The 122,507-nt window shown below is 38.9% G+C and overlaps 2 protein-coding genes, 1 non-coding gene and 1 pseudogene across 4 annotated transcripts; 2 read left to right on the top strand and 2 right to left on the bottom strand.

Annotated features, from left to right (window-relative positions):
- Positions 1-48,611: 48,611 nt before the first annotated feature.
- RNF149 (ring finger protein 149) lies at positions 48,612-100,251 on the top strand. The gene is given in 10 exon segments (XM_053664663.1): positions 48,612-48,918; positions 48,921-49,120; positions 49,122-49,227; positions 76,025-76,114; positions 76,117-76,241; positions 87,718-87,864; positions 87,866-87,914; positions 97,530-97,553; positions 97,556-97,670; positions 99,183-100,251. Coding segments are annotated over 10 exon segments (1,032 nt in total). The 5' UTR covers positions 48,612-48,779; the 3' UTR covers positions 99,220-100,251.
- Positions 77,631-78,515, bottom strand: LOC119057997 (ubiquitin-conjugating enzyme E2 L3-like; annotated as a pseudogene).
- LOC119057999 (small nucleolar RNA SNORD89) lies at positions 97,746-97,861 on the top strand. The gene has a single exon (XR_005084176.1). It is a non-coding gene; the product is annotated as a small nucleolar RNA SNORD89 (small nucleolar RNA).
- A 995-nt stretch (positions 100,252-101,246) lies between the features above and the next one.
- Positions 101,247-118,024, bottom strand: CNOT11 (CCR4-NOT transcription complex subunit 11). 2 transcript variants are annotated; one of them, XM_037156951.2, is made up of 7 exons: positions 117,314-118,022; positions 113,283-113,447; positions 108,607-108,759; positions 105,205-105,407; positions 103,759-103,961; positions 101,596-101,692; positions 101,247-101,517 (listed from the first exon to the last, which is right to left on the bottom strand). In XM_037156951.2, exons 1-7 carry the CDS (start codon positions 117,828-117,830, stop codon positions 101,320-101,322), a joined length of 1,536 nt encoding a protein of 511 aa, XP_037012846.2. In that variant the 5' UTR covers positions 117,831-118,022; the 3' UTR covers positions 101,247-101,319. The 2 variants fall into 2 exon arrangements, with proteins under 2 accessions (XP_037012846.2, XP_037012847.2); XM_037156952.2 differs by lacking the exon at positions 108,607-108,759 and having other exon boundaries at positions 117,314-118,024.
- Between the last annotated feature and the right edge of the window lie 4,483 nt (positions 118,025-122,507).

Here is a 122,507-nt window from a genome sequence, read left to right as displayed (position 1 = left end):
CAGAAATATTATCTTCAGGACTAACTGGTAAGGAGTGCTTTGGAGGATCAAGAGAGCTGACTGGGCCCCTACAAGTGTCAGCAAAGAAGGGATAATTAAGTGTACAATTGGATTTCCCTGAGAAGAATGGGGTCTAAATCCTAAACTGTGATTCCCAGCCTAGAGCACCAAGGCCCAAAAAGAACACAGATAGCAACCAGCGTGAAAAGTGGCAGGGTTGCTGAAAAGAGACAGACAGTTGGAGAATTAAAGAGCCTTTTTAAGGGCCAACTCACAAATTTTCATTGCAGACACTTACTCTGGGCTCTGGCAAATGAAAGGGCAGAGTGGGGTAGAGATGCCTAAAGAGATACTGGGGAAGGAAGCTTTGGGAAGAGAGCTGAGAGATAGACACCAGGATTCCAGTGTTGAGTCATCCCCTACATGACAGCAGCCATCCTGCTCAGGCAGACCACTCCCCTATGAGAAGCAGCAGCTGTAGGGGTAACAATAGCCCCAAACCCAGGAGGAATTCTATCCCACCTTGTGGGGTTTAAGCCTCACTGCTGAGTGCAGAGCAGCTAGATTAACAAATTAAGGAGACAGCCACAGACAGTAGATCCCTGGCAGTCTCTGAGCAGGCTGCCTAAGGTCAGATGGGTTCAACATCTGATATTACCAGAGGCAGATCCAAAAATAAAAACAAGTGGTAAATACTAGAGGCTAAGGAGACAAAATCCACTGTGGCCTTCTCCATGATTAGTGATATTTTCTTTCCTGCATAGCTTTTTAACATTCATTTCTTGTACAGCAAGTTTGAGCACATTAAGTCACTACATTTTATACTATAGATTATTCCTCTCTTATAATAGTCTTAATCTCTTTACACCCTTATTAATACTGGTTCATTTGCTGCTGATAGTGGGATTTCCATGGGGGAGATATTATTGTGAAAGGGGGGTTGTTCCTTGGGCTTTGTGGTTTTGTTCTGGTAGCACCCACATAACAGCACACAAGACATGGTGGGCAGAGTGACTCTCAGTCAACCAACTGCAGGGAAGGACCTACCAAATAATTACCAAAACAACAATCAAAACCCAAATACATCCACAGAGCCAACATAAATGGCATAAAGGGCATCCCAAGAGCATGAACTTCAGGAGATCAAGGAGACTTAACCATGGAATCTCACAGGTTCTCTACCATAGATATTCACACCACAAGCTCAAGGAGTCAAAAGAGATCATTTTAAGAAGTAGAGGCAAAAAAGAAACATCTCACAAATAATGGGAAGACAAAGAAACAACCCCCAAATGAAAGGAAAAGAGGAATCCTAGAAACAGGGCTAAATTAAATAGAGGCAAGTTAACTATCAGATATTAAGTTCAAAACAATGGTTATGAGGAAGCTCCATGAGCTCTCTAAGAATTATCAAAAGCTACAGGGAAACAATGAGAAATTGCTGCAAACTATATCAATATGAAAAAGGACATAGAAAAAAATCAACAAGAGCTAAGAGGAAATGAAGAATATGATTTCTGAATTGTAGAACACAGTAAAGGAATGAGAAGCAGGCTAGATGAAGCAAAGGATCGAGTTAGCAAGTTGCAGGACGTGGTAGAAAAAAAAAACACCCAGATACAGCAAGAAAAGGAAAAGAGACTCAGAAAGAATGAAGAGGTGTTAAGTGAACTGAAGGAAAACACAAAACGTAATAATATCCGTATAATAGGGATACCAGAAGGAAAATAAGAACAGCAAGGAATAGAAAACTTGCTTGAAAAAGTAATAATAGAAAACTTCCCTTATTTGAAGAGAGAAAAAGTCACACAAATCCAGGAAGCAGAGAGGGAACCAATCAAGAGGGAATCAAAAGAGGCCCAACTCCAAGACACATCATAATTAAAATGGCAAAAATCCAAGACAAAAGAGAATCTTAAAGGCAGTAAGGGAGAACAGGAAGGAACATACAAGGAAGCCCTGATAAGGCTAGCAGCTGACTCCTTAATGGAAACACTATAAGCCATAAGGGAATGGCAAAATTTATTCCAAGTGATGAAAAACAGAGGACCATAACCAAAACTACTGAATCGAGCAAAGCTATCAATTAAAATGGAAAGTGAAGTAAGGAGTTTCCCAGAAAAAGAAAGGCTGATAGAATACACCTCTATCAAACCAGTACTGTAAGATATGCTAAGGGACTACTTTAAGAAAAAAAAAAGGCAGAGAGTAAGAGAGAGAAAAACACAGGTACAAAGAGAGTAACATGGCAATGAATAAGTACCTAAAATAATAATCTTAAATGTAAATAAATTAAATGTTCCAATAAAAAAACATAGGATAGCTGAATGAATAAGAAAACATGACCATCACATATGCTACCTATAAGAGACCCACCTCAGAACAAAAGACCTACACAGACTGAAAGTGAAGGGCTAGAAAAAATATTCTAAGCAAAAAGACAGGAAAAAAATACCCAGGTAGCAATACTTGTACCAGACAAAATAGACTTACAAACAAGAGCCATAAAAAGAGACACAGAAGGATACTTCATAAAACTCAAGAGAAAAATCCATCACAGAGACATAAACATTATAAAAATATATGCACAAAACACAGGCGTACGCAAATATATAAGAAAAATGTTGGAGGACTGGAAAAAAGATAAACACAGCAACACACTTGTACTAGGTGAATTTAATACTCTACTGACAAAAATGAATCTATTTTCCAAACAAAATATTAATAAGGAGATTGTGGAATTTAACAATGCCCTGGAACAAATGGACTTAACCGATATATATGTACAACCGTCCAACCAAAGAAGAAAATTACACATTCTGTTCAAATGCACATGGAACATTTATTTTTTTAATATATTTTATTGATTATGCCATTACAGTTGTTCTATTCCCCCCTTCATTCCCCTCCACCCTGCACACCCCCTCCCCCACCATTCCCCCCCCCTTTAGTTTATGACCACCTGTCTCAAGTTCTTTAGATTCTATATTTTCCATACTATTCTTGCCCTCCCCCTATCTATTTTCTACATATCATCTATGCTACTTATTTTCTGTACCTTCTCCCCCCTTCTCCTTATCCCACTCCTCTGTTGCTAACCCTCTATGTGATCTTCATTTCTATGGTTCTGCTCCTGATCTAGCTATCCTCTTAGTTTGCTTTTGTTTTAGGTGTGGTTCTTAATAACTGTGAGTTTGCTGTCCTTTCACTGTTCACCTTTTTTATCTTCTTTTTCTTAGGTAAGTCCCTTTAACATTTCATATAATAAGGACTTGGTGATGATAAATTCCTTGAATTTGATCTTATCTGAGAAGCACTTTATCTGTCCTTCCATTCTAAATGAAAGCTTTGCTGGATAGAGCAAACTTGTATGTAGGTCTTTGGATTTCATTAGTTGGAATACTTCTTTCCAGCCCCTTCTTGCCTGTAAGGTCTCCTTTGAGAAATCTGCTGACAGTCTGATGGGAACTCCTTTGTAGGTGACTGTCCCCTTACCTCTTGCTGCTTCTAGGATTCTCTCCCTCATTTTAATCTTGGCTAATGTAATGATGATGTGCCTTGGTGTGTTCCTTCTTGGGTCCAACTTCTTTGGGACTCTCTGAGCTTCCTGGATTTCCTGGAACATTTATTTTTTCATTTTTTATTGTTGCTCGTCTCCATTTTCACCCCACCATGCCGCCCGAACCTCATCCCCACCTCCCACCCTCAATCTACCCCTTTTGGCTTTGTCTATATGTCCTTTACATATGTCCCTTCATGACCCTTCCCCAAATATTCCTTATTATATATCTCCATCCTCCTCTTTGGTTAATGAGAGTTTATTCTTTATTACAATATCTCGTTGTATCTTGCTTGCTTGTTTTGTTGATTAGGTTCCACTTATAGTGTGATCATATGGTATTTGTCTTTCACAGCCTAGCTTATTTCACTTAGCATAATGCTCACCAGTTCTACCCAGGCTATAGCAAAAGGGTATAACTTCCTTCTTTCTTTCTGCTGTGTAGTATTAAATTGTGTAAATATGCCAGTTTTTTTATCCATTCATTTACTGATGGTCACTTCAGTTGGGTAAAGCAGTTGGCTATTGCAAATTGTGCTGCTATTATCATTGGGGTGCATAGGTTCTTTTGGATTGGTGTTTTAGTATTCTTAAAATATAATCTTTGCACTGAAATTTCTGGGTCAAAAGATAGTTCCATTTTTAGTTTTCTGAGGAAATTCCATGATATTTTCCACAGTGGCTGCACCAGTGTGAATTCCCACTCACAATGCACTAGGGTTCTCTTTTATCCATGACCTCTTAGCACTTGTTTGTTGAATTGTTTACAATGGCCATCCTCCATAGTGTGAAGTGGTATCTCACTGTGGTTTTAATTTGCATCTCCTTGATGGCTATAAATGCTGAGCATATTTACATAAGTCTCTGGGCCCTCTGAATGTGCTCCTTAGAGAAGTGTCTGTTCAGGTTCTTTTTCATTTTTCAATAGGGTTGTTTGCTGTCTTGTGAGATTTATGCATATTTTGGAGATTCAAACCATTATCAAGACATCATTTACAAATATGTTTTCCCACAGGGTTGGATCCTTTCATTTTCATGCTATTTTCTTTAGTCATGTAGAAGCATTTTATTTTAATGACATCCCATTTGTTTATTCTTTTCTCTTTTTAAAATTTTTTATTTAGACTTCCGCCAAGATGGAGGTTTAGGTGGATATGCCGTGCCTCCTCACACAACCAAGTTTAGGGACAACTAAATATTAGCATCAGAAAACACAACAAGAACACGGAAAACTGAACTTTTCGGAAGTCCGCTAACAACAAATTCTTCAGCCCGACCGGTAAAGGGCGAAACCGGCGTCTGGTGAGGAGCTGCAAGGGAGGGCTCGGTCGGACCCGGGCGCGGAATACAGACGCGCGAATCCAGTCGCACAGGTTCCAAACCCAGGATTGGACCTAGTGAGCGACCGAGCAACCGACCGGGTGAGCGACTGCAGAGGAGACAGTGGGGAGGCGGTGCAGCGAGTTGACTGCGATTGCCTAATTGCGCGCCAGCCAGGGAGTGGGCGGTTGGACCGGCTGAGGCGGCGCTACAGGGCGCCGCCATTTCCCCACTCTGACCACGCCCCCACATACAGCTTCACAACCCAGCGACCTGGGAGTCCAAGGCGCAGTTTCTCACATTTAAAGGGCCGGAACAGACCAAAAATGTCGCAGGGAGACCTCAAAGCCCCAGAGATAAATCTAAGCGACGAAGAAATAGCAAAACTCTCAGACGCACAGTTTAAAACACTGGTCATCAGCTTCCTCACAGATCTGGTTGATTATAGCCACAAATTAGAGAAACATATGAAGGCTAAATTAGGGGAAATGAATGGAATTCCACAGGAAACCCATAGAGATGAAAAGGAAACTGGGACTCAAATCAATGGAGTGGACCAGAAGAAACCAAATAATGGCCAAACAGAAAAGAGTCAAGGAGCAAGAATTCAAAGAAATGAGGAGAGTCTTAGGAACCTCCAGGACATCTTTAAACACTCCAATATCCGAATTATAGGGGTACCAGAAGGGGGAAAGACACAACCACCAGTGGAAAAACTATTTGAACAAATAATAAAAGAAAATTTCCCCAATCTGGCAAAGGAAATAGACTTCCAAGAAATCCAAGAAGCCCAGAGAGTACCAAAAAAGTTGGACTCAAGAAGAAACACACCAAGGCATATCATCATTACATTAGCCAAAATTAAAATGAAGGAGAGAATCCTAGAAGCAGCAAGAGCTAAGGGGACAATCACCTACAAAGGAGTCCCCATCAGACTGTCAGCAGATTTCTCAAAAGAGACCTTACAGGCAAGAAGGGGCTGGAAAGAAATATTCCAAATCATGAAATCTAAAGACCTACAACCAAGATTGCTCTATCCAGCAAAACTTTCATTTAGAATGGAAGGACAGATAAGGTGCTTCTCAGATAAGACCAAATTCAAGGAGTTCATCATCACCAAGCCCTTATTATATGAAATGTTAAAGGGACTTATCTAAGAAATAGAAGTTAAAGAAACATGAACAGTGAAAGAACAACAAACTCACAGTTATTAACAACCACACCTAAAACGAAAGCAAACTAAAAGGACTGCTAGATCAGGAGTGGAAACATAGAAATGAAGATCTCAAGGGAGGTTAGCAACAGGGGAGTGGGAAGAGGAGAAGGGGGGAGAAGGTACAGAAAACAAGTAGCATAGACAGTAGATAGAAAATAGATGGGGGGGCAAGAATAGCATGGGAAATATAGAGCCTAAAGGACTGGAGACACATGGACATAAACTAAAGGGGGGTAATGGTGGGGTTGGGAGGGCAGGGTGGACGGGAATGAAGGGGGGAATAGAACAACTGTAACAGCATAATCAATTTTAAAAAATAAATTAATTAAAAAAAATTTTTTTATTTAGTTATTTTTCAAGTACAGTTTTTTGTCTATTTCTCCCATCCCAACCCCACCCCGGTGCTCCCCACCTCCCTCCCATTTCCTCCACCCCTAGTCCTCATCCCAGTGTCCTTCATACTTGTTCCTGCAAATCCCTCCCCTTTTTTCCCCTTAAATTCCCTTCCCTCTCCCCTCTGGTCACTGCCCCCTTGTTCTCTATTTCAGTGTCTTTGTTTTTATTCTGCTGGCTTGTTTGTTTTGTTGTTTAGCTTCCTGTTAAAGGTGAGATCATATGGTATTTGTCTTTCAATGCCTGGCCTATTTCACTCAGCATAATGCTTTCCAGTTCCATCCATGCTGTTGCAAAAGGTAGTAGCTCCTTCTTTCTCTCTGCTGCATAGAATTCCATTGTGTATATGTACCACAATTTTTGATCCATTCATTTACTGATGGGCACCTAGGTTGCTTCCAGCTCTTGGCTATTGTAAATTGTGCTGCTATGAACATTGTGGTGCATACGTTCTTTGATATTGATGTTTCAGGATTCTTGGGATATAATCCTAGCAGTGAAATTGCTGGGTAAAAAGGCAGGTCCATTTTTATTTTTCTGAGAAAATTCCATACTGTTCTCCACAGTGGTTGTACCAGTCTGCAACCCCACCAACAATGGATTAGGGTCCCCTCTTCCCACAACCTCTCCAACACTTGTTGTTTGTTGCTTTGCTTATGATGGCCATTCTGACCAGTGTAAAGGAGTATCTCATTGTGGTTTTAATTTGCATCTCTCTGATAGCTAACGATATTGAGCATTTCTTCATGTGTCTCTGGATGTTCTGTATGTCCTCCTTTGAGAAGTGTCTGTTCAAGTCCTTTTCCCACTTTTTAATTGGGTTAGATGTCTTCTTAGAGTGGAGTCGTGTAAGTTCCTTGTATATTTTGGAGATTAAACCTTTGTCTGAGGTATCATTGGCAAATATGTTTTCCCATACAGTTGGTTGTCTTTTTAATTTAATACTGTTTTCTTTAGCCACGCAGAAGCTTTTTATTTTAATGAGATCCCATTTGTTTATTCTTTCCTTTATATTCCTTGCTCTAGAGGACACATCAGTAAAAATGTTGCTGTATGGAATATCTGAGATTTTGTTGCCAATGTTATCCTCTTGGACTTTAATGGTGTCACAGCTTATATATAAGTCTTTTATCCACCTTGAATTTACTTTGGTGTATGGTGTAAGTTGGTGCTCAAGTTTTATTTTTTTGCACGTAGCTGTCCAATTCTCCCAACACCATTTGCTGAAGAAGCTATCTTTACTCCATTTGATGTTACTGCCCCCTTTGTCAAATATTAATTGACTGTAGAGAGTTGGGTTGATTTCTGGGCTCTCTGTTCTGTTCCATTGGTCTATGTGCCTGTTTTTATACCAGTACCAGGCTGTTTTGATTACAGTGGCCTTGTAATACAGTTTGACATCAGGTATTGTGATCCCTCCTACTTTGTTCTTCTTTCTCAAAAGTGCAGCTGCTATTCTGGGTCGTTTATGGTTCCATATAAATTTTTGAAGTGTGTTCTATGTCTGTGAAATATGCCATTGGTACTTTAATAGGTATTGCATTGAATCTGTATATTGCTTTGGGTAGTATGGACATTTTGATGATGTTAATTCTTCCAATCCATGAACAAGGTATATGTTTCCATTTGTTTGTGTTTTCCCTGATTTCTTTCTTCAGTGCTGTGTACTTTTCTGAGTACAGATCTTTTACGTCCTTGGTTAGGTTTATTCCCAGATTTTTTATTTTTCTTTTTGCTATGTCGAATGGGATTTTTTTCCTTGATTTCTGCTTCTGCTGATTCATTGTTAGTATACAGAAATGCCTTTGATTTCTGGATATTGACCTTGTATCCTGCTGTTTTGCCAAATTCATTAGTTTGAGCAGTTTTTTTTTTTGTAGAGTCTATAGGATTTTCCATGTACGCTATCATGTCATCTGCAAACAGTGACAGTTTTGTTTCCTCCTTTCCTATTTGGTTGCCCCTTATTTCCTTTTCTTGTCTGATTGCTATGGCCAAAACTTCCAAAACTATATTGAATAGAAGTGGTGAAAGTGGACATCCTTGTCTTGTTCCTGATCTTAGTGGAAAAGCTTTTAGTTTTTGCCCATTGAGTATGATGTTGGCTGTAGGTCTCTCATATATGGCCTTTATTACATTGAGGAATGCTCCCTCTATTCCCACTTTGCTGAGTGTTTTGATCATAAATAGGTGTTGTACCTTATCAAAAGCTTTTACCTCATCTATTGATATGATTATGTGGTTTTTTTCTTTGCTTTTATGTCTGTGATGAATTACATTTATTGATTTGCGAATGTTGAACCATCCTTGCATCCCTGAGATGACTCCCACTTGGACATGGTGTATAATCTTTTGGATATATTGTTGGATGTGATTTGCCAATATTTTGTTGAGGATTTTAGAGTCTATGTTCATCAGTGATATTGGCCTGAAGTTTTCTTTGTTTGTTGTGTCACTATCTGGTTTTGGAATTAGGATGATGCTGGCTTCATAAAAGGAGTTTGGGAGTTTTCCATCGTTTTGGGATATTTTGGAATAGTCTGTGAAGAATAGGGGTTAGCTCTTCCTTAAATGCTTTGTAGAATTCTCCTGTGAACCCATCTGGTCCAGGGCTTTTGTGGGATGGGAGTCTTTTGATTATTGCTTCAATTTCTTTTGCTGCTATTGGTGTGTTTAGATTTTCTGTTTCTTTTTCATTAAGTTTTGGAAGATTACATTTTTCTAGAAATGTGTCCATTTCCCCTAGGTTTTCAAATTTCTTGGCATACAGTTCTTCACAGTAATTTCTTATAGTCCTTTGTATTTCTGTGGGGTCAGTTTTAATCTCTCCTCTTTTATTTCTAATTGTGTTTATTTGGGTTCTCTCCTTTTCTTGATGAGCCTGCTTCAAGGCTTGTCAATTTTGTTTATCTTTTCAAAAAACCAGCTCCTGGATTCATTGATTTTAAGAATTGTGCTTTTAGTCTCTATGTCACTTAATTCTGCTCTGATCTTCGTTATTTCCTTCCTTTTACTTGCTCTGAGCTGTCTTTGTTGTTGTTCCTCAAGTTCTTGTAGGCATAGGGTTAGGTTTGTTTGAAATGTTTTTGTCTCTTTTAGGTAGGCCTGTATTGCTATAAACTTCCCTCTCAGGACTGCCTTCACTGTTTCCCATAAGTTTTGGGTTGTCTTGAGTTCATTTTCGTTTGTTTCCAGAAACTTTTTGATTTCTTCTTTAATTTCATTCTTGACCCATACATTTTTTAATACCATGCTATTCAATCTCCATGATTTTGAATGTTTTGGGTCTTTTTTCTTGGGTTTGTTTTTCAGTTTCAGTCCCTTGTAATTGAAGAAAATGCTCGGTATGATTTCAGTATTCTTAAATTTGTTGAGGCTTGTTTTGTGTCCTATCGTATGGTCTATCTTTGAGAATGTTCCATGTGCATTTGAAAAAAAATGTTTATTTAGCTTCTTTGGAATGAAGGGCTCTATATATATCAGTTAGGTCCATTTCATCAAGGGTGTTGTTTAATGCCGCAATGTCTTTGTTGATATTTTGTTTGGAAGATCTGTCCATTTTTGATAGTGGGGTGTTAAAATCCCCTACTATAATTGTGTTGCTGTCTATATCTTGAATTCCTCTAAGATTTTCTTGATATATTTGGATGCTTCTATGTTGGGTGCATTTATACTTACGATGTTAATGTCTTCTTGGTGGATTCTTCCCTTGAGTATTATGAAGTGACCTTCTGGGTCTTTCCTTTTGGCCCTTTTTTTGAAGTCTATTTTGTCTGATATGAGAATTGCTACCCCAGGTTTTTTTTCTTGTCCATTTGCTTGGAAAATTTGTCTCCAGCCTTTCACTTTTGGTCTGTGATGGTATTTTGTCCTGAGGTGGGTCTCTTGTAGGCAGCATATGTGTGGGTCATACTTTCTTATCCATGACGCTATTCTGTGTCCTTTGATTGGAGCATTTAATCCATTTACATTTAAGGTTATTATTGATAGGTACTTATTCATTGCCATTTTTGTACCTGTGTTCCTCTCTGTCTGTCTTTTTTCCTTCCTTTCCTTCAAGCAGTCCTTTTAGTATTTCTTGTAGGGTTGGCTTGGTGGAGGCATATTCTTTTAGACTTCTTTTGTCTTGGAAGCTCTTTATTTGGCTTTCTATGTTGATTGAGAGGCTTGCTGGGTAAAGTAGCCTTGGTTGTAGGCCTCTGGTTCTCATTACTTGGAATATTTCTTGCCATTCTCTTCTTGCTTGGAGTGTTTCCATTGAGAAGTCAGTGGATAACTTTATTGGGGCTCCCTTGTATGTTATTTCTTTTTTCTCCCTTGCTGCCTTTATGATTCTCTCTTTGTCTTGGAATTTTGCCATTTTGATGATGATGTGTATTGAAGTGGGCCTCCTTGGGTTCCACTTGATTGGACTTTGTGATTCCTGGATTTGTGTGACTTTTTCTCTCATCAAATTAGGGAAATTTTCTCTCATTACTCATTCAAATATGTTTTCTATCCCTTGTTCTTCTTCTTCTCCTTCTGGTATTCCTATTTTTCAGATATTATTACGTTTCATATTGTCTTGCATTTCTCTTAATCCCTCTTCATTCTTTCTGAGCCTCTTTTCCCTTTCCTGTTCTTTCTGGGAGATGCTTTCTACCTTGTCCTCCAACTCACTAATCCTATCCTCTGCTTCATCTATCCTATTTTTGAAACTTTCTACTGTGTTCTTCAATTCGGAAATTGTATTCTTCATTTCATCTTGTCCCTTGCTGATAGTTTCCATTTCCTTTTTCATATTAATGTAGTTTGCAGAGAGATCATTGTAGTTCCCCTGTAGTTTCTGTAGCTCATTGTGAGCTCTTTGAACTTCGTAATAACCAGTGCTTTAAATTCACTATCTGATAGTTGAATAGCCTCTATTTCATGTAACATTCTTTCTGAGGGTTCCTCCTTTCCTTTCATTTGGGGATTGTTTCTTTGTCTTCCCATTGTTTGAGACTCTTCTTGGTAGTCTCAGCTTCTAAAATTGATCTGCCTGACACCCTGGGCTTATGGTGTGAACTTCTGTGATATGATACCTGTGAAGTTCAGTGGTGCAGACTCCGTCAAGTATTTTGATGTTCTTCTTGTCCACCTACTCTCACGCTGGTCCTGGCACTGGTCCCCGCACTGGTAGCCTACCACTGCTGAGTGGTAGCCTACCACTGCTGAGTCCCGGCTCCAGTAGCCGACTCCTCCAGCCCCCAGGCCTGTTACAATGGCAGCAGCACAGGGGCCGAGAGTGTCCCAGCTCCTCTAGCTGACTCCCCGACATCCAGTCCTGTCGCTATGGCAGCGGCACAGGGTCCAAGAATGTGCCAGCTCCCATAGCTAACTCCTCTGGTGCCCAGGCCTGTCACAGGGGTTTGGAGTGTCTGGCTCCTATAGCTGACTCCCTGGAGCCCAGGCCTGTCTCTATGGCAGCGGCACATGGGCCTCTAGTGTCCTGGCTTCCATAGCTGACTCCCTGGTGCCCAGACCTGTCGCTATGACAGTGGCACAGGGGCTGAGAATGTCCCGGCTCTGGTACCTGATTCCTCTGGCGCCCAGGACCCTCAGAGGGGCTTGGAGTGTCCGGCTCCCATACCTGACTCCCCGGCTCCCAGGCCTGTTGCTATGGCAGAGCCACAGGGGTCGCGTGTGTCCCAGCTCCCCTAGCTGACTCTGCCGCTGTCTGGTGTTTCAGTATCAGTCACAATCTCTGGTCTTTTAATTTCATAAATGCTGGGTAACCGATGGTTTATTGTGTTGTTTCTCTATAGATCAGCCAGGATTTTCACCCTTGAGTACAGGAGCTAGAATCCGCTCAGTCCTACTTCGTTGCCATCTTTCCAGCATCCCTGCCATTCTCTTTTGACTTGGAATGTTTCCATTGAGAAGTCAGCACTAGACTTATTGGGGCTGTGTAGTATGTTACTTCCTGTTTCTCCCTTGCTGCTTTTAAGATTCTCTTTTTGTTTTGGAATTTTGCCATTTTAATTATGATGTGTCTTAAAGTTTGCCTCTTGGGGTTCCTCTTGACTGGAATTCTCTGGTTTCCTGGATGTGTGTGACTTTTTCTTCCATCAAATTAGGGAAATTTTCTCTCATTACTCTTTTGAATATGTTTTCTGTCCCTTGTTCTTCTTCTCCTTCTGGTATTCCTATTATTCGGTTATTATTACATTTCATATTGTCTTGCATTTCTCTTAATCCCTTTTCATTCTTTCTGAGCCTCTTTTCCCTTTCCTGTTCTTTCTGTGAGATGTTTCTACTTTGTCCTCCAACTCACTAATTTGATCTTCTGTCTCATCTACCCTATTTTTAATGCTTTCTACTGTGCTTTTCAATTCAGAAATTGTATTCTTCATTTCCTCTTGGCCCTTGCTAATAGTTTCCATTTTCTTTTTCATGTTGATATAGTTTGCGGTGAGATCATTATAGCTCCCCTGTACTTTCTGGTAGCTCATTGTGAGCGCATTGAACTTCCTGATAACCAGTGCTTTGAATTCAGTATCTGATAGTTGACTTGCCTCTATTTTATCTAACATTCTTTCTGAGGGTTCCTCCTTTCCTTTCATTTGGGGATTGTTTCTTTGTCTTCCCATTGTTTGTGGGACTCTTCTTGTTAGCCTCAGCTTCTTAGATTAATCTATTTTGACTCCCTGGGTTTATGGTGTGAACTTCTGTGGTGGAATGCCTGTGAATTTCAGTGGCGCAGTCTCTTTCAGTTTTCCTGTCATTCTCTGCTTCCTCCTACTCAAATATGCAGCAACTTTTGGCTTCTCTTCTACAGCAAAGTGTAATTTGTCTCTCTGACTCTACTTTTTGGAGGCCTCTTCTATGGGTCCAGCTCTGGTCTTTTCATATTTTCAAGTTGATTGTGACTCTTGTGGGTAAAATAAAGACAAAGGAAAAAATAAAAGGGAGGGAAAAAAAGGATAGGGGAATGGAAGAAAGAGCAATAAGTTTAGAAAGAAAAGAAGAAGGAATAAAACAGAGAATCCAAGAAAAGAGGACAAAAGTATCAAAAGATGAAACAGTAATAAAATTTAAAAGAAGTCACAGATTACTTTAAAAAAGCAAAAAGATAAAGAAAAGGAATGGAAAAAGAAAGAAAAGTAAAAAAACAGAATAAAAATAAAATAAAATAAAGTAAAATAAAGAGAAAAAAACAAAACAACAACAAAGAAAGGAAACGTCACTTGTTGGTTTCAAATTAGCTGAACTAGTTTTTCTGGCTGCAGCTGGCTGAGGGTTGATTGTTGTGATTTTTTTCTGTCACCCCCTCTCCAGGAGCCAGACACTTGGCGCCTCTCCCCAGCTCCCTACAATGGGGAACTAGGACTTCCTCACAGTGCTCCCCTCCCAGGGGTTACCGCCATGGGCTGGTTTGCAGTGCTTGCGGCACCTGTGCCAGCCTAGTTGCATGGTTCCCTGGGGACTGAGCACAGACCTGCCCCCGTTCTGTGGGGAAGCTCTAGGCCCTCTGCCCAATCTCGGGTTCACTGCCAAGCTGGGTGTGGAGCAGACCAGGCTGTTGTGTCTATTGGATTCAGAGCCCCAGACTGTACCTATCAGTTCTCCTTGACTGGCAACCACAGAGTCCTCAGTTGGGGCCCTTTGTTTTCAGCACCCTCTCCACAAACTGTATCAAACAAGTCTCTCCTGGCACCCCACCTTGCTTGGCCAGAAAGGGAGGGGGTTGAGGGTCTCAGTTCTTTCCCCAGGACCCCTCAGCACCCGGGGCTTCCAGATAGTCCAAGGGGGATGGACTGGAAGCCAGGAGCCGATCTGAGGACTGGGCGCTGACCTAGAAACTCTGTGCGCACATTATGGCACACTGTGTGGTGTGTACTGATCCCCTGAAGTGTGCGCGGGCTGAAATCCTTTCTGCTCCTGTGTTTGTCTGGGTCCCCTGGCCAATCTCGGCCAAAAAATTCCAGGATTGGAGCAGCTCCGTGCCAGGCGCTAGACCCCCGAACTGTGTGCAGGCTGAAATCCCCTCTGCTCCTCTCTGGTTGGACCACTTGGCAGGTCCCTCTCGAAAAATCCTAGGGAGGGAGACTTCTGGGCACTGAATGTTGGCCTGGGTGCTGTCAGGCACTCGCCCAGATACACTGTGCTCCAGGCGCTGGACTCCCAAACTGTGTGCAGGCTGAAATCCCCTCTGCTACCCTCTGGTTGGGCCACTTGGCAGGTCCCTCTCGAAAAATCCCAGGGAGGGAGCTGTGGGGGCGCTGAATGTTGGCCCAGGCACCGTTGGGCATGTGCCGTGGGGCACTGGTCCCCCAACCATGCACTGGCGGAGATCCCTGCTATTTTTCTTTGCCCCGCCCACAATACTACTGCACCAACGCTGTCCCCCCAACATCTGGCTCCTCTGTGACAGTCAAGGTCTGCGGTCCCCCACTTTCATATATGTCTGGCAACTGCTGGCTTGCTGGCCTCTCCTCCCCCGATTGGACAGACCTCCCTCCCTTCTGTACTAGGAGCTGGCATCTGCTCCATCCCACTCCATCGCCATCTTGAAAGCCAGTCCTATTCCTTTCTTTATGCCTACTGTGCTAGAAGATATATCTGTAAACATACTGCTGCATGGAATATCTGAAATTTTCCTGCCTATGTTCTCCCTTAGTACTTTTATGGTATCATGTCTTACATTTAAATATTTTATCCACCTCGAATTTATTTTTGTGTATGGTGTAAGTTGGTGATTGCTTTTCATTTTTTTCTGCATGTAGCTTTCCAGATCACCAACACCATTTGTTGAAGAGACTATTTTTACTCCATTTTATGCTTTTCCCCCTTTTTCCAATATTAGTTGACCATAGAGACTTGGGTTAATTTCTCAGCTCTTTATTCTATTCCATTGGTCTATGTATCTGTTCTTATGCCAGTACCAGAAGGTTTTGATTAGAGTGGCCTTGTAATAAAGATTGATATCAGGCAAGGTGAACCCTCCTACTTTGTTCTTCTCTAAAAGTTGCTGTGGCTACTCAGGTATGTTTATGGTTCTATGTAAATTTTTGAAATGTTTGTTCAATATTTGTGAACTATGTCATTGGTATTTCTATAGTGATTGTGTTGAATCTATAAGTTGCTTTTGGTAGTATGGATATTTTGATGATGTTAATTCTTTTTTTTTAAGATTTTATTTATTTATCTGTAGAGGGGAAGGGTAGGGGAGAGAGAGAGAAACATCAATGTATGGTTGCCTTCGTGCATCCCCTGCTGGGAACCAGCCTGCTGGGAACCAGCCTGCAACCCCGGTGTGTGCCCTGACTGGGAATCAAACTGCAATTGTCTGGTTTGCAGGCCCGCGCTCAATCCACTGAGCTACACCAGCCAGGGCTTGATGATGTTAATTCTTGCCACCCAAGAACATGGTATATGCTTCCATTTATTTGTGTCTTCCTTAATTTCTTTCTTCAGTGTTGTGTAGTTTTCTCAGCACATGTCTTTTACCTTCTTGGTAAGGTTTATTCCTAGGTACTTTATTTTTCTTGTTGCTATGGAAAATGAGATTTTTTCTCCCTGATTTCTGATTCTGATCTTTTGTTGTTGGTATATAAAAATACCTTTGGTTTATAAATATTGACTTTGAAGCCTGCTGTTCTCCAAAATTAGCTTATTCAATAGAGTACCTTCTTGGTAGAGTCTATAGAGTTTTCTATATACACTACCATATCATACAAACAGTGACAGTTTTATGTCATCCTTTCCAATCTTGATAAAATGTATTTTGATTTATTGTCTAATTTCTGTGGTAATAGTAGTAATGAAAGTGTGGACATCCTTGCCTGGTCCCTGAAATTAGTGGGAAAGCTTTTATTTTTTGTATATTGAGAATGATGTTGGCTCTAGGATTCTTATATATGGCCTTTATCATGTTGAGCAATGCTCCCTCCACTCCCATTTTGCTGAGAGTTTTTATCATAGATGAATGCTGTACCTTATCAAATGCTTTTTCTGCATGTTTAATATGATCATGTAATTTTTATCTTTTGTTTATGCATATGGAACATTTTCAAAGATAGACCATATGATAAGACACAAAACAAGCCTCAACTAATTCAAGAAAACTGAGATCATATCAAGCATTTTCTCTAATCACAGGGGTCTAAACTAGAAAGCAACCTCAAGGTAAAAACTCCAAAACACTGAAATTAATGGAGATTGAATAGCATTCTATTAAACAATGAATGGGGTAAAAATGAGATCAAAGAAGAAATGAAAACTTTTCTGGAAACAAATGGAAATGAATTTGCAGTAGTCCAAAACTTCTGGGACACACAAAGGCAGTCCTGTGAAGGAATTTGATAGTGATACAGGCCTATCTAAAAAGATAGAAACATTTCAAATAAGCAACCTAACCCTATCCCTACAAAAACTCAAGGAACAACAATAAAGAAAACAGAGAGCAAGTAGAAGGAAGGAAATAACCAAGATCAGAGCAGAACTAAATGACATAGAGACTAAAAGCACAATTCTAAGGATCAGTGAATCCAGGAGCTGGTTTTTTGAAAAGATAAACAAAATAGACAAGCCTTTAAGCAGGGTCATCGAGAAAATGAGAAAAGACCCAAACAAACACAATCAGAAATGAAAGGGGAGTGATTACAACTGACCCAACAGAAATACAAAGGATTGTAAGAAATTACTGTGAAGAACTGTATGCCAAGAAATTTGAAAACTTAGGTGAAATGGAAACATTTCTAGAAAAATATATCTTCTAAAGCTGAATGAAGAAGCAGAAAGCCTGAGTAGACCAATAACATGATTAAATTGAAGCAGTAGTCAAAAACTCCCAGCACACAAAAGCACTGGACCAGATAGTTTCACAGGAGAAGTTTACAAAAAATTTAGGGAAGAGCCAACTGTTATATATCTCAGACTATTCCAGAAAATCCAAGAAGATAAAAGACTCTCAAACTTTTTTTTATAAAACCAAGATCATCCTAATCCCAAAACCAGATAAACAACCAAGACAAAAAATACAAGCCAATATCGCTGATGAGCATACATGCTAACATCCTTTAAAAAATATTTGCCAACCACATCCAGCAATACAGTAAAAAGATCATACACCACGACCAAGTGGGATTCATCTCAGGGATGCAAGGATGGTACAGCATTCTCAAATCAATAAATATAATATATCACATAAACAAATGAAAAGAGAAAAACCTCATGATCATCCCTAGAGATGCAGAAATATTATTTGATAAGGTAAGAACTCATTTATGATAACAACAATCAGCAAAGTGGGAGTAGATGAATCATATCTCAACCTAATAAAGGCCATATATGAGAACACTACAGCCAACATCATATTCAACATGTAAGAACTAAAACTTTTCCACTAAGATCAGAAACAAGACAAAAATGTCCATTTTCACCACTTCTATTCAACATAGTATTGGCAGTACTAGCCACAACAATCAGACAAGAAAAAGAAATGAAAGGCATCCAGATGGAAAAAAAGGAGGCAAAATGGTCATGTTTGCAGGTGACACCATAGTGTATATAGAAAATCCTATAGATTCCACCAAAAAAACTGTTCGACCTAATAAGTGAATTGGCAAAACAGCAGAAGCAAAGTCAATATTCAGAAATCAAAGGTATTTTTGTGCACCAACAATGGAATATCAGAAACAAAAATAAGGAAAAAAATCTCATTTACTATAGCAACAAGAAAAATGAAGTACCTAGAAACAAACCTAATAAGGTAAAAGACCTGTAGTCAGAAAACTTTACAACAATCAAGAAAGAAATTAAGGAAGATAGAGACAAATGGAATTATATGCATGCTCATGGATCGGAAGACTTAACATCATCAAAATGGCCATACTGCTCCAAGCAAGTTATAGATTCAATGCAATCCCTTAAAATACCAATGACATATCTAACAGTTATAAAACAAACATTTCAAAAGTTTATACAGGGCCATTATCAACCCCAATTAGCCACAGCAATTTTGAGAAAGAAGAACAAAGTAGGAGAGATCACAATACCTCAAATGAAACTATATTACAAGACCCCTGTAATCAAAATAGCCTGGCACTGATATAAGAACAGACACAGAGACAAATGGAACAAAATAAACAGTTCAGAAATAAACCCAAGTCCCTATTAATGATCAACAAAAGGGGTAGAAGCTTAAAATCAAATAAAAATAGACTCTTCAACAAATGGTATTGGTTATCTGGAAATGTACATGCAAAAAAAAATGAAACAACCACCAACTTACACCGTACACAAAAATAAACTCAGATGGATAAAATACTTAAATATAAGTCACCACACCATAAAAGCCCCAGAAAGAACATAAACAAAAAAAGCTGAAATGTTCCACACAGCAATATTTTCACTGATATGTCCCCTAGAGTAAGGGACATGAAGGAAAGAACAAACAGATGGGAATTCACTAACATAAAATGCTTCTACTTGTCTAAAGTCAATATCAACAAAATGCAAAGGCAACCCACTGTATGGGAAAATACATTTGCAACTGATACCTTGGTCAAGGGTTTGATCTCCAAAGTATATACAGAACTCACATGACTCCATTATAGGAAGACAAAAAAAAACCAATTAAAAAATAGGCAAAGGATCTGAACAGACAGTTTTCTAAGGAGGACGTACAGAGGGCCCAGAGACATATAAAAAGATGCTCAGGATCACTAACCATTAGACATATGCAAATTAAAATCACAATGAGATACTTCTTCACACTGTTCAGAATGACTATCATAAACAAATCAAGAAACAAGAAGTGCTGGAAAGATTTGGAGGAAAGGAAACCCTAGTGCACTGATGTTGGGAATGCAGACTGGTGAGGCCACTGTGGAAAACAGTATGGAATTTCCTCAGAAATCTAAAAATGTAATTTTCTTTTGACCCAGCAATTCCACTGCTAGAATTATATTCTAAGAACCCTGAAACACCAATCCAAAAAAAACTTGCATCCCAATGTTCATAGCAGCACAATTTACAATAGCCATATGCTAGAAGCAGCGTAAGTATCCATAAGTAATTGTGTGGATTTAAAAACCATCATACATTTACACAATGGAATACTATGCAGCAGAAAGAAAGAAGGAGCTCCTACCCTCTGTAACAGCACAGATGGATTAGGAGAGCATTATGCTAAGTAAAATAAGCCAGGCTATGAAAGATAAATACCATATAATCTCACCGATAAGTGGAATCTAATCAATAGAAAAACAAGCAAGCACGATATAATCAAAGATGTTGATATTAAAAACAAACTCTCAGTAACCAGAGGGAAGGAGAAAGGAGATAATGGGTAGAAAAGTGGGCGGGATCATCAAGGAACATGTATAAAGGACACATAAACAAAGCCAAAGGGGGTTAGGATTGAGAGTAGGAGGTGAGGATGGCTGGGGTGTGTAGGAGTGATGCAGAGAGAATAAAGACAGGTAAACATGAACAACAATTTAAAAAATAAATTACAAAGAAACAAGTAAAATAAATGAAAATTATACTGAAATTTAATAAGATATTTGTGCTGACATAAAAAAGAATTTAACAACTCAAGTTTAACATAATTTCTAGTATAAATTCAATATTTTACTCTGGTAAAATTGAGAATATTTTACTAATTTCATATCATATAACAAATGAGTTAAATTTCCCTAAATGTTTGGAAATTTTAAAGAAACACGTGAGCAATATATCACTGGATTCATTATTATTTTTCTTTATGGTTCAAAAAGTAATTATACGCCCTGGTGGTGTGTCTCAGTGGATTGAATGCCAGCTTGGGAACCAAAGGGTCACTGGTTTGATTCCCAGTCTAGGGCACATACCTGGGTGGTGGACCAGGTTCCCAATAAGGGGCATGCTGGGGGGAACCACATATTGATGTTTCTCTCCTTCTCTTTCTTCTTCTCTTCTCCTCTCTAAAAATAAAAAAATATTTAAAAATTTTAATGAAGACAAGTAAAAAATAAGAATATTTTAGAGCCCTTCACCACTGCATTTAATATGTTATCTCATCACTTACGCTATTTTGACTAGTAATTTGTCAAATATAACTCATAGGTCTTTCTTTGCTCACTGTTCAGTGACTTTGCATATCATTTGCTCATATGTAAGAAGACAGGTGGTGGAGTGAGGCAAGCAACAAAGGCGACAATAAAATTGATCAGACTAGGAAGAGTGAAATTTGTTTGCATATTTGTGGGTACACTGATTAGCTGAGAACTAGCAGAGGGCATTCTGTCCTTGAATAGTACAACCATGTTTATCAAAGAAAGTTTAATTGTTTATCTGTGGGGTTAGAAGGTAGGAGAGAAGATGAATCTGGGTAGTAACAGGAGAGGAAGGGGCTTCTGAGACACTCATAGTGTTCTAATTGTTTATCGGGGGCATAGCTATACAGTATGTTCATCTTGTGAAATTGTGTCAAAAGTTTACAATATGATTTGACTACTTTTCTGTGTGTTATATATTAAAAATGTATTTTTTCTTTTCTTTTCTTTATTTTATTTTTATTTTATTTAGTTATTTTTCAAGTACAGTTTTTTGTCTATTTTTCCCATCCCAGCCTCCCCCGCCCCTTGCTCCCCACTTCCCTCCCATTTCCACCCCCCTTAGTTCTCGTCCCTGTGTCCTTCCTATTTGTCCCTCCAAATCCTTCCCCCTTTTTCCCCTTAACTTCCGCTTCCTTCTCCCCTCTGGTCACTATCCCCTTGTTCTCTATTTCAGTGTCTTTGTTTTTATTCTGTTTGCTTGTTTGTTTTATTCTTTAGCTTCCTGTCAAAGGTGAGATCATATGGTATTTGTCTTTCAATGCCTGACCTATTTCACTCAGCATAATGCTTTCCAGTTCCATCCATGTTGTTGCAAAGGGTAGGAGCTCCTTCTTTCTCTCTGCTGCATAGAATTCCATTGTGTATATGTACCACAATTTTTTGATCCATTCATTTACTGATGGGCACCTAGGTTGCTTCCAGCTCTTGGCTATTGTAAATTGTGCTGCTATGAACATTGTGGTGCATAGGTTCTTTGAAATTGATGTTTTAGGATTCTTAGGATATAATCCTAGTGGTGGAATTGCTGGGTCAAAAGGCAGTCTATTTTTAGTTTTCTGAGAAAATTCCATACTGTTCTCCACAGTGGTTGTACCAGTCTGCAACCCCACCAACAATGGATTAGGGTCCCCTCTTCCCACAACCTCTCCAACACTTGTTGTTTGTTGCTTTGCTTATGATGGCCATTCTGACCAGTGTAAAGGAGTATCTCATTGTGGTTTTAATTTGCATCTTTCTGATAGTAGTGATATTGAGCATCTTTTCATGTGTCTCTTGATCTTCTGTATATCCTCCTTAGAGAAATGTCTGTTCAAGTCCTTTGCCCACTTTTTAATTGGGTAGTTTGTCTTCTTAGAGTGGAGTCATGTAAGTTCTTTGTATATTTTGGAGATTAAACCCTTGTCTGAGGTATCATTGGCAAATATGTTTTCCCTTACAGATGGTTCTCTTTTTATTCTATTACTGTTTTCTTTAGCTGTGCAAAAGCTTTTAATTTTGATGAGATCCCATTTTTTTTATTTTTTCCTTTATGTCCCTTGCTCCAGGGGTCATATCGGTAAAAAAGTTGCTGCATGAGATATCTGAGATTTTCTTGCTGATGTTCTCCTCTAGGACTTTAATGCTGTCACAGCTTATATTTAAGTCTTTTATCCACCTTGAATTTATTTTGGTGTGTGGTGTAAGGTGGTGCTCGAGTTTCATTTTTTTGCATGCAGCTATCCAGTTCTCCCAACACCATTTGTTGAAGAGGCTATTATTAGTCCATTTTATGTTGCTGCCCCCTTTGTCGAATATTAGTTGGCCACAGAGATTTGGGTTTATTTCTGGGGTCTCTGTTCTGTTCCATTGGTCTATATGCCTGTTTTTATGCCAGTACCAGGCTGTTTTCATTACAGTGGCCTTGTAATACAGTTTGGTATCAGGTATTGTGATCCCTCTTACTTTGTTCTTTCTTCTCAAAATTGCAGCTGCTATTTGGGGTCATTTATGGTTCCATATAAAATTTTGAAGTGTTTGTTCTATGTCTGTGAAGTATGTCATTGGTACTTTAATAGGTATTGCATTGAATCTGTAAATTGCTTTGGGTAGTATGGACATTTTGATGATGTTCATTCTTCCAGTCCATGAACATGGTGTTTCCATTTGTTTGTGTCTTTCTTGATTTCTTTCTTCAGTGTTGTGTAGTTTTCTGAATACAGATCTTTTACCTCCTTAGTTAGGTTTATTCCTAGGTATTTTATTTTTCTTTTTGCTATATCGAATGGGATGTTTTATTCTTGATTTCTGCTTCTGCTGATTCATTGTTAGTATACAAAAATGCCTTTGATTTCGGGACATTGACTTTGTACATCACTGTTTTGCCAAATTAATTTATTAGGTCAAGTAGCTTTTCAGTAGAGACTATAGGATTTTCCATCTGTACACTATCATGTCATCTGCAAACAGTGACAGTTTTGTTTCCTCCTTTTCTATTGGGATGCCTTTTATTTCTTTTTCTTGTCTGATTGCTGTGGCTAAAACTTCCAATACTATATTGAATAGAAGTGGTGAAAGTGGACAGCCTTGTCTTGTTTCTGATCTTAGTGGAAAAGCTTTTAGTTTTTGCCCATTGAGTATGATGTTGGCTGTAGGTCTTTCATATATGGCCTTTATTATATTGAGGAATGCTCCCTCTATTCCCACTTTGCTGAGTGTTTTTATCAAAAATGGCTGTTGTACCTTGTCAGAAGCTTTTCCCATGTCTATTGATATGATCCTGTGGTTTTTGTCTTTGCTTTTGTTTATGTAATATATTACATTTACTGATTTGGGAATATTGAACCATCCTTGCATCCCTGGGATGAATCCCACTTGGTCATGTTCTATGACCTTTTTTAATGTATTCTTGGACGGGTTTTGCCAATATTTTGTTGAGGATTATAGCGTCTATGTTCATCAGTGATATTGGCCTGAAGTTTTCTTTCTTGGTTATATCTTTATCTGGTGCTTGGATTAGGATGATGCTGGCTTCATAAAAAAAGTGTGGGAGTCTTCCATCATGTTGGATTTTTTGGAATAGCCTGCAAAGAATAGGGGTTAGTTCTTCCTTAAATGCTTTGTAGAATTCTCTTGTGAAACCATCTGGTCCAGGGCTTTTGTGCTTCGGGAGATTTTTTATTACTACTTCAATTTCATTTGCTGTTATTGGTCTATTGAGGCTTTCTGCTTCTTCTTCACTGAGTTTTGGAAGATTATATTTTGCTAGAAATTTGTCCATTTTACCCAAGTTTTCAAATTTTTTGGCATACAGTTCTTCATAGTAATTTCTTACAATACTTTGTATTTCTGTGGGGTCAGTTGTAATCTCTCCTCTTTCATTTCTGATTGTGTTTATTGGGTTCTGTCTCTTTTTTTCTTAATGACTTGCTTAAAGGCTTATTGATTTTGTTTAACCTTTTAAAAACCCAGCTCCTGGATTCATTGATTGTTAGAATTGTGCTTTTAGTCTCTGTGTCATTTAATTCTCCTCTAATCTTGGTTATTTCCTTCCTTCTACTTGCTCTGAGCTGTCTTTGTTGTTGTTCCTCAAGTTCTTGTAGGTGTAGGGTTAGGTTGTTTGAAATGTTTCTCTCTTTTTTAGATAGTCCTGTATTGCTATGAACTTCCCTCTCAGGACCATCTTCACTGTTTCCCATAAGTTTTGGGTTGTCATGAGTTCATTTTCATTTGTTTCCAGAAACTTTTTTATTTCTTCCCTAATTTCATTCTTGACCCATTCATTGTTTAATAGCATGCCATTCAATCTCCATGATTTTGAATGTTTTGGGTTTTTTCTCTTGGGGTTGGTTTCCAGTTTCAGTCCCTTGTGATCGAAGAAAATGCTCAGGATATTTTCAGTTTTGTTTTATTTTTTAATTTTTGAGGCTTGTTTTCTGTCCTATCATGTGGTCTGTCTTCGAAATGTTCCATGCACGTTTGAAAAGAATGCGTATTTAGCTTCTTTGGGATGAAGGGTTCTATATATATATATCAGTTAAGCCCATTTCATCTAGGATGTTGTTCAATTTCACAATATCTTTGTTGATATTTTGTTTGGAAGATCTGTCCATTTTTGACAGTGGCGTGTTAAAATCCCCAACTGTAATTTTGTTGCTGTCAGTATCTTTCTTGAAGTCCTCTAAAATTTTCTTTATATATTTGGGTGCTCCTATATTGAGTGCATATATATTTACAATGTTTAAGTCTTCTTGGTGGATTCTTCCCCTGAAGTGACTTTCTGGGTCTCTTTTTATGGCCCCTTTTTTGATGACTATTTTGTCTGCAATGAGTATTGCTACCCCAGCTTTTTTTTTTTCCTGGCCGTTTGCTTGAAAAATTTGTTTACAGCCCCTCAGTTTTAGTCTGTGTAGGTATTTTTTCCTGAGGTGGGTCTCTTGTAGGCAGCAAATGTGTGGGTCATGCTTTCATATCCATTCAGCTATTCTATGTCTTTTGATTGGAGCATTTAATCCATTTACATTTAAGGTTATTATTGATAGGTACTTATTCATTTCCATTTTTATACCTGTGCTTCTCATTGTCTCTCTCTTTTCCTTCCTTTCCTTAAAGCAGACCTTTTAGTATTCTTGCAGAGCTGGTTTGGTGGAGGTGTATTCTTTTAGACTTCTTTTGTCTTGGAAGCTTTTTATTTGGCCTTCTATCTTGATTGAGAGCCTTGCTGGGTAAAGTAGCCTTGGTTGCTGGTTTCTGGTTCTCCTTACTCTGAATATTTCTTGCCATTCTCTTCTGGCTTGGAGTGTTTCCATTAAGAAGTCAGTAGCTAACCTTATTGGGGCTCCCTTGTATGTTACTTCCTGTTTCTCCTTTGCTGCCTTTAAGATTCTCTCTTTGTCTTAAATAGTCCTGTATTGCTATACAGGACAAATAGTCCTTTGTCTTGGAATTTTGCCATTTTAATTATGATGTGTCTTGAAGTGGAACTGTTTTGGTTCCTCTTGATTGGGACTCTCTGTGTTTCCTGGATTCATGTGAGTTTTCCTTTCACCAAATCAGGGAAGTTTTCTATCATTACTTTTTCAAATAGGTTTCCTAACCCTTTCCTGTTCTTCTTCTCCTTCTGGTATCCCTATTATTCTAATATAATTATGTTTCATATTGTCTTGCATTTTTCTTAATCCCTCTTGATTCTTTCTGAGCCTCTTCCTTTTCTTGCTCTTTCCGGGTGCTTTTTTTTTTTCTACTTTGTCCTCCAACTCGCTGATCTGATCTTCAGCTTCATTGATCCTGCCTTTGATTTTTTCACTGTGTTCTTTAATTCAGAAATTGTATTCTTCATTTTTTTTGGTCATGTTGATTGTTTCTATTTATTTTTTCATGTGGATATAGTTTGCAGTAAGTTCATTGTAGTCCCCCTGCAGTTTCTGGTAGCTCATTGTGAGCTCTTTGAACTTCCTAATAACCAGTGCCTTGAATTCAATATCTGATAGCGGTCTTGCCTCTATTTCATTTAGCATTCTTTCTGAGGCTTCCTCTTTTCCTTTCATTGGGGAGTTGTTTCTTTGTCTTCCCATTGTTTGTGAGACTCTTCTTGGTAGCTTCAGCTTCTCAAACTGATTTCTTCTGGCTTTCTGGATTTATGGTGTGAACTTCTGTGCTATAGTACCTGTGAGATTCAGTGATGTAGTCTCCTTGATCTCGCCAGCTCACCAGTCTTGGGCTGTCCTTTATGTTTACTCTGAGTTTATCTTTGGGTTTTTGTTGTTTCTGGGTCTTTTTTCTGCGGGTCCTTTCCACCAGCTGGTGAACTGATGGTCCCTCTGTCCACTACCCATTTTAATTTTTCTGTGCTGGTGAGTGGAGGTTGCATTGTAGCTAGTTCTGCATGTACAGGGTTTTGAGGGTTCTGTTTTGCTCTTGTTCAGTATGTTGCCCTGGATAGTTCCTCCACTGTTTAGTTATATTTCCAGATAGGTCTTGGGTTGAGGTTTGTGTGGTTTCTACTCCCTCCTTCACATTCTTCTGTTGTTATTTGTTGGTGGTTCATTTTTTGTTGGGTTTCCTCTTCCCTTGGGTGTCCTGGTGTTGTTCACTGCTTCCACATACTCTTTTTTTGTTTTGTTTTGTTTCGTTTTGTTTTGGGGGGGGTTTGTGTTCAGTTGGAGGGGAAGGAAAACTGGCTTATGACAGCAGGAGAGTATTCTATGATATTTACAGTAGCAGCCAGTAGAGAAGAGATAGGAGATCCACTGGCTATGTACAGTGATAACCATAATGTTCAACCCAACTGGCCACTTTTTAGAAAGGATGGAGAGAAGATAAGGCTCTTGTTGGGGAGGGAAGTTTTGTGATTTGGATCTAGAAAGGAATGAAATTGAGGGATGTCAGATTCTGAGGTAAGGGGAGAATAAATGATGGTAAGTAGGTGTAGTGTGAGAGAGAATAGAGTTAGCCACTACAGTATTATAGTTCAGGCAACAATGTAGTGGGCTAAAATCTGGGGGAGGGGGGAGGTTGTATAGTATTTAAAATAGTATGTAACAGGTATTTTTTACAATAATATTAGAGCAACATTCATATGACAGAATCTATGATATACCAAGATTAGGGAGTATTGGACTTTCAATAGTGTGCTAACTGGGCAAGGGGAAATAAAGGACAGTAAATTAGCAATACACTATAATTGAGGAGATGGGAAACCTGTCAAGTGATACAATATATCCAGCCAAGGTAAAGAAGAGTATACAGAATGAGGAGGAATACAAAGATACTATTAAAATAAAAGATGTAAGAATAATGAAAAAATAATGAAAAAATTCAAATATGCAGTAATTTGTACTTTTTCTGTTATAGCAAATTGAATTTTGTCTCTCTCTCTCTACTTTTGGGATGCCCCCTCTTTCAGTCCAACTCCGGACTTTTCACCGTTCCATGTCTTTTTTCTCACTTCAGGGGAGGGTGGCGAAAAGAAAAAAAAAGGCAGCAGAAGGGAGGAAAAAGTGGTAGGTTTGGAAAGAAGGGAAGAAAGAATAAAACAAGAAAGAAGAAGAGAGAGGATAAATGTATTGAAAGATAAAAGAATAATAAAGTTAAAAAATATTATTAAAAAAAAACCCTCTTGTTGGTTTCCAGCTGGTCAATCCGTTTTTTCTGGTCACACTAGCTGTAGCAGTCTGAGGAGCAATTGGTGTGGCCTTTCTCCCTTCTGGGTGAGCTCAGCTGGTCTCACCAGTGCTCTCCCAATATCCAGACCAGCACCTCTCCCCAGCGCCCCACTGAGAGCAGATTTTCCCCAGGATTCACAGGCCTGGCTTGGGGTGTGGGTATGCACTCACCGCCAGGCTTCCCTGGTCTTACAGGCTTGGGCTAGATCCTTTCCCAGTGCTATGGGGGAACACACACTCTCGATTCTTCCAAGGCAGCAACCATAGACTGATTCCAAGGGTGGTGAAAGCTCTCTGGTTTGCTTTCTCATACCCACTCCTCTCTCTCACACTCCAAACAAACAGATCTCTTCTAGAGTTTTTCAAACTGTGCCCGGCTGGGTAGGGAGGGAGCTGATGACCCAGCTCTCTCCCAAGGACGTTGCTGCCCAGGCCCTGGCGTGGCCTGGTGGAGGGCCTGCGGCCTCTTGGCTGTTCCCTCGGACCTCCCACAATATATATATATATATATATATATATATATATATATATATATAATCAGTTAAGTCCATTTGATCTACAGTGGTTTTCAGTCCCACAATATTTTTGTCAATATTTTGTCTGGAAGATCTATCCATTGTTGACAGTGTGGTGTTAAAACCTCCTAGTATAAGTGTATTGCTGTCTATGTCTTTCTTTAAGTCCTCCAAGGTTTTCCTTATATGTTGGAGTATTCCTACATTGGGTGCACACATCTTTACAATGTTTATGTCTTCTTAATGGATTCTTCCCTTGAGTATTATGAAGTGTCCTTCTGTGTCTCTTTTTACCACCTGTTTTGAAGTTTAGTTTGTCTGATAGCAGTATTTCTACTCCAGCTTTTTTTCCTGTCCATTTTCTTGAAGTATTTTTTCCATTCCTTCACTTTCAGTCTGTGCAGGTCTTTTGTTCTGAGGTTGGTGTCTTGTGGGCAGTATATGTACGGGTCATGTTTTGTTACTCATTTTTCTACCCTATGTTTATTGTCAATCAATATATTTGAATGTCCATACAACTGGGTCTTTGGTCTGAACATAAATTCATTTAGTCACGGAAGACTCTTGTAGATGCTACTGTGTGTTGATAGTAGAGGAAGGAAGGAGGGGTTGCTCTTTTAAATTGAAATCTTATTCTCAGTTGGTTTTCTAACCTGAGCTAGGAAGTAGATTCCCATTCTTAATTCATGTAATTAAGTGAAATTTAATTACTTTAAATGAAAGTACCAAGCTTGGTGCTTTAAATGAAAGTGCCAAGGAGTAAACTGAACAATGGAATTAAACAGACCTTAAATAAAGTAACAAAAAGTAGGCAAGCTATGCCTGTAGGTTCTTGTTTGGATGGTATAATGCCAGATGAAATGGGAAAGCCACTTCCATATGTTTCTCAGACTGTAATATTGACTTCATTTTACAAATAACATGAGCATTCCTGGCAGCCAAATCCCAATTCTCATTAAGCCTTTACTGGAAACAGACCCAATGTCCTCATTATCTTAAAGCAGTGTCAGAATCCCCCAGGATCTCCTTCAACTGTGAATTCTGGTCCCCTAGGAGGTCCTGATCCTTGGGCTGGGGGAGGGTCAAGATTGTCCAGGTATTATAATATGGCCTTCTCATTCTGTCTCCATGCAGTTGGGAGTCTCACTACCACTCTAAATTTGTGAGAGTCCCATTTAATAGCATTCCTGTAGCATTATAGCAGTCTAGATGTGCTGTTTCACCTACTCTGTCTTGTTATTCTTGGGGCATCCTGTCTCCAATAAACCATGGAGCCATAAGGTCCTTAAGTAGCTTCCCTTTCCCTCTCCAGTACACTAATGGCAAAAAGGGAGGTACTGAATGGGTGAGATAGTTCCTTGTACTCCAGAAACTTCTCATGGTTACTTCGTTTCATGGAAACCACCAAAAGAGTCTTTTAATGAACTGAAAGGCACCTTCTTCTTCTTATCCAGTCAGATTCATTTTCTAAGTTATCTCCTCCAGGAAGAGGGGAAGAATAATAGCAGCCAATTCAATGCACCCTGGGGTTGGGAGTCAGGAAAACTGTGTTCAATTAAATCTAGTAACTCTATCATGACATTTTTAGGGGGAGTTCAGGAGCTAGAGGATCAAGGTAATGGAATGTTGAAGGAAACATTCCTTCTGGTGAAGGAAAAAGAAACATCAGTTCAGGAAGTGAGGAGAGTCCCAAACAAGATGAACCCCAAAAGGCCCAGACCAACATTCATCATATAAAGGGCAAAGCTAAAGACAAGGAAAGAATCTTAAAGGTCACATGAGAAAGACAGTTATTTACCTACAAATGAGCTTCCATAAGACTGTCATATGATGCGTTTCAACAGAAACATTTCAGGCCACAGGGAGTGGCATGAAATATTCAAAGTGATGAAGTGCAAGGACTTACATCCATGGCTACTTTACTCAGCAAAGTTATCATTTAAAATTGAAGGAGAAATAAAATGCTTCCCAGACAAGAAAAAGCTAAAGGAGTTTGTTACCACCAAACCAGTCTTACAACAAATGTTAAAGGGCTAGCTTAAAGAAGAAGAAGAAAGAAGAAGAAAACAAGGAGGAGGAGAAGAAGGAAACACAGTTAAAAGAATAAAATGGCAATAAACACACATGTATCAATATTTACTGTAATGCAAATGGCTTAAATGCTCCAATCAAAAGACATAGGGTAGCTGAATAGATAAAAAAAAGACCCATATATATGCTGTCTTCAAGAGGCCCACCTCAGAATGAAAGATACGCACAGGCTAAAAATAGAGGGATGGAAAAAGATGTTCCATGTGAGTGAAAAGAAAAAAGTCTTGGAGTAGCAATACTTATACCTGACAAAAAAGACTTTAAAACAAATGCTATAGTAAGAGACAAAGAACAGTACAACATGATAAAGGGAACATTCCAACATGAGGCTATAACCCTGTAAACATTTATGCACCCAACATAGGTACACCTAAATATGTTAAGCAAATATTACTGGACATAAAGAGACAAACTAAACTAAATACAGTCATAGTAGGGAATTTTTAACACCTTCCATAGACATGATGGCTAGATCTCCTAGACAGAAAATCAACAAGGAGATAATGGACTTAAATGATATACTAGATCAAATAAATTTAATTAGAATATTTAGAGCATTTCACTACAAAGCAGCAGAATATACATTCTTTTCAAGTGCACACAGAACATTGTCTAGAATAGATCACGTTAGGACACAAAACATGTATCAATAAATTTAAGAAAATGGAAATCATACCCAGCAACTTCTCTGACTTTAATGCTATGAAACTAGCAATCAATCACAAAAAGAAAGCTGAAAAAATACACAAAGACATGGAAGCTAAATAACATATTACTAAACAATGAATGGCTCAACAATGAGATAAAGGAAGAAATACAAAGATAACTTGAAAAAATGAATATTAGAACAAACAACCCAAAATTTATGGGACATAGCAAAAGCAGTACTAACAGGGAAATTCATAGCATTACATGCCTATCTCAAGGAACAAGAAAAAGCTCATATATATAATCTATAATTACACTTAAAGGATTTTGGAAAAGTACTAACAGAGCATAAAGTGAATAGAAGGGAGGAAATAATAAAAATCAGAGCAAAAATAAATAAAATATAGTCTGAAAAACAATACAAGATCAATGAATCCAAGAGCTATTCCTAAAATGGATAAATAAGGTTGACAAACCTTTAACCAGACTCATCAAGGAAAATAGAAAGAGGACCCAAATAAATACAATCAAAAATGAGAGAGGAGAAATAACAACTGACACCAAAGAAATAAAAAAAACTGTGAGACAATGTTATAAAGAACTATATGACAAAAAAATTGGACAATCTGGATAAAATGGGAAAATTCCTAGAAACATAAAATCTTCCAAAACCATGCCAGGAAGAATCAGAAAATCTGAACAGATAGGTTATAGCTAGTGAAGTTGAAGCAGTAATAAAAGAAAAAAACTCCCAATAAACAAAAGCCCTGGACTGAATGGCTTCACAGGTAAATTTTACCAAACATTCAAAGAAGAACTAATACCTCACCTCAAACTATTCCAAAAAATTCAAGAGAAGGGAAGATGTCCCCAAGCTTATTTTATCAGGCCAGCATTATCCTAATTCTAAAACCAGATAAAGACACCTAAAGAAAGAAAATTATAGGCCAATATCCTTGATGAACACTGATGTTAAAATCCTCAACTAAAAAATAGCAAACTGAATAGAGCAATATATCAGAAAAATCATACACCATGATCAAGTGGGATTTTTTCCAGCAATGTAAGGCTGGTACAATACCCATAAATCAACAAATGTGATATACTACATAAACAAAATGAAGGATAAAAACCTCATATCAATAGATGCTGAAAAAGCATTTGATAAAATTCAGCCCACATGTGTGATAAAAACTCACAGCAAAGTGGGAATAGAGCAATCATACCTCAACATAATAAAGGTCCTTTGACAAACCTTTAGCCAACATCATAGTCAATGGGCAAAAACTACAAGTGTTCCCCTTAAAATCTAGAAGAAGACAGGGATGTCTGCTTTTGGTACTCTAGAAGTCCTAGTCATAGAAATCAGATAAAAAAGAAGAAATAAAGGATATCCAAATTGAAAAAGAAGAAGTAAAACTTATTACTTGCAGATGACATGATACTGTATACAGAGAACCCTAAAGACTGCATCAAAAAACTACTAGAACTAATAAATAAATTCAGTAAAGTAACAGGATACCAAATTAATATCCAGAAATCAGTTGCATCTTATATGTCAATAATGAACTATCAGAAAGGGAAATTAAGAAAACAATCCCATTTACAATTTCTGCAAAAAAATAATAAAATACCAAGGAGTAATTTTAAGCAAGAATGTAAAAGACCTGTACTTAGAAAGTTACAGGACACCAAAGAAAGAAATTGAAGAATATATGAATAAGTGGGAGCAAATACCATGTTCATGGATAGGAAGGATTAACAACATTAAAATGTCCATGTTATCCAAAGCAATTTATAGATTCAATGCAATTCCTATCAAGATGCCCATGACATATTTCACAGAACATTTATTTGGCCCCACACAGCAATGAAGGGCCCCAAATAGCAAGAACAATCTTGAGAAATAAGAACAAACTTGTAGGAACAAATGCTACCTAGAATCAAAGTATACTATAAGGCTAACCAAATCATCATGGTCCTGGAATAAAAGCAGACATATTCAATAGATCGATGGAACAGAATAGAGAACCCAGAAATAAACCAATGCCTCTATAGTCAATAAATATTTGACAGAGGAGGCAGAAACATACAATTGACTAAAGATAGTTTATTCAGTAAATGGTATTGGGAAAGTTGAACAGATACATGGAAGATAAAACTAAACCACCTCCTTATGCCACTCACAGGAATAAACTGAAACTTAACTGTTACACTTGAAACTATAAATATCCTATGTTTATAGGCAGTAAAATCTTGAACACTTCTTGTAGCAATCTTTTTTTAATATACCTCCTTAGGCAACAGAAACAAAATAAAAAGTTTTGCATGGCAGAGGAAACTATCAACAAAATTAAAAGATAACTCATTGAATGGGAGAACATATTCCCCAATATATCTGATAAGGTGTTAATATCAAGACCATATTTCCTGATACCTCTGATAAGGTGTTAATATCCAATAATGTTATAAATCTCAATACCAAAACTCCCAAAAATTAAATTAAAAAATGGGCAAAGGTTTTGAATAGACAGTTCTCCAAAGAGGATATACAGGTGGCCAACACATATATGAAAGGATGCTCAACATCATAAATTGTCAGTGCAAATTAAAACCACAGAGACATAACCTTACATCTGTCAGAATGGTTGTCATCAGTAAGTCAACAACAAAAAAGTTTTGGTAAGGATGTTGAGACAAAGGAATTCTTTTGCACTGTTGGTGGGAATTCATATTTGGCATAACCATTGTGGAAAGTAGTATGGAGTTACCTCAAAATAATAAAAATCAAACTCCCTTATAACCCAATGATTACACTTATGAGAATTTATCCAAAGAAACCCAAAACACTAATTTGAAAGAATACCTGCTCCCTTATGATCATTTAGCATTATTTACAATAGCCAAGATTTGGAAACAGCCCAAGTGTCCAAGTGAATAAAAACAGCTATGGTACATTTACTCAATGGAATACTATTCAGTCATTAAAAAGTAAGAAATTTTTACCCTTTGCAACAGCATGAATGGACTTGGAGAACATTATGTTAAGAGAAATAATCCAGTCAGAGAAAGGTAATTACCACACAATTTCACTTACATGTGGAATCTAATGAACAAAGTGAACTAACAAGCAAAACAGAGAGAGACTCATAGACAGAAAACTGTAGCTCCGGGGTGCGGGTTGTTGGGGTGGAGATGTCAAGCAAAAAAGAAAAAGAAAGAAAGAACAAACTCATGGACGTGGAAAACTGTGTGAGGATTGCAGGGGATGGTGGGTAGGTGAGGTGGAAGAGGGTATAAAGGGGATGAATAGTAATGGAAAAAATACAATAAAAAACTTTAAAAGTTTTTATTATTTTCTCTAATGAAAGAGTTTAAGTTGGGGAATCTCAAAATCTGATTTGTGTTTTGAAAGATTACTTTAGTTAGTAGACTGAGGATAAATTCAAGGTGATGAAGAGTAGAGTAGGAAGATCAGTTGGAGGCAACAATACATTCTCAGGTACGTAATTGTTGAATATGTAAAAATACACATACACCAATATATCTATTTGTCTGTCTTTCTTTCATCTACTTATCTGCTTATTAAACACATACACTATATACACACACACACACACACACACACACATACATAATTTTTTTAATGCCAAATGAAGCTCTAAAATGCAGAGGGTCAGTGCAGTCTGCTCTTGCAGTAGTCTGAGACTTGTATTCCTCTTCCACTTGGGCCTGAATTGTGTTTGGCCCTCTTTGTTGGGGGCCTTCCTTCTCAATGGCTGTGTCTTCATGCAAGTGCTTGTCATGACAGTTCTTAGGCATAGACATTTCTAACTGCTGCCGTCGTGCTCTGGGCCAGAGCACCTCCTGCTTGGCTTGTTCGGGGCAATGGTGTCTGCCCATCTTTAACTGGCTAAGTCTCTGTGCTTAACATTATCAAGATTCTGAAGGTGAAATCCAACATGTAATGGCAAACTTGAAACATGAACCTCACACAGGTAAATCCACCTGGGCTTAAGCAGCTCATGTGAACAGGTGGACTCTGGGGTGATCACAAGCTCCATGGTCTTAAAACCTTTGCTTTGTTGCTTACTGAGGATAAACTTAATTGTGTAAATATTTATGTCATATTTTAATGCTTTAGAAGCTTAACCAGTACAAGGGTGTGGCAGTTCTGAGAAGTAGTTTCACACGAAGGCCTAGATATCAAGGTACCCATTGCTTGTGGCTCATCCCTTCTTTTCCAGGCCAGAGTGACAAGTGTGCTGAAACATTAATGACCTCAGCCCTTGGTAGTCACTTCAGACCATGAACTGCCTCATCTGGTTATCCCAGCATGCTTCACAGATGTCCGTACTTTCTGTGTATGGCATGAGCACAGTCTACACACATAGCTTCAGAATACACAAATGAGCATACAAAGTTCTCATGCACCTGGAACCCTCTCAGGAGGACCTCAGTAAGCTGGATTTGTCACCATTCCTAGCTTCCATCTCTTGCAGCTGTCTACTGGACTTTTCAGTAGACAATTCCTTTCATGATATGGTTGCTACAGTGGATTGGTTCACTGCTCTGTTCTAGAGCCTGTTTCCAGGAGCAGGTGTGCTATGGGTTTTGGGACCAACCAGCTTCAGCATGAGTGCTTTTAGGATGCCTGAATTAGGAATACATCAGATATTGAGAAAGTTATCCTGGGAATATACTTCTAATAACAGGAAGTTTGAGTGGTCAAGAACGGGGGAAATATTCCATGAAAAAGGAAACATTCCTTTTCCTGACTTCTTGCCATTCTAACAGGGTGCCTGGTCATTCGAATGATCTCCAGCCCAATGGAGTCTCTCATTGTCAGCATCCCAAGGGTAAATGACAGTGTCTTATCCAGACTGAATCCTTATGACCATCCTTTTGAATTCTATATCTAATAGTTTGCTTACTTCCATTTCATTTCATTCTTTTGTGGAAAGTCTTCCATTTCTTTTTTTGATTGAAGGTTCTTTTTTGTCTCCCCATTTTAGGTGACTCTTTTTGTTTGTTTCTATGCTTCCTGATGTTCCATTTTACTACCTGTCTCTGTGGGGGTGAACCTCCATAGTAGGAATTCTTTTGGTGTCAGTGGTATGATCTCTTTGATCTCTTTGTCAGGATGCTTTAGGTTTGCCCTTTCTCCTGTTTATGTGGGCTTTCTTGTTGAACTTGGGTTGTTATATGTTGGTGGTTCCTTTTTTGGTGGGTTCTCTTTCCAGCAAGTATATTGATGTTCCAGGCTCCCACCTAATCTTGTATGTGATCAGTGGCAGGAGGAAGGCAAAATGGATTAACGCAGCAAGAGAGTATTCTATGGGATTTAAAGTACCAACAATTAGGAGATGCTGGGAAGATGGCGACGGAGTAGGATGGAGCTGATTCTAGCTCCTGTACTCATGGGTGAAAATCCTGGCAGATGTATAGAGAAACAGCACAATAAACCATCAGTTACCCAGCATTTATGAAATTAAAAGACCAGAGATTGTGACCAACGCTGAAACACCAGACAGCGGCAGAGTCAGCTACTGGAGCTGGGACACACACGGCCCCTGTGCTGCTGCCAGAGCAACAGGCCTGGGAGCCGGGGAGTCAGGTGCGGGAGCTGGACACTCCAAGCCCCTCTGAGGGTCCTGGGCAACAGAGGAGTCAGGTACCTGAGCTGGGACATTCTCGGACCCTGTGCCACTGCCATAGCTACGGGCCTGGGCAACAGAAGAGTCAGTTGCAGGAGCGGGGACACTGGAGGCACCTGTGCCGCCTCCATAGAGACAGGCCTGGGCGCTGGGGAGCCAGCTATGGGAGCTGGGACATTCTCAGCCTCTGTGCCGCTGCCATAGCCATGGGACTGGATGCCGGGGAGTCAGGTACAGAAGCCTGGACACTCCAAACCCCTGTGATGGTGCTGGGAGGTGGCAGAGGAGTCAGCTACAGGAGCCTGGACATTCTCAGCCCCAGTGCCGGTGCCATAGCGATGGGTCTGGGCACTGGGGAGTCAACTGTGGGAGCCGGGACACTAGAGGCCCCTGTGCCGCTGCCATAGTAATGGGCCTGGGCGCTTGAGGAGGCGGCTACTAGAGCCGGGACATTCAGCAGGGGTAGGCAACCAATGCAGGGACCAGCGTGAGGAACAGTGTAAGACTGGGTGGAGAAGGAGAACATCAAGAAACTTCAAGGAGTCTGCACCACTGAACTTCACAGGTATCATACCACAGAAGTTCACACCATAAACCCAGGGTTTCAGAACACATCAATTTTAGAAGCTGAGACTAACAAGAAGTGTCTCAAACAATGGGAAGACAAAGAAACAATCCCCAAATCAAAGAAAAAGCAGAAACTTCAGAAAGAATGTTAGATGAAATAGAGCCTAATCAACTATCAGATAGTGAATTCAAAGCACTGGTTATCACGCAGTTCAAAGAGCTCACAATGAACTACCAGAAACTACAGGGAAACTACCATGATCTCTCTGCAAACTACATTAACATGAAAAAGGAAATGGAAACTATCAGCAAGGGACAAGAGGAAATGAAGAATACAATTTCTGAATTGAAGAACACAGTAGAAAGTTTCAAAAATAGGATAGATGAAGCAGAGGATAGGATTAGTGAGTTGGAGGACAAGGTAGAAAACATCTCACAGAAAGAGCAAGAAAATGAAAAGAGGCTCAGAAAGAATGAAGAGGGATTAAGAGAAATGCAAGATAATATGAAACGTAATAATATCTGAAAAATAGGAATACCAGAAGGAGAAGAAGAAGAACAAGGGATAGAAAACGTATTTGAATGAGTAATGAGAGAAAACTTCCCTAATTTGATAAGAGAAAAAGTCACACAAATCCAGGAATCACAGAGAGTCCCAATCAAGAGGAACCCAAGGAGGCCCACTTCAAGACACATCATCATCAAAATGGCAAAATTCCAACACAAAGAGAGAATCTTAAAGGCAGCAAGGGAGAAAAAAGAAATAACATACAAGGGAGCCCCAATAAGATTAGCTACTGACTTCTCAATGGAAACACTTCAAGCAAGAAGAGAATGGCAAGAAATATTCCAAGTAATGAGAACCAGAGGCCTACAACCAAGGCTACTTTACCCACCAAGGCTCTCAATCAAGATAGACGGCCAAATAAAGAGCTTCCAAGACAAAAGAAGCCTAAAAGAATATGCCTCCACCAAACCAGCTCTACAAGAAATACTAAAAGGACTGCTTTAGGGGAAGAAAGGATAAGAGGAAGACAGAGAGGCACACAAGTACAAAAATGGCAATGAATAAGTACCTATCAATAATAACCTTAAATGTAAATGGATTAAATTCTCCAATCAAAAGACACAGAATAGCTCAATGGATAAGAAAGCATGACCCACACATATGCTGCCTACAAGAGACCCACCTCAGGACAAAAGACCATCACAGACTAAAAGTGAAAGGCTGGAAACAAGTTTTCGAAGCAAACGAACAAGAAAAAAAAGCTGGGGTAGCAATTCTCATATCAGACAAAATAGACTTCATAAAAAGGGCAATAAAGAGAGACCCAGAAGGTCACTTCATTATACTCAAGGGAAGAATCCACCAAGAATACATTAACATTGTAAACATATATGCACCAAACATAGGGGCACCCAAATATATCAAAATCTTAGAGGACTTCAAGAAAGATATTCACAGCAACACAATTATAGTAGGGAATTTTAACACCCCACTGTCAAAAATGGACAGATCTTCCAAACAAATTATCAACAAAGATATTGTGGCATTAAATAACACCCTAGATGAAATGGACTTAAATGATATATATAGAGTCCTTCATCCCAAAGAAGCTAAATACACATTCTTTTCAAATGCACATGGAACATTTTCAAACATAGACCACGTGATAGTACACAAAACGAGCCTCAAAAAATTCAAGAAAATTGAAATCATACCAAGCATCTTCTCTGACCACAAGGGACTGAAATTGGAAACCAACCCCAAAGGAAAAAACCCAAAGCACCCAAAATCATGGAGACTGACTGGTATTCTATTAAACAACAAATGGGTCAAGAATGTAATTAGGGAAGAAATCAAAACATTTCTGGAAAAAATGAAAATGATCTCACAACAACCCAAAACTTATGGGACACAGCAAAGGCAGTCCTGAGAGGGAAGTTTATAGCAATACAGGCCTACCTAAAGAAGATAGAAACATTTCAAACAAACAACCTAACCCTACACCTGCAAGAACTTGAGGAACAACAACAAAGACAGCCCAGAGAAAGCAGAAGGAAGGGAAGAATCAAGATTAGAGCAGAATTAAATGACATAGAAATTGAAAGCACAATTCTAAGGATCAATGAATCCAGGAGTTGGTTCTTTGAAAAGATAAACAAAATAGACAAGCCTTTAAGTAGGCTCATTAAGAAAAGAAGGGAATGGACACAAATAAACACAATCAGAAACAAAACAGAAGAGACTACAACTGATACCACAGAAATAGAAAGGACTGTAAGAAATTACTATAAAGAACTGTATGCCAAGAAATTTGAAAACCTAGGGGAAATGGACACATTTCTAGAAAAATACCATCTTCCAAAACTCAGTGAAAAAGAAGCAGAAAATCTAAATACACCAATAACAGCAAAAGAAATTGAAGCAGTAATCGAAAAACTCCCACCACACAAAAGTCCTGGACCAATAAAAAAAATTTTTTTTAAATGGAAAAAAAAAAAAAAAAAGAAATTGCCTACCTGAATTAAAAAAACAAAAAAAAACAAAAGTCCTGGACCAGATGGTTTCACAGGAGAATTCTACAAAGCATTTAAGGAAGAGCTAACCCCTATTCTCCACAGACTATTCCAAAAAATCCAGAAGCATGGAAAACTCCCAAATTCTTTTTATGAAGCCAGCATCATCTTAATTCCAAAACCAGATAGACACACAACAAAGAAAGAAAACTTCAGGCCAATATCGCTGATGAACATAGATGCTAAAATCCTCAACAAAATATTGGCAAATTGTACAGCGAAAAGATCATACACCATGACCAAGTGGGATTCATCCCAGGGATGCAAGGATGGTTCAATATTCGCAAATCAGTAAATGTAATACATCACATAAACAAAAGCAAATACAGAAACCACATGATCATATCAATAGATGCGGAAAAAGCTTTCGATAAGGTACAACACCCATTTATGATAAAAACACTCAGCAAAGTAGGAACACAGGGAGCATTTCTCAATATAATAAAGGCCATATATAAGAGACCTACAGCCAATATCATACTCAATGGGAAAAAACTAAAAGCTTTTCCACTAAGTACAGGAACAAGACAAGGATGTCCACTTTCACCACTTCTATTCAATATAGTATTGGAAGTTTTAGCCACAGTGATCAGACAAGAAAAAGAAATAAAAGGCATCCAAATAGGGAAGGAGGAAGCAAAACTGTCACTGTTGGCAGATGACATGATAGTGTACATGGAAAATCCTATAGACTCTACCCAAAAACTGCTCAAACTAATTAATGAATTTGGCAAAACAGCAGGATACAAAGTCAATATCCAGAAATCAAAGGCATTTTTGTATACCAACAATGAATCAGCAGAAGCAGAAATCAAGGGAAAAATCTCATTCTATATAGCAAAATAATAAATAAATAAAATATCTGGAAATAAACCTAACTAAGGAGGTAAAAAACCTATATGCAGAAAACTACACAGCCCTGAAGAAAGAAATCAAGGAAGACACAAACAAATGGAAACATATACCTTGTTCATGGATTGGAGGAATTAACATCATCAAAATGTCCATACTACCCAAAGCAATATACAGATTCAATGCAAGAAAAATACCATTGGTACCTATTAAAGTACCAATGGCATATTTCTCAGAAATAGAACAAACACTTCAAAAATTTATATGGAACCATAAACGACCCAGAATAGCAGCTGCACTTTTGAGAAAGAAGAACAAAGTAGGAGGGATCACAATACCTGATATCAGACTGTATTACAAGGCCACTGTAATGAAAACAGCCTGGTACTGGCATAAAAACAGGCACATAGACCAATGGAACAGAACAGAGGGCCCAGAAATCAACCCAACTCTCTACAGTCAATTAATATTCGACAAAGGGGGCAGTAACATAAAATGTAGTAAAGATACCCTCTTCAACAAATGGTGTTGGGAGAACTGGACAGCAACGTGCAAAAAAATGAAAGTTGAGCACCAACTTACACCATATACCAAAATAAATTCAAGATGGATAAAAGACTTAAATATAAGCCATGACACCATTAAAGTCCTAGAGGAGAACATGGGCAAGAAAATCTCAGATATTTCTTGCAGCAACTCTTTTACTGATATGTCCCCTAGAGCAAGGAATATAAAGAAAAGAATAAACAAATGGGATCTCATCAAAATAAAAAGCTTCTGCGTGGCTAAAGAAAACAGTATTAAATTAGCAAAACAACCAACTGTATGGGAAAACATATTTGCCAATGATACCTCAGACAAAGGTTTAATCTCCAAAATATACAAGGAACTTACATGACTCCAATCTAAGAAGACATATAACCCAATTAAAAAATGGGAAAAGGACTTGAACAGACACTTCTCCAAGGAGGACATACAGAACCTCCAGAGAGAAATGAAGAGATGCTCAATATCATTAGCTATCGGAGAGATGCAAATTAAAACCACAATGAAATACCACTTTACACCAGTCAGGATGGCTATCATAAATAAAGCAACCAACAACAAATATTGGAGAGGTTGTGGGGAAAAGGGGACCTTAGTTTACTGTTGGTGGAATTGCAGACTGGTACAACCATTATGGAAAACAGTATGGAATTTTCTCAGAAAAATAAAAATCGACCTGCCTTTTGACCCAACAATTCCACTGCTAGGATTATATCCTAAGAATCCTAAAACATCAATATCAAAAAACCTATGCACCACAATGTTCACAGCAGCACAATTTACAATAGCCAAGAGTTGGAAGCAACCTAGGTGTCCATCAGTAAATGAATGGATCAAAAATTGTGGTACATATACACAATGGAATTCTATGCAGCAGAGAGAAAGAAGGAGCTACTACCCTTTGCAACAACATGGATGGAACTGGAAAGCATTATGCTGAGTGAAATAGGCCAGGTGTTGAAAGACAAATACCATATGATCTCACCTTTAACAGGAAGCTAAACAACAAAACAAACGAGCAAGCAGAAAAAAACAAACAAAGACACTGAAATAGAGAACAAGGGGACAGTGACCAGAGGGGAGAGGGAAGGGAAGTTAAGGGGAAAAAGGAGGAGGGATTTGGAGGAACAAATAGGAAGGACACAGGGATGAGAACTAAGGGGGGTGTAAACGGGAGGGAGGTGGGGAGCAAGGGCGGGGGAGGCTGAGATGGGAGAAATAGACAAAAAAACTGTACTTGAAAAATAACTAAATAAAATAATAAAGTACCAACAATTAGAGAAGAGATAGGAGAGCCTTTGGATAAGTATAGCATTAACTGTGATATTTCACCCAACTAGCCACCTTTTTAAAAAAGTAAAGAAGAGATAGGGTCGTTGTTAGAGGAGAGAAGGGTTGTGAGCTGGATCCAGAAAAGACAGGACTTATGTGAGGTTAGGTGGTGAAATATAGTGAGAGTAAAGGATAGAAAGTAGGTGTAGTGTGTGGGAGAATAGAATTAACCACAACAGTAATAAAGCTCTGGAATATAGTGAAATGGCCTAACATCGAGGAGGGGTGCTGCTTAGTATTTTTAATTGTATGGAACAACAATTATTTACAAAGTACTGGAACAACAATAATATGACAAGAAATATATGATTTCATATAATAAGGGGGAGGGGGTGTGCAGGGTGGAGGGGAATGAAGGGGGAAATAGAACAACTGTAATGGCATAATTAATAAAATATATTTTAAAAAAGAAATATATGATTTGAATAACTAGAGTAGAAGGTACATGACCAAGAGTAGTGTGTTATTGGAACACAAGCGATGTGAAAGAAGGAAAATTAAAATACAATATGAAAGAAAGAACAAGAAAAACCAGTCAAACAGTGCAATTAAACAAATAAAACTAAACAGAAAGAGAGAAATAAAAAATACTAACAAAATAAAATAATGAAAAATAATAAAAATAAAAAATAAATAATAAAATGTAAATTCTATAGGATAGCAAAGTGAAATTTGTCTTAGTTTCTCAGTTGTTGGGGTGAGCCTTATGCTCCCTCTTTGGATCTGTCCCTGGACCTTTCACAACTCCAGGTATTATGTGTCATTGTCTCAGCTGGGAAAAAGAAAAAAGAAGGGGGAAAGAAGGAAAAAAATCCTCCTGCTGACTTTAAACCTGCCCAGCCAGTTCTCCTGGTCATCTTGGCTGTCCCAGGCAGAGCAAGGCTAGGCTTTGATTTTCTTCCTTCTTATGGTTTTGCAAAGATGGGGACCAGGTATGGGCCACAATATTCACAGTGGCCCAGCCTCCAGCCAAGGTCCTCCATGTACTTACTGGCCCCTACTGTTTATCTCCTCCAGGACAGTGCCTTTAATCCACCAGCTGTGTCATCCTCGAAGTGCACTAATTAGGGGCAATTCACATACCACCTCCTCCCTCTTTTCTGGCTTGGATGCTGCAAATTCTCAAAGTTTCTTCAGGGCTGTTGAGCTCCAGCACTGAATTAAGTCTGTCTGAGGGATGCTAACTTCCTGAGCCCTCCTGCCCTCCTCTGAACAGTCCTGTGCAGTGTGCCTCCTCCTTCTTCTTCACAAGCCATCTGCAGTGTGGGTCAGCCACTGTATGAGAGCTCCTTAAACATTGGCTGAGAACCTTTTTGCAGGTAGAATCCTCCTGTTTAAGCCTGCTGATCTTAACAAGTGCCTAGCTTTTCACAAAGCCGTATTTCTAACCAGGATGGAGACTATCTGGGTCAGGGTCTAACAGGGCCCCACTTTTCTCCTTTCTCCAGGTGTTGCCCAGCTCCCAAATTTCTCTGGTAATGACCTAGTTGGCATCCACAGTCCCAGTAGTTGAACACTGCCTCTGTGCGTCTCCCACTTCATCTTCCCCCCCCCCCCAGCGACTTTAAGCATCCAGGCCTCTCCTGGTACCAAGGTGTCCTCCCTGCTTTGGTAGAGGAGGGAACTGCTGTTTTCACTCTCCCCTAAGGATCCGTGGCAAGTGCCAGAGCCAGGGGTCACAGCAGCCTTGGTCCCCGTGGATGTCCCAGGGATCTTACTGTCCCAACAGAATCTCCTTACCATCTGTTTATCAATGTCCTTTACAATTTTGGCCTCCAAACTTTATATATGCTGGGATTCGGTTGTCTGTTTACTCTGTTCCTCAAAGACCAGCTAGGTGTTCCTGCTGGGTGCAGGGGGAAGTAGCCTCTGATCCCACCTACCTTGCTGCCATCTTCCTATATTTCCAGATAGACAAATTTCAAATAAACAACTAACCATTTATCCACAAAAACTACAGGAACAACAACAAAGCCCAGAGAAAGTAGAAGGAAGGAAATGATCAAGATCAGGGCAGAACTAAATGACATAGAGACTAAAAGAACAATTCAACAGATTGATAAATCCAGGAGCTGGGTCCTTGAAAAGATAAACAAAATCAACAAGCATTTAACAAGACTTGTCAAGAAAAAAAGATAGAGGAAACAAATATACACAATTAGAAATTAAAGAGGAGACATCACAACTGATACCTAAGAAATACAATGAATTATGTTTATGCCTGAGCTGTGACCTTCATTGGAAAAGCAAAATATAGTGCTGTCTTCCAGGGAGAACTGGCCCTTCTCCCCGGGAGATGAGTATCTTTTGATCTTTAGTTGTTCCCTTGGGAGAATTGGTTCTTCTCCCAGAGGGAATGGTTAGTTAGTCAAATCACACAAAGCTCTTGGTGTGGAGCCACTTTTGTCTAAAACGGATGTAATCATAGCCCCTAAAGTGAGATTTTGGAATCCCACTTAAGGAAAGGACAATTCACTAGGAATTATTCCCAGATGAACCCTGAATGCTCCTGCGTCTGGGATTCCCTAGAGTCTGTGTTGGGGTGTTGGTGATTTCCCATCTGGTAATGTATGCTCCTGATTCTTGCTTTTCTTTTTGCTCTCACTTAATAAAGTGCTTAACTATTCACCTTTCACTTGTGGTCTTTATTTCCTGTGAATCTGAACCTCCAAATTAAGTGGCCATGATCTCATATATGCCCCTTAATAACACATCCTCTTTCACCACTTTTATTCAACATATGAAAATTCTAGCCACAGTGATCAGTTAAGAAAAAGAAACAAAAGACACCCAAATTGGAAAGGAGGAGGTAAAACTGTCATTATTTGCAGACAACATGATAGTGTACACAGAAAACCCTATAAGCCCCACCAGAAAAGTATTTGACTCAAGTAAGTGAATTTGGCAAAATAGCAGAATACAAAGTCAATATTCAGAAATTGAAGGCATTTTTAAAAGATTTTATTTATTGGTTTTTAGAGAGAGGGGAAGGGAAGGAGAAAGAGAAGGAGAGAAACATCAATGTGTGGTTGCCTCTCATGTACCACCACTGGGGAACTGGCCCACAACCCAGGCAGGTGCCCTGATTGGGAATCGAACCGGCAACCCTTTGGTTCGCAGGCCCACACTCAACTCACTGGGCTACATCAGCCAGGGCCAAAGGCATTTTTGTATGCCAACAATGAAATACCAGAAATTGAAATTAGGGGGAAAATCCCATTTACTACAGCAACAAGAAGAATAAAGTACCTAAAAATAAACTTAACCAAGGAGGCAAAATACCTGTACCTGGGAAACTACAGAACACTGAAGAAAGAAATTAAGGGAGACACAAATAAATGGAAGCCTATAACGTGTTCATGGATTGGAAGAATCAACATCACTGAAATGTCCATACTACCCAAAACAGTGTATAGAATACAATCCCTACCAAAACACCAATGACATATTTCACAGATTTAGAACAAACATTTCAAAATTTTATATGGCCCAGAATAGCCTAAGCAATTTTAAGAAAGAAGATCTTAGTAGGAGGGATCACATACCTGGTATCAAATTATAACACAAGGCCACTGTAATCAAAATAGTCTGGTACTGGTATAAGAACAGACACATAGATTAGTGGTACAGAATAGAGAGCCTAGATATAAGTCCATGTCTCTACGGTCAATTAATATTTGACAAAGAGGGCAGGAGCATAAAATTGACTCACAAAAACAGCAAAGTTGGGATCCTGGCCCTCAGGATACTCAGTATTATAAAGAGGCTTAAAACTGTATTGGAAAGCAGTATTGCTGATACAACATTAATATGTAAGCTTACTATACACAAGCAACATGGAAAATAGAAGGAGCACCTAAATTTGCTTTCAGGTGCTCCTCCTAAAGCACTCTTCCTTCAGTGAGACCAAAGAGGGTCTCACTGAAGAGTAACTTCTGAGTTAAAACTTGAAGACTAAGGTGGTGTCTTCCAGGACAAGAACAAGGAGATTTCATGAACTAGTTAAAAAAAAAAAAAAGAACAGCATGAAACTGCAAGGCTTGTTCTGGGAACTACAAGTACTTATTTTACTGGAATACAATGTGGGGGTCCTAGGACCTGCCCCTAGCCTGCTGAGACTGCTATAACTTTATCTTGCTTTGAGACAGGATAGAAGGAAGCTGAGGAAATTCCTTAGCAAATGGAATAAGGAAACTGAGACAGTTGAACAAACTGGCTGAGCCATTTACAGCCAGATGCAGAAGGTCACCTCCTGAGAGAGAATAACTTCTAGGTCTCAGTTGTATTTCAGCTCCAGGCCTAGAAAAGCAGCAAAATCAGGTGCATAACACTAGGACCAACTGCAAGGGCTAATAACCCCCTGCCCTGGCACTGACCAATCAGTGGAGACCATGACTTGAAAGAGTTCACCTGGAGAACTGTTGAATATTCTACTGAAACCCTCCGCTGAGACCTTCCCAAAGATTCCTGCCTGCAAGAGAAAGATAAAAGTCTAAAGGACCCAGCCCAAGTCAGCTCTTACTCTGGGGAGCAACCCAGGCCATTTCCTTCTCTCTCCTCTTCCCCCACAGGCACACATCACCTAAACTCTAAGGGACCCCACAAGACTTGCAACCAGGAGAGAAATGGGCAGCAACAACTTGTCCCAGGCTAAGCCCCTGAACCTGTCCTCAAGCCCCCCAATTCTCTGACTTCCTAGTGAGCCTGGGCCCTCCTATTGGTTCTTCTATGCTAAGCCCTTACTTGTTTCACTGTCCCCAGCTTCAATAAACATACACTCTTAGTCTCCTAGACTCCTGTTGTGAAATCTTTGCTACACAAAGTCAAGAACTAGCAGCTGGCCCTAGACAGACCCACTCAGGGCCAAGCGCCTTGTCCTGTAATATCTTACTCTAGGCATGGGATCCTTTCAGTCTTTCGAAATTAGTTTCTTGATGGGAAAGTGAGAGGAGATTCCAACTTCAAGGAAAACTTACAGTTTGTAGGCCAGACTACATTTTGGAGCACAGCTTTAAAATGCCATCCAATAAAAAATATTTAACAAAAAATTATTTGTCTGTTAAAAAAATAAAAAAAAAAGAATAAAATGCAGTCCACAAAAATTTGCTAACTGGAAATGTAAAAGGGTGTAAGACCCAATGAAAACACCTGATGTGAGTGGAAACAATCTACTTCCAACCATTAGAGATCCTTGTACAAAGAGGGAAGATGAGTCAGAGCTTTTCTTAACTTGTTTTCCTGCAGCTGTAAGGTTTTATATACAGGTCAAGTTTATGTCCAAAAGAATTATTTTCTTATTTGTTGTACAATTTGATGCACTTACTTCAAAACTACAAGTATATATAAAGTACATAATAAAGAGGGTAATTGTGAGTATAATACTTCAGACAAGTTATCAGGAATCATTAACTCCCTGGCTGGTGTGGCTCAGTGGATTGAGTGAACAAAAGCTCTCAGGCTTCCATTCAGAGTCAGGGCACATGCCTGGGTTGTGGACCAGGTCTCCAGTAGGGGGCACGCAAAAGGCAACTACTCATTGATGTTTCTCTCCTGTTTCTCCCTTGCTTCCCCCTCTAAAAACAAACAAAAAAATCTTTATTAAAAAAATCAATTAGCATTTCAAAATTGGTAACAAGAATTTGGAAAATGTGTGTAGCTTAGAATTTTTTAATTGGATTTTTAAATGTTTTAGACAAGTTCTTTGCCACAGTAAATTCTTCAAAAACATCCACCCCTTGAGTGATTTTACACAAAACCAGCTCCCACGCTTCACGAAGGAGCTTCCTGTTTCTCTGACGGCCCCTCACCCTGGCTTCCGGGATGAAAGAGGTAGCACGTGATGTTGCTTGAGATCAGCCACAGCCTACCAGGCCGGCTTTGCGCAAGCCATCGGGTGGGTACGGGCAGCACCTTCTCCCGCCGCGGAGTCTCTGGGGTCTCAGGACGGGGTACTGCAAGTCACCAGACTTTCACAGGCAGGGAAGCTCCAAACCAAGCGCAACTCACCGGAGAGGTTCCAACCCAAGCGCCACTCACCCAACTGGGGTGTGGGGTGACTGGGAGGGCGAACAGCCACACACACCACATCGTTCCGCCCCCTTCACTTTGCTCTGCCCCCTCCGTTCGACCAGATGCGCTTGCGCCGAGGCCCCGACCAAAGTCCGGCTTCCGTCTTCACTCGCCGTGCTAGGAAGGCTCGCTTTATGATGCTTCTCAGCTTCCTCTGACGCTTCCTCTCCCTCTGGACGTCCTCCGGCCCCTGGCCCGGCTGGCTCCTAGTCAGCCGGGCGGCCCAGCCATGACGCGGCGGCAGCCGCCAGACGCTGGCTGCCGGGCCCTCGACGCCCTGGCGCTGCTGGCCCTGGCCTTGTGCTCGCCAGGATCCTGGGGCCGGGCGCTGGAGTGGTACTTGGCTGTGGTGAGAATCGAGTACTTGGACAGCAGACGAACCGCACCACCTGTAGAGTTTTGGAGAGCGGCCGCTTTGGCGACAGCTCGCCCAAGGAGGGCGCTCTAGGCCCGGTGGGAGTCCAGCGCATGGTGGACGGTGACCCTGAGGGTTCCGTACCGTACACGCGCTTCATTGTGCCCCGACCCGGCGGCTGGGGGGCTGTGTCTTGGGTCGCCCTGTTGCCACGCGGGGGGCTGCATCTTAAAGGACAAAGTGCTGGTGGCTGCTCGGAGGAATGCTTCCGCCGTGGTGATCTATAACGAGGAGCGCCTCACCGCGCCCCTGTCCCATGCTGGTGAGCCGGGCTCTGGACGCTGGGAGGTGGCGGGGTGTCTTTGCAGCACGGTCCCGGCGGAGTGACTTCATGTTCTCCTGTCGTATTCTTGAGCGGATGAGGGGCTGGAGGAGGTGGTGCGACTTTGATGGCCTGTGGCAATCCAGAACTTTTAGGGAAACACTAGATTTGCTCTTTGTGGCCCCCTGAGGTGCTGTTTGGAGGGAGGGGGGCCAGTCTCCTGAAGACAGTGGGGAGAACAACATTAAAACCCAGTGGAGAAAGAGTGTAGTTCTAACTGGAAGGTCTCATCATGGGTCCCCTTCCACTCCATGTCTTTCAGAGCCAGGTGCAAAGCACTCCAGGGTCTGGCTGTCTCTTCACCAGGTTAAAGTGGTGGCTTGATAGCACTTTGGTTTCTTGGAACATGTCTGAATATTCTAAACTGTGAGTTAGAAAATCGGACTTAACTCTGAGTCTGAAAGCCTGGAGTTAAATTCGGATATGTTGTCTCACTAAATGTAGGGTTATAATACTGGCTAGACTGCCAATCAGGTTCGTTTAATCTTGAGTTGAGATGAAAATTTTAAAGCTGTGTTCATTCAAGAAAATGTCTTGCTCTTTGTAAGGTGAGTGTTTCTACGTACATGTATACCATACACGTTTGCCAACAGGTTGCATTTTCAAGCAGTAATGATAGTTTAAAAGGCCTATTTTGTAAGATACCTTCAGAACTGAACCTGAGTGCCTTTCAACCAGTGCATAGCAGTGTATTATTTGTGCTGCCAAGTCATTCTGAACTTAGTTATTAAAATATCTTTTTAAAGTTCCTGCATCTGCAAGTCAGATATCCTTTTTCCTGTACTTTTGTTTTTCTTTCTGTTTTGGCTTTCTGAAGTTCAGATGCTGACAGTAAAATGAAGACAGAAAAGTGACTTTGGATTTTTCCTATTTTAGCAGAATGATAGGAGCCAAAGTCAGTTGAGAGGTGAGGAAGTGGAGACAAAAACAACACTTTAAAGAAGTTTGAGTGGGAGGACTTGGGAGGTGCTGAGAATTGGGCTGAAACTGTGAGGGCAGGAAGAGTAGGATAGAAAATAATGAGGCATATTTGAAATTGGACAAGAGTGATCTGGTAGATATCTAGGATAGAGAGGAGGTAATTGAAAGAGTAAGGTCTTTAAGAGGCTGTGTCCAGAATACTTGTGGAGGGGTTGGCCTCAGATAGTAGAGGGAAAATTCCTCAGTTACAACAGAAAGGAAGTGAGTTTGGAGAAGAAATGAAGCAGATATCTTTTTTTTTTCATTTTTCCATATTAATTTTAATTTGTTTTATTTTTATTTGTTTTTTAATTTAAAAAAATTTTTTATTGATTATGCCATTACTGTTGTTCTATTCCCGCCTTCATTCCCCTCCACCCTACCCCCCCATCCCCACCATTACCCCCCTTTAGTTTATGACCATGTGTCTCAAGTTCTTTAGATTCTTTATTTCCCATACTATTCTTGCCCCCCCATCTATTTTCTATCTACCATCTATGCTACTTATTTTCTGTACCTTCTCCCCCCTTCTCTTCCTCCCACTCCCCTGTTGCTAACCCTCCTTAAGATCTTCATTTCTGTGGTTCCACTCCTGATCTAGCTGTCCTTTTAGTTTGCTTTTGTTTTAGGTGTGGTTGTTAATAACTATGAGTTTGTTGTCCTTTCACTGTTCATGTTTTTTTAACTTCTTTTTCTTAGGTAAGTCCCTTTAACATTTCATATAATAAGGGCTTGGTGATGATGAACTCCTTGAATTTGATCTTATCTGAGAAGTACTTTATCTATCCTTCCATTCTAAATGAAAGTTTTGCTGGATAGAGCAATCTTGGTTGTAGGTCTTTGGATTTCATGACTTGGAATACCTCTTTCCAGCCCCTTCTTGCCTGTAAGGTCTCTTGAGAAATCTGCTGACAGTCTGATGGGAACTCCTTTGTAGGTGACTGTCCCCTTATCTCTTGCATCCGAATTATAGGGGTACCAGAAGGGGGAAAGGAACAGCCACCAGTGAAAAACTTATTTGAACAAATAATAAAGGAGAATTTCCCCAATCTGGCAAAGGAAATAGACTTCCAGGGAATTCAGGAAGCTCAGAGAGTCCCAAAGAAGTTGGACCCAAGAAGAAACACACCAAGGCACATAATTACATTAGCCAAGATTAAAATGATGAAGCAGATATCTATTGGTGGCTTAGGGCCAGGCACCACTTTTAGTGCAGTTACTCCAGTGATTACAAAGCTGCCCAATTGCCATTGCATACAAGCCATGGAATGCAAGGAACAACTGGGAAGCAAAACAGACCATGCAACTCATGGTTCCAGTGCAGGGAAATAAAGCCTCAAAACCTCTGACTGAAAAAAACTTGTGGGGGTTGAGGTGGTGGCAAAAATGCCCAGCCTCACAGGAGAGTTGGTTGGAGAGACCCACTGGATCTAGCACATACATAAAACCATCCACCTGGGAGTTAGCACCAGAAGGGTCCAGGGTGCTTCTGGGTAGCAGCAGAAGTGACTGAAAGCCAGCCGAAAGCTGAACAAGTAGCATTGTTCCCTCTTGGACTCCTCTTCTGCATACGGCACCATAACACAGACACTGTGGATTGCCCCACCCTGGTGAATATCTAAGGCTTCACCCCTTACTAAGTAACAGGCCAGTCAAGACAAAAAAAAACAAAAAAACAACCAAAACTGGCCCAAATGAAAGAACAGATTGAAGCTCCAGAAAAAATACAACTAAGCCATAGATAGCTAACCTATCACATGCAGAGTTTAAAACACTGGTGATCAGGGTGCTCACAGAAATGGTTGAATATGGTTGCAAAATAGAGGAAAAAGTGAAGGCTTTAAAAAGTGAAATACAGGAAAATGTACAGAGAATCAATAGTGACAGGAAGGAAACCAGGACTCGAATCAACGGTTTGGACCAGAATGAAGAAATAAACATTCAACCAGAACATAATGAAGAAACAAGAATTCAAAAAAAATGAGGAGAGACTTAGGAATCTCCAGGAAAACTTTAAACATTCCAACATCTGAAGCATAGGCATCTGATACTGTCCATAGTTATTGGAGTATTATTGACTATATTTCCTATGCTGTTACATCCCTATGACTATCTTGTAACAACCAATTTATACTTCACAGTCTCTCTACCTTTTTCATGTACCCTTCCAACACTCCTCCTATCTGGCAATCATCAAAATGTCCTCTTTATCTATGACTCTGTTTCTGTTCTGCCTTGTTCATTTTGTTTCTTAGATTCACTTATTGATAGATGTATATATGTTGCCATTTTATTGTTCATATTTATTTATTTTTCCTTAAAAAAGACCCTTTAACTTTTTGTATAATACTGGTTTGGTGATGATGAACCCCTTTAGCTTTTTCTTGTCTGGAAAACACTTTATTAGTCCTTTCATTCTAAATGATAGCTTTGCTGGGTAGAGTAATCTTGGTTGTAGGTCCTTATTTTTCATCACTTTGATATTTTTTGCCAATCTCTTCTGGCCCACAAAGTTTCTGTTGAGGAATCAGCTGACAGTTTATGGGAGCTCCCTTGTAGGTAACTAATTGCTTTTGTCTTGATGCTTTTAAGGTTGCTGCGTGGGAGCTGTACCTTAAGGTTCTTTGTCTTTAAACTTTGGCATTTTAATTATATGTCTTGGTGTGGGCCTCTTTGGGTTCATCTTGTTTGGGACAGTATGCACTTCCTGGACTTCTGTATCTATTTCCTTCACCAGGTTAGGGAATTTTTCTGTTATTATTTTTTACACATAGGTTTTCAATTTCTTGCTCTCCTCCTTCTGGCACCCCCAAGATGCAAATGTTGGTACTTATGAGGTTGTCTCAGAGGCTCCTTATACTGTTCTTATTTTTTGGATTCTTTTTTCTTTTAGCTGTTCTGATTAGGTGTTTTCTACCTTAAGTTCCAGATCTCTGGTTTGATCCTCTGCTTTATCTACTCCACTGTTGATTTCCTATAATGTAATGTTCTTCATTTCAGTTAATGTATTCTTCAGTTTTCCCTTTTTCCTTTTTTTGTTTTCTAGTCATGTTTTGTTTCTCTTCATTGAAGTTCTAAGTTCATATACTCTTTCCCTAAGTTCATTTAGCATCCTTATAACCAGTGTTTTAAACTCTGTACCTGGTAGATTGCTTGTCTTCATTTTGTTTAGATCTTTTTCTGGATTTTTTGCTCTGTTGTTTCATTTGGGACATATTTCTTTGTCTTTTTTCTTTTTTTTTTTTCCTTCCTGTATTTGTTTCTGTGTATTAGATAGAGCTGCTATGTCTCACAGGCTTGGTAAAGTGGCCTTATGTGGTAGGTGTCCTGAAGGGTCCAGTGGCACAATATCCCCAATCACCCAAGCTAGGCATTCCAGCTGTACTCCCACCTTACCCTCATGTGGGCTGTGTACACCTTCCTGGTGTAATTGAGCCTTGATTGCTATTTGGTGCTTCAGTGTGGGGGATTTACCACGAGGCCGATCTGCTGCAAGGACTTGCTGCAACCACGGTAGAGGATGTAAAGGAGAATACCCCATGGAACAAGACTTACTTCAGTGGGGCTCCTGGGCCTAGTGAGCCCGCCCATTGAATATGTCACTTGTGGAAGTGTTTGGATGGTGCTTTGATGTTTTTTGAAGTTATCCACCAGTTGTCCTGGCTCTGGGACCTTCTGGGAGGTGCAGGCCAAGGTCAGCCCGCCTAGCATGAGCTACAGTGTGATCTACACATGGGTGCTACTTGTGCTGGGTTTGGAGGTGCACAAGAGAGGCTAAGCTGTTAACCAAGGCTGGCTGCTGCTAGTTCCAGGGCTGGAGCAATTTAGCCAAAGGCCAGATGCTGCTTGTTTGAGAGATTTTAGGCAAGTCTGAAGCATGAGACAGGACAGGCTGTGTCTATGGAAAAGCCTCTTGGTTGGGCTGAAATTTGGATGGGATGGGGTCTCAGGGAATCACCAGGTCTGGTTGAACAGTGTTAGCCAAGTTGATGGAATCTCAGATAAGGTGCCTGCTTGTCAGCTCTGTGACTAGAGGGTTAATCAAAGGAACAATGGCCTCTGCCAGCACTTCTCTCTGGGAGAAAGCTGCCCCTGTAGCTCTCACCCTGAATCTGGACCAGTCAGTTGCTATGTATGTCCCTGGTGTCTTTCAAGCTGCTGCCCCAGCACTGGAGCTTAGGTGGATTAAGTCAGAGTAAGGTAGCGGGGGGGGGGGCAGGGTTCCCTTTAAGAGGAACACCTGACTCCTCTGTCTCAGTCTCAATCTCTGCTGCTTTTTACAGCCAGAAGTTATAAGACTTCTCTTTCCAGCACTGGCACTCTGCGCTGAGGGCCTGCTGTGGGCCTAGGACCCCTGGCTCTTCAGGGGCACTTCCACAGCCAAGAAGTCCCTCCCAATTGTATCTAGTACATGTGGGTGTATGGGACCTGCCCATTCTGTTCTGTGTCTCCGCCCCTCCTATCAGTCTTACTGTGGCTTCGTTATATCCTTAGTTGTAGGACTTTTGTTCAGGTAGTTCTAAATGATGATTATTCTGCAGTCAAATGGTAATTTTGATGGGGTTGTGGGGGGAGGCAAGTACTGGATTTACCTACAACTCTGTCTTGACCAGAAGCCTCAAATAATAAATTCTTAATGACCTTTAATGCTCTAACCTACAAATGATCTAAAAATTTAGCTTTGAATGTAGAATGTATTTTGGTGCTATAAGAAGACAGAAATGGCACCTGACAGCTTCATAGAAGGTAGAATCAACTATAGCAGTTTCCAAAAAGACTGAATTTTTTCTTTTAGATTTTATTTGTTATTTTAGAGAGAGGGAAGGGAAGGAGGAAGAGAAAGAGAGAAACATCAATGTGTGGTTGCCTCTCATGCACCCCCTGCTGGGGACCTGGCCCACAAGCAAGGAATCAAACCAGCAACCCTTTGGTTCGCAGGCCCACACTCAATCCACTGAGCTACACCACCCAGGGCCAGAAAGATTGAATTTTGAAGGACAAGTGAAGATGATGGAGAAGGTGACTCTGGGATGTATGTATTAGTGAGGGTTTGTGGGCTATAGGACATTCTGGGTGGTGGGATTAGCACTGCAAAAGGCTGAGTGCCTGAGATAAAGTCATGCATTTAGGAAAACAGCTAAGAGTTGCCAGTAAGATTGTTGAGTAGTACATTAAACAAATGCAAAATATTTTTGAGTGAACCAAATTTTCCAAACATAATTTAAAATTCCAAGAAGAGAATTGTGTTTATTTTGGGGGTCCTCTTCACTCTGAACCAACAATAAAAATATGTAAAATATCTTCAAATTTCAGACATTTACATTCAGATTTTCTGTATTATTTTCTCTGCAGAGAAGTTAATATTCTTATTGGGTCATTTCAACTATAATACTAGAAGATAAGTCAATTTTTCACATTTACTCATTCAGAAACCCTCTATAAATCATTAGTGTGATGCTGGGCTACAAAATCTAATACATAAGAGCAGATAGTACTGGTTTAGTGAAGGAGAGAGACCTATAAAGAAATTATATAGTAAGTGCATAAAAAGGGGTATATATCTAAGGGACTTTGATGCATTGCATACTCAGAAGTGTGGGTGGTGCTGAAAAACTTTAGTTTGATCTTAGGCTTACCCTTCAATATTTAACTAGGAAGACTCCAGGATGAGGGAGAAAGGTGAAAAGGGTATGGAATTTAAGCTACTGGAAAGAAAGAAAACCTTAAAGTTCATGGAATTTTTTTGCTGGAACTTTAAAATGTATTTCTTGCTGCTTAAATTAGTTTTATAGAAGAGAAATCTAACCACTACTTTAAATATTTCAGTAGTGGATTTCCTCCACTGAAATAGGATTTCCTATTTCCTCCAACAGAATGTTGAAATCTACTTGAAATCGTTTCCTTGGGAGGAGAAATGGTACACTAGATTCACAGGTCACCTTCTAGAATTTTGAAGCTATTGACCACAAATCCGTTTTTTTGTTGTCTGTTTTTGTTTTTTGGTTTTTTTTTTTACATTTTGTTTGTTTTTGACAAGGTAGTGGGAGGAACACAGAAATTTAAAAGGAAACAGAAATACATCCAATTTTATATTGGGCATGGAATAGTTTTATAAATAATTTGGCTTGCTAAAGAATATTTTATTTGGTATTTATTATTACTTGACAAGTAGGTTTTTGGTTATATACTATGTTCAAAGACCTTGTGATAAGTATAAGACTAAAATAAAACAAACTGCCTCAAATTTTCCTCTCTGATGGTGATGTGTGTACATTATTTTGGGGAGCATGGGAGGTTGCACAAGATGACTTTCTTTAGTCAAATGTAATTGGTAGCAATGTTAAAGCCTAGGGAAGAAAAATAATCCTAAAGGCGTTTCTCAGCTGTCCCTAATTTTTGGGGGTGTTTGTGCCTTTTCTGAAGAAATCAGCTATTTAATTTGAGAATAAGTTGTGCTATGCTATCATATGCCACTGGAGCTGTCTGGTATTTCGCAGAGATGAATCAGGAAAGGACAAGGACAGCACTCTTGGGGTTGTGCAGACAGTAATCCCAATCTGGTGCATTTTTACTCAGCTGCCCTGCTGCCTGTTTACCCCTAAAAATGTCTCAAAAGCAAATCACAGGATAGAATGAGCCTTTCTTCTGAATTGTATTAATTTATAGTATTGGCCTGGCCAAAAAGTCTATATGGTTTTTTTCCTTAAAATAAAAGACACATTTTTCATTTTCACCAGTAACTTTATTGAGTTGCATATTTTGAGTATGTAGGCTATCTCTTGCTCTTGGCTTCTAGTTGTGTCAATGCCAGGAGTGCTGCTAAACATCTTCCAATGCATAAAGATCTCCCCACAGCAAAGAATTATTTGGCCAAAATGTCTGTAGTACCAAGAAACTTGCAGATCACTTTGACACATTCAGTCAGCCATAGCACCTTCTCCATTTACTGTACAAATCTTTTAATGCGTTTCATTTGCATTTTTACTTTTCTTGAAATAATAAAGCATAATACATGGAAAATTTTTTTTCCTTCCATCTTCAATATTAAAATGGCTGCACAAAATTTCACCAATTTTGATGTTATTTTTCAACACATGCTGATATGACAGCTGTCACAATACATTCTAACAACATTGTTTCAAATGAAGTTAAAAATAAGCACTACTAGAGTCATCTTACAGGAAAAAAAAAAAAAAACCTTTTTGGCCAACCCAGTAGTTCCCAGAAGCAATCTTGGTGCTGTGATTACAAAACATGAGCAACAGTTCAGCCATCATTCTAGGCATATGGGTTCTTTTTTTTAATGATTTCTTTTAACTCGCTAAACTAAGATTAATTTCCCAGGTGAAAAATTTCAAATTGGTATGACAAGTTTTTCAGTTCAGTGTATCCTTCTAATGATCAGTGTGTATTAGTTGCCCCACCCCCACTTGAGATTGTAGGTGTTTAAGAACCTGTTTCATCTCAGTTTATCTTTCACCTCTCATTCATTCATGTATTTATTCAACAAATATATTCTGAACACTCTGTGCCCACTTCTATATGAGGCACTGGGGATAATAAGATTAATACTTCTTAGCCACTAACCACACGAACTAGTTATCTCCCATGTTTTGGTGATGGTTTCACAGCCTAGAGGGTTTCACAATTTCCTTTGGTAAACTTTCCTATCAAGGGAAAGATGTCTCCATAAGCCAATACAAAATGATCACCCTGTTTCTACAGCTCTGTTTTGCCTTTCTTGTTAAGTGATACTTCAAAATAGAAAAATTCTCATCTCCATTTTCTTTATCATTCTTCGGTTACAGTTGTCCTGCCTTTTACCTCATTGCTCACCAGTATCCCAGCCCCTCTCACACCCACAGGCAATCCCCCCCCCATTGTCCATACCCATGAGTCCTTTGTTCCTGTTTCTTTGCTTGCCCCTTCCCTTTGTTCCCCCATTTCCCCCCACCCCCTCCCCTCTGGTCACTGTCAGTTGTTCTTTATTTCTAAGTCTCTGTTTCTATTTTCCTTGATTGTTTTGTTGATTAGGTACCACTTATAGATGAGATCATATGGCATTTGTCTTTCAACATCTGGCTTATTTCACTTAGCATAATGCTCTCCAGTCTTATCCATGCTGTTGTGAAGGGCAGGAGCTCCTTCTTTCTTTTTGCTGCATAGTATTCCATTGTGTAAATATACCACCGTTTTTTGATCCACTCACTCACTGGTGGGCACTTAGGCTGTTTCCAGCTATTGGCTATTGTAAATAAAGCTTTTATGAACATTGGGGTGCATAGGTTCTTTTGAATTAGTGATTCAGGATTGTTCGGATATAGTCCCAGCAGTGGGATCAGATTGCTGGATGGAAAGGAAGTTCCATCTTTAGTTTTCTTAGGAAATTCTATGCTGTTTTCCACAGTGGCTGCACCAGTCTGCATTCCCACCAACAGAGTACTAGGGTTTCCTTTTCTCTACAACCTCACCAGCACTTGCTGTTTGTTGATTTGGTTATGATGGCCATTCTCATCAGTGTGAAGTGGTATTGCATTGTGGTTTTAGTATGCATCTCTCTAATGGCTAGTGATGTTGAGCATTTTTTCGTTGTCTGTGGGTCCTCTCTCTGTATGTCCTCCTTGGGGAAGTGTCTGTTCAGGTCCTTTGCCCATTTTTTAATTGGGTGGTTTGTCTTCCTGGTGTGAGTCATGTAACTTCTTTCTGAGCTACCATTGGCAATTATGTTCTCCCATAAGTTGGTTCCCTCTCCATTTTGTTGATGTTTTCTTTATCCGTGCAGAAACTTTTTAGTTAGATATATTCCCATTTGTTTATTCCTTTCTTTATATCCCTTGCTGTAGGGGTTGTATCTGTGAAAATATTGCTACATGGAATATGTGAGATTTTCCTGCCTATGTTCTCCTCTAAGACTTTTATGGTGTTGCAACTTATATTTAAGTATTTTATCTCTTGAGTTTATTTTTGTGTATGGTTTAAGTTGGTGGTCGAGTTTCACTTTTTTTCATGCAGCTGTCCAGATTTCCCAACACCATTTATTGAAGAAGCTATTTTTATTCCATTTTGATTACAGTGGACTTGTAATCAAAACACAGAGTTTTGACATCAGATATTGTGATCCCTCCTACTTTGTTCTTCTCTCTCAAAATTGCTGCAGCTACTCAGGGTCATTTATTACTCCATATTAATTTTCAAAATATGTGTTTGTATCTGTGAAATATGTCATTGGGATTTTAATAGGGATTGTGTTGAATCTATATATTCCTTAGAATAGTATGGACATTCTGATGATGTTAATTCTTCCAATCCATGAACACGGTATATATTTCCATTTATTGGTGTCTTCCTTAACTTTTTTCTTCAGTATTGTATAGTTTTCTGAATGCAGGTTTTTTACATCCTTGGTTAAGTTTATTAAGTATTCTATTTTTCTTATTGCTGTAATAAATGGGATCTTTTTTTCTGATTTGTGTTTCTGATATTTCATAGTTAGTGTACAAAAATAGTTTTGATTTCTCAATGTTGACTTTGTATCCCGTTTTGCCAGATTCATTTGTTAGGTCAAGTAGCTTTTTGGTGGAATCTCCAGAGTTTTTATGTACACTATCATGTCATCTACCAACAGTGACAGTTTATTTCCTCCTTTCCAGTTTGGCTGTCTTTTTTTTTTTCCTTGTGTTTGCTGTGGCTAGAACTTCCAATACAATGTTAAATAAAACTGAGAGTAGACACCTTGTCTTGTGCCTTATGTTAGGGGGAACACTTTTAGTTTTTGCTCATTTAGTTTGAGGTTGACTATGTTTCTGGGATATGGCTTTTATTGTGTTGAGATATGCTCCTTCTACTCCTACTTTGCTGAATGTTTTTTATCAAAAATGGGTGCTGACCCTTATCAAATGGTTTTTCAGCATGATATGATTATGTCATTTTTGTCTTTCCTTTTGCTTATGTGATATATTACATTTATGGACTTGCATATATTGTACCATCCTAGCATCCTTGTGGTGAATCCCACTTGATCATGGTATATGATAGTTTGTATTGCTGGCTGCAGTTCACCAAAATTTTATTGAGGATTTTAGCATCAATATTCATCAGCATTATTGAGCTATAGTTTCCTTTCTTTGTTGTGTCTTTATATGGTTTTGGATTTAGGACAATACTGACCTCATGAAAGGTTTTGGAGTCTTTCCTTCTCTTGGATATTTTGAAATAGTTTGAGAAGAATAAGAGTTAGCTCTTCTCTGAATGTTTGGTAAAATTCTCCTGTGAAGCTGTCTGGGCCAGGGCTTTTGTGGGCTGAGAGTTTTTATTACTGCTTCAGTGTCACTAGCTGATATTGGTGTATTCCAACTTTCTGCTGTTTCTTGACTCATTTTTGGAGTATAATATGTTTCTAGAAATCTGTCCATTTCACCCAGGTTTTCAAATTTCTTGGCATATGATTGTTTATAGTAATTTCTTACGATCTTTTGTATTTCTGTGGTATTAGTTGTAATCTCTCCTCTTTCATTTCTGATTTTACTTATTCGGGTCCTCTCTCTTTTTTTCTTGATGAGTCTGGTTAAAGGCTTGTCTATTTTGTTTATCTTTTCAGAGAATTAGCTCCTGGAATTATTGATCCTTTGAAATGTTCTTTTAGAGTCTATGTCATTTAATCCTGCTCTGATTTGATTATTTCTTTCCTTCTTCTCACTCTGGGCTTTGTTTTGTTTTGTTTTGTTTTGTTTTGTTTTTTGTAGATGTTGAGTTATGTTTTTTATTTGAAATTTGTCTATCTTTTTTAGGTAGGTCTGTATTGCTATGATCTTCCCTCTCAGGACAACCCTCACTGGGTCCCTTAGGTTTTGCGTTGTTTGTGTTCATTTTCATTTGTTTCTGGAAACTTGATTTCTTCCCTAATTTCATTCTTGACCATTCATTATTTAATAACATGTTATTCAGTCTCCATGTGTTTGAGTGTCTTTGAGTTTTTTCCTTGAGGTTGGTTTCTAGTTTCAATTCCTTGTGGTCCAAGAAAATGCTTGATATTATTTCAGTTTTCTTAAATTTGTTGATTCTTGTTTTGTGTCCTATCATGTGGTCTATCTTTGAATATGGTCCATGTGCATATGAAAAGAATGTATATTTTCCTTCTTTGTGGCAAAAGTTTCTGTATATATCAGTTAAGCCCATTTGATCTACAATGTCATTCAGTGACACAATGTCCTTGGTGAGTCTTTGTTTGGAAGATCTGTCTATTGCTGACAGTGGTGCATTAAAATCCCCTACTGTAAGTATGTTGCTATCTGTATCTTTTTTGAAGTCCTCTAATATTTTTCTTATATATTTGGGTGTTCCTATGTTGGTTGCATATATTCTTACAATATTTAAGGTGTCCTGGGGATTCTTCCCTTTAGAATTATATAATTTCCTTCTTTGTCTATTTCTGTCACCTTTGTCTTGAAGTCTATTCTGTCTGATATAAGTATTTGTACCCTGGCTTTATTTTCCTGTCCATTTGCTTGGAATATTATTTTCCAATCCTTTACTTTCAGTCTCCGTAGGTCTTTTGTTCTGATGTGGGTCTCATGTAGACAGCGTATGTGCAGAACATGATCATGCAGATCATGTTTTCTTTTCTATTCAGCTACCCTATGTCTTTTGATTGGAGCATTTAATATCTTTACATTTAAAGTTACTATTGATAGGTTTGTACTCATTGCCATTTTTTCCTTCCACCCGTGTTCCTCTCTCTTTCACTCTGTACTTTCACCTTCTTAAATCATTCTATTTAGCACCCCTTCAGTGCTGGTATGCTTTTAACTTTCTTTTGTCTGGCAAACTCCTTATATCACGTTCTATTTTAAACGACAGCGTCACTGGGTAGAGAAGTCTTGGTTGTATGCCTTTGCTTTTCATTATTTGGAATATGTCTTGCCATTCCCTTTTGTCTTTTAGTGTGTCTGTGGAAAATTCAGCTGTTAGCCTTATCAGAGTTCCTTTGTATGTTAGTGTCTGTTTCTCTCTTTATCTTTAAAATTTGGCATTTTATTTATCACGTGTCTTAGAGTTGGCCTCTTTGGATTCATCTTGATTGGCACTGTGTACTTCCTGAATTTGTATGGAGTTCCCTCTCTCCAGGTTAGGGAAGTTTTCTGTCATGATTTTTTTATCATGTTTTCTATCCCTTTCTCCCTTTCTTCTTCATCTGGTATTCCAAGATGCCAGTGTTTTTATGTTTCATGTTGTCCTGAAGTTCCCTTAAGCTCTCCTCATACTTTTTGAGTCTTTTCATTTTGTTTCTCTATTCAGTATTTCATTCTACCATGTCTTCCAGCTCACTGATTCGGTCTTCTGCCTCATCTAGTGTGCCTATAATTCCTTTTAGTGTATTTTTTTAAGATACTGTGTTCTTCATTTCTTCCTGGTTCTCGTTTATGGTTTCTCTTTCCTTTTTCATGCTTTGTAGTTCCCAGTGAGTTCCTTGAATATCCTTATAACCATGTTTTTTTAGAATTCTATATTTGATAGGTTGTTTGCCTCAATTTCATTTAGTTCTTTTACTAGGGTTTCTTCCATTCCTTTTGATTGGGGGTTCTTTCTTTGTCCCCCAATTTTAGTTAGCTTTTTGTGTATTTCTGCATGTTTTGCCTGCCTGTCTGTCTTTGTGGGGTAGACTTATATGACAGGGGTCCTGTGGGGACTCAGTGGTGCAGTCTCTTTGATCTTGTCTGAATGCTCTAGAGTTGCCCTTCTGTTTGTATGGGCTCTCATTATGTTAGGGCTTTATATGTTGGTGGCGTCTTTATTGATGTGGTCTTCCCTCCAGTGGGCTTACTGGTAGTCACAACTCCCACCTTATCTTGTATGCTGTTGTATACAGGTGTTACTTAACAAAGTATTATTACCAGACAACCAGACCTATGCCAGCAAACCTTACCACATCAGCATTTCCAACCACAATTGAACAAAAGTTCATAAAGATTAAGAGAGATAATGAATATTACAATATATGACAAAGGGAATATGAGTTGACTAAAAGAGGGAAAATGTTAATGTGTGGTCACAGGTAAGAGGATTGATAATAGTTGGGATAGAACAGAGAAAAAGAAAAGGAGAGAACAAAATTCAAAATATAAGTGAAACATGGAAGGATGACAGGAACAATGGAGTAAGAAACAGGAAGGGTATACTATGAGGTTTGAAGTAAAATTGAAAAGGTACTGGACCAATGGGAGCAAAATTGCAGAAAAACCACAGTATGGTCGATACTAACAACAGCTGAATGAAGTTTAATAAAGGTGGATAGGAATAAGAAAATTGTACAAAAGAGAAGAGTGAATATGAGATGTCTACAGTAAAGAAAAAATATTTTGAGTGGATAGCAAAACAAACTGAGGAAGGAGTAAAGGCTAGTTCCAGAGGGAAAGGGGGGATGAAATAAAATTCCTCAGTGAACTGATCAGGGGTATGGGGAAAGTGAAATGCAGTAAGACGGGAAGAATATTCTGTGGTTTTTAAAGCACAAGCAAACAATGAAAAAATAGGAGTTTTGTTTGAATAGTACAGCAATAACCACGTATTTTGTCCAACTAGCCACTGTTTATAAAAGATAGTAAAGAAATAAGACTCTCAGAAGTGTGGGGGGGTGGAGAATGTGAGATGACTTAAGAAAGAAGAGAGCTTATGTGCGGTTAGATGGAGGAGAAATAGAGTGAAAGATAGAAACATGGCCTAGTATGAAAGAAAATACAGCATCACTAATAATGCTCAGGGAGTTGGTGAAATGGATTAAGATCAGAGAAGAGTGCTGGGTGTGATTTGTCATCTTAATATAAGAAAATATATGAATAAAAAGTAAAAGACCCAGATTAGTGTTATTTGGAATACCAATGAAGTAAAAGAACAAAAGTTAAAATGCAATATGAAAGGGAGAAAAAACTAAAAAGAACAAAAAGAAGAGAGAAATTTTTTTAAAACGTAAGTTCTGATGAAGAGCAAGGTGAAATTTGTCTCAGCTGTTGGTGTTCTCCTTACAGCTTCTTTCTGGAACTGCTTCTGCTTTTCTTTCAGCTCCAGCCCTTACTCTTAGAGAGAAAAAAAACCCCAAAACTAATATTCAGAAATCAGAAATCAAAGGCATTTTTGTATACCAACAATGAAATATGTGAAACAGAAATCTGGAAAAAATTCCATTTGATACAACAACAAGAAAAATAACATACCTAGGAAGAAACCTAACCAAGGAGCTGAAAGACCTGTATGCAGAAAACTACACAACACTAAAGAAAGAAATAAGGAAAACACAAACAAATGGAAGCATATACCATCTTCATGGATAGGAAGAATTAACATCATCAAACTGTCCATAGTACCCACAGTAATATATAGATTCAACACAATCCCTGTTAAAGTGCCAATGACAAATTTCACAGATATACAACAAACACTTCAAAAATTTATATGGAACCATAAACGACCCCAAATAGCTGAAGCAGTTTTGAGAAAGAACAAAGTAAGAGGGATCACAATACCTGATATTACACTGTGTTGCAAGTCAACTGTAATCAAAACAGCCTGGTACTGGCATAAGAACAGACATATAGAACAATGGAACAGTGTAGTGAGCCCAGAAATATACCTAAGTCTCTATGGTCCATTAATATTTAACAAAAGGGGAAGAAGCATAAAATGGAGTAAAAATAGCCTCTTTAGTAAATGGTGTTGGAAGAGCTGGACAGATACATACAAAAGAAATGAAACTTGATCACCAACTCACATCATACACAATGAAAAAACACCTTGAAAAAACAATTCAAGGTCCATAAAAGAAATATAAGTGTGACACTATAAGCGTTCTCGAGGAAAACATAAGCAGGAATATCTGATATTCCACACAGGAATATTTTCACTGATATGTTCCCTAAAGCAAGGGACATAAAGGAAAGAATACACAAATGGGATCTCATCAAAATAAAAAGCTTCTGCACAGCTAAGCCAAACAACATTAAAGTGAAAAGGGAACCAACCGTATGGGAAAACATATTTGCCAGTTACACCTGGATAAGGGTTTGATCTCTAAAATGTATAAATAACTCACATGACTCCACCCCAGCAAGATAAGTAACCCAGTTCAAAAATGGGCAAAAGACCTGAACAGACACTTCTGCAAGGAGGACATACAGAGAGCCCAGGGACATATGAAAAGATGCTTAGCATCACTAGCCATCAGAGAGATGCAAATTAAAACCATAATGAGATACCACTTTACACTGGTCAGAATGGCCAGTGTTCAGAATCATAAACAAATCAACAAACAAGTGTTGGAGAGGATGTAGAGAAAAGGGAAACCTAGAGCACTATTGGTGGGAATGCAGACTGGTGTAGTCACTGTGGAAAACATTATGGAATTTTCTCAGAAAACTACAAGTGGAACTGCCTTTTGACTCAACAATTTTACTGCTGGGATTATATCCTAAGAACCCTGAAGCACCAACCCAAGAGAACCTATGCACCCCAAAGTACATAGGAGCACAATTTACAATAGCCAAGTGCTGGAAGCACTTCAGAAAAGTGCCCATCAGTAAATGAATGGATCAAAAACTGTAGCACATTTACATAATGGAATTCTACAGAGCAGAAAGAAAGAAGGAGCATCTACCCTTTGTTACAACATGGATGGAACTGGAGAGCATTGTGCTAAGTGAAATAAGCCAGGCGGTTAAAGACAAATACCATGTGATCTCACCTTTAAGTGAAACCTAATCAACAAAACAAGCAAGCAAAATATAACCAGAGAACAATCTAAGAACAATTTGACAGTAATCAGAGGGGAGATGGGAGGTGATAATTGGTGGAATGGGTTTTCAGGAACAACTATAAAGGACACAGGGACAGAACCAAGGTGAGGGCGGAATCAGGAGAGTGGTGAGGGTGGCTGGGGTGGGGAGGAATGGCAGACAACTATATTTGAACAACAATAAAATAAAATAATTAAAAAAAAACCCAGCTGGTTAAGCCTACCCAGGGAGTTTTCAGGTCTTCCAGGCTCCTGCAGTTGATTGGTAGATGGGCTTAATTTCCCCTTTCTGCTGGTTCTGGCAAGGAAGGGGTCTCAGTCTTGGCTACAGTAATCACAGGCGTCTAGTTTCCATGGCCTAACAGCACTGACAGCACTGTGTGGGTCACATTCTCCACTCTGCACAGTTGCACCATGCTGGCACTGATAATAAACCTTTGCACCACCTTTATTTATTTATTTTTAGAGAGGGGGGAAGGGAAGGAGAAAGAGTAGGAGAGAAACATTAATGTATTGTTGCCTCTCATCTGTCCTCTACTGGGGACCTGGCCTGCAACCCAGGCATGTGCCCTGACTGGGAATTGAACCAGTGACCCTTTGCTTCACAGGCCCGCGCTCAATCCACTGAGCTACACCAGCCAGGGCTCCTTTGCACCCCTTTGATCAATCCATGAGGTGCACTGAGTGGGAGCAAATCACACCCACAGTCCTCACTCCTTGTTGGCCAGGCAGCTGCACAGAGAGGTCCCTGCCCAGCGCACCTCAGTTCCCCTTTTGAAAAAGTCTCTGGTCTCCACTGTCCTTCAGAGCCACTGCCTGGCTTTCCATACACTCCAACTCTCTGGCAAGTCCATAGTCTATCCAAGTCACAGCCAGTCTCGGCCCACCTCTTCTCCCAGCTCCAGGTGCCTCCATTATCTACCCCCTGACCCTCAACCCTGCACTGTCCTGCACTGTCCTGCACTGTCTTGCACTGTCTTGGCCAGTGACTGCCACATTAGCTTGGGTGCACTGCCTCTTTTTCCCTAGGATTTCAAGTCTCTCCTGGTGCTGGTCTGCAATTTCCCTGCCCTGTAAGGGGAGGGAGCCAGTAGACTGCTATCACTGACCCAACTCTCCTCTGATGTCCATAAGGAAGCAGCAGATTCTGGGGCTGTGCCCAGGAACTTTCCCTGTCTGCCTATAAAATCTCCTTACCACCAGTTTTGAAGCAGCCTCTGCACACTTTGGCTTCCACACTTCATATCAGCCAAAATTTTGTTGGCTGTTCACTTTGATTTTTAGAAGATCAGCTAAGTATCCCAGTTGGGTGCACATGCAAGTGGGCGCAGCTCCCATATACTTCACTGTTGTCTTCTCCTCTCTCGCTCATCTCCATTTTATAGCTGAAGAAATATTCTCAGAGAAGGTAGATTCTCCTGACTCAGACAGTGGTAACAGTGAGATTTGAATCCAGTCTGTGGCTCGCCACCCATAAGCTTGTATCCCCCCGTGACTACATACAGGCTGATTCTTCTACAATCAACTTTTTTAGGTGCTGTATGACATTGGACAGCTCTTAAGGATTCCCTAGCTCTCATCTGTAAAATCATAATGTGGCCTCTTTCTGCTTCAACTGAAATATAAATATGAAAGTGCTTCAAGGTTGTTTTGGGGGAAAAACTGACATAGTTTTGTTTTCTGTGTAAAGGTTTTAAGTATTTTTATTGATTATGCTATTACAGTTTTCCCAATTTTTCTCCCCTTTATCTTCCTTTACCCTGTCTCCCAACCCTCCAGCATTTTCCCTGCCTTAGTTCATGTCCATGGGTTGTACATATAAGTTCTTTCAGTCCTCTGCTTCTTATACCATTTTTGATCTCTCCTTGTCTATTTTATGCCTACTAATTATGCTTATTCCCTGTACCTTTTCCCCCTGTTCCTCCTTTCCCCCTGCCTAGTGAAATCCCTCCATGTGATGTCCATTTCTCTGAATCTGTTCCTGTTCTAGTTGTTTGCTTAGTTTTTATTTTTGTTGTTTTTCTTTTCTTTTAGGTTCATTTGTTGATAGTTATGAGTTTGTTGTCATTTTACTGTTCATATTCTTGCTCTTCTTACATTTCTTAGATAAGTCCCTTTAATGTTTCATGTAATAATGGGTTGGTGATGATGAACTCCTTGAACTTGACCTTATCTGGGAAGCACTTTATCTGCCTTTTCATTCTAAGTGAAAGCTTTGCTGGAGAGAGTAATCTTGGATGTAGGCCCTTGCCTTTTATGACTTGGAATGCTTCTTTCCAGTCCCTTCTTACTTGCAAGGTTTCTTTTGAGAAATCAGCTGATAAGTATGAGCAGTCCTTTGTAGGGAACTGTCTCTTTTTCTCTTGCTACTTTTAAGATTATATTTAATCTTGGGTAACTTAATGATGATGTGCATTGATGTGTTCCTTTTCGGGTCCAACTTCTTTGGGACTCTCTGGGCTTCCTGGACTTCCTGAAAGTCTTGCTTCCTTCGCTAGATTGAGGAAATGTTCTTTCATTATTTGTTCAAATAAGTTTTCAATTTCTTGCTGTTGTTTTTCTTCTTCTAGCACTCCTATAATTCGGATATTGGAACATTTGAATTTGTCCCAGAGGTTTCTAAGTCTCTCTTCCTTTTTCTGGATTCTTGTTTTTCCCTGTTCTTCTGGATGTATGTTTATTTATTTCTTATGTTCCAAATTGTTCCTTTGAGTCCTGATTTCCTTCCTGTCACTGTTGGTTTCCTAAATATTATGCTTTATTTCACTTTGGGTATTCTTCATTTGTTGTGTCCCCCCCCCCCCCCCCCCCACCAAACTCAATTAGGTCCGTGAGCATTTTTATTGCCAGGGCCTTAAATTCTCCGTCAAGATAGGTTGGCAGTCTCATCACTTAGTTCTGAGGTTATTCTCTGTTCTTTCATTTAGGCTATACTTCTTTGTCTTGGCACAGCTGATAGGTTATAAGGGGGTGGGGTCATATGTATTCACCCGAGCAGGGCAACCTTCCTTGCTGTGCTGTGGTGCTGCCTGTGGGGAAGGGGCCAGAGAGGGAACAGTGAGGCTTGCCTGCTTGTTGTAGATCACTCTACCTGGTTCTAGGAATGGTATCTTGACCCCTTGTGGCTAAGGGCAAGGAATGACCTCTGGAATGCGAGTTGCAGGAGATAAACCTTGTTTCTGGTAGCAAACTCTGCCTAAGTTAGAAGTCAATGACGGATAACACCCTTCACAGTGGGGGGGCAACCTAAGCCAGACTCGATTACTTGGGAGGCCTTCATGGAAGGACTCTGGGGGCTGCAACAAAGAGCATTGGGCTCTCACCCCCCCCCCCCCCCCCGGCTTTGACATAGCCTGAGTCCCCATATTCTCTGGGAGAGGCGCTTTCTGGCTCTAATCCCCTTAAGCCTGAATACCTGTTGGGGAGAGGTGCAGCTCCTTGCCTTGCTAGAGCGTGTCCTGGGGGAAAATCTGGCATCACAAAGACTTCCTGATAAACCTGTGAAATCTGCTCTGCTAAGAGTGCTTTCATTCATATGATAAGGGTTGGAGCCGGAAATCCTAAAACTCTGTTCCTGACAGACTGACTCAGACTAAGCTCTCAGATTTCTTTGAAATGTTATCTACTGTTTGATCCTTGCTGCCCTATATTTCTATGTATTACAACCCAATAAAAGGCCCTGGAGGAGGGGGCTTGAGGCCTTTTTCTCCTCGGAGAAACTGGCTGCTGCTGACCTTTTTCCCCTGAGAAATTGGCCACTGCTCATGGCCTTTTTCCTTTGGAAAAATGGCCACTTCTCCCCAAGCAGATCACATCCTATCTCTGTCATGATTACTCTCATCCATGGCACAACAGGGGGACTTGCGAGGAAAGTCGCCCCGCTTGTCTCTAGTACCCTTTTCAACAAACTCTCACTTGAAGCTGGGAGTATCTCCCACTGGGGCAACCCCTGCTGTAGCTCACAGTCAGCTCTGAGTCTCAGTCTTCCCCTTAAGTCAACCCCTCCTGTGCAGCCCGCCAAGTTCAGCACCCAGCCCCACCCCCATGGTCTGCCCCCAGTTGCTGAGGCCTTACCAGTCTGGTTGTTCTGGTTGATTTTTTGTTTAATTCCTTGGTTGTGGGAGTTCCATGCAGTGTGATTTTCTGGCACTTTTGGTTATTTATTGATTTTAGATTAGTCGTTTTCCTCCTTTAGGTTATGCAAGAAACAAAGGGTTTCTACCTGCACCTCCATCTTGGCCAGAACTCTAAAAGTTTTTAATTGAGACAGGTATATGTAGTTCCTTGTACTGGTCTTCCTACTTTAGTATGTTCCTGAAAACTTCCACCAAAGAAGAGTTTTATTAAAAAGGCTTTCAGCTTGTGAAGGTCCATATAAGTGATATAACTTACCATAATTGTTTCTGTAGTTGCTTTTCTTAGCTATTAGATGTTTATTTTCCTGAAAATATTTTCCTGAACCAGAAAATATCTTAGTTCTTGTTGTTTCCTCCCAGTGATGACATGGTAGATTGTGTGAGTCCTGAGACAACTTCAGTACTTGTGAAGTAACACTTTTAGGTATAGGTCACATGATCGGCTTCCAGACAGGAGCCACTTAGAATGATGCCCTTCTGGTGTTTCAATAACTAAATATGATGGCTGAGGGCCACAGTGGATTTGCTACAGATTAAATTTCTCTGTAAAGTAAAATAGTGTTAAAAAGTATTTTAGTGTAATTCAAAAGAACATTATATATGTATTTTTATTTGTTTAAAGATTTGATTTTTGCAAGTTTCTTTTTAGAGAGAGGGGAAGGGAGGTAGAAAGAGAGGGAGAGAAACATCAGTTGGTTGCATCTCAAACATGCCCAGACTGGGAACGAACCAGCAACCTTTTGCCTTGTGGGATGATGCCCAACCAAATGAGCCACACCGGTCAGGGCAATACATGTATTTTGGAATTAATTTTTGAATAGTAATATGTACACATGGTAGAGAATTTTTACTGTGTCTAACTCTTCTTACTAAGGCACTGGGGCCCTCAGTCTCTAGGGCTGCCTTCCAGAGGTAGTCTGTATTGTTACGACCATTTAAATCCCGGGATCACACAGTTCTACATGTTGCTTTTTTTTTCTTGTCTGTGTAGCTTGAGTGTTATCAGTATTGACAGAGATGCTGCCTCTGTGTACATTTACTTTGATTTATATAACTTTTCTTATTGATCAACATTTCAATTGTAATAGCAAAAACTTTAAAAAATCTTTGGCAATCAATATCTTTATAGATACCTCACATGTACATATGCAGGTATATCTATGCAATTAAGTTCTTGGATGGGGAATCACTGGGTCAAAGAGACATGTGCATTTAAAAAACTTTTTGATAGCCATCACCCTCCATACCAGATTGTAATAATTCACTATCTGGAAGTGTACAAGAATGCAGATTTGTGCTTGTTGTTGCCAATGTAGTGTATCAGACATTTTTATCTTTACCAGTGTAATAGGTATGCTTTTATGTGTGCCACAACATTTTATTTGTCTAAAATCCATTTGTTGGAGGGAAACTGGACAGGCTTTTAGGGAGTGATGAAAATATTATGGAATTAAATGGCAGTGGTTTCACAACCTTTGTAAATATTGCTTGGCCAAAAAGTTTATTCATTTTCCCCTAAGATGGTTCTATTAGCACTTAGTTGTCTTTAACTTATTTGAAACAATTTTGTTAGATTGTATTGTGACAGCTGTCAGATCAGCATGCATTTTTTTAAAAAAATTACCAAAATTGGTGAATTTTTATATAGCCATTTTCATATCAAAGATGGAAGAAAATACGCAATGTTTTCAGCATATTATGCTTTATTATTTCAAGAAAGATAGAAACAACTGGAACAATAAAAGATTTGTGCAGTGTGTAGAGAAGTTGCTGTGACTGATCGAACATGTCAAAAGTGGCTTGTAAAGTTCCATGCTGGAGATTTCTCGCTGATTGATGCTCCACAGTCAGGTAGACCAGTTGAAGTTGATAGTGATCAAATTGAGATGTTAATTGAGAACAATCAATGTTATACCACACGGGTGATAGCAGACATACTGAAAATATCCAAATAAATAAAGCTATTGGTAAAAATGAAAAATGTGACTTCCGGCCAAGGTGGAGGCGTAGGTGTAACCACTGTGCCTCCTTGCACATCCAAGTTTAAAGACAACAAAGTTTTAGTAAAAAAAAAAAAAACGCAACCAAAACACAGAAAATTGAACTATATGGAAGTCTGACAATAATGAACCGTTCAGCCAGCCCGGTAAGAGGGGCGGAACCAGTGACTGGCTGAGCGGGGTTGCGCAGGAAAACTTAGTCAGACCAACCCAGGAGTGCAGGCGGTGGTTGGCAGATCCCAGGTGTGGGGTTGCAAAGGGCAGACGCAGTGAGGGTGCAAGGTGGCAGGCTGACCGCGGTCACACATTCACACGCAAATAAATCAGGCAAAGGAGCAAGCAGTGAGACAGACTGCACAGGCCCCAGTGGCGGGAAGCAGCAGAGGGGACCACTATTGCCCCTCTCTGACCCTGCCCCCACATACAGTGTTACAACCCAGTGACTGAGTTGCCCCGCCCTGGTGAACATCTAGGGCTCTGCTCCTCATACGTCGTAACAGGCGTGAACAGACCAAAACATGGCTAAAGAAGAATTCAAAGTTCCAGAGCCAATAACTCTAAGTGACCAAGAAATAGCCAACCTATCAGATGCACAGTTCAAAACACTGGTGATCAGGATGCTCACAGAACTGGTTGATTTTAGTCACAAATTAGAGGAACAAATGAAGGGTAAACTAATTGAAATGAAGGGAAATGCACAGGAAACCAATAGTGATGGAAAGGAAACTGGGACTCAAATCAAGGGAGTGGACCAGAAGGAAGGAAAAAGTGACCAAACAGAAAAGGATGAAGAAGCAAGAATTCAAAAAAATGAGAGGCTTAGGAACCTCCAGGACATCTTTAAACGCTCCAACATCCGAATTATAGGGGTAACAGAAAGGGAAGAGGAACAGCAACAAGTGGAAAACTTATTTGAACACATAATAAAGGAGAATTTCCCCAATCTGGCAAAGGAAATAGGCTTCCAGGAAATTCAGGAAGTTCAGAGAGTCCCAAAGAAGTTGGACCCAAGAAGGAACATACCAAGGCACATCATAATTACATTAGCCAAGATTAAACTGAAGGAGAGAATCCTAGAAGCAGCAAGAGCTAAGGGGACAGTCACCTACAAAGGAGTGCCCATCAGACTGTCAGCTGATTTCTCAAAAGAGACCTTGCAGGCAAGAAGGGGCTGGAAAGAAGTATTCCAACTCATGAAATCCAAAGACCTACATCCAAGATTACTCTATTCAGCAAAGCTTTCATTTAGAATGGAAGGACAGATAAAGTGCTTCTCAGATAAGATCAAATTCAAGGAGTTCATCATCACCAAGCCCTTATTATATGAAATGTTAAAGGGACTTACCTAAGAAAAAGAAGATAAAAAATGATGAACAGTGAAAGGACAGCAAACTCACAGTTATTAACAACCACACCTAAAACAAAAGCAAACCAAGAGGACAGCTAGATCAGGAGTGAACCATAGAAATGAAGATCTCAAAGAGGGTTAGCAATAGGGGAGTGGGAGGAGAAGAAGGGGGGAGAAGGTACAGAGAATAAGTAGCATAGATGGTAGATAGAAAATAGATAGGGGGAGGGCAAGAATAGTATGGGAAATATAGAATCTAAAGAACTTGAGACACATGGGCATAAACCAAAAGGGTAATGGTGGGGGAGGGGGGTGTGCAGGGTAGAGGGGAATGAAAGAGGGAAATAGGATAACTGTAATGGCATAATCAATAAAATATTTTTTAAAAATGAAAAATGTGTCTTTTATTTTATGTAAAAAACCATACGGACCTCTTGGCCAACACAATATACTAAAAGCCACTGAATTGTACCTTTTGAAAGGATGAATTTTATGACATGTGAATTATATCTCAATAAAGCTGCTATTTAAAAAAAATAAAACCCAGCCCTGGTTGGCATAGCTCAGTGGATTGAGCACGGGCCTGCAAATCAAAGGGTCCAGTCAGAGCACATGCCTGGGTTGCAGGCCAGGTCCCCAGTGGGGGGGCATGTGAGAAGCAACCACACACTGATGTTTCTATCCCTCTCTTTCTCCTTCCCTTCTCCTCTCTCTAAAAGTAAAAAAAAAAAAAAAAAAAAAATCTTTAAAAAAAGGCTTGAAAAGTAAACAAAACCCATTTCTATTTTTATTTATGCATTCTGACTTCATTTACTTTTTTCTATTCTTATAGGAAATTAGTTTTTTTCATTTTGTAATATTACATGTATTTTTCTCCAATTGGCTGTTGGCTCTATTGATCTTGATTCTTTGATTTTTGCTCTTTAGCCGTGTAGAAAATTTATATTTATGTATGGTTAGTCAAATCCTTTTTTTCTTTTCTTTTTAGAACCTTGAAGTGCTTTTTCATATTTTGAAAAGTTTTTCTTCACTATTATATATATATATATATATATATATATATATATATATATTTAAAGATTTTATTTATTTATTTTTAGAGAGGGAAAGAGAGAGAGAGAAACATCAATATTTGGTTGCCTCTCATGTGCCCCCTACTGGGGACCTGGCCCACAACCCAGGCATGTGCCCTGATGGGGAATTGAACCCATGACCCCTTGGTTTGCAGGCTAGCGCTCAATCCACTGAGCCACACCAGTCAGGGCCAATATTATATATTTTTAACCCCCTATGTTTCTTCTGGCTCTTTAAATTTTTTTTCTTTTATTGATTGTACAGAGAGGGGAAGGGAGGAAAAGAAGGAGAGAAACATTGATTGGTTATCCTCTTGCATGCACCCCAATTCAGAGCCAAACCCACAACCTTGGCATGTGCCCTGACCAGAATGGAACCGTGACCTTTTTGGTTTGCAGGATGACACCCAAGCAACTGAGCCACATTGGCCAGGGCTCTTAAGGATCTTTTATATTTACTTTTGAAATATTTAAATCTTTGATTCTAAATCCTCAGAATTTTGCTATAGATTGTAAAAAAGGGACAATAGCCTTTTTTTCTTCAGATGATACCCAATTGACACTCCCCGCACTATTTTTAAAAAATAACTTCTTTTACCCCATTGATTCGAAATTCCATTTTTATTATTTATTAAATTCTTTTATGTTTTTGGATCTAAAGTTTGGATTTTTAATTCTGTCCTGATATTCTTGTCATATTCATATGTTACTACACACTGTTTTAATGACTTTAAATCAAAAGGCTTGTCCAGGTTTTACTGTTAAAAGGTCTTCTTGATTATCCTTGATTATTTTTCCCTGAAGTGAACTTCACAAGTGGGATTTTTAAGGTTTTTAAAATCCTATTGACATTTTATGGTCATTGCATTGACAATTCATGAAATTGACTATTTCATTCCTTTGCTGTTTCTCTTCTGTTTTGCCTTAGGTTTGCTTGTGTGTTCAAAGCAGTGTTAAGTACTAGTGATCACAGGAGTTCTCAGCTTGCCTACCTAGGTGTAATGTGCATGTTTTAGGCATTATAGTCATAAGGGAGATTGGGCTGTATGGTTTTTTGCTTTTTTTTTATTACTGTGTTAGGTTTTATGATCTTAGAAATCATTTTTTTAATCTGTTGGAACAATTAAATTGTTGGAACAATTTAAATATCATTGGTGTTGCTCATCCTTAAAAGGTTTGGTGGTATAATTCACCCTTGAAACTGAGTGGGGCTCTTGCTTTTGAGGAGGTATTAGTGATTTATTCTACTTCTCATGTAATCAGTTTTTTCTCTTTGGGGGCTAATTTTGGTAACATGTTTTTCCTAAACTTACCCATTTTATCAAAGTATTTGATTGTATATTCATGAATGAGCTATAGTACTCATTATTTTATAAGATACAGAGCATTCTATCTTATTTTTGTGTTCTTTATATTGATTTCTTTGTCCTTTCTTACAGGAACAGGAAATATACTGGTCATTATGGTTAGCTACACAGAAGGAAAGGAGATTTTGGATCTGGTGCAAAGAGAAACTCAAGTCAAAATGACCATAGTGGTCAGTCTGTCATGTTTGTGGACATTGCCTTCATCACCATGATGATTATCTCATTAGCGTGGCTGATATTTTACTATATACAGCTTTTCCAGTATACTGGCTCACAGTTTGGAAGTCAGGTAAATATGGGAAACTTTTTATGTTTACTTTTTCAAAGATAGTTTATAAGTATTTTCCATATATATATTGTTTGAAGTTGTATTGGATCCTATTCTTATTTTCATTTTCACTCAATATAATTTAAATATTAATATGATTTTTCTTTTTTTTTTAATTCTAAGGTCAATTTTTATTTCTACAAAAAGAAAAGCAGTCAAAACTATATAAAACACACATATAAAGGCTATTACTGAGTGAGCTTCAAGTGGAGCTCAACTCTGCAAAGGCTGTGAGTCCAGAGGGAGAAGGAAGGCTGTTTTGTTCCTGGGCTGGGTTGGGCTGGGCTGGGCTGGCCCACTCTGCTGCTTTGAAAGCAGCACCCCAGGCTGGTGCTGGCTACAGCCAAGTCCTACCAATTCCAAACCTACCCAGGGTGGGGCTACTGACCTGAGGAATTGGAGAGTGAGCTTTGTGGCACATTTGGATGGAACTTGCTGACAGGTAACTTGGAATTTCAAATGACATTCTGGCTTCAGTGTTGTCTGCAGTGACCAACACATCTTTCATAATGGCTACAGGGAGGAGCGCCAACCTTTGACCTCATGGCCCTCTCTGATAAGAAATTCCTCGCACAAGTGCAGTGCCCTCTGGCTGGCAGGCTCTCCCCTAGAGTGGCGGCAGACCTGATATTGCAGTTTTCCCAGGCAGGCCAGGCCAGGCTGGAGTTCAGTCACATACACAGACATGGGTTGCCATTTGATCCATATTATTGTGGTAACATTGACCAGGTTTTTACATAAGAGCTGGGCCTTCCTTTTCACAGCTTTTTTTTGGGGGAGGGGGGTAGGGGGGTGATAATTTGCCTGTTACTAAAAATTTTTTAAGGAATATTATAAATTGGAACCAGTTGAATTTGAACAAACTCCCACACTGGTCAGTGCAACATGGGAGAAGAGAAGCCACCAGACTGGACAGAGCTGTCTCCTCTTCTTTGTGGAGGAGACAGGGCCTGGGTCTGGGGAAGTGAATGAGTGAAAAATAAACTGAATGCAAGAAAGTGAGAGTTGCAAGGGCAGGGGAAGAAAGGGAATGACAACATTTTATGTTAAATCCTAAGATCTAAATGTAAATTGAAGATTTTGGGTAAATTTGGACCAAGAAAAGAAACACCATTCTTTTAGAGTAGATTAAAGCAGTGATTTTAAAACAAAGAGAGCAGAATTAAAACATCTTAAATTCTTAATCCTTTCTTTACAGGTTATCTAAAACCACTTTTGATTAAGAAAACTATAGAAACTTAGTAACTGTCACAAGTGAACACCAGGTTCCACAGAGTCCTGCTTTGGGAGGTGTTTGAATGCACTGCTCAGGTCTCTGCTCACACTTGCTGGAATCAACTGTGACAGATTTTAGTCCACAGGTCACTTTTCCCCATATTTCTTTGTAAACTCTTCAGGGTTCTTATATAGAATGTTTTACGGTCCTTAGAGTATTTTTAAGCGAGGTCAGCCCAAAGCGGGTGCTAAGGCTGGGGGTCATTCACCAGTGCTATGAGGGACTGGATTACTTGGTCAGTTTTGGTTGCTGGCTTCCAGTTTTCAGTAGTAATTACCAGCAGACAGACCTGCCTCTTTTCGTCGATGTCGGAGTGATAGATCTTTGTGTTAAATGTGATCTTCAGTGGTTTGAATGGGTACTCTGCTGAAAAGTTGATTTCCATTCTGAAGGCTCACTTATCATATAGAGGGTTGTCAGGAACAATAAGCCCTTGCCAAGTCAGTAAATTAGCTTCATCAATGTGGATGTTGTGGAACTTTTTCATTACACATTTGCAGATTTCTTCAAGCTCCTTTATCAGCCTCCTGCTGGCTACCATCTTGGATCTGGTAATATGATTTTTCTGAAAATAACTTTTAAAATTAGAATATATTAAATTTTCTGTTCAGTGGGAAATTAGATATTTTTAAATACAGGTCACTTTTTGCATGTTGCGCTCCTGAAAATATCCTCTTTGTCCTTTTCCAGACATAAAGGAATGACAAAAAGGCATGAGGTAGATGGGACGAGGTTTTGTGTTTGAAAAGAGAACTCTGGGTCCTAAGGTGAGGTGCAGAGTGGGAGGAGCTTCCCTATCTCCACTGTGGAGCAACTGTCAAAGCCATTTGTCTGCAGAGGAACTCTCTCAGCAACAGCAAAGAGGGGGGCAGTTGAAGTGCCAGGGGCTTCCAATACAGACTTTTCGAATTTCACACTTTTCCTCTGTTGTCTTAAAAAGTAATCCTCCCTGACTTTGGCAGCATTAGATGGTCATGTTTGGGTAGTCTTCTACTTGATGACTGGGAAGCCTCTTTTCTTTTAGGAAAGTTAATAAATGGTAACCCTATCCTTATCTTGCTACTTTCTTTCCAATATTTAAACATACTATTGGAATTGGGTTCTTGTTCAGATACAGAATTGAAAATAAGCATTGCCCCCCCCGCCTCCCCCAGTTACTATTTACATTCAGTATTATTTTCTAGTGGTTAGACAATCATACTTTATAAAATGTGCCCCTAGATATTTTCAGCACCCACTTGGCGTCATACATAGTTATTACAATATTATTGACTATATTTCCAAAGCTGTACTTTACATTGCCATCACTATTTTGTTAACACCGATTTGTACTTCTCCATTCCTCCACCTTTTCCTAACTCTTCTCCACTGTGGCAACCATAAATCTGTTGTCTATACCCTTGAGTCTGTTTCTGTTTTATTAATTTGTTTATATTTTTCTTTAGATTCCACATATAAGTAAGATCATATGGTATTTGTTTTTCTCTGACTCATTTGCGACAGTATGGGTAGATCTAGAAATTATTATGCTAAGTGAAAATAAGTATTCTTGATCAAACAGGTCTTAAGTTGTATGTGCCTAGTCTATATGTTAAGACAAGTGGTAATATTTAAAGTTATTTTCATTATAGTCATTTAACTTTGCTCTTTAAATGAAATTTTTCTATAAGCTACCTTATATTTTATGAATTTTTAAAATAGTGATTTTACATGAAATTTTCAATAATAATAATTTTTTCCTAACTAAGAGCCATAGAAAAGCCAAGAAAGTTATTGGCTAGCTTCCACTTCATACTATAAAACATGAAGAAAAGGTAATATTTTTGTTTTTTTCTGTTTTGTTTTTGGTTTAGATTAGACTGTATGCCTGTCTTCATGTCTGAGTAATGCTTTCCAATCTGCTAAATTTGCAGTATAGAACATGTGGAGTTCTAACCAGGTTGAGTTAGCACTGACTTATTTTATGTGTGTTCATTTTAAAGCAGGGTTGTCAGAAATAATTTCGTTGCATATGTGATGAGCCTTTCAGATGTACGGTAGCCAGTAGCCATACCTGGCTACTAGAATTTAAATGAATTAAATTAAACTTAAAATGTAGTTCCTCCATCACAATAGCTACATTCAAATGCTCAAATAAATCACACTGGCTGGCTAGTCACTGCCATCCTGGACAGTGTCAGTATGTTCATCATTGAAAAACCTTGTCTACCTGTTGGTCAGACTCAGATGACTCTAAAGAAGAAAAGAAGTGCCTTGACCAATGTGGCTCAGCTGGTTGGGCTTCATCCCACAAAGCAAAAGGTTACTGGATCGATTCCAGGTCAGGCCACTTGCGTGTGGGTAGTGGGTTCAGTCGTGGTTCAGGGTGCATGGGAGAGGCAACCGAGTGATGTTTCTCTCTCTCCCTTTCTTCCTTCCCCTCTTTCTAAAAGTACATAAACTCTTGAAAAAGATAAAGAAGTTAAAGTCTCTACCCTGACAGACCCTTGAAAATTTAAATTTGTCTATGTTGAATCTGAGAGTCAGTGTTCTTTCTTTAATTATAGGGAAAAAATTGTGGAGAAAGGGAGAAAAGATGTTTTTAAAAGTAGTTTTTTACCAAAACAAACATTTTGACGAGGTTAACCTGAGACTTAACAGGCCAAAATTATACCAGAGTTGAAGCATTTGTAGACTAGGACAGATCCTGAATCTAGAACCTCAAGTTTGAAGTTGATTCCTTAAAAGGAAAACAGTTGCTAATGTAGTGAGTGCTGTTTGTTCTTTTAATAGTCTTTTGTGCCATTAAGGTTAATAACTGTGTTGATATAGCTGTGAGTTGGTTCAGTTGTTTTGATTTTTATTTTATCTCACTAAGTTGTTGAGACTTAATCTGTTCCTCCTTAATCTAGTCTCCATCAAAAAAAAAAAAAGAACTACACTTATAGTATATACCTCTTCTTCTGACCTACTTAAAGAATCAGAACAGAAATAACAAATAGACCTTAACCCTTTGACTTAACTTTGGAATCTGGTACTAATGGTTTATGTGATATCTTTAATATTGATATCCCTGGCATTGTATTGTTGGCTGTCCTTCCTTCCCTAAAGCCTTTACATTGTAGTGATAGTTGAATTGTAATAGTTTGTGCAAGGTTTCTTGCCATGCAGGTGAATTGAACAGAAAAAGCTAAAAAAAAAGTTTTCCATCATAGGGGTTAAGGTTAGCATCCAATTTATAAAACAAGGGTCCTTGGGGAGAAAGTCTCCAGTGATGAATGCCTGTGACAAACTACATGTATTTGGTATAGCCAGTGACTTGATAAGCATGTAGTTTTATGTTTCTCTTGAAATAGTTCTTTGCAAGGCAGGAATTCTCAGTCCTTAAATGAGAAGACATAGATTTATATGAAATAATTTACTCAGTTAAGTCTTTGAGAACATAAGTATATTGATATCTTCTCTTTTTCGGAACATTTTTGAAAATATGCTTCCACGCACTGTTTTTTGAAAGTTGTCAAAATAGTGGTTTAGAAACGAAGATTCATATGGTTCATGAGATATGTACATGAATTTTCTGATGACTTTATGGTTTAAACTTACATGGAAAAATGTTTTCTTAAATCTGGAGACAAGTATGTGTTTTCTAATTTTTCTCTTCCTATGGACTCATTCACAGTAACATACAAGCTTGTCAATCATTCTTTAAAATGATTTCATCACTCTTGCATAGCATATGATAAGTAGTAAGTGATAATATTTGCTTTAGTTGTAACATAATTTTGTCTGATAACTATATCTACATATAAAGTCAGTTTTTATTGCTTGCTTGTTAACAAGTGATACACATGACTAAATATATTTTTTAAATAATTATGGTATAGCTAAAAAAAAATTATGGTATAGCTAAGGTCCATAAAATTAACTTGTTTAAGTTGCAGCTACCTACAGACATTGATTGGTGGTTCCTGAATCCCCATCCCAGAATCTTGGGAGTGAGAGTCTCACTGATCTTTTTGGGTCAGATGATGACTCTGCCCCTACCTGCTTTGGTTGATGGGATGAGGCCAGGTGCGTAGATCCTCACTACTTAGGAAAATGTGGGGGTGGAGAGGCTTGACCCATACATTCTTAGAAGTGGAAATTTTGTCTTAAGACTGCTTCCTCCCCCCAATTTTTGTTTCTTTCTACCTTTGTTAATTTGGTAGGTGAAAAAATGGTAATTTGTAATTACCATTTGTAATTTATTTCAATTTGTAATTTTTTAATCACTAGTGAGGTGTATTTGCAGTTATTTAGCCATTTGTATTTCTTTTGCAAGTTGTAACTGTACTTCAGCAAATTCTCGTGAATATGTTCTAGTTTTTCTTTTTAATGATTCCAGAAAACAAACAGCTTGTTGGATATTCATTCTCTTTAGAAATTTTATCTTTGAAAATAATTAATTTTACTAAGTAAAGCAAGCATTTGCATTTCTAAAGCCTTTAAAGCATGAACACTTAAAACCTGAACACTAGCCTAGTAGTGTATAACTACTATTCATGTCTGATTAGATAGACAATGAATTTTTTTTCTTTTCAGCCAAATTCTTTAAATATTCTCTTGAAAGTGGTAAAAAGTGAATACCAAGTAGAAATTTTGTGTTTAGTTTTAGGTTGTACCCATATAGACTAGAACTCATCACTGTTTTACCCAAGGTACAGTGTGTTTTACCAAGGATATTCTATACACCCAGGTTAATACTCTCTCCTCTTCTTTTTACAGGTAATTGTTGTTGATGCTGAGAATTGTGCAGTGTGTATTGAAAATTTTAAAGTGAAGGATATTATCAGAATTCTGCCATGCAAGTATGTTCTTTTTACCTCCTCAGATGTTAAAAGCTTCAGGTTTCCAGCGAAGAGTTTCATGTCTTTATGACCTGAAGATCTTGCTAATTGTGATGATCTCACGATCATCTTCAGGAAAGACGTTTTCCAGTCTTCAAGACTCCTGTTTTATATACCTTTAGAACTACTTTGCTTAGGACACTGTAGGTGAAACCTATTGAGACCCATGATATATCTTTGTCATGGATGGGCTTTTTAAAAGTGTGCTCTGTAAGGAGCAAGGAAACTGAAGCATGACAGGGGAAGGCCTTGGCTGAGGGCTAGAATAGAGTGGCAGAGAGGAGGACAGGAAGGGCAGTGGTTTGCTATTATTTGCACCCTAGGTTTGGGTTCTTTGGGGAGTTTCATAAAACAATATTCTTCCCCTTACTCTAGGTACATTAGGGGCTTGGGGCTTTTTTAGCAATAGGAAGTTATATTTCCTTTTTGATAATGGGATAGTTTGATTATTTTCTTGAAAAAAACTGTTAGCATACAGATGTACTAAATCTATAATATTAATATGTTTACGTATGATCAGTTTTAATTATACTTCACAGCTATTGCTAGCCAAGTCATGAGATAATACAGGCAGGGTAGGGCAAAAGTAGGTTTACAGTTGCAAGTATGTAAAGCACAGTTTATTCCTGTATTATTTATTTATTATTGTTTTATTTTCTGTATAACAACTGAAAACCTACTTTTGCCCCATCCTGTATATAATTATGTTTGCAAGTATTTTAACATATATACAAGTACTTTATAGTAGATTGAGTTCTCAATAATGTGGAGGAAATGAATAAACATCAGAATAACAAAAGTTTCCTGAATAAAAATATATAATTTAAATATATAGGCATTTATAGTAGGTTGGTGTGGTGGGTACTTAGTGAATGAGGTCAGTACTGGTTGATCACATCCTGTAGAAAATTATTGAAATAGAAAAGTATTTTTACTCTAGGTTGGTTTAAGAGGTCTTTCTGACTTAAAAATGTTGTTTAGGGTGCTACACAGAGAAGCACCAGATATATCCTGACAGCTGAGCTGGGGTTTGTACTTGACCCACATAAGCACACACGTGACAAGACATGTACATATTTCCTGGTCTCCTTAGGAGTTTCAATGTTTTTACTCCATTTTCTTCTGTGCTTTATTTAGTGAAAGGTGAAAGATTTATATGATCTGAGGAGATACTAGAGTATATCTCCTATGCTTTATTTAATGAATTTCCGAATAAGGCCAATGTGTTTCTTTTTTGTTTTTATAAAAGTATTTCCTTTGAATGAATCAGTCAGTTTGAAGATGGAAAGATCAAAACAGAACTGAGCTAGGCTGTGTTATGTAATTAAGTACTGTTATTTTTAACTGTAGCAGCAGATTATTGTATGATGAACAGTTCCTAAGTATTTCCTGTCCCCAGCACTATTGTAAGCAGTTTATACATGTTTGCTCCTCAAAAGAGCCTGTGGTGTAGGTGCAGAGAAGTTACAGAACTAGTTCAGGGTCACAGCATCAAGTCACACAGCTGATACACACAACTGATATTTGAGCCTAATCTGTCTGGTCTAGCATCGGTACACTTAACTCCTTATCTTCATCCCATATGAGCCAACAAAGACAAGTCAGTAAAAGAAAAAAACATGTACATGATTTTTTTTTATCTGAAGGTAGTAGGTGACTGTTACAGAAATATGTAGCATGCACAAAAACACATAACAGGAAATATGCTAGAATAAAGTCTGCAACCCAAAGATGATTTCTTAATATTTTGGCCTATTTCCATTTGAGTCATTTTATAGACTTATATAAGATGCTATCAGTTTAGTATTAGTTTATTACTGTTTATTAGTTTACCGTTGGCTTGCTTATTCTACATTAGTTCCGAAAAGGCTTTCAAAAACACATAAAAACATAATCTAGCATAAGTTGAAAATAAACCATGCTATTTTTTTGTGGAATGAAGGGGAAATTTTCTTGTAAGATTCTGTTTAACATGGAAAATAGGATGGTAAGAGTGTAGGGTAAGTGAATGTTGATTGGACATTATTTAACTTGTAATGAGAAGATAAGGTGGTAGAATGCGTTTTTTCCTTTATAAGATACAAACATTGATTTCACTTAATTTTGTAGGCATACTTTTCATAGAATGTGCATTGATCCATGGCTTTTGGATCACCACACGTGTCCCATGTGTAAACTTGATGTCATCAAAGCCCTGGGATATTTGATTTCTTAACATTTTTGTCTATATTCAATCTTTGCCCTGGTTCTTCCTGAAGGATGTGATGTCATCACTGACCAGAGGCAAGAGGGATAGACTAAATACTCCTTCTAACATCCTTCTGGTTCTCTGAAGAAATTTTCTTCTTCATTAAATTTGAAATAAGACATTTCAAAAAAAATGAACTAAATTTGTGATTATATACTAATATGCTTGATGTTTTCTTAGAAAGTTTGTGATTACTTAGAGCACTATATTTCAGTATATTACATTGCAGAATGCATATGTGTTGGTCAATCTTGTATAAACAAAAATTATGAAATGTTTGAAATGGAAAGAGCCCCAGATGTTTTCTGGCTCAAGGTGCACATCTGGCATATGAAGAAGTCAAAGCCAGTGTTTCCTGACACCAGTTCTCTTGATTCCTGGGTTTAGAGTCAAATACTATTGGGGAAATGTGTCCTGCTTTGAATTTTGCTCCATTAGTTTGATACTTATATTCTCATAGAACCTTCCTCAGAAAGCAGACACTAGGGCAAAGTGAGAAAGCATATAGTAGCAGCCAAGCCATGTGCCAAATGCCATACACATTATTACATTTGCCCCTCACAGCCCCGTATGAGGTAAGTACTGCACTATCTCTATTTTGTTACTTAGAAACAAGTTTGTTTGCTTATTTCCAGGATCCAAGCTCTTAACTACTGTCCTACCCTAAAGGGGAAACAGAGAAGAAAACAGATTTTTTTCTAGATTGTTCTATTTTTATCATTTTTAGAGTTTTTATATAATTAAATTAGTATCTCAAAATACTGATTAAATAGTAAATAGTTTTGGAATAAAGATCTTTGAAAGAAGTAATGCAAACATAAAATATATTTTTCTTCTTGCTAAGCATATTTTTAGTTTCTTCTAGTGTTTATTGTAGTTAGGACTACATAGTTGGTTTTTTTTTTTAATAATCATTTTATGCTTCTTAAAGCCATAATGCTTAAGGCTGCAGGTCTACTTAAAGAGTTCTCTTACTTTCTAGCTTAGCGTATCTGCAAGAGTTGAGAGACCACTATCTTAACCCAATATAACTTCCTATGAATTATATTTTTCAAGTGTGAGTTCTGGAATGCCCTCATCATAGGTACAAAGAAAGGGGGAAGGGTCAGCATTGAAGAACTGTCTTATTTAAATCTCATTTGCTTTGATATCTAGAAAATTTGTCTTTTCTGTAGAATTCCATAGTTTTTCATAATGATGACTCTGTGTAAGATGCTATAATATGCTTTCTTCGTGAACTAGGCTCATCCCCTCTCTGCTCCAGGCAAGATGATGAGCTTTTCTGAGACAGATTTTACACAGTAGAATCTAGGGAGCTTGACAGGTGTTTTCTTGGCAAATTTTTCCTTCTTCCTTTTCCCTTCCCTAGATATACTCTGAAGCTTATTTAAAGTAACTTACTTCATGAGTCAGTAAATTTTAAACCTGCTTGATATTTCTAAAACTGTATAAAAGGAATTTCACTGACAATTAGTATTAAGAGTTTAATACTCATGAGTTTTATTTTTGGAAATGTAATTTATATATTGAAAATCAAGATTCTTCATTTTACATAAGAAGCCCCCTAATAAGGTTGGGTTGTTTCCTGAGAATGTTGAAAGCTAGAAGATGTATCCTCAGAAAGCTTAATATCTTGTTAAAGAACAGAGACCTGTAGTAACTTTAGAGCAAACTCAGTAATTAACTTGTCTTTAATTTTTTTTAATCTTTTCACAAATGTGCCACTCTCTTTAAATCCATTTGCCCCTCCTCTGTTGGATTCTATAGGTAGTTATGATACACTTCCATGTAGTAATATAACTAGTTGCCACTCTAGGCTGGTAGGCCCGGACAGCCATTTTTGTCCCAAACACAGCATGGCAAAAGAGGCTGTAGAAGTGTGGAGGAAAGAGGGTTTTCTGTGCCAAATGTGTGTGGGGAGGGACAGGGAGCTGTTTTTTAGAGGGGCATCCGAGCTGGATGTTGAAGGATTTCTCTGAGAGATGAGTAGTCTGCCAGGGTGTGAACAGTGGGGTTTGAGGCTGACAGATAGTTAAGTTTGGCAGGTATTTAGAGAAATATCTGGAAAATACCATTAGGGTGGGCTGAGCAAATTTGGACATGATGCCAACTCAACAAAATTTGGTGTGTGGTATGTCAGGAGATCTGAGTGTTCATTATTGATGAGAAGGCTGTACACAGTACTCAGGAGATGTGGGGTGTTCTAGTACACAGGTGGAGCTTCAGTGGAAGCAGCAGGCCAGCATGCCCTTGGCCCTGAGAGCCCAGAGGAAGAGAAGGAGAAACAACAGTGTAGTGTGTTCACTGGAAGCAAAGGTGACAGTATTGGGCAAGGCTCACTGTAAACCCACAGTCACCCCTCATTTCATAGGCCATCAGCAGTTTCATTTAATCACAACACAGCTTTGATTCTGGCATTAATCAAACAAAGTTTCTGGATAGCCCCCAAATTTTGGGACTTCTAATGTAGTCTCAAATGTAGTCTCATCCTGGAGTCTCAGCCCTTACTTTTATTATTTTCTTCTTTAAAGCAGCAGATAGAAGAGGGGGGAATTTTGAGGCAAATTGACAGCTAATATTTTTAAGTGAATGAAAATCCAATCTGAAGCCCTGTGTTGTTCAGAAACCTTTATTTCTGAAACCCTGTCGCCTCACCGTAAAACAGTAGAACCATTCCAGGCAGTGATTACAACTCATGGCCAAGGCCAGAAGTGATCTGCAGCAGACAACCAAGCTGATTTCCACCATCAGTTCAGAAAGGCAGCAGTTTGTAACAACACTTCACTTTCTGTCAACAAATAGTTTAGTTTAAACAGTGGCATTGCTTATATTAGGGGAAAATGGTTTTTAGAATAAAAATGTTTAGGTCCTGGATAGTTGCTTATTGAGAAGTAACTCATTGTCTGATGATGCTAAATGAAGAAGACATCAATGTACTTTTTGCCATATTTTGTGGATAAGTAAACATTTTCTATGAATTATGAACAAAAGTTGATATGCTTTGATTGTGTTCATTAGAAAAGACATTATTTTGTACTAACTCTCAAGGGAGAGCTTGAAGATGTCCAGGAGATGCCCACTCCAGAATCAGCCCCTGGAAGTGTTTTGGCTGCAAATTTGATTATTACTGTACAAGATGGTGACAGAAATGATAGGAGTGATTCATCACCCTCCACTAATGAATCCATGCCACAGGATGAATGTACATTTTAAAGAAGATGCAGATGAAAACACAGCCTTACTAGGTAAGAAGTTGCAAATTCTAAAACAAACTGACATTAATCATTGAAAGAAAATGAAGAAAAACATAAAGGAAATACCATTTCAATAAATATCTTTTAGAAATTTTTGGTGTTTAAGGATGGGGAGAATGTGTTATTAGGTAACATGTTTTATTTTTCTTAGTGTATGAAGCTCTTTATCAATAGGTACATTTTTTTTAATTTATTGACTTTGAAGAGAAACATCAATTTGTTGTTCCACTTATTTATTATTGGTATGTGCCCTGACCAGAAATTGAACCCACAACCTTGACAGATCAGGATGACGCTGTAACCAACTGAACTATCTATCTAAGGCTCTAGATAACATAAATTTTGTATATCTGCATAGTGTTATATTTTGGGTTTACTATAGTCAGTTCTTCAAACCATGCCCTATTGATGACCTTTTGTCAGTTAAACTTTCATTACATATTTACTACTTGCTTGTTTTCTGTCATTCTCATAGGTAAAATAGAGTAAATCGAATTTTTAAATTATTACTGAGATTACCTTCTTTCATATTTGTTGGTCATTTTTTTCTTTTATAAATTGTTTCATTCTTGGCTTATTTTTCTGTAGAGAAACTGATTTTTCATATTGATGCCAAGAGCACTTTGATCTTTATCATATGTATTATATATCATCACCACCACCCCAATTTCTGTATCCTTTGACTTTCTGACCTGTTTTGCTTAGATATAAATTTTAGATTTTTATCTAATATTTGTGATTTTGCATTTTACATTTAAATATTTAATCCACATAGTTTAAAGGGAGATTGAGCTAATCTGTTTTTCCCCATGTTTAACCAATTATTCTAATATTATTTAGTGAATAACAATTATTTATAAATAATATGTTTTGAGATTTGCAAGACAACACAAATTCCTGCATCTTTATTCTTTTTAAAAAATTTCTGGCCTGTTCTGCATTTTTTAAGATTAATTTTGACTGTGGTAATTGTTTCCTTCATATGGTGGCCCTGATCGCAGCAGGACAGTAAGTAAGCCCTGGCAGTAATGTCATTGAGGTTATACTACCTGCCTAAATTTAATGTTCCTTTTGTGTATTTGTTTCCTGAATTGGACCTAAGTTACTGTATTTCTTTTTCTTATTTTTATTATTATATATTTTTTTACCTTCTAAGTTTAAATATGTACATAAAATGTAAATATAAGGAATTCACTAAAATCACTATTAACAATTACTGTTTAACTAAGACTTGTAAGCAGTTATTTGAAAATGAATCTTCGTTACTTTGGGGATATCTGATTTATTTACCCAGATTTGGAGGCAAAAAAGGAGTAAACTTTTTTCTTTCCAAATCTAGCTAAAATACTCTCTTGTATCTCTCTTTGAACTTCCCATACAGGCAATATGGGGTTATTCGCATGGTCAGTTTTTCATTTGTTTAAAGCATATTTTCAATTAAAAAATAATGTTTCCTGCAGTCCTCAAGATAATGTGAAATTTAATATGGTGTTTCATTTGTTTGTCTACTTAATAAACATATGTATTTCTCACATCATTGTCCTTTTAGCCCAGGCATACACTATATTATTTAAGTGCTGCTAGAACATTACAGTAACTAGTATAGTTTTCTGAAGTCATAGAACATAGTCATAGTTTCTGCTGATTTCTTTTTTTTTTTAAAGATTTTATTTATTTATCTTTAGAGGGGAAGGGGGGAAGGAGAGAGGGAGAGAAACATCAATGTATGGTTGCCTTTTGTGTGTCCCCTGCTGGGAACTGGCCTGCAGGGAACCGGCCTGCAACCCAGGCATGTGCTCTGACTGGGAATCGAACTGTGATCGTGTGGTTCGCAGGCCCGTGCTCAATCCACTGAGCTACACTAGTCAGGGCTCTGCTGATTTCTTTTGCATTGATGACCTTCATATAATGCCACTGGTTTGAGTATATTTAACTTTACAAAAGTTAGGTAGCATTTACAGAAGGGCATTGAGATTTTTTTTAAAATTTTTTTATTGATTATGCTGTTACAGTTGTTCTATTCCCCCCTTCATTCCCCTCTACCCTACCCCCATCCCCACCATTACCCCCCCTTTAGTTTATGACCATGTGTCTCAAGTTCTTTAGATTCTATATTTCCCATGCTATTCTTGCCCCCCCATCTATTTTCTATCTACTGTCTATGCTACTTATTTTCTGTACCTTCTCCCCCCTTCTCCTCCTCCCACTCCCCTGTTGCTAACCCTCCTTGAGATCTTCATTTCTATGTTTCCACTCCTGATCTAGCTGTCCTTTTAGTTTGCTTTTGTTTTAGGTGTGGTTCTTAATAACTGTGAGTTTGTTGTCCTTTCACTGTTCATGTTTCTTTAACTTCTTTTTCTTTGATAAGTCCCTTTAACATTTCATATAATAAGGGCTTGGTGATGACGAACTCCTTGAATTTGATCTTATCTGAGAAGCACTTTATCTGTCCTTCCATTCTAAATGAAAGCTTTGCTGGATAGAGCAATCTTGGTTGTAGGTCTTTGGATTTCATGACTTGGAATACCTCTCTCCAGCCCCTTCTTGCCTGTAAGGTCTCTTTTGAGAAATCCGCTGACAGTCTGATGGGCACTCCTTTGTAGATGACTGTCCCCTTAGCTCTTGCTGCTTCTAGGATTCTCTCCTTCATTTTAATTTTGGCTAATGTAATGATGATGTGCCTTGGTGTGTTCCTTCTTGGGCCCAACTTCTTTGGTACTCTCTGAGCTTCCTGGATTTCCTGGAAGTCTATTTCCTTTGCCAGATTGGGGAAATTCTCCTTTATTATTTGTTCAAATAAGTTTTCCACTGGTGGCTGTGCCTTTCCCCCTTCTGGTACCCCTATAATTCGGATGTTGGAACGTTTAAAGATATCCTGGAGGTTCCTAAGACTCTCCTAATTTCTTTGAATTCTTGCTTCTTCACTCTTTTCTGTTTGGCCATTATTTGCTTTCTTCTGGTCCACTCCATTGATTTGAGTCCCAGTTTCCTTTTCATTGCTATTGGTTTCCTGTGCAATTCCATTCATTTCAATTAGTTTCGCCTTCATATATTTGTCTAATTTGTTGCTATAATCAACCAGTTCTGTGAGGATCCTGATGACCAGTGTTTTAAACTGTGCGTCTGAGAGTTTTGCTATTTCTTCATCACTTATATTTATAGGCTCTGAGGCTTTGAGATCTTCTTGAGCCATTTTTGGTCTGTTCACGCCCTTTAAGTGTAAGGAAGGGAGCTTTGGACTCCCAGGTTGCTGGGTTGTGATGCTGTATGTGGGGGCATGGTCAGAGCGGGGAAATGGCGCACCCTCTGCTGTTTTGCACCGCTGGGTAGGAGCAGAGCCTTAGGTGGTTCACCAGGGCCAGGCCACTCAGAGTTGCTGGGTTATGATGCTGTATGTGGAGGTGGGGTCAGAGCAGGGAAATGGCGGCGCCCTCCCTGCCACTTGCCGCTTGCTGTGGGGACCCGCTGGGTTCCGGTCCAATCGCCCACTCCCTCGCCTGTCCACCTGCACACAAATGCGCGACCACAGTCAACCGGCAGCCCTGCTCCCTCACTGTTTCCCCGCGGTTGCTTGCTTGGTCAGTCGCTCACTAGGTCCAACCCTGCGCCTGGATTCTGCACGCCTGAGTCCGTCTGACCGAGTTTTCCTGTGCAACCCCGCTCCACCAGCTGCTGGTTGAGCGGTCAGACTGAAGAATTTGTTGTTATCAGACTTCTGAAAAGTTCAATTTTCTGTGTTCTGGCTGTGTTTTCTGTTGCTAATATTTAGTTGTCTCTAAACTTGGTTGTGTGAGAAGGCACGGATATCCACCTATGCCTCCATCTTGGCGGAAGTCCCTAGGGCATTGAGATTTTTAAAGCCTCTGATTTCTTCCTTTTTTTAAAGATATTATTTATTTATTTTTAGACAGAGGGTAAGAGAGAGAGAAAAACAGGGAGAGAAACATCAGTGTGTGGTGGCCTCTAACACACCCCCTACTGGGGACCTGGCCCGCAACCCAGGCATGTGCCCTGAGTAGGAATCAAACTGGTGACTCTTTGGTTCACCAGTCAGCTCTCAATTTGCTGAGCCACAACAGCCAGGGCTGATTGATTGATTGATTGATTGATCTTTAGAGGGGAAGGGGGGAAGGAGAGAAACATCAATGTATGGTTGCCTTTCGTGGGTCCCCTGCTGGGAACTGGCCTGCAGGGAACCGGCCTGCAACCCAGGCATGTGCCCTGACTGGGAATTGAACCGCGATTGTCTGGTTCGCAGGCTCTCTCTCAATCCACTGAGCTACACCAGCCAGGGCTACAGCCAGGGCTGATTTTAAGATAACAGTTTTCACTATAGCTTAGAAATCATGCTATTTTTATCTAGGAAAGTCAACTTTTCATAGTATATACTGTTGGAGGGTATAATTCTAAGGCACATAATCATGGAATAACTTAATTTCATAATGCCATGTGGTTTCTTTTGATTTCTTATTTCCTATTTTTGTTTGGATAAAATTAAATTATTTTGTATCCCATGAGCATATAAAAGAGGTAAAAACATGTAAGTTTTAAGTATTGGAAAATTAGCATAACTGGTTAACCTAATCTCAGAAAACAGAGTCTTACCTCTTGGGGGGAAGATTTTTGTATTGAATTCTTTTTTTTTTTTTAAGATTTTATTTATTTCTTTAGAGGGGAAGGGAAGGAGAGACACATTAATGTATGGTTGCCTTTTGTGCGTCCCCTGTTGGGAACTGGCCTGCAGGGAACCGGCCTGCAACCCAGACATGTGCCCTGACTGGGAATCGAACCGCAATCGTGTGGTTTACAGGCCCGCACTCAATCCACTGAGCTACACCAGCCAGGGCCTTGTATTGAATTCTTATTATTTTGATGTTGTCAAAGCAATGTCTAAAATGTGAATTCCCAGAGGCAGTAAAACTGAATTAATTAGGACTTTACTGCTTTATAGCATGTAAAAACAAAAATTTAATGGAAGTTTAAAAAATTTTAGGGAAACTACTTCAGAGAGGAAAGCCTTGCCCTTTAAAAGGGTTGTTTGCTTACTTACAGTGTAACTGCAGTAGACATGAACATCTTTATACTTTGAATGAATGTAGGAACATTTATATGATTATGTGCCAAACACTGCTTCTTAATATTTTGATAGGCTAAAAAAAGTTACAAGACTAGGGAAGTTAGCAAAATTGCCTTTCTCACTAAACATTCTACCATTCATGTGTCCTTCCCTTGGTTCCAATTAATGAAGTTTTATTATTTACATTTCATTCTGTGGCTTGGGTTTATTTTCTAATAAACACCAAGAAGAAAATTGGACTTTTTAAAAAAATTGCATTGCAAAAGTATTTCATTGGAACATTTAAGTAAATAGTACGTTCATTATTTTATTTAAAATAAAGTAACTTTTTATACTACTGCAATTTATTTGGAAAACCACTTTTGTAATAAATACTTAAATGGTAAACATATACTTTACAGTATATAAAATTTACAACAATGAGGGGAGATCCCCCAAAATGAGTTTATTGATAAAAAATTGTATATGTATTCTTACATGTTTAAATTTCAGTCACCTTCAAAGCACTCTCCATTTAATGTAATACATCTGTCAAGATATTTTTTCCACTGCTCAAAATAGTTTTTGAACTCATTGATTTTGGTGCTAAAAATTACTTCTACCATTTTTTATTTCACCTCTTCCACCCCGGCAAAACATTTCCCTTTGAGGACTTTTTTCATTGGGTGACATTGGGTGAATAAGGATGATGATGCACAGAGGTCATCTATTTTTGGTCAAAAACTGCTGAACATTCAGCATGGTGTAGAAAGGTGTGCTTGTAAAGCACCCATCATGAAATGGACAAACATGTGAGTCTTCAGAATTGTGCTGCAATGAAAAAAAACCTGGCCTGCTCTACATTTTTTAAGATTAATCTTAAAATCATTTTGCCAAGTAAAAGAAAGTCCCATCAGAATTTTTATTGTAGTTGAATTATTTTATAAATTATTGATGCTTCTGATTTTAAAATTAGCCATCCTGGAAGAGGAAGTATGTTTTTTCCAAATTTGTAATATTTAAACTGAACCAGTTTCTCATTTTTTTTACATGCTTAAGATCTGTGAGGAAAAGATTGAAATATTAGAACTTAAGTTTTAAATGGGCACCTGAGGAAGAAAGACTGCGCTGTGGAAGGAAAGGAAGGCTCTGTATTTCAGAGAATTACAAAGTTGGGAGGTCAGTCTCTTACAGGCATTCTTCTAACTAGCTCTCTAGCCTCCTGCTTGGAGTAAACCACCTTACAAGGCAATGCCTTTGTTTATACACAACTCTTATTTTTAGGAATTCCATTGTGTTGAGCCAAAGTGCATACCAATGTAATTTATGCCATTGCTAGAAGTCTCCAGAAAGGAAAGGAAATTTGCCTCTCTAGTACTTGGCCACCCTTGAGATATGTAGACAGATAAAACTTGTATCCTGACTAAACATCCTTCAAAAGTGGTCTCCTGCCCTGGCTGGTGTAGCTCAGTGGATTGCAAACCAAAGGGTCACAGGTTCAATTCCCAGTCAGGACACATGCCTGGGTTCCAGGCCACATCCCCAATAGAGGGCACACAAGAGGCAGTCACACATTGATGTTTCTCTCTCTCCCTTCCTCTCTCTCTAAAAATAAATAAAATCTTTGAAAAAAACAAAGTGGTGTCCAGGTTTTTCTTCATTCTTGTTGCCTGTAGTGCATTAGTTTGTCAGGGTCCTTCCTCAAATGCCCTCCTAACCTAAAATAATATAATTTCAAACTATTGAAATAAACAATTGTTTCAAACACTAAAAATTAAATTGTGTAAAAAGAAACTAGGTTACAAAATAACAGTGGCAGATCACAGTCACCAGATAATGTGTTTCTCTGGTAGTTTTCCTTCCATTGTCCAGTTTACCTTGCACTTAGCTCTAATGTAGGTGGGTTCAAGTAGTTGGTTCTTCATTTAAGGAAGTATTCTATTTTTAAAAACCTTTTGTGCTGAAATTATTTTGTACTACTTTGCTTAGTAATTAGACTTACAGGATTTGAATACGAGATTTTCTTCCAAGATACTTTCACCTCTCTGTGCCTCCGTTTCCTCTTCTATAAAACGGGGATAATATATAGTGTCCACCTTGGGTCAGTACATATTGCCTGATACATGGTAGCTATTGGTTTCATGGGCAGTGACCTTATCACCACCACCACCAAAGCTACTTGTTTTACTTTGGAAACATACTCTAACACCAATTAAGATGGCATCATATTTATATGTTGATTAGGCTAATCCTGGAAAGCATCTCATACTACATATGACTTGACTGTCTGGAATGGGTTGCCATTTTTACATAAGTTTTATTTAAAATTTTTTGTAATTTGTTGCTTGAATTATAATTTCTGAGTAATAGTGTTCATTTAATTGAAGTTCAGAATATGCCAACTGACTAATGGCTTTTGTCACTTTGTTGTAGAAATGGGCGGGAACAACCTTCAGCATGGAGGACCCATCTCCTAGCACATTAGCCACTGATAGCAGCATGGACAGAACTTTGAGTTAAAGGACATTTTTTTTTATTTAGCACATAGTTTGTATATTTGAAAATAATGTACATTCTTTTACCTTTCATGTCCTGATTTGTTATACAAAGGTCTTAAGATATTTAATCTTAGAGACTTTTTGATTAGTGTCATATTTACCTACCAAAGTGTATCATTTACAGTAAATAAGGTTATTCCAGACTATTTACAGAAGAGACCACTAGGGAAGGCATGCTAATGTCAGGATGGGCAGTGTTTCTAAATACTAGACTAGTTACTATGGTACTATATAAAAAAGGTTAATCCTGTCTCTCAAGGGTGGTTTCGTACTAAGCACACTGAATTTAGACTAGTTGAAACAGAACTGTGTAATTCTGTAAATTGATCACATTGATTTTTCCCTAGAGGTAAGACATTTTTAAGAACATTAAACTTGTAACTAAAATGAAATCAACAGCTTTCTGGCACGTTGATATTATATATGGATTTCAAAACCTGAGAACACGTTTCCATTGTTGCATTACCTAATGTGACACTTTGGTGGGAAGTTTGTTCATTTTTTTCAACAAATAAAATTACTAAGAACCTGTATTTCACATGAGCATTAAGTTCTTCATTGCCTTGTTAGGAAATCAAGTAGAGAGACTGATTTTCTTTGTAAATGATGAGTGTAATAGATTGGTTCCAATTACAATTTAATATTTACAGTTAAAAGGGTGAAGGATGGGGACTTTTTGGTTATTGTAATAAACAAGTAACCAGTTTTATTAATTTTAAAGCAGACTTAGTGGCCATCACCTTGTTTAATCATCTTTTTAAAAAATTTTGTGTATTCTTGTAAGTGAAAGGAGTACGCAAATATAAAGCATTCGGAGATTGTTATCCAAAGTGATAAAGACACACACCCTGCTTTTCTGTCACTTTGTTAGAGCTGGAAGTTGAGGAGGATGAGAGAAAATTACTTTTTATTTTTTTATTGATATTTTAGGGAAAGATTTGTTGTTTCACTTTTTTATGCATTCATCCATTCATTCTTGTATGTGTCCTGACCAGGGATCTAACCTGCAACCTTGACATATTGGGATGACAATCTAAACAAATGAGCTACTCCTCCATGGCCAAGTTATTTTTTTTTTTTAGAACTTGAAATTGTAGTCATTTGTTGTTTTGTTTCTAATCTAGTTACTTATGTGTATCTTTTTTTGTGTGGGGGTAAAAATGTTTAGTGAGAAAATATGTTTTACAAAATTTAAAGAATGTATTCTTAGAGCTGTATCTAAGATATAAAGTTTTAGATATTCAATTTTTTTCACACTATCTATCATACTTTGATTGCAGCTATTCATAGTGAATTGAAATATTTAATGAGTGAAGTTTTTTACTGAAGTAAACTCTGGCCAGATTTCAGTTTGAAGAGCTATTAAAATAGAAAATGAGTTGTACTTCAAACTCTCATTTAAACAGCCTCAAAGTATGTTTTCATAATAGTCATCATTTTAAATCTGCCTTGTCTGGTTCATTGTGAATAGGAAAAATGTGTCCTTGGTTTTATACCAAGTAAACCATTTGTACTTAAAGAAACATACTAGGGAGAAATAACCCTAACAGTTTTTTCCAGTAGCCAATGAAGCTGACTTCTAAAAGGATAGTGTAAGTTCATAATCAGGGACCATCAGATAATAGCTTTCCTTAATTCAAAAGTTTGAACACTAAATTATGAACAGAAGAGATAAGAACTGAGGTTTCATCTCTAGAAACACAGATCCTTAACAGCAGAAAAAAATAGAAGATAAACTTCATTCAAAAGGAAAAAGTTTCCTTTGGGGTAGGTATTTTATAAGATGGAAATAAATAGGAAGAGTCAAATACTACTAGAATTGGAGCTGAAAACATAAAAGTTGAAAAATTGCCGGGAATATGGAGAATGTAAGTGAAAAGAGTATACTAAATCAGATTGTTATTATTTATGGTAGTATAATCATTTTCCTTCTAATAATTGTCATAAAAGCTGTTCATTCACAAATAATGTAGAGAGTTTTAACTTTGAAAGTTGGCAGGCAGCCTGTGAAAAAGGCAGTGTCCATGAATGTGAAGCATCCAACGTGGTCCCCTGCCTGCCCATGTGCTGCTTTGGGGTGCCCCTTCAGAAACCAGGAAAGGCTGGAGAGGCGTGGAAACAGGACCAGGTCAGGTAATTCCCTGCATGCTGTCTTTTTAGGGATCTTGACTATACAAAGCCTTTCCAGAAGGCTTGCTCCCTGTAGTTACTGAGGAATGATGACAACAAAAGGCCGAATTGCAGTGCTTCCATCAGCAGTTTGCTCTCTCTGTGGGAGCACCATGACAAAATCTCCTGAAGCGAACCATTGGTCTGACCTCAGTAACAAGGTGGAAGCTTCATGCCTTGGGCAACCTAGGCTCCAAATAGCTCAGGTATTTTGAACGAAAAATAATTAGTGCATCTTGGACAACACTAGGCCTTAAATTAATAACAAAGGCCTCTCTGTGTACTTTGTGATGTACTAACTGACTCAAAGACAGCTGGAATCGTAAGGATAATAAACCTTCAAGAACCAGTGTATCCCCATCTGGATGAAGGACCCAGTTAAGATAGCTTAATTTGGCGAGTTTCTTCTTTTGAGCACACTCATATTTATTTGTTCAGTGAACGGTGAGATTAAATCATTACTGATTTAATTATTACTACCTTGAACATGAGGGGATTGTATATATTAGTTAAAAAAGAGTTTTTTAGGCTTGATGTAAACCCTATTTTCGGATTTACAAAGCATAAGATGTTGGTCTGAACCAAAGTGAGTCTTGTGGCATAAAATATGTTATGCTTCTCTGAGAAAAGCCACCTACACCTTTCCTAGTTTTTGAGGTTTTAAAATACTTAAGCAGTTCACTTTCAAAAACACTGATACATGTATTAGTTTAAAAGTGACATTTTTAGTGTCATAGTCATACCATTGGAAATGGACAAAGTATTAACTTGTAAATTGAGAAAAGTACTACATTAATTTAAAAGTAATATAACACTAAAAAGTCAATCCATTCTTTTTTGGTGAGTTGTAGGTTTGTGTATTATGGGCTAATGAGAAATCTGGGAACACCATTAACTTCTCTGCACTGATTGCAACATTATTGAATCCCAGGATTATCCCAGTGATTTTGGAAGTGGCTTGGAGTTTTTCCTGAAAACAGCAGTGACTGCAAAGAGGAGATAGAAAAAAAGTGTCTTTAGGTAGAAGATGTAAGAATTTTAATGAATGTGTAAACAGGTCTTCCATTCATTAGTTTTCCAGATACCCTTAAAATGTGATCTTAGACGGATATCACTGAAAATTTTATTTAATATATTGGGTGGGGTAAAAGTAGGTTTACAGTTGTCATATGGAAACTACATAGAACTGTAAACGTAGGTTTTGCTCACCATGTAGGTATGTATATGTAATCCCTCATTCTCCATGGAAAGGTGAATGAATCATTACAGAATAAGATGGTGTGTGCTACTTAAAATTATGTGAAAATATACTCAAGAATACAAAGTAATAACCGTTTTTGATACCATTTCTTAACATGGTTTATGTGAATAATAACTGTTAAAGAAAACTGTTTGAAACAGTTATATTTTAGGATCGCAAATATTCTTTTTGAAGTAACTTCTACATTGTTAGTGTTCTTGTCTTTTTTTTAACAGATGGTTTGAAGATATTAAAGCAAAAAACCGGAACTAGAAAATCTGGAGAATTCAAGATGTGTTTAAGACAAAAAGTTAAATTGAACTCATCTGAATACACTTAAAAGTTGATTACATAAAAAAGGGGAAAAAAGTAAAAATCCATGGAAAGTTAATTGTGGTTACTGAATCCCAGCATTATAGTTTCTTATATTTCAGGTAAATTTTCCTCTGCTTTTAAACCTGTTTAATTAAGAACCTTTTGCTGATGTTCTAAATATAAATCTTAAATCAGGTTTATATATTATGTTCTATAAATATAACTACTGTTCTTTGTAAGCTATTTGAAATAAATTTGAAAGCCTTTCCTCTTTCAAAAAAACACCAATATTGTGATCTTGAGATGATCAGCAGCCATCACTCTATTCAGAGTCCATGTCTGTGAATTTGCCTAAAATGTATTTGTAACCTGAAAATCAGTATGGGTAATACTTTTGCAGTTGTTTGTGGACATGTACAGAGCAGTAAAAATTCTAGTTGCCTGACATACATGCTCCAGTTGAGGAAGATTCTTGTTTCAGCTCTCAAACTGTCAACATGTAACCTTTTCATGGTCTATTTATTGCCCCAGTTTGTATTTTTTGTCCATAGTTTCACATTTATAAATGGCGCCCAAGTATAGTGCTTAAGTGCTGTCTACTTGTTCCAAGCACAAAGTTGTGATGTGCCTCACAGAAAAAATGTATGTTAAACTTTGTTCACACAAGAGTTCCAGTGCTACTGGCCATGAGCTTAATGTTATCAGAGAATCAGGAACCTAAGGTAGGTTGTTACCAACAGTGACAGTGGTTGAAACTTTGCTATTCCAAAAGTATTTTTGAATAATGAACCTTTTCCCCCAATGCTAATATGCAAAAAATAGTGATGCTCACTTTAAGGTATTGAGAGAAAAGCAGGTTTGTTGCCATCATTTCAGATGTCTGATGGTACTCCTCTGTTACATCAGCTTGGGTCCTTACTTTAAGCAAATGTACTTATAAATCTCTTACTTTTATAAGGTTATCTAAAATAAAATTTGTTATAAATCTAATACTACTTCTCTTTTGCCAATATACAAGATTGAAACTTCCTACCACTGGGCTTGGTTTTCTTAAACTTTTGCTGACAATTAGACTGGAAGGTAATTCCTGTTGAACAGATTACTTCCTTATAAGTATGTGCTTGAAAATATCTCAGTACATAAAGAGCTTTTCAAATTTCTTCAAGAATAAAATATTCAGATAATACAGAATTTATTTAAAAAAGGAACTTTAATAGAAGGCACTGTTGTCCAAAGTTAAATGAGTGACGACAGTTCCACACGATGCCCTTTTGCTCTCCTACTTTTCAAACAGTATGCCTGCCTCACCACAGGCAGAAAAGTGCAGAGCCTACTCAGTCACCAGTTTTACATGACAATTCCTCAGTAATGGGATTACTTCCCAAAGCACTGACTGTCTCTCCTTAAAACAAAAAATGACTATCTTAGACTAATAACAGAAGAACTAATGAATATCATAAGAGAAAAAAACCCTGTAAACTATACCAGCTGATCTATTAAGTCCTCATGATAAGAAAGGATAAAGTTACATGTTCTTGGTTCAAACTCTGCTTAATGAGAAGCTAAGAGTTACATGCGTAAATAGGTTCAAGGATCAAATTTCTGTGTGCTACATGATTAAAGAACACTCAACTGATTTCACCTCAAGGACACTACAACAAATCCTTAAAGAATGTCTTCGTTTACTTTCACTAAATACATTTGACATTAGAAACCTTAGGAAAACTGGATTCTTGACTTAGGAAAACTGGATTCTTGACTTAATCAGAAGCCTATAGTTTGTTTTAAATAAAAACAGGCACCTTTTTAGTATTCAAGAGTTCATCTACTTTTTTAGAGTAATTTTGTTTGAATAACCATTCCTTGTGTGTTAAGACACCTAAAGACATTTTTCCAAGTTCTTAACCAAAGATTCTTCTAAAGGGAAGTAAAACTGTTTTAAGTAGTTCATGTGTTGTTTATATGCATTACACCAAACAGTCCACTTAGGGTTATAACAGTTTTAAAAAATGAATTGCAGTACAGCTGAACAATGAATGGGGTGGTTCTGATAGGATATTATTTTGACATTTTGGTCTCAGAAGGTGTTTCCCCAGTGTCCAATGTCTTCAACAACCGGAAAAGACCAGCAGCTTCTCGTATCCTACTGAATTCAATACAGAATGCCTGCACTTCTATAAACAAGTCCTGCACATTAATAATTTTGTTACGGATCAAGGATTGGAGAAAGACACACACAAGACGCACCAAACGATTCTGAAAAAGAGAAAAATTTTAGTGTGCCTATTTTCTTGGCAGATATTTATAAAACTTACTAAAATTTCTATTACTTACCTGCATATATTTATCCTTAATTTGTTCACAGGTAGAGATGCAATTTGATATATAAAGGTGAATAAATTCAGGAGGTAGATCAACAGCTGTTGTCAGTCTGTTTCACAAAGTTAGAAAATTAGGGCTGTTCATTGTAATTGCTAACATTAAAAAACATTGTTAACCATAAAATACAAAGTTTCCTTTGGTCATTTAGTGCAAACTTCCGACGTATGACCAATTACCTAGTTTTAAATATACTTACACAAATAAGCCTAAGAACCACATCCATTTGTTAACAAAGAACACTTCCATTTTTTGTCCATGCAATTCTTTGAGCACAGTGTTCCTGTGTGTTCTTGAATCATAATTGGGAGTTGTTATCTCCCAAGCTCTAACAGCCTTGGCAATGGCTGTTCATTTATTAAACCCTGACTACATGTAAGTGCTCTACAAAGCAGTGCATCTGAAGGAGGTATACGTTTACTGACTAATAATAGTCAGGAGGTATACGTTTACTGGCATAATATGTATATAAATGCTAAAATGAGGCACTTGCAAAGAATAACAGTGTATGAAAAAGAGTTGGGAAAAACCTTAAAAGGGCAAAGAATTTAAATTGACAGCTCAGGAGAGAAGTATAGGATGTGAATAAAACTTGGAATTGGGGATTAGCACAACACCTTCAGGAACACGATGGGCAAGACCTGGCTGGAAGTGAACAAAAGGCATGGCATGCTGGCAGATGAGTTTAGAGTCTCAAAAGGGGAAGGCTGGTATTTTTCAAAGGATTCTATGGAATATTTTAAGAACTAAAAAAGATGAAGTGAGAATTATGTGTTCATTTAAAAGTATCCAGGCTAACTATACAGTATGAATTTTCAGAAGAAACTAAACTTGGAGTCTAGAACTTTATCCCGTAAGTCACTGATTAACTAGTGTTCCAAGGAAACACTATGTGCCATAGGCTGCTGTGGTAACAGTTGTTTTACACTTATAGCTGATGCTCCATGATTTGGGGGGTGGGGCAAAAAGAGCAGAACTTGTCCTTGATGAAGTTATTGATAGGAAGACATAGTTATTCTTGGACTAAGTGCCAAATGTCTAGTAGATAATTGCTCCTATAAGAAGATGGTGAAGTGGAAGAAGTGAGCTCTCAAGAGCTCTCTCAACCCAAAGGATTTGACAGAATGCAGCCCCTAAAAGATGAGTGAGTCTTAACAGTAGGGGAAGAGTCTTGAACAAGAAGGCAGAAATGAAGTAGCATGTTTTAAACAAGCAGCTAACCAGTTGACAGTGACAAAAAATAAAGTTGAAAACCTCATGCTTCTTTTCCCACTCCAAAAAGGATGCACTTTCATATTTGGGATCACCTGTCCTTAGCTAGGCTATTTTTTACCAGTTGATTAACTTCAAAGGATATATTTTATAGTACAATTTTAAGTAGGTTATAAAAAATAAACAGGTGTCAAAAAGTTTGTTCTAATTGAAGCTCAGTTGCTTAGCATTCAGAATGGATTTCTCCACACAACAAAAAGACCATATAATTCAGCACTGAAACAGGATACCACATGAAAGGAGGCCAAGAGAAGCCTAATTTGGGATTACTCAGACAAACCTGTACGTATAGCTACCCTATAGATAAACAGCCAAGCTAACCCCCCCCAAGCCTATTCAATCCACAATTTACCTAAAATGTATTTTTAAGGAAAATAGTATAAAATGGGAAGACGCTACAGAGAACATCAGAAAGGGAATGTATTATATTCTGACAGTCAATGACAAGAGTAAGGAGAGTCAGGCTGGGAAAACAGAGCAAGGGCTTCTGGGCTGACATTCCCAGAATTCTTGCAGCAGCTAAAACCCATACTTTCCCATGATACAGCTGTTAGTCACTAACAAAAAATAATGTAACATCTACTTGTACAGAGGTAGAGAATATACAACTATATAGAAAAATAAATTTCAGCAATAATTATGTCTTAGTGCTAAATATTTGAAATCCTACCTACCTTCTGGGTTCTTTCCTGTGAATGCTAAATTCACATGTAGTGAACACTAAGGCTTACATAATTTATTTGATGGGTTTTTCTCAAACTAACAAGATTAAATTGTAGTTTTTCTCTCCTAGTCATATAATCAGGATCTACATACCCCCACATTTGGTTATGTGTAGGAACTTACCGATTTACAACTTCCATGGAATGTAAAGACATATCCATATTGACCAGGACTGAAAAATATTCGGTGATTTGGCTTGATTGCATTAACTTCAGCAACATTTCTATGGCGACTAGAGGGTTATTTTCCACTAGGTCAGGAAGTTTGGCTGGAGTAAGGCCAATATGATAAACAAGTTTGGGGTCTTTTTCCAACTCACCAAGGAGCTAATACAATCAAATTTTTAAAAAGAGAAAGAGGTTCTTTAGTCAAAGTAGACATTCTGTTTCCTGCATAAAAATTTGTAATTTACACAAAGAGCTATCAAATTATCTGTATTGAACCAACTTCATAAATTTCTTCCCTGAAACCCATGTTCATAACTACTTGATATTTTTATTAAAATATAAACACTTATGACAGTTTATAAATATGCCAGTGATGCCTCCTGGGCATTAAACTAGACTCAGTATTGTCCAGTTGAATAAAATACTGTATGGATTGTAACAACATTGTCCCTAAGTACTTTGTAGTTTTCTTTTTCTGTCATTTGATATAACCAAAATTAACTTTAATTACTAATTAGTTTTCCCAAAAAGCACAGATCCTAGAGAACTGAGAAACATCTGAAACAACAGCAGAGCTCAGCTCCAGGTGGGGAAGAGAAATTCCTGAGAAGGAAGCAGGATGGGAAAAGGGAGATTTGTACTACAACCCATCTGTTTGCAGGATTTATGGTTCAAGTCACATTCACACTGTGTAATTCAGTGAGATATCCTCAAAAACAATTATTCCCACCAAATAATTACTTTTTCTTTAAAATTTTCTATGTTCTTTCCCCTGTCTACTTACATGTACCACAGTGGACTATGTTTCAGGATGACCTAGTAAGTAAAGTGAACTAAAAACAGCTATTTACTTGGCTTTGAAAATAACATTTTTGGTGGTAAAGTGCACTGGAGATGGCAGCATCTCCTGACAAGTTCTAATATGAAAGCTTGCAATCTGAATAAAACTCACCAACCAGAAACCACCCACATGGTGTCCTTGTCTTTTCCAAGAGGAGTCTACTAATTAGGCAGCAAGGGCTAGTTTACCTTACCTGAGCCTTTTTCCTCTTCCAAAATGTTAATAAATCCACTTACCCTCAGAAGAGTTACTGTCCAGTTTCAACATAACAACGTACATAATATGTCTAGCTGACAGAGAACATGAGCAAAATGCCTAAAAAGAGACCCATCCTATCCCTCCCAGAGTCAAACTGATCCCAAACAAATATTGGTACACGTTTAGTCCTCAGACTTCTTGCCCCACCACAGTGGGAAGGTCAGAAGAGAACTTCAGATATCCCAAAACTCTGGATCCGAAATAATGGCCTACTGTTGGCTCCTGTTAACAGTATCATTTTATTGGTCATTTATGATGTTATGAAAAACAAAACTGACTTGATGGATTAAAGAAAAGGTTTACCTGTGTTTGCTGAGGAGAAGATAGGGGGCTTTTGAAGGCTTTGGCCATTATTCGCTTGATCTCTACACCCGTGCTATTCTTAATACACATCGACTTATCCCACTGAATCGAATGGTCAGGCTCTGTTGGATTTAGCCACGCCAGCTCATCCTCACAAACATGGAGTGGAGGTGGTGGACGAATAAACTCTGGCCGAAAATGGCCTGTACAGGAGAGGAGCAGTAACATGTGACTGCTGCTGTCAGCAAGCTAACTTAACCTATACACATCTATATACATCTAACACATTTCACTTAATGAAGTACACTAGCACCCTTTTATAAGGATGACATGATAAAACAGATTTCAAAACCAGAAGCACAAGGCATACAGAAAGTCAGGGTTTTATTCACAATACAAAGAAGAAAATGAAACACTGATAGAACATTATTATGCCAGAGACCAAATGTATGTATTTTTGGAGAGGAGAGGAATATATTACCATGACCTGACAGGTTTCCATTCAAGCATGATTACCACTAAACAGCAAAAGTAACAACCTACTATATTGGTATAAGTCTCTTCATGAGAAAAAATGAAATACTATTTGATCTCACTCATCTTATTCTTAATTACCACCAATTTATTCAGAGACCACTATGATTTGCATTAGTTCTACCTCTGCTTCTTACAACCTTGAAGTGGGAAATTACATGGGGATGAAAAGTCAGGGGGGGAGAAAGTATTGGTAGACTTGACATTTTCAAATAAATCTGAGGACTTCAATAAGTTCATAAATACCATATTCATTTTTATAAAACTATGAAAGTACAACAGGAAAATAAAAGTACTCAACACCTCAACTATTTCATAAACAAGACTGATCACTAAATTAGAAACCCACTCAAATAAATGCTGGCTTGGACTGCTGCTAGACAAGTTTCACACCTCTTGTTTCCACATAAGGCCTAAGATGACTTGTTTCTATCATGGATGCTAGCTCCTGCCAAATTTGAGATATACTCTACTTTATTGAAAATGTCTAGCTAAGAATTAACACCTTAAACTACACTATCTCTTCTCTTACATCACCAGAACTAGCACCTGAATCTCTTTCGTGAGCACCTACTTATATTGGGTTGGCAAAAAAGTTTCTTCAGTTTTCCCCATAAGTTGACTCTAGCAATGCTTAGTTGTCTAACTTCATTTGAAACAATTTTTCCTGGGTTATATTGTCAAAGGTGTCATTTCAGTGTGCATTAAAAAAAACAAACTTATCAAGTCCTGGCTGGTGAGGCTCAGAGGACTGAGTGGTCTTTGACTGAAGGATCACAGGTTCGATTCCCAGTCAGGACATATGCCTGGGTTGCAGGCCAGGTTCCTAGTAGGGGGTGCACAAGAGGTAACCACACATTGATGTTCCACTCCCTCTCATTTACCCTCCCTTCCCCTCTCTAAAAATAAATTTAAAAAAATTAAAAAACTAAAGAGCTTACCAAAATTGGTGACATTTTGTATAGCCATTTTAATATTGAAGATGGAAGAAAGTATGCAACCTTTTCAGCATATTGTGCTTTATTGTTTCAAGAAAGGTAAAAATGCAACTGAAACGCAAAAAAAGAAGATTTGTGCTGTGTATGAAGGTGCTGTGACTGATCGAATGTGTCAAAAGTGGTTTTCGAAGTTTCATGCTGGAGCATTCTCCCTTGACGATGTTCTACAGTGGGTTGGACCAGCTGAAGTTGATAGCAATCAAATCAAGACATTAACTAAAAACAATCAACATTAGTGGACATACCCAAAATCTCCAACAGGCTTTGAAAATCACTCATTAACAGCTTGTTTATGTTAATCATTTTGATATTTGGGTTCCACGTAAGTGATTCTCTACTTAAACATAACAAATACGTTCTGTTTTTAAATATTTATTCTTCTAAGAATAAGAATATTTATTCTTAGAGAGGGGACGCGAGGGAGAAAGAGAAACACTGATCAGCTGCCTCTTGCACACCCCCAACTGGGGACTTGGCCTGCAACGCAAGCATGTGTCCTGACCAGGAATCAAACTGGGCACACAATCCATTGAGCCACATCAGCCAGGGTGAAAACATTTCATTTTGAAAACAAATTATGACTGGCAATGAAAAGTGGACACTTTACAATAACGTGGAACAAAAGAGATCATGGGGTAAGCAAAATGAACCACCACCAATCGCACCAAAGGCTGGTCTTCATCCAAAGAAGGTAACATGTATATGGTGGGATCAGAAGGAAGTCCTCTATTATGAGCTCATTCCAGAAAAACCAAACGATTAATTCCAACAAATACTGCTCCCAGTTAGACCAACTGAAAGCAGCATTCAAGGAAAAGCGTCTAGAATTTAGTCAACAAAAAAAGTATAACTTTCCATCAGGAAAATACAAGACCACATGTTTCTCTGATGACCAGGCAAAAACTGTCACAGCTTGGCTGGGAAGTTCTGATTTATTTCTCATATTCACCAGACACTGCACCTTTGGATTTCCATTTATTTCAGTCTTTACAAAATTCTCTTAATGAAAAAATTTCAATTCCCTGGAGGACTGCAAAAGGCACCTGAATAGTTCTTTACTCAGATAAGTTTTGGGAAGATGGAATTATGAAGTTGCCTGAAGGCAGTGGAACAAAATGGTGAATACACTGTTCAATAAAGTTATTGGTGAAAATGAAAAATGTTTTTTATTTTTACTTAAAACTAAATGGACTTTCTGGCCAATACAATATAATCAAGTTCCCATGAGGTAAGGATGCTGGGTATTTGTTTACTCAATGTCTGATAGATTTGCTTTTTACATACCTTTCTGGTGGCCCATCCAGTCAAAACTACACCTGAGCAAATATTAAAACTGGTATGTGCTATGGACTTTCAGGTACACTTGTGACCAGCTGAGACGTCATCAGTAAACCCATTTATCCCAAAGATTTACTTATAAATGTCATAAAAACAAAGTGAGTTTTAAACTCATGTTGATACTGTAATATGGAGAACATGTTCTTAACCCTAAGCAGAAAGACAATCACTAAAACGACATAGAAGCTTATAAAACCAAAAGATGCAGCTATAATATTTCAAGTTCAATAGATGTTTAATGTAAATTAAGAGCTATAAGATCAGTAAACTTTTACAGTGAAGAATAGTGATTAAATTAATAGGTTTAAAACAGCTAATGAGCTAAAAAATAGACTCATTTCAGTAAAATCAGAGAATTTACATCTTCAGATATGCTGATGACAGATATGTGACAAAAGCGTCTCCCTATATTCCAGACACTATACTAAGAAGTTTCTCATTAAATTCTAGTTTAGGCAGCAATGGAAACAACGTTTCAGAAAACCATCTCAAGGGATGCTGATAAAATCAAAAGTATAAAAGATATACCTACTTTCAATAGGTGGCTTTGGGCCACTGACTAATGCTTCCGTGATCTGAGAGGCAACTGAGCTGTCAAATCCAGAATTAGAAGAATCTGGGTCTGGGTCACTGAGAATACTAGGGAAGCCAGCCTTACTTTGGGTTGGCAATTCAGATTGGCGTTCTGAAAAGGTTAAAAAAGGAGACATTTTAAAATTCAGGGCACCACGGGGAGAGTGAAAAGACAAGCTACTAACTGGGGAAAGCTATCTGCAACACATAAGCAAAGGGCCAGATTCAGAATATATATATTTTTTCAAAACTTCTACAAATAAATTTTCATAAATAGGAGAAAATGAACTAATCACTTCAATAAGCATTTTATATTTTTTAAAAAGCCTAATTGGGTAATACATATGACAAAAATGTTCACTCTGACTTCCGGCCAAGATGGAGGCATAGGTAGATACACTGTGCCTCCTCGCACAACCAAAAGGAGGACAACAACAAATTTAAAAACAAAAAACAACCAGAACTGACAAAATTGAACTGCATAGAGGTCTGACAACCAAAGAGTTAAAGAAGAAACATTCATCCAGACCTGTAGGAGGGGCGGAGACAGGCAGCCAGGCAGAGAGGATTCACAGCTAGGTGGTGGCTGGCAGACTGGGCAAGGCAGCGGCTGGAAGACCAGGGCGGTCCCGCATTTGGTGTGGATAAACAGGGAGGAACAACTGGGGGGCATGACAGACCAGGCAACCCAGGGTTCCAGTGTGGGAAAAGAAAGCCTCAAAACCTATGACCAAAAAACCCTGTGGGGGTTGAAGAGGCAGAAGAAACTCCTAGCCTCAGAGGAGAGCTCATTAGAAAGACTCACAGGGTCTAGAATGTACACAAAACCACCCACCAGGGAATCAACACCAGAAGGGCCCAGTATAATTGTGGGTAGCAGGGGAAGGGACTGGAAGCTGGCAGAGAGCTGAGCAAGTGGCATTGTTCCCTCTTAGACCCCTCCCCCACTTACATCTCCACAAGGAAGTGATGTGGGTTGCCCCACCCAGGCGAACACCTAAGGTTCAGCCCTTTACTACATAAAGAGGCCAGCCAAGACAAAAAAAATATGGCCCAAATGAAAGAATGGATCAAAGCTCCAGAAAAAATACAACTAAATGAAGAGATAGCCAACCTATCAGATGCAGAGTTCAAAACACTGGTAATCAGGGTACTCATAGAATTGGTTGAGTATAGTCACAAAATAGAGGGAAAAGTGAAGGCTACGAAAAGTGAAACAAAGGAAAAGGTACAGGGAACCAACAGTGAAAGGCAGAAACCGGGACTCAAATCAACAATTTGGACCAGAAGGAAGAAATAAACATTCAACCAGAACAGAATGAAGAAACAAGAATTCAAAAATATGAAGAAAGGCTTAGGAACTTCCAGGACAACTTTAAACATTCCAACATCCAAATCATAGGGGTGCCAGAAGAACAAGAGGATGAGCAAGAAATGGAAAACTTATTTGGAAACATAATGAAGGAGAACTTCCCCAGTCTGGCAAAGAAAATAGACTTCCAGGAAACCCAGGAAGCTCACAGAGTCCCAAAGAAGGTGGGCTGAAAGAGGAACACACCAAGACATATCCTAATTAAGTTACCCAATATTAAAGATAAGGAGAGAATCTTAACGGCAGCAAGAGGAAAGGAGACAGTTACCTACAAAGGAATTTCCATAAGGTTATCAGTTCATTTCTCAAAAGAAACCTTACGGGCAAGAAGGGCTGGAAAGAAGTATTCCAAGTCATGAAAGTCAAGGACCTACATCCAAGATTACTCTATCCAGCAAAGCTATCATTTAGAGTGGAAGGACAGATAAAGTGCTTCCCAGATAAGGTCAAGTTAAAGGACTTCATCATCACCAAGCCCTTATTATATGAAATGTTAAAGGGATTTATCTTAGAAAAAGAAGAGCAAGAATATGAACAGTAAAATGACAACAAACACAACTATCTACAACTGAATCTTAAAAAAAACAAAAACAAACTAAGCAAACAACTAGAAAAGGAACAGAATCACAGAAATGGAGATCACATGGAGGGTTATCAGCATAGGAGAGGAGGGAATGGGGGAAAAGGTACAGGGAATAAGTAGCATAAATGGTACGAAGAAAATAGAGGGAGGTTAAGAATAGTACAGGAAATACAGAAAACAAAAAACTTATACATATGACCCATGGACATGAACTAGGGGGGTGGTTAGGGGCAATGTGGGTGGGAGGGGATGTGCAGGGTGGAGGGGAATGAAGGGGGTGAAATGGGATAACTGTAATAGCATAATCAAAAACTATACTTTAAAAAATGTTCAATCCCATTAGAAACCTGAGAAAAATCAGTTAAAACATAAGACACTTACACACCCACTAGACTAGAAAAAATTAACAAACCTGGCATTATCAAGTGCAGAGGAGGTTGTCAGGTAACTTGCAGACTGCTAATGGGAATGAAAAGTGGCACAACAACTTTGGAAACCACTTTGCCATTAAAATCTTACACTTGCTTACCTTTCCATCTAGAAGAAATTTTGACATGCACACCAGCAGAATATACAAAAATCTTCATAGCGACGTTATGTCCATCAACAGTAGAGCAGATAAAGAACCTGGTATTCTACTATTTGCAATATATACTTACAACTCAGTATCAAAAACCAATCCAATTAAAAAATGGACAGATGATCTGAACAGACATTTTTTCAAAGAAGACAAACAGATGGCCGTGAATAGATGCTCCACATCACTAATCAGCAGAGAAATGCATATCAATATTCCTATGAAATGTTACCTCAGACTAGTCAGAATGGCCATCATCAAAAAAACGAGATGATAATGCTGGCAAGGATGTACAGAAAAGGGAACACTCACACACTGTTGGTGGGATTGTAAATTGGTAAAGTTACCATGATATACAGTTGGGAGTTTCCTCAAAAAGTTAAAAAACAGAACTGCCATGTAATCCAGCAATTCCACTTCTGGATATTTATCCCAAGAAAACAAAAACAGCAATTAAAAATATATATGCATCCCTATATTCACTACAGCATTATTTATAACAGCCAAGATATGAAAACAACCCAAATGTTCACCAATGGAAGAATGGATAGAAAATGTGGTGTGTATATCTATCCATACACACCTGTGGTGCATGGATCCCACTGTGAGATCTCAATTGTAGGGCTCTGCAGAGATGATGTATGTAACTAGCTCCAGAGAAGATAGTGTAACTTGCTAACTTGCTTTTTTTTTTGTATTTGTGAAGTGAATGGCTTACAATATCTTTAATTTGGGTAGGGTATAGCAAGCAGCAAACTTAGCCACTCTGCCAAGTTTCTCAATACCAACTCTAGTCATATATTCCTTTCTGAGCTTGACATACTTTAAAACCTTCTCACAAGCTGACTCACGCCATCAGATGTTGAGGGGTCAGATTTGGTTCTCATTTAATGGAATACAAAGCTAGAACCCTCAAAATATATATTGCTTCTGAAAGTTAAGGTGACTGAAATTATCAATCACCTCTGTGACCTATGTTCATACTATCTTTGCTTATAGAAATAATCATTTTATTTCTGTTAATAGACTGTATTTGGAACCAGTAGCTGATAAGTACTTCTGTGTACCTTTAATCTTAAAAGAAAGATTCCCTTTGCTTTCAAAAAAAATAACCATTGTTATATTAATACCCAGTAGTTAAAAAGCGAGAGATTCAGAATGCTGCAAGGAAAAAGCAGTTTACTTGAAAGATGTCACCTTTTATATAGCAGCCAAATATTACAGGTGTGTTTAGTCTGAGGATGGGGCAGTCAAAATTAATACTGCAGCTTATTTAATAACAAGGTCAAGGGTTCACAAATCTAGTTATATACTGGAATTTCCCTAATGAATCACTCTTATGTGGTAAGACCCCACCATCTGTATTTTTGCTCAGAGCAGGCAAGCAAAAGGTGTCTCTTCTCCTTCTCTCATCATAGAGGCTCTCTTTGACTAGCCAGTTCAAGAAGGTCCCCCTATTTTCTACCACAACACACTTTTGTTTCAAGAGCACCCATTCATTTGCTTGTATGTATAACACAGAATGTGCCAAAACAATCTTGAAACAGAAGAACAAAGTGGAGGTCTTACACTTCCTAATCTCAAAACTTACTACAAAGCTACCATAATAAAAAATGTGGTACTGCAATAAAGACAGATGCATAAATTACAATACAAATCAGAGATGCCAGAAATAAACACTCCCATATATGGTCAAATGATTTTCAACAATGGTGCCAAGAGAACGTTGTTTTGGCTATTCAGTACCCCTTGAAATTCCATATGAATTTTATGATGAGTTTTTCCATTTCTACAAAACATACCATTGGGATTTTTATGGGAATTGCATTGAATCTGTGTAGAACCAATGAGGAAATTAAAAAAAAAAATTTTTTAACAGACTAAATCCAGCATTCTTTTTAAATTGGAAAAGCAGTCCATTCAAGTGAAAACTCAAATAAACTTATGTCATATTAGCAAGAATCTAATATTGAAGCTATGTTTTTCATGGAAAATACTAACCTTTAGCACAGCAATAAACCTTCATTTTAAGTAGAGTTCCTTATGAAAAAAAAGGCTTAATACTACCACATAAGGATACCCAAACCACCAGTTCCTCCTTACCAGCCAAGGCTAGCTGAAGCCCGCTAATATCCACAGATTGGCCCATGTTTCCAATGTCCATCAAGGCAATCTGTCGAGGTGTCTTTTTAAAGAGTTCCCTTGGGGGTGCCAGCATTAGCTGGGAAAGAAAAAACTTCTCTGGTGGAGTTATAGGAGGTAAAAATCCTGCAAACAAAGATGTATAATAATTTTTCCATAGGCTGTTTTTAAAAATTAATATGAATCTGGTAAAATTAGCATTTGCTACTTGCCATCTCAAGTTACATGTTTTTGAAGACAAAATTATTTTAAGTTTCAGTTACCTAATATATATATATTTATGACAATGTAATTAATGTCATTTCAAATTCAATGATTTGTGGCAATATCAATAAAACTTCAGACTTTTATAATTATTAAGAACTTTGTTTCTAACATTCCTCAATTCCTGCAAGCAAAAACAAATTTTAAAACTATGATCTCACCTTTAACTGGAACATAATCAACAAAAGAAAAAAAGCAAGCAAAATATAACCAGAGACATTGAAATTAAGAACAATCTAACAATAGCCAGAGGGGAGGGGGGGAGGGACAGTGGGGAGAAGGGTTTTCATGAACTACTAGGAAGGACACACGGACAAACCAAGGGGGAAGGTAGAAGCAAGGGAGGGAGGTGGGTTTGGCTGGGGCGGGGGGGGTGGGGGGAGTGGTGGGGAGAAAATGCAGACAAGTGTAATTGAACAACAATAAAGTAATTTTAAAAAACTACAACATTAAGAAATGGTTTTCTTCTCTGCTATCAACAACTGTGTACAGGGGGAAGAGACAAGGAAACACTATCAATGTAAATACACGTCACATATCTGCTTCACAATATCCAGTGCAGCTACAAAATTCCCAGTACTGAATGTTGCTTCCCTATTGTCCGATATGCAGCTAGCTGCTCACCAAGCCTCATCCATCCTACCAAAGCAGTGTTCCCAGATGCCATTCCTACATCACCATTCCTTGTCCCCTCTTCTTGCCTGAACCACATTCAGGACAGCCTTCCTGGTTTTTCCAGGTCCCAATTTTCACTCCTGCCCCATCAACCACCCCCAATCCACACACTCCCCACTCCCACTTAACATTTAGTTACATTTGTAGGTATAAATCTGCTTCTATTACTTAACCTGTTTACACAGAAATAAATCCAAACTTCTGCCACTATTATAAAACCCTTTATAATCTGGCCCTGACCCACTTTCCTTAACTCATCTCTTGAATTCCCCTCTAATCCATGCACCCTACACTCCAGCTGCAAATTCTCTCAGCTTCTCAGATTCCAGATTTCTAAACATCTAATACACCCAGTTCTTTAAAACCTGGCATGGCCACACCTTTTCCTCTCACCACCATCTCCAATCACTATCCAGCAAAAACATCACTCCCTTTGAGAATCACTTCATTTACACCCAGGTAGTTGTTCCTCTCTGCTATCAACCATTTTGTATGTGACACCTGGCACAACCCTTACCACACTGTTATGACTATGTTTACATCTCCATCACCAGCCTGCAAGCTTCTTGAGTACAAGGAAGCCTTTTTATTTACTTCCAGATACATTCAGAATCATGTGAAAAACTTGAAAATACATACCTATTAGATGCTCACCCTAGGTGTGTAATAACCTAAACCTGAGCATGGATATTCCATACATTGTATATTTAAGTACCATCCCTACCTAATTTAAAGAAAGTAATGATGATAATTGTTAACATTTATTCTTCATTAATGACTACCAGCTAGAAATTATTGCATTTTACAGACAAAAAATCTGAGGCACAGAGAGAGAAAATAACCAATCCATGGATTCCTTCCCTGACAACTTTGTGTTTTCAATGCTGTCTACCACATAGATTTAGGTTTAGACCCATCAAATTTGAGAATGACATCATTTAAATTACGGTTTCTTTGTCTAAGCAGTCTGAAGAATTCAAACGGCCACGTGACCTAAATCCCACCCTGTTCCCATCCTCTGCTAAGGGCACCATAGGGTGGTAGGTTGTGACCACTCAAAAACAGGTTGCATTCACTTTCTGGGCATTCTCCAACTTCCTGAAACCCTAGGGCATCTCAACCACCTTGAAGAATCTCCCTCTTAGCCAAGGGCAGCAAAGGAAACAAACCATAAGATGCTCTAGATTCAGAGGGTTTCCAAGCAGGACCACAGGCTAGCTTAAAATGTAGAAGTCATGCTGTGCTATGAAAAAACTCTGTGGTTTACCTTTTGACTTCCTGTATAAGTGGCCCCTACCTAGGGAGTGATTTGTCCTTTTCCCCATGCATTAAGTACTATAAGATCAAGCCATTTCCCACCTCCAATTGCCTGTTCCCCCCACTACACTGGTGGTCCTTGTGCAAGTCTTCCATGTACCCTCACAATCCCCCACTGTGCCTTTCTCCTTTCCTGGCTGCAAGTCTCATAAAGCATATCAAGTTTAAATTTAAAAAAAAAAACAAAACACAAAACAAAAACAAAAAGGCAGCCTCTTATTGACCCACGGATCCAATCTCAGAAATGCTGCACACACATATTTACACAATGTTTAGTAATCATGCATTTTCTGACCTAGGCCTTGAATTTGGAACAATGTTCTAACCTCTGCTAGAAGGGAATAGAACACCTAATAGCCCAACAAAGAACATATTATCCAAGAACACCTAATAGCCCAACAAAGGTAACTGCAAAATTTATAAACGCTGTTTTATGTGTTTCTGCCCAACAACTTCAGGTTCTTCAGGTTTTGAATAGTAGCCTCTGTTTACTTGTCTGAGACTTAAAATCAGGGGCAGTGTGTCATTAGTTACAATTTCACACCACTCGATGGACTTTACAAAATTACAAACTGTATTTAAGGTATTAAAAAAGTCAAGCTTGGCTTCCTGAGTATTCTTCCTGACCTGCTTCTTGTGGTATTTGTGTCTCAGAGCCCGTGACAGCAAGACGTCTTCAGGAAATGCTAAAATTGGGCACCCTGCCCCCAGCTTCAAAGCTACAGCTGTTATACCAGACTGTCAGTTCAAAGATATCGGCCTATCTGACCACAGAGGAAAATATGTGGTATTCTTCTTTTACCCTCTTGACTACTTTTGTGTGCCCCACGGATATCATTGCTTTCAGTGATAGGGTGGAAGAATTTAAGAAACTCTACTGCCAAGTGATCCCTGCTTCTGTGGATTCTCACTTCTTTCACCTGGCATGGATCAACACACCCAGAAAACAAGGAGGACTGGGATCCATGAACATTCCCTTGATTCAGACCCCAAGCACGCTATTGCTCAGGACTATGGGATCTTAAAAGCTGATGAAGGCATCTCACTATTGGTGAAAAATGGTATCACTCACCACACCACCATAAATGATCTTCCTGTTGGCCACTCTGTGGATGAAACTCTCAGACTAGTTCAGTGACGCACATAGGGAAATGTGCCCAGCTGGCTGGAAATTTGGCAGTGATACCACCAAGCCTGGCATCCAGAAGAGCAAAGAATATTTTTCTAAGCAGAAGTGAGCACCGGGCCTTTATAGGGTCGTGGTGGCAGTGTACAGCCATGAGAAAAAAACCTCTTTTACTATTGTCATGATTAAAACACAAGATGTTAAGGCCTGATGTGGTATGGGACAAAACAGGCCTTGCCTTTCCTGCAAGGTTTGGGGAGGCCAGCCTTTCTTTTTCTGGAGGAAATGGCCTGAACGTATGGAGCAGGTCAACTGACGTGTACGGTAGCGGAGCATCACCTTTTATTTTGTGTAGTTTCTATTAAAACGTGAACTGAGAAAACAAAACAAAAATGTCAAGCTCCACACGGCGCTTCATGACTTGAGGGCCTGTACTACTGAGAGGATTATTTTCGATGCCATCAATTTGTAATTAAACTGCCACTTATCCATACTTTAGAGTTGGAGGCTGAGGATATCGTTTCAGATTTCATTTCACTTGCAGGCGGAAAGCGGACGAATCTAACTACCCACAACACACCCACTGGCTTCGGATGCCTGCTGGACGCACCTGAGAGCGGCGGCCGGTCCGGCTCCTGGCCGCCCCGGGCCGGCGGTGCGGGATTGAGCAAGTGCGCAAAGCTGGCAGCGAAGGGATTGGCGGCGAGCGGCTCGGTGCGGTACATCTCCCAGAGCAGGTAGAGCGCCGTGAGCCGCTGCGCAGCGCTGGGCAGCAAGTCCGGCTGCTGCAACAACATCACCAGCACCGAGCCCAGGCGGAAGTGGTCGGCCTTACTGAAGTAGTGGTGGAAGGCGGTAGACAGGCCCTCGAAGGTGCTGCCGCCGCCGGCCTCCTCAGAGATGATGCTCAGCAGGCTCGAGAGCTCCTTCGGTGTCAAACTCATCCTTCCCGGGAAGCCCACCCGGCCGGTACTCCCAGTCCAGGAGGCGTCTGCCGCGCCTCTGCCACTGCTGTTGGAGCCCCTCCGGCCGTCCCTGGACGCCGACGGCGCAGCTTCCGGGACCACTCTTTGTTCCGCGTCGACGAAAAGCCGGCCACACTCCGCTCTCGCCCCCACGCCGGGCATCAAAACCACTCACCAGGAATGCTTCTCCGAGGGTGTGGCCATGGCGACGCCTGACTCAGTCTCCAAGACCGTAAAGCGTGGTGTTACGCGACAGAGTCGCAAAGTAAACACGTTGAGGAAGCCAGACCGCAAAGGAGGTGGGTGGCACTGAGCAAAACCAAGGGTTGTGGAGCATGGGCACTGAGGGGATCCGGAGCCTCAGGGTGGGCGGGATCAAGAGACCGGAAGTGCGGCGGAACTGCCTGGGCCGTCCCAGGCTTCGGAGATATGGGCAGTTTGGCCTCAGGATTTGGTTCAGGTCCACACAATGCTTAAGGGGCTTTCAAGGCAGTCCCTGGAAATATGGGCTACGTTGTTCAGAGATTCTTGGATTCAAAATACTTTAATTAATATAACGCACATGACTATGGGAAAAAAGTTTAGTTACAGTGAAAGTGCAAGTAACTAAATACATCACACATTACCCAAGTAACTTTCTAGTCTTACACTCCTTTTTTGCAGAAATGGAATCACACTGCATGACAGCTTTTATGCATGGTCATTGTGGAGAGCAGGACAAATAAAATGGCATTATGTGGTCAAAATATCATAAAGTACATAAAACAAAATGTAGTCAGCCATAACTTTGGTTCAAGAGAGAAACTACCCAAGTCATGCTGGACACATCTGGCAAGGAGACATACCCAGGATACCTGCACATGTGATCAGAAGAGCCATGTCTGCAGGGTGGGACCACCCACAGATTAGCTCCTGGGGAAATGCCCTGCTTACTATCAGGGGTGCCAAGACACCTATCAAGAGACCCAGAAGGGTACAGTACACCACTCTCAAAGGTATGACTGAGGCAGGCTTAAGACTATTGCTGAGACAGCTGAGCTCCACACACCAGAGTGCTGCTCCTTGCCACAATGATCTCTCTTGGCATCAGCTGCAGCAGGTTCTGCCCTGCTGGACTGAGGACTTCGTCTGCCCTGCTGCCCATCTGGCTCTGGAGATCCTTCCTTGCAAGGCATTGATGACTCTCTTGCTCACCCATTGGGTCTCCTGGACTCTGGGACGGAAACTCTGGGACTCAGGTTAATTATCTCCCAATTCTCTCATATGACGTTATTACTCGTTGTTTCTGAGTGACTAGTATTGTTAATAGGTTAATATAGATTTGGATCAAATCTGCATTCATTAAATCTGAGAGAATCTAGTTAATAAGATCAAAATGAATAACATAGTCACCTGTGTTGGCTCCCTGTTATTTCTTGCTGCTGGTATTGTAAACAAGGTGCAGCCAGGGCCCCCCATCCCAAGAGGGATTTGTGATGGGGTCCAGAACTTGAGGTGTCCAGGAAATATTAAAAATATAGAATGTCCTCAACCCCACAAGTCTGAACTTGGGGATGGGACATATAGAACAGTGCCATTGAGAGTTATTTTGCATATCAACAATTTTTCAAATAACTGCAAGAATGGTCATTTAACATATCTATAACTTTTGCTTGGTTTCATAAGATAAACTGTTGTGATAAGCAGCTACCATGAGTAGCTGTGGCCATGCTTTGAGCTAGGGAGAGAACATAACTGGGAGACAGCTCCCCCTGATTAGAGCACCTGTCTGAGAGCTTGGAGATTGTTGGCTGCACGCCATGGGGCCATGCCTGCCCAAGTTTATTCAGTCCAGAAAAGCTGGGAAAATACAGAATGCTGACAGGTGTAGCTGATTGTGGTAGGAGTTGGATATGGGGATGCAGAGGAAAATTTGCACCAGGATTTAAACCCAGGTACAGTAGCCATGCAGGAGAACTATGCAATCTTGAGGTTGGAGGGAACCTGAGGCTTTGGATGAAACCACATGGTTTGGGGGCTCCCTTTGCCACTCAGTTTAGGAAGCTGGAAAGCAAGATGTAGCAGAGATGCAGAGCTCTCTCTTGGCAGTTTGGAAGAATGCAGGAGAGATGTTGTGGGAAGGAAAGGGGTGAAAGGACTCTTGCTGCTGGGCCAAGAGAAGGTGGCACTCAGGTTTGGATTAAGAACTGGAGATCCTGGAGACACAGCCGGTGGTGCTGGGAACCATGGGAGGCCTGCCAGCTGAGCACAGATTACTGGGAAGAACTGGAAGCTACTTGAGTGACAGACTTCTATTTCTTTTCCTGAGATACATTGCCCCCGACTGGGCAAAGTGGGGAAGGAAGGACTGTGTGTGTTTGTGGGTGTTTTAAGGGACTTTGGGATTTTAATGAAGACATTAAGTCATTACTCTAAGCCTGTCTAACTTATAAATAAGTAATTCCTTTCCTTTTCACCAACCTCTGACATTGAGAGCCGTACTTCCCTGGCAGAGAACAAGGTGAACCTAGTAAAGGGGGACCCTAGAAGAGGGGGGTCCATTCAGTAATAGTATCTTGTCCCCCACTATGGGTCCATTCTGTAACAGTGTCACCTATAGGACTAGTGGTCCTACAGGTATGCTTTGTGCTTTTGGTTCTTAAGGTCTGGATCAGACAATCTGAGTGGAGACCAAAGGCTGACTTGTAGGAAAGACTATATCATGAGCATACACTCATGACAGTCATTTTAACAAGATTTCAAGGGAATGGTTTCAATAAGTATTCATTTCTAGCCCCAGCTGGTATAGCTCAGTAGGTTGAGCGCAGGTCTATGAACCAAAGGGTCATCAGTTTGGTTCCCAGACAGAGTACATGCCTGGGTTGCAGGCCAGGTCCCCAGTACAGGGTGCGCAAGAGGCAACCACACATTGTTGTTTCTCTCCCCTTCTCTTTCTGTTCACCTCTCTCTAAAAATAAAAAAAAAATTAAATCTTTATAAAAAAAGAAAAAATATTCATTTCCAAAATTGGTGTGCAACTTTTTACTTAGCCTGCCCTAGGACACTGATTTCTGGGTCGTGGTTGCACATTGAAGTCTCTGGGGTGTTGTAGTGCCTGGTCCCATTCCCATAGATGATGACTCAGGTATTACAGAATAAAAACTCAAACCCCTCCCCAAGTGAATGTAGTGTGCACTTTGGGCTGAGAACCACCCAGTGGCATTTCTCAAACTTGCCTATCTCCTCTTTAGACCTAAGAAACCTACAGGCATTTCACTCACCAGTGATTCATTCCCATCAGGCAAACTTTGGAAATCCAGTCTTCACTACACTATGCTAGCAGTTCAAAAATTTCCAAGATAAATGCCACCTTAATTCTAAAGTAAAATTAAAGGTATAGAAATTGCTGATTCATCAGGTATGCATATTTTGAAGACTTTTTGAAATTCTTGCTGGATTGCCCTCTAGAAAGGTCTTGCTAATTACCATTCATAACAGCAGCTGTTAAAAAATCCAACTAAGTAAATTTGAGGATCTGCTTGGCTTTTTGAAAGATTCATAAATCTGGCAGCATCCCATCTAGTAAATAATAAGAGAGATGCTACTAGGGCCTGTACAAATTAAAAGTTTTTCTAGGAAACTGAGTGGAGCAAGAAAGTAAAAAACTTTATTATCAGAAGTTAAAAAAAAAAAAAAAGAATGTTTAGGCCAGGTCACCTGCCTTTGAAGGAAAGGTGACAGGAGTCTTATCAGGCAGATTACCTCACTAGTGTTGATCGGGAAATTCCAGACTGATTGGTTTAAGGTCACATTCCTAAGCCCACAGGTGTAGATTTTACTGCTTGTTTATTTTTTAAAGATATTTCAAAATATTTGAACATTATGTGACTTCCCAGACCCCGCAAAAACCAAGAAAACCACAGGCCCAAAGTGGTGTCACTCATGCTAACATCCCATGATGCCAAACCTTGATTTAATACTTAACATAACTGCTACTTCAACTCTCCCAGAAATGCAGTTTTAGTCAATCAGTAGGACTGTTCTGGCCAAGCACTAGTAAGGTAGTATATCACTCAGCCCTCTCCATTCCCCTATGGAAAGAAAAGGTAATCTGCATGATAAAAACTGTTCCCACTCTTCCCCCGCCCCCAGAAAGATGTACTGCCCAAAAATAAACCTTTCTTTTCTTAATCATTCCCTTGCTCTACTTTGCTTCCTATAAAAAGACCTTCCATTTTATATAGCACTTCAGAATTCCCGTTTAGCTGCTAGATGGGATGTTCCCTCAATTCATGAATCACTCAATAAATCCAATTAGAACTTCACATTTACTCAATTGAATGTTGTTTTTTTTAACAAACAATACTTTTTTTTCCTGTAGGAGCATTTTCAAAATTTAGAGCTTCCCACACATTCCCTGAAAATAACTCTCAGGCTCTGAATTACTTTCTTAGTAACCACAAACTGAGTGGCTTAACACAACATACATTTGTTGTCTCATGGTTCTGAAGGCTAGAAGTCTGAAATGAAGGTGTCAGGAGAGCCATGCTCCCTCTAAAGGCTCTAGAGAAGAATCCCCTCTTGTCTTCTAGCTTCTGTTGGTTGCCAGCCATCTCTGATGTCCCTTGGCTTATTGCTGCACCATTCCAATCTCTGCCTTTGCAGCCACATAGCTTCCCATTGTTGTCTATGTTTCATGGGACCTTCTTATGAGGACACTAGTCATTGGATTTAGGGTTCACCCTAAAGCAATATGACCTCTTTTTAACTAATTACACCTGAAAATAACCCCATTTCCAAATAAGGTCACACTCTGTGGTTCCAGGTGGGCATGAATTTTGGGGAGACACTATTTAACCT

Source organism: Artibeus jamaicensis, unplaced genomic scaffold, assembly GCF_021234435.1.
Source record: "Artibeus jamaicensis isolate MK-2021 breed Jamaican fruit bat unplaced genomic scaffold, CSHL_Jam_final contig_384, whole genome shotgun sequence".
Taxonomy (NCBI): domain Eukaryota; kingdom Metazoa; phylum Chordata; class Mammalia; order Chiroptera; family Phyllostomidae; genus Artibeus; species Artibeus jamaicensis.
The sequence above is the reverse complement of the archived record's forward strand: the minus strand, read 5'-3'. Positions and strand labels throughout refer to the sequence as shown.

Coding starts and splice junctions, on each gene's coding strand:
- CNOT11 (XM_037156951.2), bottom strand. CDS start 117,830: ATGCCCGGCGTGGGGGCGAGAGCGGAGTGTGGCCGGCTTTTCGTCGAC. Junction 113,448..117,313: donor GGACCGGCCGCCGCTCTCAG/GTGCGTCCAGCA, acceptor CTTTGTTTGCAG/GATTTTTACCTCCTATAACT. Junction 105,408..108,606: donor CCCAAAGCCACCTATTGAAA/GTAGGTATATCT, acceptor TCTCCTGTACAG/GCCATTTTCGGCCAGAGTTT.